The 109583-nt window shown below is 47.4% G+C and overlaps 2 protein-coding genes and 2 long non-coding RNA genes across 6 annotated transcripts; 2 read left to right on the top strand and 2 right to left on the bottom strand.

Annotated features, from left to right (window-relative positions):
• Window positions 1–1438: 1438 nt before the first annotated feature.
• Window positions 1439–61596, bottom strand: DNMT3B (DNA methyltransferase 3 beta). Of its 2 annotated transcripts, XM_083618561.1 has the most exons (21): window positions 61201–61596; window positions 39762–39906; window positions 38550–38632; window positions 37134–37286; window positions 29983–30129; window positions 26811–26969; window positions 25027–25134; window positions 22774–22915; window positions 21565–21711; window positions 20934–20978; window positions 18099–18178; window positions 16715–16827; window positions 14342–14525; window positions 13502–13586; window positions 12246–12391; window positions 10934–11024; window positions 10676–10824; window positions 8084–8169; window positions 7454–7523; window positions 6191–6309; window positions 1439–4568 (listed from the first exon to the last, which is right to left on the bottom strand). In XM_083618561.1, the coding sequence occupies exons 2-21, from the start codon at window positions 39898–39900 to the stop codon at window positions 4427–4429; spliced, it is 2388 nt and encodes a 795-aa protein (XP_083474687.1). In that variant the 5' UTR covers window positions 39901–39906; window positions 61201–61596; the 3' UTR covers window positions 1439–4426. The 2 variants fall into 2 exon arrangements, with proteins under 2 accessions (XP_083474687.1, XP_083474688.1); XM_083618562.1 differs by lacking the exon at window positions 29983–30129 and having other exon boundaries at window positions 61201–61443.
• Window positions 14582–15270, bottom strand: LOC310764882. The gene is made up of 3 exons (XR_014549316.1): window positions 15124–15270; window positions 14758–14818; window positions 14582–14688 (listed from the first exon to the last, which is right to left on the bottom strand). It is a non-coding gene; the product is annotated as an uncharacterized lncRNA (long non-coding RNA).
• Window positions 61459–64562, top strand: LOC310764877. Of its 2 annotated transcripts, none has more exons than XR_014549310.1 (3): window positions 61459–61575; window positions 63210–63260; window positions 64236–64537. It is a non-coding gene; the product is annotated as an uncharacterized lncRNA (long non-coding RNA). The 2 variants fall into 2 exon arrangements; XR_014549309.1 differs by lacking the exon at window positions 61459–61575 and adding an exon at window positions 61605–61788 and having other exon boundaries at window positions 64236–64562.
• Window positions 64563–69469: 4907 nt separating this feature from the next.
• On the top strand, window positions 69470–83167 carry COMMD7 (COMM domain containing 7). Its single transcript, XM_083619065.1, has 9 exons — window positions 69470–69807; window positions 75096–75149; window positions 78168–78270; window positions 79815–79871; window positions 79961–79998; window positions 80927–81017; window positions 81200–81249; window positions 81993–82041; window positions 82657–83167. Exons 1-9 carry the CDS (start codon window positions 69544–69546, stop codon window positions 82731–82733), a joined length of 783 nt encoding a protein of 260 aa, XP_083475191.1. The 5' UTR covers window positions 69470–69543; the 3' UTR covers window positions 82734–83167.
• The last annotated feature ends 26416 nt before the right edge of the window (window positions 83168–109583 follow it).

Raw genomic sequence — 109583 nt, 5'->3', positions numbered from 1 at the left:
ACGTAGTATGTTTAAGGACTATGTTTTAGTCTTATTGCAAGTTTAAATTCAGTTTTTATTGCAACTGGGTTTTTCTTAACATTCTATGCCAATCCTGGAAGAGTTGGATTCGTGAGCTGCTATGCTCATTCTGCCTTTAGTAAATAATTACAGGATGAAGCTGATTGTTTCGGAGTTATTTTTTTGGAACCCTGCATTGTGTCTACTCTGCTAACTAATGATGATGTTTGCTTTGGATAGTTATGGAGCAAAACCATTCACCCGATTGGCTAAGGATGGCACACACTACCGTGGGTTGATGCCACTTGCATACAAACTTAAGGAAATTTTAATGCTTCTTCTTACCTGCCAACTTTGTATAAGTTTTGTTAAATAGTTACATCGTTTCATGCACTGACTTCCCACCCACACATCCAGAGTGCTTGTTCAGACTCTTTTCTACTGAGTTATATATCTAGCTCTTATATGTTACAGGAGAAAGAATAAGGAAATCGTAAGGCTTCTCCTTACCCACCAGCTATTAAGTGAATTTTGAATTCACAGAAGCTTATGCCAGAAAAAATGTGTGCTTGAGTCTTTTAAAGTGCTGCAAACTGCTTTTTAGGAGTGTTGTGGAGATTGCAACTAAATAGGGAACACTAAGCCATTTGATCACCTGAAAATGTGGTACAGTGGTACCTCGGGATGCAAACGGGATCCATTCCAGAGCCCCGTTCACATCCCGAACGGAATGCAAGACGCGACGATGCGTCTGCGCGTGCCATGTTTCGCCACTTCTGCACATGCGCGTGACGTCATTTTGAGCGTCTGCGCATGCGCGAGAGGCGAAACCCAGAAGTAACGTACTCCGTTACTTCCGGGTTGCCGCGGAGCGCAAATTGAATGCGCTCATCCCAAAGCACATTCAACTCGAGGTATGACTGTATTGTTATTATATTGTGCCAATCTTTGTTACTAATCATTCAGTCGTATTTTTGAAAACAAGCAGGGTGCTTTGCAATCTTACTTTTGACAGCTTGCTCTTGGTTTCATTTTACAGATGGGGCACCCGCACCTCCTGGGATACAGTCATAGCTGGATTTAAGAGCAATTTAAGAAACTGCCTGGGGTTCAGTTATGGGTAGCTCACCAGCATGACAGAACTCTCCTCACTTCTGATTCCCAGCAACATCCCTCCTTCTTCCTACAGATTTCTCCAGGCAATATGGTCCTTAGCATGAAATAACCAAGACTGGATCTGCAGTTCATTTCCCTTCTTTTCAACATTCTCATGGAATGCCAAACTCCTGTGGCTGGACCAACTTTAATCCTATTGCCAACAAAGATGCAAACTTGTGTGCATTCCCAATATCCCCCAGCCACCCACTCCTCCAGGGTGAGAAGTAAACCACTCCCAATTAAGACACATCATTAAATAAAGAGCGAACGAAGAAGTGGGTGCTCAGTTATAGAACACTGACTTTAATTAAACAATGGAAAATGTTTGAGGTAAACTCTTTAGTAACCAATTGTTTTCATTTCCAGTAAAAAAACAAAAACAAAACACACAAACACAGAAAAACACAACAGCACCCAATTTCCCCCTTGCAAAGGCTCAGATTTTCACTTTGGTACTGAGCTTCCACTTCACGAAGCTCATAAAAATCAAAACAATAGAAACAAACAAAAAGAGAAAAACAAGTTTGTCATATGTTTTTATAAAAACGATAGTATAAAAAAACAGTTTTGGCATCAAAAATTCTAAAAATATAGCACCAACGAGAGACAGGAAAACCTTATAAAACATTGTCACAACAACATGCCTGAAATGCATCTTTAAAAAGAGGCAAAAATGCAGTAAAATAGTGGATTTTGCCAAGCAACAGACATTATAGTTATTGCTACTTTTTGTGCAAGTTTCACAAGTAGACAGTCGCCTCAGTTTCTTTTTCTACCTTGCTTCCTACAACTTGTCCTCCTCTGATGGAGGGTCTTTCAAGTCTTACTGTTTTTAGCAAAGAAGCCTAAACTTGTTGAAATGGCAGATCTGGTCTGGAAAACAAAATAATAAAAGAAAATAAAGGACAAGAAGGCACATATGGTTAACTCCCTTTCTGGAGTTACATACATTTCCATTTCAGCCGTTTGATTTCCATGGACAAAGCTTGGGCTCAGAGGAGCCCATGTGATTTCTGCTCAGTGGCTCACTTGCTACCTGTTTATCTTAAGATCCATTCATGCGGCAGGAAAATCAGTGGAATTCCAGCACATGGGAGGGTCATGGTTTCAAGTCCAGGTATTCCAAATAAGCCAGACCTGGTACCCCCTCCTGTAATGTGTCTTCCGAGGCATCTCTGCTCAAGATTACTGGTGTTCATTTGCAAGTAGAAAGTAGAGGCTCCAGCTTAGTGTAGGACCAATTCACTACTCCAGTGTTTGCAGTTTCTTCAGCGGTGGCACAGATGAGAGAGATGATACCTGGGTCAAGCAAAAGGTAGAGAAGGAAAACTTCCTTCTCTTATTTGAATCGGCTTCCCTGAGCTGTTTCTTCCTGAAGGACCCAGGCGGTGAAAGAGAACTTCCAGCCAACAGCCCAGTTTGATGCAATGCCTGCTGGAGATAAATCTGGGCAAAGCTGACATTGCCGCAGCTAGGCTGGGGAGCAGAGGAGGGCATCTCTGCCATACTTAGTATGTTCCCCGAGCAACATATTTTTGGCTGTTGTTCAGTGGGGGAGCTTGGAGCACAGCTTGGATCTGTACCTTGAAATACTGATGGCGCGCGGGGAACAATCTTGAACCATCTGCGACGTGTTCGCTAGGAAGGTCTCCTGCTCACAATCCAATGGAATGAATGCGAGGAGTGTGTGGCCACAGTCGTGCCCTTCTGCTTGCTCTCATTGCTATCAGCGGAGCTTCCTTTTCCCCCTCTGAATGATTCCTATTTCTTGGCCAGCCTTCTACCCATTCCGCTTTTACATCAAGTCAAGCGCTATGGCAACCTCCATAGCAGTCTTCCCCAACCTAGAAGCCACCAGATTGGGGAAGGCTGCTCAAGAAGTTGTGGGCTAGAAAAGCACATCCGCACAGCTGCCTGATCCGAAAAAGGTCTCCTTTCTTTGGCAAGTGGCACAGAACCAGGAGGCATGTGAAAAGATCTCTCCAGCTCCATGGGAAAGAACCCACTGAGTTGCATCATATCCACTGTATCAAACGCTGCTTCTTAGCACATGGCAGTGCCCTGATGGGTGGAAAGAGAGACGACCTACAAAAACAAGTTGCCCCAGCAGACGGATGTCATTTCCTTTCCGTAACACAGCCAGTGGTACAAGGTAATGCCAACTGAGGGTTGGGGGAACGAAGCTAACATTCATGAGGAAAATAGCAGCATCAATAAGTTTCAGACCTGATGTCCCTCTGCATGAAGTCCTGTTGGGGACATTGCAAACAAAGGTCAACGTGTCCTACAGGTTTTGAGTCCACAGCAGCATAAGCATTTGCAGAATTTTTTGTAGGGTGGGGGCCAGATGTGAAGCTCTTATTCCCCTTTGCTCAACCCCAAAGGCCAAGAGATCTTCTCTGCCCCTCAGGTGAAACAAGAATTTGTGGGGAAGCTCAGAGGGGCTGTTGCAAGGGGCTCTGGGTCACTTCAATGGGTCTGTGCAAGAAAAATCCAGGTGGACTGTATGTTAACTTCAACAGCATGTTTTTTTTTAAGATAGATTAGTAGTTTAAAAGTATACCTGGATGCATTTGGCAGAGTTGGTTGGTTGGTTTTCTTTTGCTCTAGCCACTATAATTATCCCACACTTGTGTTTCAGCTAAATTCCTCTTGAGGAATTTCCACCATTCACACATAACGCTGAAAAAAGCAGCAGCCAAGTGTCTCGCTTTTTTAAAAAGTTTTGTTCTATATATTTATATATATTTTAGGAGTTTAAAAAGGATAAAAAGGAGAAGAGTCTCCTCGTCTTATCCTGATTGTTCCAGTGTACAAAAAGCAGCAAGGCAGGATTGTTGCTGCAATTTTGGTTTCTTCATGATTGTCCCTGGAGAGATTCTGTCGCTCATCCTTTCAAAAATTATTTTTCAAGTTTGTGGGGTTTTCGTACAGCCCCGTCAGAAAACTGCCTCTCAGTCGGGCAGCGACTGACATTGATCTTAGGGGGGAAAGGGTTGGCTAATGCTGCAGTTGTGTCCCTCCATGGACACAACAGTATTTTGCACGGTGAGTAAACAGAGGTCTTTTGACCTTTTAGAAATGTCAGTATTGATGGAAAGGAACATTTCCATCCTTCCAGTCTCCATGGTGGCGCTTGCAGATGGTGGTGAAGGGGAGATGCTATGCTGTGGGTCGCACTTGCAGGAGGGTGTCGCTCCAAGCTCTTTGCCGCCCTCCTCTCCCAAGGCTGCTTGCTCCAAGGAGACCTGGGCACCCCACCTGCTCCCTAGTCGCAGGCAAAATAATCCTTGAGCGGAGCAAACAGGTGGCGGATGACCGGGACACTCCACGCCCTGCCAAGCAGCTTCTGGCGAGTTCCACGCCCCATGTTGGACAAGTCAGTGTAATGGTGGGGGAAGCCAAAGATCCTGTGGTAGCAGCAAAGAGAGTGGTTAGTTTAGTTTCTCTGATTTGCCTTAACAAAAGGAAGCCCCAAAGCAACGTACAGTGGTACCTCGGGTTACATATGCTTCAGGTTACATACACTTCAGGTTACAGACTCCACTAACCCAGAAATAGTACCTTGGGTTAAGAACAGGATAAGAACAGAAATCATGCAGCGGCGGCGCGGCGGCAGCGGAAGGCCCCATTAGCTAAAGTGGTGTTTCAGGTTAAGAACAGTTTCAGGTTAAGAACGGACCTCCGGAACAAATTAAGTTCTTAACCTGAGGTACCACTGTACACTGTACACTGTAAACCTGTAATAAAATTACATAAGCAATATGAAACCTAGCAACAAGACTAACGTATGCCGGGGAAACAAGACGTCTCTGCCTATTGCAGAAACGTCGTTGAGGGTGGTGCCCAGATAGCAGGGCTGGCCCAAGACACTTTGGCACCGCAAAATGGCATCCACCAGCCCCTTGAGGGAAGAAGAGGCGTGCAAAGATGTACACCTGGAACAAGACGGGATTAAAGATTTACACTGGGAAGAATGGAGGGAGGAAACTGGCAGAGCCTCCTAACATCCCCTGAGAGGTCATTTTCCAGCTACCACGGGTCAGATCCTGCCTCCAAGGATTCTGCCGCAAGTGCTGCTGTGGTGGTAGCAGCATGCAACACAGTCCTTGGAGGCCGGAATTGCTGCCCCATGGATACTGCCGCCCAAGGTGGTTGCCACATCTTGCCTCTTGGATGGGCCGGCCCTGCAAGTGGGCCTCCCCAAAGAGACAGGGAGCAATCGCGGAGAAGGCCCGTTTCCCCCTCAACGCCCTTTGGATGTGACGTGCAGAGAAGGGTCTCCGCGTATGGTGATGATTCCAGGGTCTGGGCAGGTTCACATGAGGAAATGTATTGTGGTCTCAAGCCATTAAAGCCATTAAAGCCATTAGAGGGGAAACCAGAGCCTTGAATTGCTGAAAACTTTTTCTATTCTGCCAGGCCTATGCAGAATGGCTGGGACAACCCAGCCAGATGGGTGGGGTATCATCATCATCATCATCATCATCATTATTATTATTATTAGTCAGGCAATTAAGAATACACCCATACCCCACACCGGTCCACTGATGTTTCTTTTTAATTCTTTTGGTTATAACTTGCTTTTAACATTTATGATTTTACTGTATGGTTTTATATAATTTTAAACTACTGAGATTATGATGCCAAGGCATAGATAAATATTATTCTCAAATAAATTAAATTGTTTTGCCTCATTTTCCCCCCTGTGGTGTAATGCATTTATATTTGTGCTTTCAAACGTAAGTCACTTGGAGACCTAGTTAGGTAACAAGCAACTGATAAGTCTAATAATGAATAACAACAGGAACATATCATAACAATTTCAAGAGTGGTAGAAGTAACTACTCCATGGCAAATAATCTTTTAACATGCACCCCTTTGCAGGAAAACAAAAATTTGCACCTCTTGAAGAGAGGCTGGAACTGCTCTGAAGAAAAGCATTTCCTGGGCAGCCCCTGCCTGTTTCCTTTCATCTCTCCCTCTCCACCCCCCCTTGCCATGCACCATTATCCCCCCCCTTGTATCCCACCTTTCCAATTCAGTGCACCACAAATTGTCATCCTTGCCATTCATCCGCACTGGGAAAGTCTGGGCTTTCCCCTGCCTGATGGAATTGGACTTTGTGGTGATAGTCTGGACCTTTTTCAACTGAAAGAGAAGAAAAGCAAACATATTTTTAAAAAACACACACAACTGACCACCCTAAAGGACCCTTGACCATTAGGTCCAGTCGCAGACAACTCTGGGGTTGCGACACTCATCTTGCTTTACTGGCAAAGGGAGCCGGCGTACAGCTTCCGGGTCATGTGGCCAGCATGACTAAGCCGCTTCTGGCGAACCAGAGCAGCGCACAGAAACACCGTTTACCTTCCCGCCGGAGTGGTACTTATTTATCTACTTGTGCTGGTGTGCTTTCGAACTGCTAGGTTGGCAGAAGCAGGGACCGAACAACGGGAGCTCACCCCGTCGCGGGGATTCGAACTGCCAACCTTCTGATCGGAATTGGACTTTGTAGTTTAGGCTCTGTGGTTTAACCCACAGCACCACCCTCATCCCTACAAATGACCACCCTCCCAAAAAAAAAATTACAAGCGCCTCAGTGTGAAGGTTTCCAGAAAGTGGTAGCATTAATGCCATCCAGCAGAGGAAGGGAGGGAGGCTGGCTCTGTTCAGTGATTTTAGGCTTCTCATCCATCAGCCAGAAATGCGCTCAGATGTCACTGGTATGCCTTCAAGTGGCGGGGGGGGGGGGCGAGGTATTTTGCCCAGAAGGCAGCTAAAAATATCCAGATGAAAAGCAGCCGCTGGGAGGTCAGGAATGCGAAAGAGGGTCTTTGCATCTCTTCCTCAAAGGGGACAGTGTCCCCTTAGTGGTGCAACCGCCCCCTCCAACCGAGAGATCCATTTTGGGCTGCATTTTGTCACATCTGTGGAATGTCTGAGTTCTTTGCTCACAAGTAGAAGAGGGGAGAGACAGAAGGGAGAGTGTCTCGTGGGCAGCAGGGGGAGGGCAGCAGGAAAGAGGGGCTGAGAAGAGGGGCACCGCAGGGTCCACTAGAGATATAATACAGGCAATTTGGGACATAATTTGCAGGATGAGAGACCCAGGGGGCATTCCATAGCCCAGCCCTTTGCCAACCTTGGACCTTCCAGCTGTTGTCGTCAACAACATCTGGAGGTCACTGGGTTGGCAAAGGTTGTCGTTACCTTTCTTCCCCCCTCAATAAGAATGGAGGGGGGGGAATAAGAATGGAGGAAATACTTGAAATGGGGGGGGGAGTACCAAAAGTACCTTGGCTGTTCTGCCGTACTCCAAGCAGTCCTGAAGTTCAAGTTTATCCGTCGTCGAAGCTACCAGGGGCCTAAGAAAAGACAAAGCAAATTACTCTCTTAAGCCACTGCCCCATTGTCCTCCAAGCTTATCGTTTTACAGCAATGTGGGGAAACTTTGGCCCCCTATATGTTGCCGAGCGCATGTTGTTGTGGTTGTTGTAGTGTTTGGAAAGGTTTAAAAGACGACTCCCAAAATGATCAAGGGCATGGAGTGACTCAACTACAAAGGTTGCAGCATTTGGGACTTCTTAGTTTACAGAAAAGGTTAACGGGACAGAATTTATAAAATTACGCATAGCATACGGGATTTCCCAAACTTGGGTCTCTAGCTGTTTTTTGGACTACAGTTCCCATCATCCCTGACCACTGGTCCTGCTAGCTAGGGATGCTGGGAGTTGTAGTCCAAAAACACCTGAAGACCCAAGTTTGGGGAACCTGGGAGAGGGATGTTTTTCTCCCTCATCACACTGGAGCTTGTGGAGATCCGATGAAGCTGAGCGATGGAAGATTTCGGACAGAGAAAAGGAAGTCTTTCTTCATACAGTGCAAGAGCTGGAACTCCCGCCCACAAGAGGGGCTTCTAAATTACCTGTTCATCCCAGGCAGATTCCCCCAGAAGTATCGGGCGCGGTGTGCAGCCGAGACTTTGACGGCATCAATCATAATAGGGTTACACTGAAGACAAAAAGGGACGGCAGTTAGGGACGAAGCGGCAGAAGGACTATTTCACAATTCCTTTGACAGCAGGATGAGATGCAGCTTGGGGGAAAAGAAGCAGCTCCAAAAGTCAGAAAGATGAATGACAGGCTGCCTCATGCGCTGCCATGGTTAGGATAGTAGTAGCAGCAGCAATGACAAAAATAGTACTAATTCTAGTACTATGCTGTGAATGGCCTGTGATCTTCGGGTGAAGGGCGGTATACAAATCAAATAAAAAATAAAATAAAATATATATAATATATAATATATAATAAAAATAAAAATACAGTCCTTTTCAACTGTGAAATGCTCTCCCCATCCTTATTGACTTTAAGACAGTTCTGTTTACCCCAGCACCTTGCTTTAATTTGGATCACATCCTATGACAATCTCCTACAGTGGTGCCCCGCAAGACGAATGCCTCGCAAGACGGAAAACCTGCTAGACGAAAGGGTTTTCCGTTTTGGAGGTGCTTCGCAAAACGAATTACCTATGGGCTTGCCTCGCAAGACGAAAATGTCTTGCGAGTTCCTGCAGGGTTTTTTTCCCTCCCGCCCCTTTTTCCCAAGCCGCTAAGCCGCTTATCAGCTGATCCGCTAAGCCGCTTAACAGCTGATCGCTAAGCCGCTTATCAGCTGATCCGCTAAGCCCCTTGACAGCTGATCCGCTAAGCCACTAAGCCGCTTATCAGCTAAGCCGCTAATAGCGCTAATCTGCTAAGCTGCTAATGGGCTTGCTTTGCAAGACGAAAAAACCGCAAGACGAAGAGACTCGCGGAATGGATTCTTTTCGTCTTGCGAGGCACCACTGTACTCTGTTTGGTTTTCACCTTGCAGTTGGGTGGGGTAGGAGTCAAATTGCTTTGAGGGCATTTTGTATTATAAGCAAAGAATAAACGCAATAGATTACTAAAAAAATACCGTATTTTTCCATGAATAAGACGCCCCATGTATAAGATGTCACCCCCCCTTTTTTTACTCCAAATTAAGAAATCAGTATGTTATACATCAAGCAGAATGACTTTGATATATCAACCCCAAGATCACCCAAAGTTGTTGAGCCTTCTTGGGGGGGGGGAGATTGCCCATTGGTAGCACCCTCCGCTGGTACCTGAGATCGCCCTAAGGTGTTTTTTTTGGGGGGGGACACATCGCCGAACCTTGCTGAGATTTTTGGGGGGAATTTGCCCTACAGCCCTTGTGCGCATGTTTTTTTAACCACCCGTGTATAAGACCGCCAATTTTGGAATAGAAAAATTTTGGAAAAAACATCACCTTATACACGGAAACAAGGGACGCGGGTGGCACTGTGGATTAAACCACAGAGCCTAGGACTTGCCGGTCAGAAGGTCGGCGGTTCGAATCCCCATGACGGGGTGAGCTCCCATTGCTTGGTCCCTGCTCCTGCCAACCTAGCAGTTCGAAAGCACGTCAAAGTGCAAGTAGATAAATAGGTACCGTTTCGGCGGGAAGGTAAACGGCATTTCTGTGTGCTGCTCTGGTTCGCCAGAAGCGGCTTAGTCATGCACACCACATGACCCAGAAGCTGTACGCTGGCTCCCTCGGCCAGTAAAGCGAGATGAGCGCCGCAACCCCAGAGTCGGCCACAACTGGACCTAATGGTCAGGTGTCCCTTTACCTTTACCTTCATACACGGAAAAAATAAAGTAAATGGATTCCTAGAATCGGTTGTACGCCGATTGTGAACAGTCCGCTGCACGGTCATCAGAGCAAGGCCACGCAAAGGAGCTGAGCAAGGTCCTTAAGTGCAGGGGCACAAATTATGAAAAGGGAAATGGAAAAGAGGTGGACAGTACAACAAAGATCGTTTAAAGGGTTTTGGATGAAACACGGGCACAGGAAGGTCTTACACAACAGGGCATCCCGCTAATGGGCATTCACTTAACACCCCAAAAGCCTTCTTCTACCTTCTAAGGTAAAGGTAAAGGGACCCCTGACCATTAGATCCAGTCGTGGCAGAGTCTGGGGTTGCGGCACTCATCTCGCTTTATTGGCTGAGGGAGCCGGCGTACAGCTTCTGGGTCATGTGGCCAGCATGACTAAGCCACTTCTGGAGAACCAGAGCAGCACACAGAAACGCCATTTCCCTTCCCGCTGGAGCGGTACCTCTTTATCTACTTGCACTTTGAGGTGCTTTCGAAGTGCTAGGTTGGCAGGAGCAGGGACCAAGCAATGGGAGCTCACCCCGTTGTGGGGATTTGAACCACTGACCTTCTGATCGGCAAGTCCTAGGCTCTGTGGTTTTACCCACAGCACCACCCGCGTCCTGGTTCTACCTTCTAGTCTGCCCCTATTAGAACCCACCCATGCAAAAGCAGGATCCATGCCTTCAATTAAATAATTGCAAACACATTTTGCAGAGCTCAAGGGCGTTCTCAGTCATCCTCTATTTTTTTCTCTTCTGTTTTTCAAAAGCTTCTGGCCCTTGAGGAAAAGACTGACACCCCCCCCCCAGCCTTTACCTCCAGGAAACGAGAGATGTCCCTCTTGTCGTTGATGCGCATGGCCACGACATTCTCAAACAGCCAAAAGAAGGGGCGCTCCTCCCCGGCTTTGGGGCGTGTGTAATTGAGAAGGTGGTAGAACTCGAAGAAGAGTCGCCCGGTCCCCTCTGCAAAGGGAAGACGGGTGGGTCAAAGGAATGTAGGACATTAAAAAAAAAATAACCTGGGGGTTGAGGAGCCAAGCTGAGAGCCCCCATCCTTTCAAGGGCTGCTTACCATACAGGCCCTTCCTGGCAGGGTTCACGATGGAGAGGTCGTTGCAGGGGCTTCCGCCAATCACCAGGTCAAAAGGGCCCCATTCGTCAATCTGCAACAGGCAAGCAGAGCAATGGGTTTTGCAAGGTCAAGTGCAAAGTCATGTTGCCTGTCTTGTTTGTAAATCCCAGGCTTCTGGGGCTTCACAAAATCAGTGCCGGATTTACGTATAAGCTAAACAAGCTCTAGGTTGGGGCCCCACTCTCTTGGGGGCCCCCAAAAAAATTAAAGGGGGGAAAACTGGATGTGCATTTTCAAAATATAAGATAGAAAACAAATAAAATAAAACCTACATACAGCAACAGCGTTTTGTGTTGTATAGGCTCCTATGATGTAAGTAATGGGCCCCCAATCATTTTATGTTAGAGCTTAATAATTATTTCACTTTTAATATACTTCTTCTTAATTGTATTTCAGTTCAACAATTACTTTGATGTGCAAATGGCTTTAGATACCTACTAGGTCCATAAATTACCAAATAGCATATATTCAACACAAAAAAACAGCAACAATTTGTTGTTGACAAAGGACAGCTGGACATATAAAGGGCCCCATTACCTTCAGTAGCTTAGGGCCTCATCAAACCTAAACCTGGCCCTGCACAAAATGACCACATCGCAGAAGACCCCAGAAGAGCCAGACAGCTGGGTCAGGCCCAAAGGAGCCCAGCATCCTCTTCTCACCATAGTTATTTATAATAAAATAAACATCTTTTAAACCACAATCAAGCACTATATCAGTTCTGTTCAATAAATAAATGTATTATCTGATGCTTTCTTTGTGTGCCTCGTCCACATGAGGTCATAGCTGTCAACTTTTCCCTTTTCTTGTGAGGAATCCTATTCGGAATAAGGGAATTTCCCTTTCAAAAAAAGGAAAACGTTGCCAGCTATGCGTGAGGTCCAGATGGTGGCAGTACAGGAACAGACCTTTTCTGCAGGGGCTCTCCATTTGTGAGATGCTCTCCCCAATTAGGTTTGCTTGGCACCTTGGTTACACATCTGTAGGTGCCAGGCAAAAGCATTCGTCTTCTCCAAAACCTTTGGCTAATTAAAAAAAGATGACCTTTTAAAGTGCGAGTGGGGAGGTATTTGTCTTTCCCCCCCCTTGTGCTATTATTATATTATGTACTTGATGTTTTATGTTGTAGACCACCGTATGGTCTCTTTATGAAAGGCAGTATATAAATTTAATAAATAATAACAAACATTTTGACCCGGCTTCCAATACAACCAGCCAGCCGCCTCAACTAGACCACAGGGTATCTCCTTACATTTTTCTTGGTTATGTTCCTGACGTCATGCACGTATTTGATGTTCCCTTCGTGCCGCACAGTTCCCACAGCTATGGACTCCTCGCAGATCTCAGAGGCGACGTACTTCTCCACCTGGATGCCAAGATCCCGCAGGACGAGGTAGCCTAAAGAGTCAAAGCACCACGGGTGAGGAGATGGGAGAGGTGGCCCTTGAGATTCTCTCGTGATTCCCTGGCAAACAGCTCCAACTGTGGGAGCCAAGATGCGCAGGGTGTCCACATCCCGACAGAAACAAGAGACTCTCAGGAGCTGCAGTGTTGATGCGCATGCTCTGGCTGCTACTGTGGCATGGAGAAGGACATTTTCCCAGTGCACATTTTGTTCACACACACACACACACACACACAAGTCATGCATGCGCAACATCGTTTGATGAGGAACAACACTGCCAACAAAAGATCGGTGATGGGACCAAAACAAATCACGAATGTCATGGGACAGCCTGGAAGATGCAGGACAGGGGAAGGAAGGTGGACAGAGATAGACACGGGGTCAAATGAACCAGACTGGCCTTAAGGAAGGAGGGTACAGGCTCGACCACCACTGTGGGATGAGCTGTCCTTTAGCGGTGATGATGGCTCTTCTCATCCATCCTCACTATGACCTAGCAAGGCAGAGCAGCAATTTTTCTCAAGGGTTATCAACGAAAATTTTTCACAGTGCCATTACTATGCTACAGCTTGTGCCCAGCGCAGGACCACCATGGCATTCTCTGTGCAGGGGGACCAGGGGCGGAGATACACTCGTGGTTTTTAACCTTAAGGAATGGTTTTGATAACTATGGCTGGATCTCCACTGATCTGAAAAAACGCTAAAAGGAGTTGTAAAGCTCTCAGTGCAGTTTTCCATTGACTGATGTACAGCGCCCTGGTGTCACACTTTTATAACGCATTTATAACGTTATAAGGCGCCAGTATAGATTAGTCCTGCATGGACACATGACGTCCTACTTTTAACATTCATAATGTGTTATTAAACCAGCAGGAGGAAAACAAAATGGTGAGATTGGCAAAGTGAATGATGGACCTGCCCATCAGCTAAATGAGCTACTCACTGCCCTAGCAAACCTGTGATTTGAACCCGCTCCTAGCATATTGGTGTGTGGCCCTTTGGATGTTTCGTTGTGTGGCTGGGGCAACCCAGTCAGATGGGCAGGGTGCAAGAAATACTTCTATGATTCTCAGACATCAGAGTTCGTTGAGGGGGCCTCTCACCTGTTGCAATTCCATCAAAGAGAGACAGCACTCTGATTGGCCTCCTGTTTGCCGCTGGGATGGCAGGGTAGATTTTTGGTGGCTCCTGTGAGAAGAGAGCGGGGGGAGAGAGAGAGTAGAAATGGCACCACCAGCCACCACCGGTGCCCATCTCTCCCACTGGCTTAAGTTCATTGCAAATATAGGAAGCCTCTTCTAAGGTTGCCACATGCAAGAAGTGTGAATCCTAGCCATTAAGAAAATCAAATGCATATGTTTCACATCACCAACTGGACCTAAGAACATGGTGTAACAATAGCCTGCAGGATCAGGCCCACGGCCCATCTAGTCCAGCATCCTGTTCTCAGAATAGAATTTTACTATTACGGTCACAGACCAGTTCCGGGTCACTTACAATATCAGGAAAATCATAAAACACAACAGGAATACATTGAATTGGAAATGGGCATAATAGAGACAATTCAGATATAGCGGCAGTTAAAAAAAATATTAAATCTTGATCACTGAAATATAACCTAAAATTATCATTTAAAACCTTAATCGTTCTGGTAGTACAGCTTGTTTCCTAAGTTTTATGGCAGTCGCACAGAATTTGGCCACCCTTAGTGTGATCTCTGGATCCTTGTCCTCTACCAGGAGTTTTAGACATTGAAATCCGGGCCCATTTGGAGATTTTTGTATAACAGGAGTGCATCCTGTTCTCACAGGCAGCAGCCAGGTGTTTCAATGGGAAGCCAAAAAGCAGGATCCGAACATCAGTGCATCTCTACAATTCTATAATTCTACTTTAGGGCAGGTGGGCTACGCTGTCCCCCTTTAACCACACCCCTGTTTCCTTACGTATTCCAGCCCCTTCTCATCCGTGAAGAACTCCTTCAGGCGGGTGTTCCAGTCGCCCCTTCTCTGAAGCATCCCGTGACGCTCTTGCGGCTGGCACATGTAGCAGCTCCAGGGGTCCTCCTTCCTGGCTGCGTCGGCCGCCCCGCGACCCACTAGCAGGTTCAGGCAGTCCACACAGAAGCACCTGCACAAAACAAGGGAAGAGGAACGGGGGGGGGGGTCCGTAAGTGTCAGGAGTGCGTGCAGGAGCCAGGCTCTGTGACCAGTAGGGCTTCGCAGGATTGGGGCCTTCCTAAGTTTGTTCTGGAGAGGCAAGGCGCGGCCGCACAGGTGAGGCTGCTTGGTAACTCGCTGCACCTGGTGGCAAGAACAGGGAAGGGATATAAGGTCAGCCTTTCCCTTCGGCTCTTTGCCACAGCAACACATTTCCTGCCTTGCTGCGTTTGGCTTCTTGCTTCCTGATCCTCGGACCCTTGACTTCCTGACTCCTTGCTTCTCGACCCTCGGACCCTTGACTTCCCGACTCCTTGCTTCTCGACCCTCGGACCCTTGATTTCCTGACTCCTTGCTTCTCGACCCTCGGACCCTTGACTTCCTGACTCCTTGCTTCTCGACCCTCGGACCCTTGACTTCCTGACTCCTTGCTTCTCGACCCTCGGACCCTTGATTTCCTGACTCCTTGCTTCTCGACCCTCGGACCCTTGACTTCCTGACTCCTTGCTTCTCGACCCTCGGACCCTTAACTTCTTGACTCCTTGCTTCTCGACCCTCGGACCCTTGACTTCCTGACTCCTTGCTTCTCGACCCTCGGACCCTTGACTTCTTGACTCCTTGCTTCTCGACCCTTGGACCCTTGACTTCCTGACTCCTTCCTTCTCGACCCTCGGACCCTTGACTTCCTGACTCCTTGCTTCTCGACCCTCGGACCCTTGATTTCCTGACTCCTTGCTTCTCGACCCTCGGACCCTTGACTTCCTGACTCCTTGCTTCCTGATCCTCGGACCCTTGACTTCTTGACTCCTTGCTTCTCGACCCTCGGACCCTTGACTTCTTGACTCCTTGCTTCTCGACCCTCGGACCCTTGACTTCTTGACTCCTTGCTTCTCGACCCTCGGACCCTTGACTTCCTGACTCCTTGCTTCTCGACCCTCGGACCCTTGACTTCTTGACTCCTTGCTTCTCGACCCTCGGACCCTTGACTTCCTGACTCCTTCCTTCTCGACCCTCGGACCCTTGACTTCCTGACTCCTTGCTTCTCAACCCTCGGACCCTTGATTTCCTGACTCCTTGCTTCTCAACCTGGATAGCTCAGTTGGTTAGACCATGGTCTGATAACACCAAGGTTGCAGGTTCGATCCCTGTATGGACCAGCTGCATATTCCTGCATTGCAGGGGGCTGGACTAGATGATCCTCAGGGTCCCTTCCAACTCTACAGTTCTATGATTCTATGATCCTCGGACCCTTGACTTCGTGACTCCTTGCTTCTTGACCCTTGGACACTTGGCTTCGTGACTCCTTGCTTCTCAACCCTCAGACCCCTGACTTCGTGACTCCTTGCTTCTCGACCCTCGGACCCTTGACTTCGTGACTCCTTGCTTCTCGACCCTCAGACCCCTGACTTCGTGACTCCTTGCTTCCCGATCCTCGGACCCCTGACTTCCTGACTCCCTGCTTCCCGATCCTCGGACCCTTCTGGACTCTCGTTCCTGCTCCCACCCCGCCTTCTTGCCCCTGGTTCTGACGTCCTCAGCCGGGACTTCGATTGCCCGTAGACCGGACCGTGACAGTAAGGATGGGCAGCTCCTCTGTTCCTCCACAGCCAGGTCGAAATTCTGCAAAACGCATTATCAGTAAGGCCAGTATTACTATGCAAGAGTGTGGCCCGACCACAAAACTAGAAGGAACCTGACTGCCGAATGTTACAAAGAAAAATAACGCCAGATAAAGCACAAGGAGGGTTCTGCATGTACAGCAAAAGGGGGGGTATTGGAGGAATTTTCTTCTATATAGTGTGCATTAGTAGTAGTATTAGTAATAGTGATAATAATAATTTATTATTTGTACCCCGCACGGAAACGCTGTTTACCTTCCCGCCGGAGCAGTACCTATTTATCTACTTGCACTGGCGTGCTTTCGAACTGCTAGGTTAGCAGGAGCTGGGACAGAGCAACGGGAGCTCACCCCGTCGCAGGGAATCGAACCGCCAACCTTCTGATCAGCAAGCCCAAGGGGCTCAGTGGTTGAGACTACAGCACCACCCGCGATTATTATTATTCCGCCCAATACAATTGCAGCTAGCTCAGGGGTTTGGTTCCAAGGGTTCTGTCATGGATGCTGTAGTTTGGATTCTTGAGACAGGTGAGGTCTCTCACCTGAAGCAGTTGGCATTGTCGCAGAGAAGCAGCTCGTTCCCCGCGCAACAGATGCTGCAGTAAGCCTGGTACCCATCTTCATCGTACATGTAGAAAAATTCTAGGAACTGAACCTGCGAGGAAAAGAGATCTGTGGCAGATTTAAACAGTTTCCGATTTCCTGGGTGTCCCTAGCCCCCAAATAAGTTTCAGAGAAGGCCAGCCACCCCCAGCCTGGCCCCGTCCACATTTTTCGGACTACAGCTGAAGCTGATGGGAATTGTAGTCCGAACAATCTGGAAGGGGCAAGGCTGGGGACATTTGCAGTATTTTTTTATTTAGCAAAATTTACATCCTGCTTGGTTGTACAAAAAAACTCAAAGCGGTTTAACAAGAAGAATAAAAGGATAGTGAAAACAATTAAAACAATGGCAGAATTTTTTAAATAAAAGTTAATATTTCAATTGGACCAATTACATATTAAAAAAACATTTATTCGGCGGTTGGGACATTCCAAATTTAAGTAGCTATTGTGAAGCAAGCCAAGTCAGCCATCCAGTAAGAGAATGCAGTAGTCAACACTGGAGAATATAGAAATTGATGGTGATCCTATAAGGGTATTAGCTTTAATGAAAAATAAGCTTTGATTATTAAGTTTACAAATCCCAATACAGTGGTACCGTGGTTCTCGAACTTAATCCATTCCTGAAGTCCATTTGACTCCTGAAACCATTCAAAAACCAAGGCGTGCACTCAAGCGGAAACTGCGTCGGATGTACGGCTTCTGAAAAATGTTCACAAACCGGAACACTTACTTCCGGGTTTGTGGCGTTCGGGAACCAATTTGTTCTGGAGCCAAGCCGTTTAACAGCCAAGGTACCACTGTACACAAGCATGATTTAGAATAAAAAAACAGGCAAAAGTTTTAGCTCCAGGACTGTCACCTATAATTCCAATACAGCATCGTCCTCTTATTTCAAAATAAAAACAGATTATATAATGTGAATGTTGCAAGGACTCCATTTATATTATTTAAAAGATTATTATAGGAAAGGACGACTTCTTACAGCAGCAAAAATGAAAGTCCATTTAGAGAACAATCAAATTTCATGGCTGTTAGGGTATCAGTGGAGATCTGCTCTTACAAACACACAAATTAAGAACGAAGCGGCCATCTGTCATGGATTCTGTAGTTGAGATTCCTGCATTACAGGGGGCTGGACAATCCTATGTCTCTATGGCTTCTTACAGATGTGGAACAGCGCCAGTTCCGCAAATTGAAGTGGCTTTCATGGGGTAAGGCGATCTCGCAGGTAATCTGGTCCCGTGTTGTTAAGTAAGGCAATGGCTCTGCATGAAATGGGTTGGAGGAACACCCCCCCCCCCAAATCACCTGGACACTCACCTGGCAAGTCTCGCAGAGGCCCCCTTCGAACAGGGGGTGGGTGGTCACCGGATTCTTCTTCCCACACGACAAGCAGCTGTCTGTTCAACGAGCGAAGGACAAGTGAGTAGAGTTTTAATGAGCACTCCTTAGAGTGCATCTGACATAAGGCAAAATGGTCCCAGCGTTCAGTCTGGAGAGATTCTACCAATACTGGTAGAGAGCAATGAGCTTGAAAGGCCAATGGTCTCACACGGCATTGATTGATTGATTGATTGATTGATTGATTGATTGATTTCTATACTGCTTAATGTGTTAAAAATATCTCTAAGTGGAGTGCAGAGAACTGTAGCAACAGCAGCCCTTCCAACTCCACAGTTCTATGATTCTAAATAAAATATTACAAAATACAGTTGCATACAACAACATGGCATTGATACAAAGTTAATAACATATATCAATCGATTATCAATTCATTTTCCAATATCAATTCACCCTCCCCCTCAGCCTCCAGGTTCTCCCCCAGCGTCCAAACAAACTCCTCTCACCCACGAAAGTCTCACAATGGGAAGAGATCCTGGAACAAGGACATCTCCTAGGCTCCGACTCTAGACTTGTTTTTCATGTAGGGTTGCCATACGTATGGGAATTCCCTGACATAACCAGAATACGGCAGTGGGTAACAGTGTCCAGATTGAAATCACTAAAAATGTCCGGGAAAATCCCATATTGGAAGTCTAGATGTTGGGTGAATTTGCTTAAAAGTAGCTCGAAAACAAAAAGCTCAAAAACTTTGCTTCCAGATCTTTGCTTTTTGAAATACAGTGGAAGCGCGGGTTGCGAACGGGATCCGTGTGGGATGCACGTTCGCAACCCGCAGCGGCGCGTCTGCGCACTCGCAGGTTGCGATTTGGCACTTATGCGCATGCGCAAAGCGTGATTTAGTGCTTCTGCGCATGTGCAACCACCGTAACCCAGAAGTAACCCGTTCCAGTACTTCCGGGTTTCAGCGGGTCCATAACCTGAAAAAACGCAATCAAAAGGGTCTGTAACCTGAGGTATGACTGTATGGCAACCCTATTTTCATGGGCAGGTCAAGGTGGATGGTCCTTCCTCTTGCATTAATTTCTCCAACCCTCTTTTCAAGTCATCCAGGTTGGTGGCCATCCCTGCGGCAGGGAGTGCCACAGTTTACCTACGCGCTGTGTGGTCAGCATCAGCAACCTGAATACAGTGGTGCCTCGCAAGACGAAATTAATTCGTTCCGCAAGTTTTTTCTTCTTGCGAGTTTTTCGTCTTGCGAAGCACGGTTTCCCATAGGAATGCATTGAAAATCAATTAATGCGTTCCTATGGAGACCGCCTTCAGACCAGGTCCGGGGACAGTCTGTCCCCGGACCTCTTCTGAAGGCTGGCGGGGGGAGAAGGACTTTTCTCCCCACCGCCAGCCTTCAGTACAGCCTTCTGAAGGCTGGCGGTGGGAAGAAATGCCCTTCTCCCGCCGCCAGCCTTCAGAAGAGTTCCCCCAGGGCTGCCTAGGCTGCGGATAGCAGCCTGCTGCCCCGCGCGAGGGGCGCTCTTAAGCAGAGCGCCCCTCGCGCGGGGCAGCAGGCTGCTATCCGCAGCCTAGGCAGCCCTGGGGGAACTCTTCTGAAGGCTGGCGGCGGGAGAAGGGCTTTTCTTCCCACCGCCAGCCTTCAGAACAGCCTTCTGAATGTTGGCGGTGGGGAGGAAAACCTTCCTCCCACCGCAAGTCTTCAAGACAGGTCGGGAACAGAGGAGAAGCGCTGCGCACCTTCCCCTCTGTTCCCGGACCTGTCCTGAAGGCTTGCGGTGGGAGGAGGGCTTTCCTCCCCACCGCCAACATTCAGAATGCTGTTTTGAATGTTGGCGGTGGGGAGGAAAACCTTCCTCCCACCGCAAGTCTTCAGGACAGGTCCGAGAACAGAGGAGAAGCGCTGCGCGCCTTCTCCTCTGTTCCCGGACCTGTCCTGAAGGCTTGCAGTAGGAGGAGGGCTTTCCTCCCCACCACCAACATTCAGAATGCTGTTCTGAATGTTGGCGGTGGGGAGGAAAAACCCTCCTCCCACCGCAAGCCTCGGGAACAGAGGAGAAGCGCTGCGCGCCTTCTCCTCTGTTCCCGGACCTCCCACCGCAAGCCTTCAGGACAGGTCCGGGAACAGAGGAGAAGGCGCGCTGCGCTTCCCCGCTGTCCCCGGAGATTTCCCTGTGGGCTTTCATCTTGCGAAGCAAGCCCATAGGGAAATTCGTCTTGCGAAGCCGCTAAAAAATCGGAAAACCCTTTCGTCTTGCGGGTTTTTCGTTTAGCGAGGCATTCGTCTTGCGGGGCACCACTGTATTATTCCTTTCCATCTGCTACTGACACATGACAGGGAGTATCTGCAGGCGAGGGGGGTGGTCTTCTGGGCCTGAATCAGGCCAAGCTTTGATGCTGAAGGTGCTCTTTACTGGGAGTCCCCAAACTAAGGCCCGCGGGCCAGATAAGGCCCAAGGGACTTGTTTATCCGGCCAACAACGCCCGCCGCCCGCTCTTACTGGTGCTGCGCTGCGCAGCTGCCCACTTCCGGGTCGGAGGAGCACCGGAAATAGCTTGCGCGCATGTACAAGCGTTATTTGCGCATGCACAAGCGTTATTTCCCGTGCACATCCGGGTCAGAGGAGGCCCGCGCACATGCGCACAAGCTATTTTGAGTGCTCCTCTGACCTGGAAATGCACCGGAAATACCGTGTGCGCACGCATATGCGCACACGCTCCCCCGCCCTCCGGCCCGCCGCGCAATCGGCACTGGAGACACCAGCCCGAGGCGTGGTAAGTTTGCTGACCCTTGCCATTTACCTTCCAAGCTCTTCTTGTTGTGCCTGACTTCAGAAGCCATCGACTCTGGAAAGAAAGCGGCAACGACGAGTTAGCGAGTGAAGTGCCTCCCCTCGGAGAGGCCAGGACACAAGCCCACATGCGGCAAACTGGGACTCCTTAAAAGAGTTTCAGAGTTGTACGAAGAACCGGCTTTCTATGTTCCATAGGATTAAATGGCACATACGCACTCCATGTCCCTGCCTACTGACATCAGGCAGGAACCTGCATGGTACTTTTTGGACACCTACTAAAAACTTTGTTTAGACACTCCGACCCAGATATGCAGAACACTAACATCTGCTTCTAGCTTATCGCTTATTGTAATTATGATCTGAATGCTATTTTTACTTTTGTTGTATTCCTTTTGTAAACCACTATGAGTTTGTTTGTTTCTTTGCAATCGAGTGATATATAAAATTTATGAAATAATTCTTTTTTATAAAAAAAAATCTCCCTGCACATAGAACACTAGCATGTCAGGGATTTTAGCCTTATATACTTTTATTATGTGCAGTAAGGGTTGTTGTTGTTTCAATAAAATTGCACCTCTGCAGGTGCCTCTCCCTCCCTCCCTCCACACCCCCCAACCCCAATCCGGTCCCAATCCTACCTCTGCTCTGGTTGTCCTCTGCCTGCTCCTTGTTGCTCCCATTGCAGACATTAGTCTTGAGCCGCTTGGCTGGGGGGGCAGGTTCAGGGGAAGGCAGTTCAGGAGCGGCAGATTCTTCAGAGCTTTTCTCCCTGAGGAGACTGCTGTCTGCAGAGAAAGGACAGCTGGCTTTAGTCGGACAGACATCTTCTTTCGCAGGTGGAAAGGGGAAAGGGGAATGGTTTGCAGGCAGGTTGGGGGTCCTGGAGTGGGGGGTCTGCCATCCCCACAAGGAGCCGCAGGGGCCTTCTTCAAAGATTGCATCCTGCACAGGGAAAGCTAGTAGGAATGTCCAGCACAAGCAAGCCTATGCTGAAGACAAAACGGTCAGGCTCCCTGTCAAATATTCAAGCTGTAAACCCCGTAATTCTGCACTGTGAACAAATGTGGAGAATTTGTCTGTAGGCAGCAGCCACAATGTGATAAGAATTTTAAGGTCTTAGATATATAATAAATGTACCAACCAAGCACGTACATAGATTGGCACAGGATGACCGACCTGAAACCATTTTTGATTCCCAAACTGACCAAATGTTTTCTCTGCAAGGTCAAAGGGAAATTGAAAAGCCTCCCCATTGTCTTTTCCTTCACAAATCCTGTCTTACGGGTATGTCTGTGTTTGAATAGGGTGTGAGCCTGTGACCTGGCTCAGGAACTAAGTATTTATCATTACAAAAGACTGGCCAGGCTCCCCAGGCAATCCAATCAAGTGACCATTAAACAGGTAACCTGGCAGACAGGAGGTAAACAAAGCACTCAGATTTCTGCTGTAGACCGCCTTTTCTGTGATGTAGGTATGATGTATCTGGGGGTGTTCGTGATCTACAGGGTGGCAATTTCAAAAGTCTATATAAGGCCTTGCGCACCATTGTTCTGGGTTCCTCCTCTCTCCTGCGTGTGAGGGGAGCACCCTGTTGCAACAGATCAATAAAGATCAGGCTTACTAGCTGCTTTGCTTCTCAATATTCTCGGGTTGGCCTCTGTTATTTTCTCCTACCAATAGGGAACCTACGTAAGGACTCTATATGGGCTCTTGGACACCCCATAAGGGAAAGGGGGCAGATTTTTGTTTACAACAACAATAACAGCTCTCAGAGTCAGGTTCCTCCGGGCTCCCACTGCCCTCTTGCTGGGTTTCCTCGCCCAAGCCTCCCCCAGCCAGCTCCTTACCTGAGGTCTTGGGGGGCTTCAGTCCTTTCCCTCCAGTGGGCTTGAAGCCATTCATGGCCCATTCCACCATGGGCTTCAGCTTGTCTTCGAGAGAGTCCCCCGGGGCGCTCGAGAACGACTTGCCCGCTCGGCTGCTTGCCACCTGCCAGGAGGAAGAGGAGGAGGCCTTGCGAAGGTGTCGCAGAGCAGGTGGGCATCCTGGATTGTGCTGCCTAAATTCCTGCCCCTGGCTGCTTCACAGCAGAGCGGGATGTGCAAGGCTCCTTGCAGCTCCTACCTGATATAGGTTAGGACCTATAAAGTCCCATATGCCCTGGGCCCAGGCTACCCAAAAATGTTGGTCGGCATCCGTCTGTCTCATGGAATCATAGAGTTGGAAGAGACCACAAGGGCCATCGAGTCCAACCCCCTGCCAAGCAGGAAACACCATCAGAGCACTCCTGATATATGGTTGTCAAGCCTCTGCTTAAAGACCTCCAAAGAAGGAGACTCCACCACACTCCTTGGCAGCAAATTCCACTGTCGAACAGCTCTTACTGTCAGGAAGTTCTTCCTAATGTTTAGGTGGAATCTTCTTTCTTGTAGTTTGGATCCATTGCTCTGTGTCCGCTTCTCTGGAGCAGCAGAAAACAACCTTTCTCCCTCCTCTATGTGACATCCTTTTATATATTTGAACATGGCTATCATATCACCCCTTAACCTCCTCTTCTCCAGGCTAAACATGCCCAGCTCCCTTAGCCGTTCCTCATAAGGCATCATTTCCAGGCCTTTGACCATTTTGGTTGCCCTCCTCTGGACACGTTCCAGTTTGTCAGTGTCCTTCTTGAACTGTGGTGCCCAGAACTGGACACAGTACTCCAGGTGAGGTCTGACCAGAGCAGAATACAGTGGCACTATTACTTCCCTTGATCTAGATGCTATACTTCTATTGATGCAGCCCAGAATTGCATTGGCTTTTTTAGCTGCCGCGTCACACTGTTGGCTCATGTCAAGTTTGTGGTCAACCAAGACTCCTAGATCCTTTTCACATGTAGTGCTCTCAAGCCAGGTGTCACCCATCTTGTATTTGTGCCTCTCATTTTTTTTTGCCCAAGTGCAATACTTTACATTTCTCCCTGTTAAAATTCATCTTGTTTGTCTCGGGAGACAATGGAGTCTACCTCCAGGGGTGTCAGCAATACTGAAGTGGCCTCTTCAGGGCACAAGCCTGGCTAGTGTGTGTGGAAGTCTTGGGCTGTTCCTGTTAGGATACTGATGTTCCGTTCCACCTAAACAGATGTGTGGAGCTGTGCTATATCACATACAGTGGTACCTCAGGTTAAGTACTTAATTTGTTCCAGAGGTCCGTTCTTAACCTGAAACTTTTCTTAACCTGAAGCACCACTTTAGCTAATGGGGCCTCCTGCTGCCACCGTGCCGCCGGAGCACGGTTTCTGTTCTCATCCTGAAGCAAAGTTCTTAACCTGAAGCACTATATCTGGGTTAGCGGAGTCTGTAACCTGAAGCGTATGTAACCTGAAGTGTATGTAACCCGAGGTACCACTGTATCTGTTTACATTCCAGCACAGCTTGCTGGGAACTTCCGTTTGTGTATAGCTTTTGCTTTATGCTTCTTGCCTGGACATGAAAGGGAGAAGACATGTTTTTCCCCCCTTTGTCCTGTTGTATGCTGAATAAACTGCTTGTAAATACGCTGTAAAGGTAAAGGGACCCCTGACCATTAGGTCCAGTTGTGGCCGACTCTGGGGTTGCGGCGCTCATCTCTCTTTACTGGACGAGGGAGCCGGCGTACAGCTTCCGGGTCATGTGGCCAGCATGACTGAGCCGCTTCTGGCAAACCAGAGCAGTGCACAGAAACGCCGTTTACCTTCCCGCCGGAGCGGTACTTATTATTCAAACAGTGAGCTTCTATTCACGTGGAGGAAGCCTAAAAGGCCATTAACTGTTAATAACTCATTCTCGAATTGCCCCCCTTAAAAATCAAATTGACCCGCTGTGGGGCGTGTGCCCCACGTTGGGAACCACAGTTCTAGTCCCACCCTAGGCAATTCAGGAATCATAGCTACACCACAGAGCTTCAGGATGCTTTTACCCTCATCCTTAGAAGACGGACGGGAGAGGTGGAGACCAGGACCCTCCCGCTTTTTCCTTGAGAAAGGTGTATTGTAAGGTTATTCCCGCAGCTCCCTCCTCTGGGTGGAATGGCGCCAGGCCCTGCTAGCCAGGCTCCCCGTCTCTCTGCCTGCCCCTTACCTCCAAGACATGAAGGATGGCTTGCCGGTACGAAACCAACTTGTGGAACGTGGTGGAGTTGAAATGCTCCTGGAACGCCAACAGCCCCACCAGCTTGTCTACCGAGACCTGCGGTGGAAACGGCAAAGCTCAGCCACAGGAACAAGACGGCTTCCCCCGAGATCAGGACAGGTCCATGGGGCTGCTTTGAGGAAAATCACCCACCCACCGCCCCCTGCAAAACTCCTCAAGAGGAGGGAGAGGGGATGCTGGGCTGGGAGGCAGTTACAGGGCCTTCTCAGTGGTGGCTCCGACCTGGTGGAATGCTCTGTCCCAGGAGACCAGGATTCAACCTACTTCCGTCAGGCCTGTAAGACAGAGCTATTCTGCCTGGCCTTTAATTTGAATTCAGCCTGATCTTTTATTTCCCTTTTCTTCCTTCCCTCTCCCCTTTTATGAAGATCACCTGCTCTGATACCCCACAGCTAACCCTCCCCTGCCCTCCTCTCTGGCCCAAGTAGGAGCAATTCAGCCAGCAAGGCCTGATGATTATCTAACTGATTTTTGAATTTTATTGTTATTCCTGTTTTTATACTGTATTTTATGCTGCTTTTATAATAGTTTTAAAGTGTTTTAATTTTGTTGTTAGCTGCCCTGAGCCCGGTTTTTGAACCGGGAAGGGCAGGGTATAAATAAATTATTATTATTATTATTATTATTATTATTATTATTATTATTATTATTATTATTATTTCTGGAGACCCAGACAGGAGAAGGCTGCTGCGCTAGTACAACTCCCGCATCCTGCAGACTGTTGTATTTACAGGGGGTTCGCGGTGAGCTTGCCATCCTATAGCATGGCATAAATGCTCGGCATTGCCAGGGCCACCACCATCTGCCATCCTTCCCCCCCACCCCAACACTTGGAAGATGCGAGTAGCCACTTTCAGAAGTGCAAAAGGAGGTCCACAAATACTCCTTGTGTCTGTCCCAATGTCTGAATGGCTCAACTCCAGGAATCACGTTTCAAGAAAGGCTCTGGGAAGGACACACAAACACACACACCCCAGTTCGTATCTGGATTTGAGGACTGAAGAAAATATTGGTTTACAGAAGATGGAATGGTTGGGTGTTAATGAGTGAACACTATATTTAGCTGCAGGACAGAGAACTGGAAGTCTTTTTATCTTTCTTTAATCTTCTCTCTCTCTCCCTCTCTCTTCTTTCACTTTTTCTTTCTTCCTTTATTTCCCATTTTGCTTATTTCTGCCTCTGTTCCTTTTTACATTCTTTCATTTCAGTGTATTATAAAAAAATATACCGCATTTTTTGCTCTATAAGACTCACTTTTTCCCTCCTAAAAAGTAAGGGGAAATGTGTGTGCATCTTATGGAGTGAATGCAGGCTGCGCAGTTATCCCAGAAGCCAGAACAGCAAGAGGGATTGCTGCTTTCACTGTCCAGCCATCCCTCTTGCTGTTCTGGCTTCTGAGATTCAGAATATTTTTTTCTTGTTTTCCTCCTCCAAAAACTAGGTGCATCTTGTCTGGTGTGTCTTATAGAGCGAAAAATACGGTACTTTGTTTTGGGTATGAACTTTTGTATATCTTTAGACAGATATATACAGAGAGAGGGAGATAAACACAAGCATACACGCGCGTATATATACTGGATGAGTGCAGGTGATTTTCCTGGTGCCCACTGACAGCATTTCCTTTGTGTATTCTTCATTTTACCTCGGGGACGAGATACCAAGTGCCCCACCAGCATCCAGCATCGGCAGCCCTCCCCCTATTTTCCCCTCACCTCCGAAAACTTTCCATCGCCAAACCACTGGACCCAACGTATCCCAGGGGCCGCCTTGCGGTTGAATGTGGCCTTCCATGACACGACGATGGCGGGCCACCAAGCAAAGCCCCTGATCTTCCCCCAGACGAGCTCGCCGATTCGAAAACCCTTGCTGTCCTGGAAAAAACCAAATGAGATTGAAGATAAGCAAGCGGAAAGAAACGGCCCGCTAACGGGGAATTTTCAGGGAGCCCCTGTGGCCCATTAGTGGCTCTTGAATCAGTGGCTCCATGAAGCCCCCAGGGTCACCAACGGTAATAATAATAATATTATAATAATTTATTATTTGTACTCCGCCCATCTAGCTGGGTTTCCCCAGCCACTCTGGGCGGCTTCCAAAAAAGATTAAAAATACATTAAAATGGCACACATTGAAAACTTCCCTGAACAGGGCTGCCTTCATAGATGTCTTCTAAATGTCAGGTAGTTGTTTTTCTGGTGGGAGGGAGTTCCACGGGGCGGGTGCCACTACCGAGAAGGCCCTCTGCCTGGTTCCCTGTAACTTGGCTTCTCGCAGGGAGGGAACTGCCAGAAGGCCCTCGACGCTGGACCTCAGTGTCCGGGTAGAATGATGGAGGTGGAGATGCTCCTTCAGGTATACTGGACCAAGGCTGTTTAGGGCTTTAAAGGTCAGCACCAACACTTTGAATTGTGCTCGGAAACGTACTGGGATCCAATGCAGATCTCTCAGGACCGGTCTTATATGGTCCCAGCGACCACTCCCAGTCACCAGTCTAGCTGCCACATTCTGGATTAGTTGTAGTTTCTGGGTCACCTTCAAAGGTAGCCCCACGTAGAGTGCATTGCAGTAGTCCAAGTTGCCGTCTTTTGCTGCCTTTCCATCAGCAATTTTGGGACAGGCAAGATGCTGAACGAAGCATGCCTTTGTGCCTGAAGCAACAGGGTCCTTTTAGGGTTGGCAAGCGGCTTTCAGGAAAAGGCTGGGACTGGACTCAAGATCTGGAAGGGCCCCCCAGCAAAAAAGAAAAGAGAAAAAAATGCTAGGGTGCCTTTTTATTGTTGTTGGCAACAGCGGGGGTCTCCAGCGCAGTTTGCACAGCCACTGTTGTGCCCACCGGCATTCCAGCAGTGGAATTCAATAAATCCACAAGGCTCCAGGGACAGTTTGCTCTCCCTGCTCAGTTCTTGCTCCCAGTAGTCTCCCGCTTCAACAGGCCCAAACATCTTGACATGAGCCAACAGTGTGACGCAGCAGCTAAAAAAGCTAATGCAATTCTGGGCTGCATCAATAGGAGTATAGCATCTAGATCAAGGGAAGTAATAGTGCCACTGTATTCTGCTCTGGTCAGACCTCACCTGGAGTACTGTGTCCAGTTCTGGGCACCACAGTTCAAGAAGGACACTGACAAACTGGAACGTGTCCAGAGGAGGGCAACCAAAATGGTCAAAGGCCTGGAAACGATGCCTTATGAGGAACGGCTAAGGGAGCTGGGCATGTTTAGCCTGGAGAAGAGGAGGTTAAGGGGTGATATGATAGCCATGTTCAAATATATAAAAGGATGTCACATAGAGGAGGGAGAAAGGTTGTTTTCTGCTGCTCCAGAGAAGCGGACACGGAGCAATGGTTCCAAACTACAAGAAAGAAGATTCCACCTAAACATTAGGAAGAACTTCCTGACAGTAAGAGCTGTCAGTAAGAGTGGAATTTGCTGCCAAGGAGTGTGGTGGAGTCTCCCTTCTTTGGAGGTCTTTAAGCAGAGGCTTGACAACCATATGTCAGGAGTGCTCTGATGGTGTTTCCTGCTTGGCAGGGGGTTGGACTCGATGGCCCTTGTGGTCTCTTCCAACTCTATGATTCTATGATTCTATCTATCTCTGTTTTCAGACAGGGCAGCCATTTTGCGTGACGACACGTCCCCCGCGGCAGCCATTTTATGACTGGCGCCCAATGCACTCTCTCAAGATCCCAGGTGTGACCCTTGGCCCCCCAAAAGTTTGCAGACCCCAGAGCTAGAGACTGGAATCAAAATCCTTTTGATAATAAAAACAAACTAAAAAATATATAGTATAGGGCGGTATATAAATTCAATCGATCGATCGATCGATAAAATTAATTAATTAATAAAAAAATTAGTCGCATAAGCGAAATCCATCTGCAATGCTTTGCCCAGAAACCACGGCCGGGAGACCCCAAAAAAAGAGGTCATGGTGGTGCAGTGGTTAGAGTTCCAGGCGAGAACCAAGGAGCATAGCTGTCAACCATCCCTTATTTGGCGGGGAACTCCCTTATCCCAGCGCTGTGTCCCGCTGCTGTCCCTTATTCATGATGTCCCTTAAATTTCCCGGGTTTCAAAGGAAGCAGCTCCTCTCCCTCCCTCCCTGCCGGCCAGGGAGGAGGGAGGCTCTAACTGTGTTGCTTGGCTGCGTTGCTCACCCAATAAGAAGTCTAAGAACGACTGGGGGGTGGAGCTTGCATGCCTTGTGCCAATCAAATGGGCTGCGTTGCCTGGGGACTCGCCTTTGCTCAGTGCTTCCCAGCGGAGAGGTGACAGTGGTTTTCCTTGCTGCATCCCCTTTGCCGGGTTGCTGCGCTGTGGGAACCACCACTTGAGGCTTCGTTTGGCTGCTGGCTGGGCTTTCTGCCTTTGGCTTGGAGGGGCTCAGAAGTTGAACATACCTGTGCTCCGAAAACCCCTTATTTTGGCTGCTGGTCCCTTATTTTCGAGGCTGCTGGTCCCTTATTTTCAAATCTGTAAGTTGACAGCTATGCCAAGGAGAGACCAGGGTTCGAATCCCCACTCGGCAAACATGAAGCTCACGGTGTGATTTGGGGGGCCAGTCGCTCCCTCTCAGCCTAGCCTCCCCTACAGGGTTGTTGTGGGGGGTTGAGCTAGAGAGCAACATAAACCGCTTTCATCTCCATAGAGGAAAAAGTGAGACATCTCCAATTCTATGATTCTATTAATGCAATGCATAAATGAAAATAAGGATGCAGGTGAGGTTTTGGTCATTATACTGTAATCTTTCCCCCAAAATAATCCATGTGTGCTGCTCCAGAATACAACCCCTTCTTCTGACCACCCTGGGTTTCAGAGCTGCCCACCCCCTTGCTAAGCTTCAGCCAGGTAGCCACGCCAACCCCCTCCCCACCAGGCAAAAGCAGCCCCACCTGGTATTCCTCTGCATCTCTCGGGGTCCCTGTCAAGAGGCAGCCATTTGGTACCCCAATATTGCTGCTGCCGCCGCTCTGACCGGACTGCACAAAGTTCTCCTCTGAGTAGTCCACTTGGGCAGATGCAGAGATTCTCCTGGAAAACTGGTAGAGAGGAAGAAAAGAGCTGAGCTCCTTGAGAAAAGAGATGGATGAGGCCACGGGATTTCTGCCAGGTTCGTTTTTGGTGAGGCACCGGTGACACATGTGCAAAAAGGCCTGGCCCCCAAAAAACTGGTAAGAACCATTTATGGAGGTACCAGGTGGCTAGATGCTAAAGGGAAAAACCGTCGGAACTCCGCTCGGCCAAGCTGATAAGGCCTCATCTTCCTCTGAGCTAAGCCTTTGAAATCACCTCCGACGTGTTTAATGACCTGAGCCTTTGATAAGGCCTCAAGCACATTCTATCCAGCAAGGTTCCCAGCACAGGGAAGAGACGAGAGGTTTGGCTACATTGTAAAGAGTTTTATTTTCTAGCTACGCAGAACTGAAAAGACATCCTCTCTCTATGAAAGCAGAGAGCAACTGAACAAAGGAAACAGGAAACCACTAACATCATATCCCGTCTCCCCTCCCGTGAGATTTCCAAGAGTCTGGACTGTCTCTGCAATGTAAACAGAGTCCTGTGACTCCCAGCAGCTGCTCAGTGAGAAACAGAAACTAACATCCTCCCCCTTTCTGTGAACACCACTGGGCAGCGTGTCGCTACAATCTCAGTACAAACCCAGTTTCTGTACATAGGTACAGTGCTGATCCCTTGGAACAACCTTGGACAATAAATCAGCAGGAATTTCATTACCTGGCATGTAGGACACCGTTACGAGTCCTTTCTGAACACATTCTCTAGCATGTTGAAGCATCAATTGCAAGTGCTTCGTGCTTTGCTTACAACCTTCAGAAGTCAGCAAAGCCAAACATGCTTTGTTGTCCTGATAAACCTGGATTGGACATTTGACAGGAATTCTCATGTCTTTGCACAACTGTAACAACCATTCACAATCCACAAGTGAACAAGACAGTGCATTCAGTTCAGCTTCACAAGAACTTAAGCTTACTGTTATTTGCTTCTTGCACGACCAGAGCTGTTTTTGTTAGTTTCTGTTTCTCTGGGCGAGGTACAAGGAGGGTTCTAATATGTGCAGTATAGGAAAAATGGATTGAGCAAGTGTTTGTAAGGACTATGATTTTATGAGAGTGTGGGGTGCTGGGGTGGTTGGATACAGGATGAACCCCCAAGATGACGTCTATCTAGCCATATAGTGTGGGTTCTAATGTATGGTTACCAGACATCCCCATTTCCCGAGGACAGTCCCCAGATTTACAAATCAGTCCCCATACAAAATCTATTGAAGTTGAAAAGTTTCCCCGGATTCATTGAAACAATTCTGGTAACCTTATCCTAATGGAAATGCTCTCCCAAACACCTTGGACACTGTCCAATAATGAGTTATACAGTGGTACCGCGGGTTACATACGCTTCAGGTTACATATGCTTCAGGTTACAGACTCCGCTAACCTAGAAATAGTACCTCGGGTTAAGAACTTTGCTTCAGGATGAGAACAGAAATCGGGCTCCGGCGGCGCAGCAGCAGGAGGAGGCCCCATTAGCTAAAGTGGTGCTTCAGGTTAAGAACAGTTTCAGGTTAAGTACGGACCTCCGGAACGAATTACCGTATTTTTTGCACCATAACACTCACTTTTTTCCTCCTAAAAAGTAAGGGGAAATGTCTGTGCGTGTTATGGAGGGAATGACTACGGGTGGCATGTCTACGGATTTTCCTCCTCTAAAAACTACGTGCGTGTTATGGTCGGGTGCGTGTTATAGAGCGAAAAATACGGTAAGTACTTAACCTGAGGTACCACTGTATCTGCCCATGCGATGCCCACCTGGTGGAAACTCTAGCTCACATGGCCCTTAAATGTAAAATGTATGATGATCTCCATACATTTTACATTTAAGGGCCATGTGAGCTAGAGTTGTATGATGATCTCCCCCCTTCATGGATCACTGCCTTGCCGTGGCGAAGGGGCTTGAATAACTCAGAGAAGCTATGAACTATGCCGAGCAGGGCACCCAAGATGAACAGGTCATAGTGGAGAGTTTTGACCAAACGTGATCCACCTGGAGGAGGAACCAGCAAGCCGCTCCAGTATCCCTGCCAAGAAAACTCCATGGACAAAGACAACAGGCATATAAAAGTTATGACGCTGGAAGATGAGCCCCTCAGGTCGGAAGGCGTCCAACATGCTACTGGGGAAGAGCGGAGGACAAGTACAAGTAGATCCAGAGCTGATGAAGCGGCTGGGCCAAAGCCGAAAGGACGCTCAGTTGCGGATATGCATGGAAGCGAAAGGAAAGTCCAATGCTGTAAAGAAAAATATTGCATAGGAACCTGGAATGTAAGAACCATGAATCTGGGTAAGTTAGATGTGGTCAAAAATGAGATGGCAAGAATAAATATTGACATCCTGGGAATCAGTGAACTGAAATGGACGGGAATGGGCGAATTCGGTTCGGATGACTATCATATCTACTACTGTGGGCAAGAAACCCGTAAAAGAAATGGAGTGGCCCTCATAGTCAACAAAAGACTGACGAAAGCTGTACTGGGATGCAATCTCAAAAATGATAGAATGATCTCGATACGAATCCAAGGCAGACCTTTTAACATCACAGTAATCCAAGTTTATGCACCAACTACTGGTGCTGAAGAAACTGAAATTGACCAATTCTACGAAGACTTACAAGACCTTATAGAAGTGACACCAAAGAAGGATGTTCTTCTCATTATAGGGGATTGGAATGCTAAAGTAGGGAATCAAGAGATAAAAGGAACAACTGGCAAGTTTGGCCTTGGAGAGCAAAACGAAGCAGGGCAAAGGCTAATAGAGTTCTGTCAAGAGAACAAGCGGGTCATCACAAACACGCTTTTCCAACAACACAAGAGACGACTCTACACATGGACATCACCAGATGGGCAACATCGAAATCAGATTGATTATATTCTCTGCAGCCAAAGATGGAGAAGCTCTATACAGTCAGCAAAAACAAGACCTGGAGCGGACTGTGGCTCAGATCATCAGCTTCTTATAGCAAAATTCAAGCTTAAACTGAAGAAAGTAGGAAAAACCACTGGGCCGGTAAGATACAATCTAAACCAAATCCCTTATGAATACGCAGTGGAAGTGAGGAACAGGTTTAAGGATTTAGATTTGCTGGACAGAGTGCCTGAAGAACTATGGGTGGAGGCTCGCAACATTATACAGGAGGCAGCAACTAAAACCATCCCAATGAAAAAGAAATGCAAGAAAGCAAAGTGGCTGTCCAACGAGGCCTTACAAATAGCGGGGGAGAGAAGGCAAGCAAAATGCGAGGGAGATAGTGAAAGATACAGGAAATTGAATGCAGATTTCCAAAGAATAGCAAGGAGAGACAAGAAGGCCTTCTTAAACGAGCAATGCAAAGAAATAGAGGAAAACAACAGAATGGGAAGAACCACAGATCTGTTCAAGAAAATCGGAAATATGAAAGGAACATTTCGTACAAAGATTACCATAATAAAGGACAAAAGTGGTAAGGACCTAACAGAAGCAGAAGACATCAAGAAGAGGTGGCAAGAATACACAGAGGAATTATAGCAGAAAGATATGGATGTCTCGTACACCCCAGGCAGTGTGATTGCTGAACTTGAGCCAGACATCCTGGAGAGTGAAGTCAAATGGGCCTTAGAAAGCACTGCAAATAACAAGGCCAGTGGAAGTGATGGTATTCCAGCTGAACTATTTAAAATTTTAAAAGATGATGCTGTTAAGGTGCTACACTCAATATGCCAGCAAGTTTGGAAAACTCAGCAGTGGCCAGAGGATTGGAGAAGATCAGTCTACATCCCAATCCCAAAGAACGACAGTGCCAAAGAATGCTCCAACTACCGCACAATTGCACTCATTTCACACGCTAGCAAGGTTATGCTTAAAATTCTACAAGGAAGGCTCAAGCAGTATGTGGACCGAGAACTCCCAGAAGTGCAAGCTGGATTTAGAAGAGGCAGAGGAACCAGAGACCAAATTGCAAACATGCGCTGGATTATGGAGAAAGCTAGAGAGTTCCAGAAAGACATCTACTTCTGCTTCATTGACTATGCAAAAGCCTTTGACTGTGTCGACCACAGCAAACTATGGCAAGTTCTTAAAGAAATGGGAGTGCCTGATCACCTCATCTGTCTCCTGAGAAATCTCTATGTGGGACAAGAAGCTACAGTTAGAACTGGATATGGAACAACTGATTGGTTCAAAATTGGGAAAGGAGTACGACAAGGCTGTATATTGTCTCCCTGCTTATTTAACTTATATGCAGAATTCATCATGCGAAAGGCTGGGCTGGATGAATCCGAAGCCGGAATTAAGATTGCCGGAAGAAATATCAACAACCTCAGATATGCAGATGACACAACCTTGATGGCAGAAAGTGAGGAAGAATTAAAGAACCTTTTAATGAGGGTGAAAGAGGAGAGCACAAAATATGATCTGAAGCTCAACATCAAAAAAGCTAAGATCATGGCCACTGGTCCCATCACCTCCTGGCAAATAGAAGGGGAAGAAATGGAGGCAGTGAGAGATTTTACTTTCTTGGGCTCCATGATCACTGCAGATGGTGACAGCAGTCAAGAAATTAAAAGACACCTGCTCCTTGGGAGAAAGGTGATGGCAAACCTAGACAGCATCTTAAAAAGCAGAGACATCACCTTGCCAACAAAGGTCCTTATAGTTAAAGCCATGGTTTTCCCAGTAGTGATGTATGGAAGTGAGAGCTGGACCATAAAGAAGGCTGATCGCCAAAGAATTGATGCTTTTGAATTATGGTGCTGGAGGAGACTCTTGAGAGTCCCATGGACAGCAAGAAGATCCAACCTCTCCATTCTGAAGGAAATCAGCCCTGAGTGCTCACTGGAAGGACAGATCGTGAAGCTGAGGCTCCAATACTTTGGCCACCTCATGAGAAGAGAAGACTCCCTGGAAAAGACCCTGATGTTGGGAAAGATGGAGGGCACAAGGAGAAGGGGACGACAGAGGATGAGATGGTTGGATGGTGTTCTTGAAGCTACCAGCATGAGTTTGATCAAACTGCGGGAGGCAGTGGAGGACAGAAGTGCCTGGCGTGCTCTGGTCCAGGGGGTCACGAAGAGTCGGACACGACTAAACGACTAAACAACAGCAACATGATGATCTCCGCCAACAATTTCTAGACCATCTATGTACTCCAACATGGAAACCAAAGACGGAAGTTATGCGCTTCTTATTACAGGAGAGAGACTAGGAGCTCACCAAGACAGTAGCCAAGTTCCTCTATTTGATTTTTTGTCGCTGAAGCATGCCACAGGATCCTGCCCTTGCTGGAAACCCACAGAGGTGAGGCGGATCGCTCGCCTCTTCTGCCCTTTGGCGGGTGACTGTGTCGTTCGGGTGGCGACAACATCGCACTGGCCTATCTATTCTGAATGTATTCTGAATGTTCTTATGTGATGCCAATAAAGATTACTTGACTTGAGTAATGAGTTATGAAACGAAGCCTGAGCAACGGGGAATTTTGTGTGAGCCTCTGTCCTAGAACCCCCAAGGGGAATTTCCCCTCGCAATGTTCACGAGGTGGGGAGCATCACAACGAAATGCATCACCCGTGCAGATTATGGTCCAGAAAGCATGGCTGAAAGCTACCTGATGTGTCCAAGCCTCTTCCCTGCTCATGAAAACTAGCGTAATGAGTTTGTGATGGACACATACCAGCTTGGTTGGAGGAGGATGGGCTGGTCTGACTTCTCCCAATTTGGGATTGTCCGTTAGTTAATGAATTTTGGAAACAGATTGGTATAGAAATATCGGGAGTTGTGGGTAGGAAGGTGGAAATATCTAAATTAATGGTTCTTATTAGTCTGTGTAGCACTGAGTTTAAAACAAAAGAGGAATGTAAATGGGTAAAATTGATGGTAACTGCAGCCAGACAGGTTATAGCCAGTAATTGGAAAAATGCAGAAGAACTAAGGGTGAACCAATGGAGGAAAAAACTGAACAATAATTTTAGAATATCTAACTGTGAAGATACACAGAATGAAAGGGTTTAAGGTCAGTGAGAAAGAGGAGGATTGGTTTGAGAAGATATTGAATTATTTGGGTAGGTTTGAACAATTTGGGGCAATTAAAATGTTAAAAGTTAAATAAACCTTGTGGACGGAGGAATATTAACATATATTAAATTGTACATATGGTTGATTGAATATGTTATTATTGATTATGTATACCCAATGTATCAGTCGCCTGGGGTGGGTTCACTGTTTGTGTTTTGGTTGTTGGTAAAAAATAAAAATTTTAAACATTAAAAAAAAAAAGACTTCTCCCAATTTGGCGGTTCAAAGGACTGTCAGCCCAGTTTTGATTCCCCCATCTGCTAAATCAGGGGGTGAAATCTGGGGTGTAACAACAGATGAGGAGGACTGGCAAAGGGGTCATTTTCCAGATCACAAGTTGACCAACTCCACTACCTCCCTGGAAAGGGCCAGCCTACAGGCTGTTGGGATACTGCCAGGGAGACAGGCATCTCCAGATGATCCATCAGTCTCCCGTAGAACAGCATCAGTCAGTTAGCGACACAAGCCTCAGACACATTCCAGGACTCGTGCACACCCTTGCAGCAAGACTCCGCAACAGAAGATGCACCCAGAAGAGCATATTTACAACTTTATTCAATGTTGGTCAGGACAAAGGAAAAACATGACTGCCTGCCTTCGTGTTGAGGCAGCAGAGTCGCTAACTGACTGGTGCTGTGTTACGGGAGACCGATGGATCGTCTGGAGATGCCTGTCTCCCTGGCAGTATCCCAACAACAGGTTATGGGCCCAGCACACTTCCGCTGCGCCAGATCTGTTGTCTAAGGTTGTTAACAGAGAACAACTTAAGGTTTATGTACACAGGTTGCAATTGGGTTGAACCACAGGTACTACAGATTACACAGAAAGGGGGAGGATCTTAGGATATCCAGCTTCCCTCTTCTACCTCAACACATGCTACAATATCCTTAGACCACCGCAGACAGACAGACACTGCAACCCAAACCTCACCCTGATTTTGTGTCGCTCCTTGAAGCTCTCCACGCTCTCCACGTCGTCTTTCACATTCTTCTCCTGCGCAACGGGTCCGGCCTGGAAGACGATGCGGGGAGGGGGCTTCTGCCGCAAACTGTTCTCCCAGCCAGCGGATCCGCGCCTCCGCACCTGGGAATCGAAAAGGATTGGTGTCGCTCACTGCCCAGGTTTGTCAGGGGCGGGCGGGACAGAGAAAGGTGACCGCCTGCCCTCGTTTCATTGGGGAAGGGGTGACGTGATCCTGCCATCAAAGCTGGCACAGCAATGGAAATTCAGGGGTAGAGCGATGGCCACCAATTGAGGCAGAGTGAAAAGAGGATTCGACAGATTCGTGGAAGGCAAAGCTTTCTAGGGCTATTAGCTGCAATGTCTATGTTGAGCCTCTATATCGGCATGTCTTTGAAGCAGCTGGAAATCCAAAGGGGGGAGAGCATTGCTGCCCCACCCAGGCCCATAGCTATCAACTTTTCCCTTTTCTTGCGAGGAATCCTATTCGGAATAAGGGAATTTCCCTTAAAAAGGGGGAAAGTTGACAGCTATGGGCCTAAAAGTTGACCTGGCTGGTTATGGCTGCCCCTGACAATTTATACCACTGATTCCCAAAGGGGACGTTGGGATAAGCTGGAGGATGCTAAGAGGCAAGGGGGCAGCAGGGGGGCATTGGAGGTGTCCATGACTATCACGCTTTGATAGTCAAGGGGTCAGACTAGATGATCCTCGTGGTCCCTTCCAACCCTACAAGTCCAAACTCATCGGTTTTGTTGAATTAATTAAACTGAACAGTTTTAACGGCCTTTCGGATGAATGTGAAATTAATTGTTACTGCATTGAATTTTATTATCATATGTGGTAGGAATGTAGAGAAATTTTTTTAAAAAGGGAAATGATATATAATGAATTGAAGAAAATGTTTAAAAAGACATTTGTAAAAAAAATCCAGAAGCATTTTTGTTAGGGATTGTAGGACAAGACCTGCCAAGGAAAACAAAGAATTTATTTATGTATGCTACAACAGCACAAGAGTCTTGATAGGACAAGGATGGAAGAATGAGGAAACCCCAGAAAAAGAACAGTGGCAAGAGAAATTGATGAACTACGCAGAGTTGGCTAAATTGACATACAAACTGCGTGATAAGGACAAGTGTGACTTCAAAGAAGAATGGGAACTTTTTACAAATTACTTAATTTTATTGTGCTACTGTTTTCCTTATACTGGGTTGTGCAATCCGCTGTTCTGAGTTACACTTTTTATAAGGGATGGTGAGGGGAACAGGGGGTGAGTTTATGGAACCAAAAGACAGGTGGCCCACAAACATTTTGGGAACCGCTGGTTTGTATTATGAGCAACTGATAAACGTGATGTGACATTCAGGGTTTGGAAAAAGAACTCACCTCCTCCTGGCCTTCTTTGGGGACCTCCTCATCCTGTTCCTTCCACTTCGCCTTGCGAGGCACTTTCTCTGCGTCATCGACATCTGCACAACAGGAAACGGGGCTTCGACTCAGCTTCCTCCCATTTGGGCCAAGCCACTGGGGAACCCCCCCCAACCCACCCCAGAACCTGCTCACCTAACACAGTGGTAAGGTACCCCTGCCCGTTTGGGCCAGTCATGTCCGACTCTAGGGTTGTGCGCTCATCTCACTCTATAGGCCAGGAGCCAGCGCTGTCCGCAGACACTTCCGGGTCACGTGGCCAGCGTGACAAGCTGCATCTGGCGAGCCAGCGCAACACACGGAACGCCGTTTACCTTCCCGCTGGTAAGCGGTCCCTATTTATCTACTTGCACCCGGGGGTGCTTTCGAACTGCTAGGTGGGCAGGAGCTGGGACCGAACGACGGGAGCGCACCCCGCCGCGGGGATTCGTACCGCCGACCATGCGATCAAGAAGTCGTAGGCACTGAGGTTTTACCCACAGCGCCACCCGCATCCCTAATACAGTGGTACCTCGGGTAAAATACTTAATTTGTTCCAGAGGTCCGTACTTAACCTGAAACTGTTCTTAACCTGAAGCACCACTTTAGCTAATGGGGCCTCCTGCCGCTGCTGCACCGCCGGAGCACAATTTCTGTTCTCATCCTGTCCCACTGTACAACTGATAGAATTCTACAGGATGTGGCATTAATGTGTGAAAACATTCAAGATCCAAGGATCCCAGGTTTGCACCGCCAGGTGCTGGTGATGGGCTTAGGCATCACAACACCATCGCTGCCACCTAAAGCCCTAGAGCCGTTTCAGTGCCCTCTATTTTTAGTGCCCTTCTGAAACGCAGGAGCTTCAGCCAGGAGCCAACCGCTGCACCAAGCCTGGCTCCACAGTCTGCTTGGGATATAAATAATAATAATAATAATAATAATAATAATAATAATAATAATAATAGATTTATACCCCGCCCTCCCCAGCCAAGACCGGGCTCAGGGTGGCTAACACCAAATATAAAAACAATTGATTGAAATACTGTTTAAAAAACAAGATTAAAATACAACATTAAAATGCAGCCTCATTTCAGTGGAAACTGAATCAAAACTTTTTCGCACCTCCTCAGCCAAAGAGGTGCCAAACCAGCAGCCTCTGTGAGTGAGCAGGAGGCGGACTCCCAAGGATACCTGCATTCTTCTGCTTCCTTTTGACTTTCAAGGTAGGCTCAGCCTTCTCCTTGGCTGGGTCACCGCAGCTTCCATTGACCAAGACCAGGTTCTCCTCCTCGCTGTCCATCGTCCACTGGACCACCTTCTCCTTCTTCATGTTAACCTGCAGGACGGGAGGCACAGGTGCTTTAGCTGAGATACCTGCATTGCAAGGGGTTGGAGTAGATGGCCCCTGCGTGTCCCATCCAACTCTGTGGCCACAGAAGCATCAGACAGGGCTGCCAAACACCTGGATTTACCTGGACATTACCAGCATTTCAAAGGCAGGGGGAATTTCCGAAATGTGGTGCTTTGCCCCTGGCAAAATAAACTAACGAGATTATGTAGAATTAGCGAGACTATCAGCAAGGCCATGAGGCGTTACAGAGGAAAAAATTGCCAGAGAGTGGAATATATACAGAGTCAGTTAAGTTGTGGGTGAACATATCAGACGACACAGCGATTCTTCAAACAGCTCTTCTTTATTCAGAGGCCAGAACAGAACTGAACTGAAGGCCTCAGTCAGCCTGCTTATATAGAGCTCCAATACAATGTTACTGTAGCAACTTTCTAAAACTATCCAATCACTGAACGTCACTTTCGATCCTTCATTTGCATAACTATCTACAGTATCCCCCTGCTGGCCCAGGGTGAGAACTTCAGTATATAACAGAGTCTACGTAAAAGAACATTGTCAAAATATCAGTCCGTTGGTAGGTCTTGATTGAGTTTCTGTGTGTAAATAGAACAACTTGAAAATCTTTAAGTACTGGTAAGTTAAATAATAGGTTGAAAACAAGTTAAGTGCGTCTTTAAGGAATTTGACTCGGAACACAATGGGAAGATTTGAGGTCATGTTAAACTGAATTTCAGAAGGATATAAAAAACAAGTCTCAACCAAGGATTGAATGAATGTTTATTTTTATTTTGATAACAACCTTTATTGATCATTTCTCTTGTGCAGTTTTCAAAAAACCAATAAAGCAAAAAAGAAAGTCTTGTTTCTTTGGCGATTTGGTAAAACACAAAACAAAACGCACCACAATTATTCAGTTTTCATTTTTAGTTTTATTTAGTTCCGTGCTCACCACCTCTTCCGAATGTGAGTCACCCAAGCAATGGGGGGTGAGGGAAGACTGTAGCCCCCTAGAGAACAGGCACAGTCAATTTCCAGGGAAAGTATAGTCCTTTGGTTGCATTTAAATGCCGCAGGTAGAAGAACAAGCAACCGTGGAATAGCATTGTCTTGTGGAAAGATTCCCCAGTTTTTAAAAAATCACGTTAATTAAATTTGCATCCAGTTCTAAATATTTCAGCATCTGGGCATGAGGAGAGTGGACTCCCTTTCTACACAAAGGAATAAGGAATAAGAAAACGCAGACTGACTTCCTCTACTGCGGCTTCTCTGCTTAATCCTTTGATGTGCATCTTTCTCTGTATCCACCGAACCCCTTTGTAACTGCTTTGTTTGCTTTTCATTACCTACCAGGCATTCACCTCCCATCTGCTCAACACGGGACATTGTATTGCATTGCATCGTCATTATAGAAATGAAACCGAGTGCAGAGTTTATTTTAGTCGTCCCTATAGCTTGTTTGTACAAAACAGGCTGGCGTACACAGTTCGTTCTTCTGAATAAATGAAAATTATCTAACCCCCAAAATTAAATTTCAGGCTTTTCTAGGGTAAACTTGTAATCATAGGCAAAACAGGTTTGTTTGTTTTTGCCAAAGGCGCATTCTCAATGTAAAATCACATGTTTTTAAAAAAGTCATTGGTGTTCAAAAACAACTATTTTTGCTACACAACCCGACTATACCTCTTCCCTTGGTTTTAATGTATCTACATGGTGCTTATAGTCTGTTTGTTTGTTTGTTTGTTTGTTTGTTTGTTTGTTTGTTTGTTTGTTTGAAGGTTGCTTTGGGATAAAGTGAATGACAAATTTAACAAATAAATAAACCCAGTGGTTTTGAATCTGGGTTTCTCCCCAGTGTGACACTCTAACCACTATCCCACATTGTCCTTCCACAGCCCCCACCCAACATTACTGAATAAGAACCACCCAAATATTTAGGTGGTCTAAACCACTGAGCCTCTTGGGCTTGCCGATTGGAAGGTCAGCGGTTCGATTCCCCTCGACGGGGTGAGCTCCCGTTGCTCAGTCCTTGCTCCTGCCAACCTAGCAGTTCGAAAGCACGTCAAAGTGCAAGTAGATAAATAGGTACTACTCCGGCGGGAAGGTAAACGGCGTTTCCGTGCGCTGCTCTGGTTCGCCAGAAGCGGCTTAGTCCTGCTGGCCACATGACCCGGAAGCTGTACGCCGGCTCCCTTGGCCAGTAAAACGAGATGAGCGCCGCAACCCCAGAGTCGGCCATGACTGGACCTAATGGTCAGGGGTCCCTTTAACCTTTACCTTTAAAGTGTGTAGTTGCCCAAGGCAAAAGGTGCGGTGGCCCCCTTCCCCATCACAGAATTGTAAAGTCATCTAGTCCAACCCCCAGCAGTGCACAAACTGGACTGGCCCGGCCACTGAACCTTCAGCGCTGCTGATGGAATGGCCAGAGCAGGGGGGCTCCAAAGGAGCAGCTGGCAGCTGATACACCTACTGCCCACCCACCCCCAGTACCTTCTGCCAGATGTTGCACCATCCAGATGTTTCTGGACCTCACGGTTAACTGCGTTTTATTTATGTTTTAGCACCTCATTTTTATACCACTCCTCATAACATCCCAGATCCGTTCGCAAAATATATAAACTACAAAATAAACAGAACCAAAGCAAAACAGACTGAAACCAACAGCAGCAGGAAAATACTTATTGCAGACTGTTCCCTAAATAAAGTAGTGTGCTGCCTCGCAAAGACCCAAGTCTCTGACCACTTGGCATGCTGGCTGCGACCAAGGGAAGCACGCACCCAACAACCTCCGGTCAGCCACTCTTGTTTTTGAGTAATATATTTAAAAGGTTACGAATTCAGCCGGGTCTTCCATCACTCATTTTCACAAATTCCTCATTCTTTCTCCAAGCGTGACATACACACATACCATATTGGCATATTTTCTGAACCTAATTTTTTAATTATTATTACTATTTAAAAAGTGGTCCTCAGTCGAACTGGTGCACATCCACACAAGCCTTTTTTGCTCCAGACAAGAGCGAAGCGAGAAAAGCCAAGGAAGGTTTGCAGCTGGAATAATGACAGATGATATCCTCTTCCTTTCTGAGCTAAGCCAACGGCTTAATTTATCAAAGTCCAAGGCGGCTTGGCCTCCCAAAGCAATTGTTTTACGTGGGGAGAACGATGTAAAGAGGCACTTTGGAATGAGTGATAAAATAGATTTTCATTTACAAGGCCAGGGTTAAGTGCGACTCAGGGGCCTCCTCCCTCGACTACAGAACCTGCAACGGTCTTGCTGAGAAAGACAAAGGCTGAATTTATGTGTCCGTTTATTCCATTTTCACGACGTCCCCCTAACTGTTAAATTCCACATTATAGCTGAGCTTCCACATGATGCAAAAACCACTTCCAGGCACTGAGCACAATGGTGCATCCACACAGTTTATTTCCGCATTATACATGGGCTTTTGAGCATCATAAAATCCACTTCCGAAAACAAGAGTGGAACAGAGCCATTTCAGCACTTATTTCCAGGTTACTTGCTTCCGGGGAAAAATCAATTTGCAAGCTGAGATTCCTACATTGCAAGGGGTTGGACTAGATGCCTCTGGGGACCCTTCAACCCTACAATTCGATGCTTCTGTGGACACCTGAAGGGCCACAGCTTCCACACTCCTGCTATACAGTCTCTTGATTAGTCACAAAAAGAAATCGCCACCCCACCAGCCCAGGCACTGCGCATGTGCACGGCATGTGTTTGGTGTGGCTGCATCAGATTAAAGTGCTGGTTTTAACCTTTAAAGCCCTATACGGCCTAGGACCCTCGTACCTACGGGACCGCCTCTCCAGGTATGTCCCACAGAGGAACTTACGGTCTTCAAATAAAAACATCTTGAAGATCCCGGGGCACAGGGAGGTTAGGCTGGCCTGAACCAGAGCCAGGGCTTTTTTGGTCGTGGCCCCGATCTGGTGGAACGCTCTGTCACAAGACACTAGGGCCCTTCGGGACTTGACATCTTTCCGCAGGGCCTGCAAGACAGAGCTGTTCCACCTGCCTTTGGCCAAGGCACAGCCTGACCCCCTCCTTCTGTAATCCTCATAGCACTCTAGCCCAATGGTTGCCATTAATTTGATTTTGAATTGATTTTAGAATGCATTTCAATTAATTGATTGTGATTTTATGTAGACTGTGTTATTTTTATTGTTGTTAGCCACTCTGAGCCTGGCTTCGGCTGGGGAGGGCAGGATATAAATAAAATTTTTATTTTTATTTTATTATTATTATTATTATTATTATTATTATTATTATTATTATTATGAGTTTGGTGTGGCTCCATCTAGCACAACTTGTGGCAGACTTGCTGGGGGCGTGGAATTGGCCAACATCACCAGGGCTGATCTCTAGACAAAGGTCTTGTGTTGGAAGAAGACTCTGAAAGCCAGCAATGCACTGTTTGGGAACAGGTGCTTGGCTCCAACCTGAGTCTGGGATGGGCTATGAAAAACACTGTGATTCTTCTATTTAATGAAAGCCCTGTGAAGCACAGATGACAACAAGCAGAGACAAGGGGCCTTTTTGGAGTGGCAGTTTGTGATTGTAGCATTAAGCACATGGGAACATTAAGTCGAGCTGGCTGGGTCAGGCCAGAGAAGTCCACAAGCAGAATCTGAACACAAGGGCCCTCTCCCTTTCTGTGGGTTCCAGCAACTGGGATTCAAAGCACTGCTGCCTCCAGCTGTGGGAACAGAGCAGAGCCACTGTGGCTGGTAACCATCATAGTCCTCTCCTCCTCCACTGTTTTGTCCAGTCCTCTTTTATAGCCATCTAAGTTGGGGCAGCGAGTTCCACAGTCTAATTACATTTGCTGCATGTATTAATCCTTTCAGCTCCTTTCCTCTCCCACCTCATCTGACAAATCAAAACACTTGTGCACTTAAAAAAAACACCACCAGGACCTATTGCAGCAGCTTTCAGGCCCATGAGACTCCAAATTCCAGCATGTCGGAGGTGTTTCATTCTGTCCTTACAGATGACAAAAAAAGGTGAAAAAACCAACCACAAGAAACTGGTGGGGGGGAATATCGCCCTTTTTAGTACAGTGGTACCTCTGGTTGCGAACGGGATCTGTTCCGGAGGCCCGTTTGCAACATGAAATGAATGCAACCCACAGCGGCGCGCCTGCGCACGTGCAGGTTGTGATTTGCCGCTTCTGCGCTTGCGCATGACGTCATTTTGCGCATGCGCGAGCGGCGAAACCCTGAAGTAACCCTTTCCGGTATTTCCGGGTCACCGCAGGACGTAACCTGAAAGAACGTAACATGAAGTGCACATAACATGAGTTATGACTGTAATGCCGAACTCACTTCAGCCAGGACAGGCCTTCCTAGGGGGAATTTGTGTTTCCTTGTGGACAATTCAAAAACATCCATTTTGAAACACCCACGTCCTTGCATTTTTCAGGGCACGTCCTCAGGAGTTCTGCCTACAGTGTTTTCAAAGATGCTTTCAGTTGTCCACAAGGAAACATAAGTGCCCCTGCAGAAAGCCTGTTTTTGGCAGAAATGTGGTAGGAATTAATAAACAGTGCAATACTCTTTATTCAGCGCCTTGATACGGGTTCCCCCTTTTTGGTCTTCCTCATTGGATGCGTATATTGTCTCCCTGCTTATTTAACTTATATGCAGAATTCATCGTGCTAAAGGCTGGGCTGGATGAATCCCTAGGCGGAATTAAGATTGCCGGAAGAAATATCAACAACCTCAGATATGCAGATGACACAACCTTGATGGCAGAAAGTGAGGAAGAATTAAAGAACCTTTTAATGAGGGTGAAAGAGGAGAGCACAAAATATGATCTGAAGCTCAACATCAAAAAAGCTAAGATCCTGGCCACTGGTCCCATCACCTCCTGGCAAATAGAAGGGGAAGAAATGGAGGCAGTGAGAGATTTTACTTTCTTGGGCTCCATGATCACTGCAGATGGTGACAGCAGTCAAGAAATTAAAAGACGCCTGCTCCTTGGGAGAAAGGTGATGGCAAACCTAGACAGCATCTTAAAAAGCAGAGACATCACCTTGCCAACAAAGGTCCGTATAGTTAAAGCCATGGTTTTCCCAGTAGTGATGTATGGAAGTGAGAGCTGGACCATAAAGAAGGCTGATCGCCAAAGAATTGATGCTTTTGAATTCTGGTGCTGGAGGAGACTCTTGAGAGTCCCATGGACTGCAAGAAGATCCAACCTCTCCATTCTGAAGGAAATCAGCCCTGAGTGCTCACTGGAAGGACAGATCCTGAAGCTGAGGCTCCAAGACTTTGGCCCCCTCATGAGAAGAGAAGACTCCCTGGGAAAGACCCTGATGTTGGGAAAGATGGAGGGCACAAGGAGAAGGGGACGACAGAGGACGAGATGGTTGGATAGTGTTCTTGAAGCTACCAGCATGAGAGAGGCAGTGGAAGACAGGAGGGCCTGGCGTGCTCTGGTCCATGGGGTCACGAAGAGTCGGACACGACTAAACGACTAAAGAACACTGGATGCCTCCCATTTCTGCGTGTTGTGTGCATCCTTGCAAATGCCAGAATTTCTCCACAAATGCCTGTTCGGCTCTGACCTTCATCTCTGGAGCTCTGCACTCTCTGCAACAAAGGGATGGCAGAAAGCAGGCAGTTGTGTCCTGGGTAGAGTAAACCTGCCAGCCAGCTGCTTACTGAAATCTCATTGATCCTGCACATCTGCTCCCAGACCCAGGACACAATGGGGGAGGAAGCTGCCTGGGCATGTGGGACCCCACCCTGCTACACACAGACCCGCCTGTAAATCAGGCAGGCAACCAGAAACCGTCTCAAAGGGGTTTTCCTCCAAAGAGAGATGCCTCGCGTGGAATGCAAGGGTCAGGACCCAACTCTGTTTTCAAATCATTTAACAGTTTATTCCAGGGCTCAGCCAAATCATGTGTGAAGTGCTGGTTGAGGAAGAGGCTATCCCTGGCCATGTGCAAAGTGCTTTTCCTCTTCAAGGGAGAAAACACAAAGCCCTGGATTGTGTGTCCCATGAAAAATGTAAAGAATTAAAGAAAGGCTACTATGTTTAGAAAAGGAGCTGCCCTCTGTATCTCTGCATGATTTGCTGCTCAGGTTTTATTCCTCCCGTCAGCCTCCCTTGCAGAGCAGATAATTCTGCTGCAATCTCTGCCTTTTGCTCCTGATGCAAGCAGTGCCATTGAAGCACATGGCTTCAGAGGAGGAGGAGGAAGAGGAGGAGGAAGAAGAAGAAGAAGAAGAAGAAGAAGAAGAAGAAGAGGAGGAGGAGGAGGAGGAGGAGGAGGAGGAGGAGGAGGAGGAGGAGTTTGGATTTGATATCCCGCTTTATCAATACCCTAAGGAGGCAGCTGCAGGCAGGGACTTTGTGGTTCAGTTCAGACCATGATTATTAATTTCATTTCTATACCACTTTATCTTTTTAAGAAGTCAAAGATAAAGCATACGTTCAAAGCAACATAATTAACAGGAAACCGAAATATTATCTTAAAAAATTCCAAAATGAAACAGTTGCCTTAGCCCATGGGTAGGCAAACTAAGGCCCGGGGGCCGGATCCGGCCCAATCACCTTCTAAATCTGGCCCGCGGATGGTCCGGGAATCAGCTTGTTTTTACATGAGTAGAATATAAAATGCATCTCTGGGGTATTTGTGGGGTATAGGAATTCATTCATATATTTTTTTCAAAATATAGTCCGGCCCCCCACAAGGTCTGAGGGACAGAGGACTGGCCCCCTGCTGAAAAAGTTTGCTGACCCCTGCCTTAGCCCAGTAGTTGAGGTATAGATGACAGGCACAAGGCAGCAGGTAGAGGGGTGGTCTGGCATGCCCAACACCCAAATTGCCCAATTCACACATGCACACACATCCCTCAAGTTCTTCGCTCAGCAGCTGCTAGGCGAACATGGGGACTGACTCCCCTGGAAAACACGGCTGTGCCTGGGACACTCCATTTGCGCAGGCACCCACCTGACGCTGCAGCCTCAAGGGAGCGATAACACCTGTGTGCACCAACCTTTTGACTGGAAGGGGTGTGTAGCATTGTCCTCATTTTATCTTTTCGTGGAAATCTATTGTATCCTACCCCACCCCATCCCCAAACCCTGGAACAGGTGCAGGCTCAGAAAGCAGTCCTGAAACTTGGCTGGCTCCATCAATGAATCACAGAGGAAGAGGAACAAACAGATGTGGGGCACTCTGGGGACAAAGAACACAGCCAGCTGCCTTCGGGATCAGGTCATCCAACTCCCGAGATGGGATCTATCTTTAAAGGTAAAGGTAAAGGGACCCCTGACCATTAGGTCCAGTCGTGGCCAACTCTGGGGTTGTGGCGCTCATCTCACTTTATTGGCCGAGGGAGCCAGTGTACCGCTTCCAGGTCATGTGGCCAGCATGACTAAGCCACTTCTGGCGAACCAGAGCAGCACACGGAAACGCCATTTACCTTCCCGCCGGTGCGGTACCTATTTATCTACTTGTGCTTTTGAACTGCTAGGTCGGCAGGAACAGGGACTGAGCAACAGGAGCTCACCCCGTCGCGGGGATTCGAACCACCAACCTTCTAATCGGCAAGCCCTAGGCTCTGTGGTTTAACCCATGTCCCTTATAACTATCTTTTTTTAAAAAAATTAAGTGACAGGGGCCGGGGGTGGGGTGGGGAGGCACACAAGGAAGGACTACAGCTGAGATTCTGGCTTGATAGTGATTTGGTCAAAAAGCGACGGATCCTGAAAGCTGGCTGTTATGGAGCTTGCTTCTACAGGGGGCAGCGAGGGCCACCAACTTTAAAATAATAATAAATAATAATACACTTTTATTTATACCCCGCTCTTCCCGGTTCAAAAACTGGGCTCAGGGCGGCTAACAACAAATTTAAAACACTTAATTGTAAAAGCAGCATAAAATACAGTATAAAAACACGAATAACAATAAAATTCAAAGTTCAGAAATCAATTTAGGGGAAATCCATCTAATAAGCGTTAGATAATCCCCAGGGCTAGCTGGCTGAATTGCTCCTACTTGGGCCAGTGAGGAGCCAAGGGGAGAATTAGCTGTGGGGTCCCAAAGCGGGTAATCTTCATAAAAGGGGAGGGGGAGGGAAGGGAAGGGGAATAAAAGATCAGGCTGAATTCAAATTAAAGGCCAGGCGGAATAGCTCTGTCTTACAGGCCCAACGGAAGGAGGTTAAATCCTGAAGGGCCCTGGTCTCATGAGACAGAGCATTCCACCAGGTCGGAGCCATCACTGAAAAGGCCCTGGCCCTGGTGGAAGATATCTGACTTCCTTAGGGCCCGGGACCTCTAAACTATGGTTTAGAGCATTGGACAAATTCACAGAAGAGAGGCAGAGAGGTTTATCGATTTCTCCTCGCCAGGATATCTCTGCTCTGGTTCCACAATGGGAGGCAGCAATGCTTGTGAATCTCAGTTGCTGGAAACCACAGGAGGCGGAAAGTCTCTGCTGAGCTCATAATAATAATAATAAAATTTTATTTATATCCCGCCCTCCCCAGCCGAAGCTTGCTTGTGAGCTTCCCATTGGGAGCATCTAGTCAACTAGTGTGAGAACAGGATGCTGGCCAAATGGACCACTGGCCTGATTCAGCAGTCTGGTCTTATGGTCTTACGTTTTGGGGGAGGGAGCAGCTGCCCCACACCAGAAACCTGGGGCTGCTGCCTCTTTCTTAACCTGCCTCCTTTCTCCAGAGTTAATCCCAGGCTTTTGTCCTGGCAGAGCTGCCCCCTCTCGCTCCTTTCAAAGGGATGCAGAAATAATTGGTTGCCATTTAGCAAGTTCTGGCTGAATTTGTTTAATTGGGGCCCCAACGGAGGAACAAGGGAGGTGTGCAAGTCGAAGGGAGAGGGTGCAGGTGTTGGAGGAGGAAGACGGTTGCCCAAGCCTTGCCCACCCACCTCCCACCCGCCTCTCTGCATGGCAGGCATAAGTGCGGGGGACCAGCTCCTGGAAGAGGGGGCTTCCACAATGCCCGGGACACCCAAAAACTTCCAACCAGTGTTAAGAAACTGAGATATGAAAACCAGGAGCTAAAGGGCACCTTTAGAATTGATGCTTTTGAATTCTGGTGCTGGAGGAGACTCTTGAGAGTCCCATGGAATGCAAGAAGATCCAACCTCTCCATTCTGAAGGAAATCAGCCCTGAGTGCTCCCTGGAAGGACAGATCCTGAAGCTGAGGCTCCAAGACTTTGGCTACCTCCTGAGAAGAGAAGACTCCCTGGAAATGACCCTGATGTTGGGAAAGATGGAGGGCACAAGGAGAAGGGGACGACAGAGGACGAGATGGTGGGACAGTGTTCTCAAAGCTACGAAGATGAATCTGACCAAACTGCGGGAAGCAGTGGAAGACAGGAGTGCCTGGCGTGCTCTGGTCCAGGGGGTGACGAAGTGTCGAACACAACTAAACGACTAAACAACAACAAAGGGCACCTTAAACCGAGGTTATAGGCACAACAACGGAATGTCTAGGTGCACTTTTTTTATAGCAAGAATACAAAGCTGGAAATGAATGAACTGCAGCTAAAATATTATGTTCCTTTTTCACATGGTCTGGTCCTTTCCCTGCCCACCCCCCTAAAATTCTTAAGAGGCTCCAGTCTTCAGAGAGTAGTTGAAAGTGGGGGGGGGGGCAGAAAAAGCCATTACTCAAGACAAGAGGCTGGGGAGGAACCCACCCACCCCACCCCACCCTGATCATTTTTTGCCCATGCAGCAATTCTGCATTTGTTCGGTTGTGGAGCTTGCAGGGGCTAGGCTCAAGGTCTGTCTGTGGAAGAAAGGCCTCACCGAAGGAAGGGGCCAGCGCCTCACATTCCTCTCCAAATATCTACCTTTTGGTAGAGCTGGAGAGCACTGCCCGCTCCTGCGATGTAGCGGCGCATGGTGCGTTGGGCTCAACAGTACCGACAGCTGGAACCACAGTCCAGCAGGAAAATGGGTGCACGGATCACTTCTAAAATTAGTTCGGTATTTTAAATGCCTGTAACGTACCGTATTTTTGCTCTATAAGACTCACTTTTTCCCTCCTAAAAAGTAAGGGGAAATGTGTGTGCGTCTTAGGGAGCGAATGCAGGCTGCGCAGCTATCCCTGAAGCCAGAACAGCAAGAGGGATTGCTGCTTTCACTGCGTAGCGATGCCTCTTGCTGTTCTGGCTTCTGAGATTCAGAATATTTTTTTTCTTGTTTTCCTCCTCCAAAAACTAAGTGCGTCTTGTGGTCTGGTGCGTCTTACAGAGCGAAAAATACGGTATTTAGAAAATCCACTAGCATTCTCCATGTGGGTTATAAAATCATGTCAGTGGTTCCCTAAAATGAACCACTTTCTGCTACTGAATGGCGTTTTCTGCAAACCCTCAGTTTGCTGCCACTTTCAGAATAATTGAAAATGTTAAAATGGTGGGGATTTTTGGTGCACAAACAAAATCTGGTTGAGCTGTTGCTTGAAAAATCGATAATACATCTACATGTTTGTTTGTTTTTTCAAAAAATGAAAGTAACTTGATTTATTAGAAACTGGCATTCCAAGTAAAAAGTGGCCAGTTTCACGCATCCTAACAGTGCTTATGGGAAAGACAAAGGATGTGGCTCTGTGGTTAGAACTCTTCCCTTGCAGGCAACAAGATCCCAGGTCGAATCCCTGGCTTCTCAAGGTAGATCTAGGAGAGATTCCCATATGATCCCCCAGGTTAAAGTGCAGCTAATCTGCGCAGGAACAGGCAAGACTTCAGGCTTGTGGGATCTACTTTGATTTTTGCTAGGATCCACCAACCAGAGCCTGTTGCAAAAGACACACATTTAGAATTAAAGAATCCTGAGCCCAGGAATTTACTTTGAGCACCAGATCTGAATGGAGTTCAGTGCTCCCACCCAAAAATATATTCCTAATATGTCCCCCCACCCACCCACGAAAGCAGCCAGCAGAAGAAAACGATCTGTCAAGGGGGCAGAAATCAGCACAATCCCACCTTTGGCCTTAATGTCTGAATTAATTTGGTGGGTTTCACTTCATCCCCAAACATCACACACACAATATCCATCACCATCAGCAGTTGAACCCAAGCCAACTTCCCCTCCCTTGCCATGGATCATAGGCAGAGACCTTCTCTGGAAACAAGGCCAGGCACTTTAAATTTAAAAAAAAAAAAAACTCAGCAGCTACAGTCTCATTAAATTGTGCAAATCAGCAACAATTATGCACCTCTTAATTTGCATGCTTTGTTCTGGAACCAAATTAACTAGGCTTTGCAACAGAATTTAGGCTCTTTTGACAAGGAGGTGGGGAGGAGGGCAAGCGGGAGTCGGTAGAGGAAAACAGTCAGGCCAGAGACTGTGCACAAAGGAGTGAAATGGAGGTTGTGGAAGGGAAAAGGGGAGAGAAAATCAGGAACACAAGTCCTGCTCAGCTGGCCATGACTGCAAAGGAGGTCCTCCTTGGTCAGGGGTCAGCAAGGTTTACCGGCCATGGGCTGGATCAATCCCACGGAGACCGTCCGTAGGCCAGACTGTCGCAGTGTGATGCCAGAAATCGTGCCTGCACATGTCCGCAGTGTCGGAAATTGCTTCTGCGCATGCCCAGACGCCAAAAATCATGCCTACACAGAAGCATTTTTCAGCGTCTGGACATGAGCAGACGCAATTTCCGGTATCTGTGCATGTTGCAGACACAATTTCCTGCACCGCTCGGAGAGTCCCTGTGCCACGCTGCGCTGGGGGACTCACTGAGCAGGCGGCTTGGTTTGGGGGCGGCTCGTGGGCCAGTATAACAGTCTTCGTGGGCTGCATCCGGCCCATGGGCCGCACATTGCTGACCCCTGTCCTTGATGCTGAGAGCATTTATGAAGGCAGGCCACAAGTCTTTGCCCTCCTTTCAGAGGATATCCACTCTGCTCCTCCTAGAATACGTCTGTTTATTTGTTTATAAAAGCATTTCTCTACAGCCAGCTCGTTTATTGCTACTGCCATAAAACATAAAACGACTGGTTTAAACAGCTGTATAAGCCCAGTGGCATATAAAGATCTTTCAAGAAACCTTTGGAAGGCAAAGGTGAAGAGGACTCTGCCGAATCTCTGCCAGGAGAGCGACGCTGGTTGCATCTGGTGGGCCACTGTGAGAAGAGGATGCAGACATGAAATACCTGACTCAGGTATCTCAGAGCTGGGCATCTTTAAGGCATCCTGGTCCCAAGTTGGTTGGGGCTTTGTAGATTAACACAGGTGCCTTAAGAAGATAAGAGGATCTTGCTAGATCAGGCAATGGCTCATCTTGTCCATCATCTTGTTCTCACAGTGGCCAACCAGATGGGCCTTGGGCCTGATCCACACACGGTTCTTATGTTATCATTCTGTTTCCACAGGGGTCAATGAGATGCTGAAATGATGCTCATTGCAACAGAGGAGCAGAAGTTCATTTGTGGAAGGCTCTCCCCAGGGAAGTTTGCCTGGCACCATTCCTTATATATTTTTAGGTGCCAGGCAAAAATGTTCCTCTTTAGCCAGGCCTTTGGCTGATTAATATTCAACAGCCTTCTAATATGTGCCTGTGGGAAGGGGGGTATTATTGTTTTGCCAGTTTTGTTTTAGTTATTTCCTCGTGTTTTTATCTTGTATTTTATTCTATGAATCGCCCTGAGATCTTATGATGAAGGTCCAAAATGTACAACTTATTATCTAAATGGGAAAGGAAAGATGAACTGGTAAAATCAGCGATGATTCACTGGGCAATAGATATAGGTCATAATATAAGAGTTGTCTGCATGGGAGAAATTATGGGGAAGGAATTTGAAATTTACAGCATGTTACACACTAAGGTAAGAATTACATGGAAATGATTTATAGGTGGTATAAGTAAATTAGCAAAGATGTACAAATCTGAAGCGGATATCTGTCGGAAATGTAAATAAAAAGAAGGTACATTTCATCATATGTGGTGGACATGCAAAAAGGTTAAGACTTACTGGGAGATGATATATAATGAACTGGAAAAAAAATGTTTTAAAAATCATTTGTTAAATGCCCAGAATCCTTTCTTCTAGGTATAACAGATGAAAGTGTATTGAAAGATCAGAAATCCCTCTTTATGTATGCAACTACAGCAGCTCGGATGGCATATGCCCAGAGGTGGAAAGAGGGTATAATATCAACAAAAGAAGAATGGCAGTTGAAACTGATAGAATATGTAGAAATGGCAAGATTGACAACTAGAATAAGAAATCAAGATGGGAAGCTATTTAAAGAAGATTGAAAATGTTTTGTAGATTATTTGGAAAATTAAAGGTAAATGGACCCCTGACCGTTAGGTCCAGTCACAGACGACTCTGGGGTTGTGGCACTCATCTCGCTTTACTGGCCGAGGGAGCCGGCGTACAGCTTCCGGGTCATGTGGCCAGCATGACTAAGCCGCTTCTGGCGAACCAGAGCAGCGCACGGAAATGCCATTAACCTTCCCACCGGAGCGGTACCTATTTATCTACTTGCACTTTGACGCGCTTTCAAACTGCTAGGTTGGCAGGAGCTGGAACTGAGCAACGGGAGCTCACCCCGTCGCGGGGATTTGAACCACTGACCTTCTGATCAGCAAGCCCAGGCTCTGTGGTTTAGACCACAGTGCCACCTGCGTCCCTTTTGGAAAATTACTGTAAGCATATTAAAAAGTTAACCGTGAGAGAGTAAATGCAGCAGTAATAACTAGGGAGATATAGAAAACGAGACAATGAAAAGATAGGGATTAATTAGAATATGTAGTAGAAAAGAAAAAAATGGAGTGAACCATGGAAAGGGCAGGGGAAAGTTGAAAATAAATGTGTATTTGGATCATTATTCATTGTCCTTATTGTAAAATGAAAATGACAGATGACTATTAAAAAAGAGATCGTATGATGAAGGGTGAAGAAGAAGAAGAAGAATTGTATCCCACTCTTAGATCAAACGATGGCTTGAAACTTAGCCATCTCCATTGAAAAGCATTGTGCTTTGAGGTGTCTTCCGGGGACGTGGAACATTCCAACTGTGGCAATGCAGGACAGTTCATTCAAGATTTTGGGTCATCGCAGTGGCCAAACAACCTGTGGAACTCACTGCTGGAAGAAGCAGCAATGGTGTCAAACTCCAATATCAGCATCCTCAAAATATCTTTGCAAAAGGTTTGGAATAATTCATAAAAGATCTTGGGTGAATTCGGTGGATATCAGCTACCTATTTGTGTCCACCTTGGTGCAGCCCCCAGAGAAGCCAGGCTTCTCCCCCCATCAGTGGAAAGAGTTATACTGTTCATATTAAGTGACCTGGGGATAACTAGGGGTGGAATTATGTATGGAAGGAAATTGAGCGCTATTACAAAATTCCTGAAACAAAAATTCCTGAGCTTAGGATCTTTTGCATCAGTCTCTGGGTGACAGATCTTGGGATTCTACTAGATCCAGAAACCTGATTCTTCTTATGCATTTAATTCACATGTCGATCTTTTTTATATATAGATTATTCAGGTCCCCAGTCAACAGCAAAGGATGAGCATATATTACAATGTGCTTTCCTGCAAGATGCATTTGATGGTGGTGGGAAATAAACTTAGGAGCAGTGTTAATTTGTTTTTACAAGGAAATGGTGGACAACAAGCGTTCTTGTTGCAGATCCTTAACCATTACAAAAATAATTTGGATGTGAGCTCTCCTGCGGTTGGCCACTTTTAATTGCATTCCAGGTTTGTTTGTTTCACTGTATAATTTTGTCTAATTTGTTTTATTGCTGTGGTTCTTGGCTCCCTTCAGGATTTGTGGGGACAGCATTCAAATGTCAAACAATGTGTGCTATCAGGAGTGTTCAAAGCGTAGCACATGCATTATCCGTAATCAATTATCTTCACAACAGCCCTGCAGTATTTTTTGCATCTTCAGATTGCAGTGGGAGTGGCTGGGACATGATATAATGCACAACCCATCCTAATCCAAGCGGAGACCCTTAGCCATGATAATTTGGCAGCACTGACACCCAGCTTGGCTGAGACTCCCACCATAGTGATGAAAGAACTCCCCACATGCTCAGAAGCACTGCTGTTTGAATCACCACCAGAGACTTGGAGCTTGAACCAGGGTCTGGGCCCAAGCTCTACATTACGTGACCATTCCCACAGTGCACAAATGCAAAGTGAAAATTACCCCTTGCGTCTAAACTCCCTGCTTCAATGTTGCCTAGCCCTCTAGCCCCCAAGACTAAGCAATGTTGCCTCTCCTAGACCTCTCCCCCTATCTCTGTCGCTCTCTTTTTCTGACACGCAACTTCCCAGAGCATCACCTCTCGCCATTCTAACAGAGGATGTGGCTCCATTCCTATCCACCTTCCCTCCTTCACCCTCTTTCTTTAATTACATCATTACCGGAAGGCCTCGAGCGCCAGGAAACTTCTGTTTTATAACTGAGCGTTTAGAGAACTCCCATCGTCTCCTCTTCCTTCCCCTGACTCAGGAATGGCTCACTGCCTCTAACCACCAGCTAATATCTGCTCAAGACACACATTCTGCTCCCAAAGAATGGGAGATGCTATCTAAGTCAAGCAGCTTAGACTCAGGTTGGCATAACCAGTCCTTTTATCAAAGGCACGCGTGGCGCTGTGGTCTAAACCACAGAGCCTAGGGCTTGACAATCAGAAGGTTGGCAGTTCGAATCCCTGCCATGGGGTGAGCTCCCGTTGCTCGGTCCCTGCTCCTGCCAACCTAGCAGTTCGAAAGCACCTCAAAGTGTAAGTACAGTGGAACCTCGGGTTAAGAACTTAATTCGTTCTGGAGATCCATTCTTAACCTGAAACTGTTCTTAACCTGAGGTACCACTTTAGCTAATGGGGCCTCCCACCGCCGCCACGCCGCCGGAGCACAATTTCTGTTCCCATCCTGAAGCAAAGTTCTTGACCAGAGGTACTATTTCTGGGTTAAAGTAAACGTAAAGGGACCCCTGACCTTTAGGTCCAGTTGTGGCCGGCTCTGGGGTTGCGGCGCTCATCTTGCTTTATTGGCCAAGGGAGCCGGCGTACAGCTTCTGGGTCATGTGGCCAGCATGACTAAGCTGCTTCTGGCGAACCAGAGCAGTGCATGGAAACGCCGTTTACCTTCCCGCCGGAGCGGTACCTATTTATCTACTTGCACTTTAACGTGCTTTCGAACTGCTAGGTGGGCAGGAGCAGGGACTGAGCAACGGGAGCTCACCCCGTCATGGGGATTTGAACCGCCGACCTTCTGATTGGAAAGTCCTAGGCTCTGTGGTTTAACCCACAGCGCCACCCGCAAGGAGTCTATAACCCGAAGCATCTGTAACCTGAGGTACCACTGTAGATAAATAGGTACCACTCCGGCGGGAAGGTAAATGGCGTTTCCGTGTGCTGCTCTGGTTTGCCAGAAGTGACTTAGTCATGCTGGCCACATGACCCGGAAACTGTACGCTGGCTCCCTCAGCCAGTAAAGCGAGATGAGCGTCGCAACCCCAGTTGTCCGCGACTGAACCTAATGGTCAGGGGTCCCTTTATCTTTAAGAGCAGCCTGCTGGATCAGGCCAATGGCCCATCCAGTCCAGCAACCTTTTCTCACAGTGGCTAACCATGCCTGGGGGAGCCCACAGGCAGGATTCGAACCCAGGAGCGGCCCTCTCCCCTGCAGTGGCTTCCAGCAACTGGTATTCAGAAACATTGCTACTTCTGGCTGTTGATGCACAGAAAACATACACAGAACAACCACCCAGAGCCAGCTTTTCAGGTAAAATGAGTGTTGAAAGCTTGCAGGCCCATTTGAAGGGCTATCTAGGCTCAAGACCAATCCCTCAGGACCTTTGTAAGGAGAGGGCAATTGTCTTGGGCCTCCCGCATGGACAAGGCCACATCGGCCTGGACAAACAGTGCAACCTGGCTGAGAAGATAAGGAAGGGGGAGGTCTCAAATGCACACATGGCACCCAGACTTCTCTGAGTGTTAGAAAGGTCCTGGTGGGCTTAAAACCCAATTCAGACATACATTTCCAGGGGGGGTTGCAACCCTGGAGTCACAACATGGTGCATACATTGCACATCTCTTTGTCCAAAGCGACACCCCCAGCGCCAACACACTCCTTTTCCATATTTTGCAGTTGTGGAGTTTAAAACACCACAACCCAGCGAGGAATCGCTGCGGCACAAGCAGGCTGCTTCACAACACCGAAAGCGGCATGTGTGAATGCACCGCTGGCGGGCAAGGCTTTCACGCGTTCTCACATCACGTCAGGCGCCACCATTTCCCAGACGCGGCTGTCAACCCCCCAGCATAGAGAAGAGAAACACCCAGGGGCATTCGCGGCAGCCTTAAGAACCTGGCCTGCAAACGTAAGTGGCAAGCTCTCTTAAGCAAGATGGTAGCCGCTTGGACCAGCCGCTGCAGCCTTGCCATGTTTGAGTCAGGCTCCCCGCCCCCCCCCCCCCCCCGTTATTCCACAACCAATTGTCCTCTGTTCAGAGAACAGCAGCAACGGAAAAGTCTCAGATGGATGGAGAGTTGTGTAAATAATGCCCAAAAGATAGGCAAAATATGTGGGTTGGAATATCCAGCTAAGTCAGTGGTTCCCAAGGCAGGCAGTCGTAAAATGGGGGCTGTGGGATTATCTGGGGGGGGTGCTAAAAGGCAAGAGGCGGGCACTGAAGGGGGGGTAAGCGCTGGAGGTGTCAATCACTATCAGATTTTTAAAAGCTGGTATCTCTGGATCAAGGTGATCAGTTTTGTTGAATTAAATTAAACTGTCTAGTTCTAATTGGAGTTGGAATAAATGTGCAATTAACGGTTTTGAATTTTATGGGGTTGCTATATTTCTTAGAGGGTGGTGCAAATCACTATTTTGAATAATGCTTTTGGGGGGCAGAGGTCCCAGAGAATAAGCTTCTGCAACCAAGGGGGAGGTGGCGTGAGAAAACTTGGGAGCCACTTAGCTAGATTAAGAGTAGACCCAGCGGGTGGCATCTAGTCAAATAGTTCCACTAGCACAAACAAACCATCTTAAAAATTTCTCCAAAGAGTTGCAGGGAAACCCATATTTAGGGTCATGGGGCTAAAGAAGATGACTAAAAGGTTCCCTAGTGGAATTGTTTAGCTGGATGCCATCCATTGAAATCAATGGGCTTGAGTCGCTCACAACCATTAACGTCAATAGGTCTACTCTGAGTAAGACTAGCATTGTACAGCAGTTTTACCAATATGTGGGTGTAGGACATAGCCACCCCACTTCTGTGAATAAAAATGAGGTTAAAGGTTTCAAGCGTTAACAAATCCACATTTCGGTATTGTTGAGAATATCAGCCAAAGAGTGATTATTCTAACTCTCATCAATGTGTCCATTGCAGTAAAGTTAGTAAACAACCAATGCAAGTATGATCTTCTGAGTTTTGCGCGCGCGCACACACACACACACACACACACACACACACACCTTCATTCTGAAATCTTCAGACACTTTCTGCACAGAAAATTTCCATAGTAAGATTCATCAGTAAATGGATGATTTAAAGAACTCTCAATGAATCAGCCATTCTCAAAGGCATGTGCATTCCACCTAGGTGTCTTCAAGGGGAGATGGGCCACATCGCAGCCATCTCAGATTGCAAACATGGGTTGTGCACGTGGGTTAGTGGGCTTCTAACCGTGGGCTTCTAACTGTTCTGTGAACTTTCCCCTTGCAGAGGATTGCCAGTGGCATGGCTTAAAAGCCGCCTTCGCCAAGCTAGCGCCCTCCAGCTGAACCACAAATCCCATCGGCCCCATAGACAACATGGTCACTTCATAGGGTTATATCTTGCTAACTCATTTTGAGACCCATTTTTTCTGCGTGATGGAACCTGACAAATATAAATAAATATAAAATGTACATAAATAGATAAACAACATCTGGAGGGTGCCAAGTTGGGGGAGGCTGGCATAAAATGTAAAAGCTGGGCCCTCTAAAATGTGCGAGCCCATCATTTCACATGTTACATGAACATACACAAAAACCCTTTTACCTAGAACAAAGAGGCTTATTATGTCTCCTTAAAGATGTGCATCCGCCTTTGCCAACCTGGTGCTACCAGATGTTATGGACTACAAACATCTGGAGGGCACCAGGTTGGGGAAGGCTGATGTACTGATTTGTTGCATGTGACAGAAGGGCCCTTTTATCGGCTTCTGCCACAATGAGTCAGTTCCTCATCAAACTTCCACTGGGTATCAAACATGTTTAACTTCTGGAAAGGGTAAAAAGTCAGATAAATGGTTTCTGGAGAGCTCACTTGGTCCTCAACTGGGGCAGAACACCAACCCAGCCCTACTTGGGTTTGGGGTGCTTCTCAATGGAGAGGAGAAGAAAAAATATGGGGCGGGGGGGGGCTGCTTTTTGCAAAGCTCTTTGATGTTGTTTTGAACCAGCCACTTCCCACCTGGAAGCCCCGCAGGGGAATCCGCTTCGGGGGACAAAGGAAAGGGGCGGGAGGCTGAGCAGCCCAGCCCAGAGGGCAAAAACGCCAGGCCGGGGGGGGGGTCCCACGGTTCCCCCATTGAGTGGAGAAGGGGGTCAGTGCAGGCAACGCGTGGCCCACCCCAAAAGGACAGAAAGAGGGTCCTGCAGTGCGATCCTACAAAAAACGCACAAGTTCCATGGGACTAAGTTGGAAAGGGGCGCAGCCTCGACGTCACGGCCGGGCTTTGGGCTACTCAAACCTCCGTCCCCCTTCAGCAAAAGGAGAAAAGCGGGGACCCACATCACTGGGCTGTTGTGGGAATGGGCTGTACCCCTGCGAGGGGATGGCATTCCCCCCACCCGACGAGGCTACCGCCCTGCGCGCTTTTACTCTGGAGGGAGCTCCGGCGTGGAACGGGGCGCACCGCCGGGCTGCGCATCCCACCTTCACCGGCGCGCGCGCTTCTTCCTCGTCCCGGGGGCTCCGCCGCCGTCGAGGCAGCCGAGCGTTGGCTGGGAAACTCCACGGGGAGCGAGGAAGGGGGCGAGGAAGCGGGGAGGGGGCGACCCACCGCGCTCCGGCGCCTCGCCAAAACCACACACGCCCTCCTCACCAACCCCCGGGCGAGCTCCCAAACTGAATCGCGGTGGTCGGTGCGCCTCCCAGTGCCCGGCTTCCTCTTCCCTCCCCACGAGGACAAAGCCCCCGGGAGCTCTTCTCCCAGGGCCCCGATCCCGGGGTGCGCGACCCCCGGGGACCCCCCCCGCTCGGGCTCCCCTCCAGCCCGCCCGCCTGCCCGGCGCCCGCGCCCGAGGGCGCTCACCTCGGCGCCCGCCTCCTCTTCCTTTCCGTCGGGGTCTCCGCGGTTCCTGCTGCCGCCGAGGCTGCTGTGCCCGCCCGCTGCCAGGCGTGCCTTTCCCCCTTTTTTTCCCGGGTCTCGAATCGGAAACTGACAAGCCCCAGACGACGTTTACATGGGCGGGTTAACCCTCCCCGCGCTGCGCTCCGCTGCGCTCCTGGGCTCGCTGGCTCCCTTGCTGTCCCGTCGGGCGCCCCTCCTCCCTTCTTGGTAGTAGGGGGGGGGTTATCGGGGGAGGGGATCGGCGCCGAGCACGCCCCCTCCCCCCTCCCAACCCCCAACCCAAAATCTCCCTAATCCTCTCCGGGCCAGTTGAAAGCGCAGGAGGCGGGTCTCCAGGTGAATGATTTTGCCAGGCCTGGGGGGGAGGGGAGAGAGGAGGAGGCACCGGGCGCCTTCCCCACCCCCAGGCCAGATTCTCCTCCCAGAGCCCCCCCCATCCCCCAACGCATGCTTCTCTCCGGATCCCTCGGTCTCCGGCAAGGCCCGAGTGGCCAAAAGCAAAAGTTTCCAGGGGGTGGGATGGGGGGGGGAGGGAGGCGGAGAAAATAGGTGAGGCTGGCGACGCGAAAGAAGGAGGGGAGCGAGGTGGCCTGGCCTGAGCGGGGGGTGGGGGTGGGAAGGAGGTGGGGGCCTCGTCGAGGAAGCAACCCAGAGTCCGCACACAGCAGAACCAGGAAATGGACGGGGGTGCTGCTTCCTGGGGTGAATATTTTCCTGGGCAGGCTGGCTCTCTAGTAACCCCATTGCCTTGCAAAGTAGAAGGCACGTCTCCCGGCTGCTTCATTAGCAGCGCGTTTCAGTGATCCCAGAACATCTTCCCAAATGCAGGAGCATTTTGATTTTCAATGCACAGCGACATTACCCCTGTTTTTATTGGTTTCTAGGAAGTATGTTCCACTCTGCGTGCATCCAGCCCCAAGGTCCCTGCCCCTAGGAGCTGACAATCTGACATTCGACAGGGGAGCTACACAGGGATCCCAAAAACGAGGCCAGACCAAACGGTGCCAGAGGGAATATGAACACCCAGCACATAGTTAACCTGTGGAACACCCTCCCACAGGAGGCAGTTATGGCCACCAACCTCGGTGGCTTTAATTCAGGATTGGAGCAAATTCATGGAGGAAAAGACGCCTATTGATGGCTACTAGTTAGTATGGTTCTGCTCTGCCTTCACAGCAGCACTTCTGAATCCCATTTTCTGGAAACTCCAGGAGTGTGTGGGGCTCTCGGACTCGGGTCCTGCTTGCTGGTTTCCCCGCATGCAACGGTGAGAGCAGGATGCTGGACTAAATGGGGTCCCCTTTGACCTAATCCTATGTTCTTGACAGAGAGGAGGCAAGTTCCAGGCTTTTGAAAGGCCCCTGTTGAACCCATGGCCTGGAGGAAGGAGGGCAGGAGTAATGGAGAGGACGGGCTCCATTGCAAGCAACCCAAGAGGCAAAATCCAGGGCACCTCAGCATCTCCTACTGCAACATAGCAAGCGGCTACCTCTCATGGCACAGGATGCATTTTGCAACTACCTTTCCCCAACCCGGAAGCGAATATTCTCCAAAACATCTGGACTGCACGGCGTTGTGGAAGGTGGCAGATGTTCTGTGTTCCTTCTCAAATCCTGCTTGGCAGAAAGTATGCCTTGAGAGCGTGAGAAGAGCCTGGGTGCTGGATCAGACCAAAGGCCCCTTGAGTCCAGCATCCTATTGTCCCCAGATGCCCACGAGAAGCCCAGGACCAAATTGCCAGAGCACTGCCCTGGCCCACTTGCGATCCCAGAAACTAGTACAGTGGTACCTCTGGTTGCGAACGGGATCCGTTCCGGAGGCCCATTCGCAACATGAAAAGAACGCAACCCGCGTCTGCGCACACGCGAGTTGCGATTCGCCGCTTCTGCGCATGCGTGTGACGTCGTTTTTTCACATCTGCGCATGCGCAAGTGGTGAAACCCGGAAGTAACCCTTTCTGGTACTTCCAGGTCGCCACGGGACGTATCCTGAAAGAACGTAACAAGCGGACGTAACATGAGGTATGACTGTATACAGAGGCATGTTGCCTCTGGTCTTGGAGGTAGCACATAGCCATTGTAACTAGGAGCCACTGCAAGATTTATTCTCATCCATTAACGCAGTGGTTTTCAACCAGTGTGCCATGAAGGATGGTCAAGGGTGCTGCGGACAACACTGGCCTCTGTCCCTCTTTCTTCCCTTCCTTCCCTCCTCGGATGCCCTCTCATGTCTCTGCCTCCCAAAAGCTTGCACAGCTGTTTGTCGCAGCAGCCCTGGCTACAAGCTCTGCAGGCGAATCTGCCTCTGGGGCTGGCCAAGGCATGCTTCCTAGGCCCCTATGGGGCAGTGTGAGGACGCACCTCTCTCTGGGGCAGGGGGAGCAGCTCAGAGACCAGGGGCGGCGGCAGCAGCTGCCCAGAGGCCTCCCAAGGAGAGGGGAGAGGAGGCTGAGGGAACACTCCACAAGGGAGGGTTTTGAAAAGGGGCGAGGGGCTGCCAGCTCTGCAGGCAAAGGATGACATAACTGGGCTCCTGAGCCCCACACGGGTGCCGCAGAAGGACCCCAAAAGGTTGAAAACCTCTGCATTAAAAAACAAGAGTGGAGGATGAAGTTGGTGGACTATGCAGAATTAGATAAATTAACAGGAAGGATTCGAAACCTGCGGGATCAGATTCCTAGAAGACTGGAGTAAATATATGAACTATCTGAAAAGTAATTGTGATGAACAGATTACGCTAGTAGGTTTTGCAAGGTGGATTATTCGAAATACTGCAAGAAAGAATTTTTAGTTAAGGATAATTAAATGTAATATAGAAATTAAGAAATGCAGAGTAAGTGATAAAGAATGGAAAACCATCAGAGGTGTTGACGGAAGTCTAAAATATTGTATAAGATGAGAAGATATGTTGTATGACTGTTGGAACTGATATGTTAAAAAATCAATAAATGTATAAAAGAAAACCTCTGCATTAATGTGTGTAATCCTCTTTCAGAGTCGCCCAAGATGGCTGCCAGTGGTTCTCGCAGGCTGTGGGATGCTGCCCTATTGTGGCAGGAGAGGGTGGCAAATGTGGCAGGGGCAATCAAGGACAAGCAAAGAAGCATTTCCATGCAGTATGGAGGTCCAGCCAGAAACAGGATCCACGTTCATAACTATATTGTTGTTTAGTCGTTTAGTCGTGTCCGACTCTTTGTGACCCCCTGGACCAGAGCATGCCAGGCCCTCCTGTCTTCCACTGCCTCCCACAATTTGGTCAAACTCATGTTGGTAGCTTCGAGAACACTGTCCCACCATCTCGTCCTCTGTCGTCCCCTTCTCCTTGTGCCCTCCATCTTTCCCAACAGCAGGGCTTTTCTCTTCTCATGAGGTGGCCAAAGTCTTGGAGCCTCAGCTTCAGGATCTGTCCTTCCAGTGAGCACTCAGGGCTGATTTTCTTCAGAATGGATAGGTTGGATCTTCTTGCAGTCCATGGGACTCTCAAGAGTCTCCTCCAGCACCAGAATTCAAAAGCATCAATTCTTTGGCGATCAGCCTTCTTTATGGTCCAGCTCTCACTTCCATACATCACTACTGGGAAAACCATAGCTTTAACTAGACGGCCCTTAGTTGGCAAGGTGATGTCTCTGCTTTTTAAGATGCTGTCTAGGTTTGTCATTGCTTTTCTCCCAAGAAGCAGGCGTCTTTTAATTTCGTGGCTGCTGTCACCATCTGCAGTGGTCATGGAGCCCAAGATAGTAAAATCTCTCACTCATAACTATGTTTTGGGAATTATTTGTGTTCTTACGTAGCTGCATTGTTTCATACTTTCTGGGTGGCCCATGATCATGTAATAAAGTAGCTACCTTCTATGTTACCAGTCAGGCAGTGCTAGAACTTCCTTTTTTGTTTTCCAGTGCATTTCTTATCAATAAAAAATCTGGTGAAAGTTGTAGCCCAGGAAAAAAAGGATTTGAGAACCTCTGGCTCAGACAGTATGTCGTTGGCAGGTTTTTCTTCCATGGAGCCTTGCCTCCATTCTTTTCAAAAGCATCAAGGTCGCCACAATCAATGGCGATTTCTAGGCCATGCATAGGATAGATGGAATAGCTCAGTGGGTAGAGTATGAAACTCTCAATTTTGAGGTCGTGGGTTGGGTAAGAGATTCCTGCACTGCAGAGGTTTGGACTTTTGATGACTCTTGTGGTCCAGATAATGTTATTTTGTTTGCCATCCCAGGAATAGGAAGTCTTCTGCCGCATGGCTTTGGTTCCTGCGCTGCAACATGCAAACTTCTAAATAATAATAATAAACCTTTATTGTCACGACATCCTTTGCCTCACCTTTGCGCTCACAATGGGATACAGTTCCTAGAGAAATGAGCTGCCTGGAAGGTTACCGCTTTTGTTTTTGTTTTCCCCTTTGCTGAAACAAAAAGCACTGTGATTTCTATAAGGCCAATTCTTGCAAAAGACTTTTGGGGAGCCCTCCATCCCCTCTTCATGGCAAAATGGGCAGAGCCATCTTCATGACAAAAAGCCTTTTCAGGCAGTCATTTGCAAGATCAACCAGCAACAAAGGGAGATTTGAATATGCAGAGATTACTGGACCTTCTGCATTTCAATGTGCAACTTCCAGGCCATTGGTCAAATCCCAGCCCCCTCCTTCCAGCCCATGTAGATGGGTGCATGGGCTTTTTAGAGAATCAGAGTTGGCAGGGGTCCCTGAGGGTCATCTAGCCCAACCCCTGCAATGCAGGAGGTCAAGTCTAAAGTATCCATGACATATAGTCACCCAAACTGCTTAAAAACCTCCAAGGAAGAAGAGTCCGCGGCCACCCGAGGGCATCTCTGTTCCACTGTCGAACAACAATCAGAAAGTTTTTCCTAATGTTCAGTTGGGCTCTCCTTTCTTGCCGTTTGGATCCTTGGTTCGGCTCCTCCCTTCTGGACCCGAACCAAGCCTGTTCCGTCTTCCACGTGGCAGCCCTTCAGATATTTGCAGGAGAAAGAAAAAAGAAAGAATATATATATATAACTAAGATAACAGTAGTGATGTATGGAAGTGAGAGCTGGACCATAAAGAAGGCTGATCGCCGAAGAATTGATGCTTTTGAATTCTGGTGCTGGAGGAGACTCTTGCATGGACTGCAAGAAGATCAAACCTATCCATTCTGAAGGAAATCAGCCCTGAGTGCTCCCTGGAAGGACAGATCCTGAAGCTGAGGCTCCAGTACTTTGGCCACCTCATGAAAAGAGAAGACTCCCTGGAAAAGACCCTGATGATGGGAAAGATGGAGGGCACAAGGAGAAGGGGACGACAGAGGACGAGATGGTGGGACAGTGTTCTCGAAGCTACCAGCATGAGTTTGACCAAACTGCGGGAGGCAGTAGAAGACAGGAGTGCCTGGCGTGCTCTGGTCCAGGGGGTCACGAAGAGGCGGACATGACTAAACGACTAAACAACAACAAAAAGATAACAGTAAATCATTCATTCTTTTTTCTTTCTTCTCCTTTTTTTTCCTTTTCTTGTTCCTTTCTTTATGAACAGTTACCTATATTTGGATATGTATTAGAAGTGCATCTCTATTTTTTACTATTTTAAAAAATTTTATTCTTTCTATTTATGTGATTTGTATGACGATTGTAAGTTTTGTTCTAATCGTTTGTATTTGCAGCATAACTCAATAAAAATAATAACAACAAGGTATTTGCAGGTGGCTCTCGTGTCCCCTCTCAGACTTCCAGGCTTTGAGACTGCTCCTTCCAGACTCCCACCTGTTCTGCAACTTCTCTTGCCTCAGATCCTGTGCTCTAAATGCCAGAGCACCAAGCAACACCTTCAGTTAATTTCTTTGCAGGCCAGACTCCCTTTCACAAACCGCCTTGCAACACTCGGGACTTAGCCAGGCTGCCATTCATTCCCCTTGACTTATATTCTTCCCCTTCTTTATGGACTCCCGTTGTCAATGGAACGCTAACTCCCCACAAAAGACTTAGCGGCACAGTTGTCTTGGCATTGTTTGTGTTATTGTGGTTGCTTCTGGTGCTGGAGGTACACCATGGTCATTTGTGGCTGGTAGCAACTGATAGCTTTATCCTGCATGAATCCTCTTTCAAAACCATCCCAGCTGATCACAATCACAACATCCTATGGGAGCAAAATCCATAGTTTTAACTTTGCACTACTTGAAGGTGTTCTTCCTTTAGTCTCTCCTGAATCATCCAAAGTTTGGCTTCAGTGTATGGCTGTTTTTTGTTTTGTTTTAATGCGCACTTTTAATTCTTCAGCATATTTCCCTGCATGATTTCCCGTTTTTACAGCTACTTTTCAGTGGGTTTTCAGTGTGATTTCACTACATTGTTTTTACATAAAGTGCTCCCAAGGATTTATGGCAATAAAATGGTTTGCATCGCTTCAAGGAGCAACATGGCTTTGGAGCTAGATTCAGATAGGGAACATGTGGCCTTCGACTACAAATCCCATCATTCACGGCCATTGGCTTTGTTGGCTGCCGGGACTGCTGGGAACTGAAGTCCAAAAGCCACTAGTGGACTGAAGCTTCCCCATCTCTAAACTACAGAAAGAGAAAACTAGGATCAGATAAGAAGACACATTTGCAGGGATCACTTTATGACAAGCTTAATGCCTGAGAAATGACCAAGCAGTATGATTATTGCTTATTTAATAATTTCTGTTCTGCCCCTTAGCCAAAAAGCAGTTTACAAAACAACAGCAGTTGGACAGTAAAGGTAAAGGTAAAGGGACCCCTGACCATTAGGTCCAGTCGTGGCTGACTCTGGGGTTGCGGCGCTCATCTCGCTTTATTGGCCGAGGGAGCCGGCGTACAGGTCATGTCGCCAGCAGGACTCAGCCGCTTCTGGCGAACCAGAGCAGCGCACGGAAACGCCGTTTACCTTCCCGCTGGAGCGGTACCTATTTATCTACTTGCACTTTGTGCTTTCGAACTGCTAGGTGGGCAGGAGCAGGACAGTGCTTACCCTCAAACTAACAATCTAAAAGGCATGACACAAGTGGAAATGTGGAAGTGGAGGGAAGAGGAAAGAAGGAAGTTCAGGTATGTGCATATGAAGCTGCTGGGGGAGGTGAACAGCAGGATTGTTAACAGGGACTGGGAGTATGGTCATATGGTGTCAAATTTTTGCATGGCCGTCTCCACGGGCTACCAGTGCATAAAAATGCTGCTATTGACCCTTTTAAAGCCCTGAATGACTCTTAAGAGTCCAGGTTGCCTTAAAGTGTGATTTTCTGGGGCACCTCTCCGGTTCTCCCCTGTGGTATAGGCAACAGCTACCGGAGGGGGGCTTTTCAGCGGTGCTGGAACCCTCTGGCAACAGAGGTCTGGCATTGTGGTCCCTTCCCTGCTAATTAAGGCCTTCTAAAAAAATATCCCCAGGCTTTTCAATCTTAAAACTTTGTAATGGTTTTTAATCTTCCAGGGACCCTTGAGGACATTTTGATGCTGCTGTGAGTTTTGTTGTGCCAACTGAATTTTCTGCTGTATTATAATTTCTGCTGTTCTATCAGTTTTTATAGGGTGATGCTGTTGTCCATGGGTAGGCAAACTAAGGCCCGGGGGCCGGATGCGGCCCAATCGCCTTCTCAATCCGGCCCTTGGACAATCCGCGTGTTTTTACATGAGTAGAATGTGTCCTTATATTTAAAATGCATCTCTGGGTTATTTGTGGGGCCTGCCTGGTGTTTTTACATGAGTAGAATGTGTGCTTTTATTTAAAATGCATCTCTGGGTTATTTGTGGGGCATAGCAATTTATTCATTCCCCCCCCCAAAAAAAAATATAGTCCGGCCCCCCACAAGGTCTGAGGGACAGTGGACCGGCCCCCTGCTGAAAAAGTTTGCTGACCCCTGTTGTTTTAACTCAATTACTTGGTTCTGATTACTTAAATTGCAGCACCAACATCAACAAAACAAACAAGCCATGTTATTCCAGGGGTGATGCTGGTGCTGTGACTGGAGTTTAAAACGCCTGTGCTCAGAGTCATGCAGGAGGTTGGACTAGATGACCCTCAGGGTCCCTTCTAACTCCACAATTTTGCGATCCTATGGAAATCGTTTGTTTTTATTTTTTGGTGCTGCTGTTGCTCTGATAACAAGCAACCTCTTTCTCTGGACTAGACGTGGGGCTTTCCCCCCACGGTCCCTCCAAGTGACCCTTACCTCGGAAGTAAGCGGCCGGAAGAAAACCCACGGGGCTTGTTTCCGAGTAGACCCGATCCGACGGCGGGGCAGGAGCGCGCGGCCTGACACCCGCCGCCACCCACCCCCTCCCCCAAGCCGCCAACTCATGCGCGCTTTTCCTCGGCAAAACATCTCCCGGCCGGGCTTACTCGCGAGTAGTAGCGCCCCCCCCCGGAAGCGAAATCGAAAGCGGCTGCGCCGGCAGGGGCGGAGCACGGCGGGGAGGAGCCGGGCGGCGGCGTTGGCGGCAGCCGAGGAAGGCGAGCGCGTCGGATCCGGGCGCGCAATGGGGCTGCTGAGCTTTGCGCGCGAGCCGGTGCCGGAGACGCTGAGCGCAGACTTGCAGCAACTCAACCAGCTGAGCGCCCAGGTGCAGCTGCCGGCGGAGCGGGGGGCTTGGGAGCGGGGGGGACCCTCTTTTCTGACTATTGGGGCGCTGGTCGCCAGAGACCCCCCCAAAAAAACTGGCGCTGGGAGGAGGAACCCTCCGGCCATGGGGCTGGCGCGTCGCCGCGGGGAAGGAAGCAGGGCGCACGAGCGCGCGCTCCATTCCTGCGCTTCGCTGCGCGGCATCCTAAAGGGCGACCCCCCCACTCCCCCGGAGGAGATCCTCTGGACCGGTGTCCCGGCGCGCCCGGAGGCTCCGCGAAGCTGCGTGAGCAGGATCGGGGCCGCGGGCTTGCTTTTAAAAGCCTCGCTGGTTTTGGAGAGGGTTGGAAGGGACCCCCAAGGCCACGAGCTCATAGCTCTTTTAAAACGCGTTTTAATGATTCACTCAGGGAAGGAAGCAAAAAGCCAAACAGTTGCGATCAACTTTTTAAAAAATAAATAAAACCCAGACTAGTTATTGGCATCCAGTCTTCCAAAGAAAAGCCCATGATTATGGTTAGTTTTGATATTCTGCCTTCAGAAACGGCACCTCGCATTTTATCCGTGTTATTTTAGTTGCCCATGTAAAGATCGGATGTAGTACAGTATTTGCAAGATTATAAATGATCGGTGGAAACTGGATTAGAAGGAATAAACTTTAATTTATCCATGTGGTACTGCAAAACTGAATCTTAGTCAAGATACCCCGTAGCTTCCTTTCTCTGTCGGCCTCGCCACAACCTCTACGACCATGTCTCAATCACTTGATTCCCCATGAATATTTCATCTCCCTGTTTTTTTGAAAAACAAAAATCTCTATCTCTTTGGTCTTCTTATCACCCTGTCTCTTTACTTAGTCTCAGATAATTCAGAGTCCAAAATCTTCGGCTGCAACTCTTGCCCTCTCCGGGGTGTTGTTGGCGGGATATTGTTGTGGCTTTTATTTTTATTTTATTTTTTGCTGCTGTTGGTGTTAGCTTTTTTGGATCTTTATTTTGGATCTTGCAGTGATGGTTGTGTATTTTTAAAAATGCTTTGTTTATGGCTACTTGAACGTTGTAGCTACGTATTTCTTTCCCTGTTGTCAGCCGCCTTGAACATAGTTTTAACTGTGGAAAGGCTGCGTACAAATAAAATTAGGGATTTATGTATATGTCTTGAGATTCTTGACTGATTCAGTTCAAGAGGGGAGAGTTGCTCTTGCGCTTGAATCCTGTTTGCAGGTTTCCCATCTGGTTGGCCTTGAAAGAATAGGTTGCTAGTATAGATACAGATCCAATAACTCTTGTGTTCTTACAGGTATATCTCTGATCGAGCTGCAATACTGCCTTGTTTTAATTTTGTCTTCTGACACCATATATTTAGTATTTCCAAGATTATGAATGATGCACAGGGACTGGATTAAAAGGAATATTTTTTATTTAGCAGGTTGCTGCTGCAAAACTATACACGGCACACTGCTGCATTCAGCTTCCGTTCCCTGCTGGTCTCACCCAGAATTCCTTCCCTGCATACAACCATTTCTAAATCACTTTAGTTCCTGCTCACGATACATCAGGCTCGCGTTATCCCTCCCTCATTGCACAGCGAGCATATCTGACCAAAGGCACCCAGCGAATTTTATGTGTGCCGCCTCAATAGCTGATGCTCTTAAACAGTTCCTGCTTCTCCTTGGTTCCTGCAAGTCCACTCTTCTGGCGCCACTTTTTATATAACCCCCCCCCCCCAAATAATTCTTTATTACTGTTATTATTTTTAAAAAGGTTATACAAAATTCTGCAAAGTACCGTGTTATCAAAACAGGATCTGATGGCAATATACGTTGCCCATATACTGTTGAACAAATATAGACATGAAATGAACCCAGAATAAATAAACCACAGGCGTGCTGCAATAGCTCACTTGGTGAGACTCCTCATCTCTGGGTCCTGGGTTCCAGCCTCAAGTTGGGCCAAAGATTCCTACCTGTCAGGGGTAGATGATTCTTGTGGTCCCTTCCAACTCTGCAGTTTTATGCAGATGCGTGGAAGGCAGCGACATAATGATTAGACAAGACAAGGTTAATTCAGCAACGACCCTGTTTTACTGCATTAACCATATTTGTTTGTAGACCAAGCGTGGGTCCTCCTTCCTTACAAATGAAATAAAGTCAAACCAAAGAGTTATGAAATCATCCTTTTTTTTCCTTTAGTGCCTAGGGACTCTTATTAGTTAGTTTTCCCAGCAGGGTGATATCCCTGTGGCTACCACAGAGGTACCGTATCCTAAGCTGGCTGCTAAAACGCTGAGCCAGACTCCTGGAGAACTCGTGAGCTTTCTGTCTCCACTCCAACCTGGTAGCACAATAAAAAGCGCAGCTGTTAGTCATGCCTTTTTCGCATTCCAGGTATCTCCCTCAAGGTCATGCTTCTGTTTTTGGGGTTATCACCTCATCCAAGAATGTGACCGCTTTGCTCTCCTCAATGCCCTGCCTTCTGACCCTATGGCTGCACTGTTTCGTGATTTATTTACTTTTTGGGGGGGGAAACGCTTGTAGGATTTTATTTTGATTATTTAGTTCGTAAAATGTACGCGCCACTTGCAAAGAGGAAAAGAAAACCCTCAGAGCGGTTTTCAAAAAAAGGCAAAACAATTAACATCATCAATAAGGAAAAAAATGCTAACTTAGGACTTTTGGAAAGGTGAAATAACACGGAACTAAAAACAGATTAAGACTCTCGTCAACTTTCTAAACATCTGGGTTGGCTTGTCTAAATGCTTTAAGCAGGCGCTGAAAAGAGTACAGCGAAGGTGCCTGCCTGATATCAAGTGGCATGGAGTTCCAAAGGCCCTGCCACACTAAACGGGCAAGTTCCTACAAATGAGGAACGGGCTTTATGTGGCAGCTGTAACAGCACCTGTTCTAAGTAGCCGAGTGGTCATACATGCAGAAAGGCGATCGTGTAGGTAAACTGTTTGCATTCAGTGCTAGTCCTCTCCAGAGTAAACCGACTAAAATTAATGAACATTGTTAGCGTAGAATCATAGAACTGAAGAATTGGAAGGGACCCCGGGGTCATCTAGTCCAACCCCCTGCGATGCAGGAATCTCAACTCAAGCATCCATGACAGGTGGCCATCTAATTAATTGCAGCAGGTCCATTAATTAATTGCAGCAGGTGGTCCATTAATTGCAGCAGGTCTACTCTGAGTAATCGTTGCAGCAGGTCTACTCTGAGTAATCGTTGATTGGCTGCAACCCATATTATTATTTTTAAAAATATATTGTTTCTTAATCCTTAGCACCCTGCCAGAGCTCTGTAGGCTCCCCGGTGTGCAAACAGGGCTGCTGCCTCTCTCTGGGGGATTTGGAGAATGCCCAGCACATGCAAACAGAGGATTCGAGAGCGCCTGTGTGGAGGTCGATACCTTTTAATTGGGCCAGCTCTCCTTATTTGCAAACTTGCAAAATAAAGATAAATTGGACTCCTGGAGGGTCACATTTTCCACAGAGCTAGTTTGCTCCTAAGGCTGTAACATTTAAGTCAATTAATTGAATTGATGCATTAAACACTTTTCAGCTTAAAGGTCTAAATTGGGCGGCTGTTTTTAAAATGGTGAATTGTGCTTCATGTGTTGGTGTTGATGTTTAAAGCCCTAAATGGCCTCGGCCCAGTATACCTGAAGGAGCGTCTCCACCCACATCGTTCTGCCTGGACGCTGAGGTCCGGCTCCGAGGGCCTTCTGGCGGTTCCCTCATTGCGAGAAGCAAAGCTACAGGGAACCAGGCAGAGGGCCTTCTCGGTGGTGGCGCCCGCCCTGTGGAACGCCCTCCCATCAGATGTCAAAGAGAACAACAACTACCTGACATTTAGAAGACATCTGAAGGCAGCCCTGTTCAGGGTAGTTTTTAATGTGTGACATTTTGATGTATTTTTAATCTTTGTTGGAAGCCGCCCAGAGTGGCTGGGGAAACCCAGCCAGATGGGCAGGATACAAATAATAAATTATTATTATTATTACTTGCAAATCCACAGGTGATTCTGGCAGTGGGAGCAGAAGAAGCCCGCCATTCAGGAACGAGACCCCCTTCTAAGATGGTGCCCCCGACTTGGCTCCCTCCAGATGTTTCGGTCTACAACTCTCATCAGCCACATCTGGAGGGCACCAAGTTGGAGAACCCTGGCTATAGACACACATGCACACACACAGAGACACACTAACCCCAGGCCCATGGAGAAGCCTGGCCAAACATAAACATACAGTCGTACCCTGGATCCCAAACGCCCTGGACGTTTTGGCTCCCGAACGCCGCAACCCCGGAAGTGATTGCTCCGGTTTGCGAACGTTCTTTTGGAACCTGAACTTTCCGACGGGCTTCCCATTGGCTGCAGGAGGTTCCTGCAGCCAATCAGAAGCTGTAATTTTGTTTTCAAACATTTTGGAAGTCGAACGGACTTCCAGAACGGATTCCGTTTGACTTCCAAGTTACGACTGTTTACAGGTTCCTTGCAGAGGGAGGGAGGCAGCTGGCTTCACTTTTCCTGGACCTTGGAGGTTTAAGCCAGCTGGAAGGGGCTCGCCCATAGCTGTCAACTTTTCCCTTTTCTTGCGAGGAATCCTATTCGGAATAAGGGAATTTCCCTTTAAAAAAGGGAAACATTGACAGCTATGGGCTCGCCACCCTGGGCCTCAAATAAGCTGTGCCTCTGTTGATATGCAAATATATGCAGAATTAATTAAGCAATTAAAACTGTTATTCAAGGTGGGTAAGATTTATTTAATCAGGCCACCAGCCTCTCCTATTCACTTTCACAAGGAAGCTGGTATTAGAGCAATCTTAGGTTGAATTGGATTACTGCTACAGATAGGTAGCCGTGTTGGTCTGCCATAGTCAAAACAAAAAAAAAATTTTTCTTTCCAGTAGCACCTTAAAGACCAACTAACTTAGTTGGTCTTTAAGGTGCTACTGGAAAGAAAAAATTTTTTTTTGTTTTGGATTACTGCGTAATTGAGTTTCAAGTCTTAAAGGGAAGAGTTCTGGCAAGGGAATCAGGACCTTCGTGTTGTGGGGCAGGATGTGTCCCCGTTCCCAGGTCCATCTAACTTGATGGCTCCAAACCACTGTCTTCGCATACCCAGGCTGAACCACCAAGTGCCTTTTAAAAACTATACACAGAGGGAAGTTTGGATGATTGTTGCTCTTTTAAAAAAAGGAATAATCTGCATTAGACACGGGAAATAACAGGAGAAGGGGCCCAATCCACGGCAGGTCTTGTGTTGCTGACACCTTCGTTTTGTCTCTCTCCAGCAATTCTCCACTCTCGCGGAAGTGGTTTTCCGATTTCTGCAGGAACCGAAAGAGGTAAGCCGTCCGCAGCGATGTCAGCAAGTTAGCATCCGAGGGGGTTAGCTGAGGCTATTTTTGCTGTAGTTTTACTCAAGGTGAGCATCTTAGGAGCAGGAGCAGCAACTTTTAATGCTAATTACAGTAGCATCTTTGCATGAGATAAAACGAAAGGCCAGCCGCCCTGCCACAAGCCTGCAAGTTCTTTGCAATTCTTTGCAAAGCATAGATTGTTCTCATTTTTTAAATAACAGTAATAGCAGTGTCATGAAAGTGATTATTATCATTCTGAAGGACAGGATGGGGTGCATATTCTATAAGGGCGCATTCCAAGCAATAGCAGAGAATGACATATCAGCAAAGGCGCATGTGTATGTTTTTTTATTATTATTATAAAAAATAATATTTTATTATTATTATTATTTATACCCTGCCCATCTGGCTGGGTTTCCCCAGCCACTCTGGGCAGCTCCCAACAGAATGTTAAAAACACGATAAAACAGCAAACATTAACAACTTCCCGATTTTTTAGGGCTGCCTTCAGGTGTCTTCTAAAAGTCAGATAGCTGTTTATTTCCTTGACATCTGATGGGAGAGTATTCCACAGGGCGGGAGCCACTACCGAGAAGGTCCTATCCCTAAACAAATGCTGTCAGACACATTAATAATAATAATACTGCCCTTCATCTGAGAATCACAGGGCAGACTTGCCCCTTTTGCTGACCTCTAGCGATCACACTTTTCTATCGCCAACCCATTCTCATCCCTGCCTTTGGGGCCCTGGGGTTTGGAACAATTTTACTGGACTGTTTGAAAAGAAAGAAAGAAATACTGTGAATCCCATCGGTTTCCTCCTCACCAGATCTTCTCCAAAGTTAGCCATACCGATCTCTGTGGGGCTTCCTCCCAGGTGAGGGAGAAACAGGTTCTAAAGTCAAGATTATTAAAACGAGGCCTTCCTTAATTTACGACTTGCGCCAGGATCTCGCCCCTTCTTTGTGCCTCTTCCTTTAATGACTGCTCAGCTTTCCCTACCGAAACAAGTCATAAATTCTGCCCGAACTTGGGCAGACAACTTGGAAACCACCAGATGTTTAGCTAAAATTATGCCCTGCTTTCTCAAACCGATTGCTATAAAAGGAGGGGGGCTCCTGTCTCTAAACAGGAACAGAGATGTTGGCTAAAATAAAAAATAACAAGGGTATTATTATATGATATGATATGATATGATATGATATTATTATATTATATTATATTATATTATATTTATTATATTATATTATATGGCAGTAGTCAGACAGCAGAGGAATATGTCATTCATCACAACTCAGACTCGCCAGTTTATTTCTTAAGGCCACTCTCCCCCCCCCCCCCCCGCTGTTTACAAGTTGGGAACTTTTCCTTGAACATCTGATTCTCAGTTCCGTCAGAGACTAAGGTAGCTTCTAAGCTCTGAACAGGAAATATTCAAAATCAAAAGCTAGCCAAAGGTGTCGTTTAGTCGTGTCCGCCTCTTCGTGACCCCCTGGACCAGAGCACGCCAGGCACTCCTGTCTTCCACTGCCTCCCGCAGTTTGGCCAAACTCATGTTGGTAGCTTTGAGAACACCGTCCCACCATCTCGTCCTCTGTCGTCCCAAGAAAGTAAAACCTCTCACTGCCTCCATTTCTTCCCCTTCTATTTGCCAGGAGTAAAAAGGTATTTTGTTCCCAATTAAACAAGAATTCTTTGTCCCGCCAGCACAGGCTCAAATGGGTCACAGAGGCAGTTCTTTCCTTTTCTTGGTTTTAATGATGTGCGGATCTGCTCCTGCACAGCGTCCCAGAACTCAGACATCAAGTCCAAAAGGGACCTTGATTAACAGTGTGGATGCGGTTCTGTTTTTCAGCCTTAGGATACAACCCAGGGCAAAGTTCCCTCCTGGCCTAGCTCAGTCGGTAGCGCATGAGACTCTTAATCTCAGGATTTTGGGTTCAGGCCCCATGGTGGGCAAAAAGATTCCTGCATTTCAGGGGGTTGGACTAGATGACCCTCGTGGTCCCTTCGAACTCTACAGTTTTATGATTCATTTTTTTTTTAGAATAATATTTATTGAAATTTCAAAAAATTACAAAAATAAAGGAAAATAAAACAAAAAATACAAAATACAGAAAATTAAAAACAAGTCAATCTTTCCATATCTTATCTTTCATTTGCTTGTTTCCTTGACCTCCTCACACCTCCCTTTTTTGTGTTCTAGTTCAATTAGTTAATTCAGCAAATCCTTTCCATCTTTGTTTTTATCTTAATAATTTATCTTAATATATTGTAACTTTACATTCTCACCTGTTAACAATCCATTTTTACTTACTCCTTTGTAACATTGCTGCTAAAACCACATAACTTCATTCCAACATCCTTCTAACATTCCTTAATTTTACAATGTTTCTGTAGATTGTCTTTAAATTTCTTCCAACCTTCTTCTACCGATTCTTCTCCCTGTTCTCGGATTCTGCCAGTCATTTCCGCCAGTTCCATGTAATCCATCACCTTCATTTGCCATTCTTCCCGGGTGGGTAGATCTTGTGTCTTCCAATACTTTGCAATAAGTATTCTTGCTGCTGCTGTAGCATACATAAAAAAAATTCTATCCTTCTTTAACACCAATTGGCCGACTATGCCCAGGAGAAAGGCCTCTGGTTTCTTCAGGAAGGTATATTTAAATACCTTTTTCATTTCATTATAGATCATCTCCCAGAAAGCCTTAATCTTTGGGCACGTCCACCAAAGGTGAAAGAATGTACCTTCAGTCTCTTTACATTTCCAGCATTTATTATCAGGCAAATGATATATTTTTGCAAGCTTGACTGGTGTCATGTACCACCTGTAGATCATTTTCATAATATTCTCTCTTAAGTACAGTTTTATGATTCAAAGTCCCCGTGAACTCAGTGGAACTGACTTTGGAGTCAGGCAGGCATAGGGTTGCACCAGAAACTCGCATTCATGTGCAGCTTGGAGGTGTGGATCGCGCTGTCTGCTCTTCTCCTCTTACAGGTCGAAAGGTTCCTAGCTCAGCTCTCTGAATTTGCCACCAGCAATAAACTCAGCCCGGGCCCTTTGAAGAACATTGTTAAAAGCCTCCTGTTGGTGCCGAATGGTGAGTGGCGACTTGGGGGTCCCTGGCGGTGTGTGGGCGCCTGCCATAGACCAGGGGAATCGAGAGAGGAGCTTCTCCCCTCTTTTGTGATGGGACCCCTCACTAGGGCGGCAGCTGCTCAGTGAAATAATAAAAAAAAAAAATTATTCATTTATTTACCTACAGGACTGCCTCTCCTGGTATGTCCCCCGGAGGACCTTACGGTCTTCAAACAAAAACATCTTGGAGATCCCAGGCCACAGGGAGGCTAGGCTGGCCTCAACCAGAGCCAGGGCCTTTTCGGCTGTGGCCCCGATCTGGTGGGACTCTCTGTCACAAGAGACCAGGGCCCTGCAGGACTTGACATCTTTCCGCAGGGCCTGCAAGACAGAGCTGTTCCACCAGGCCTTTGGCCAAGGCACAGTCTGACCCCCCTCCTTTGGCAATCCTCACAGAACTCTAGCCCAATGGTTGCCATTAATCTGATTTGAACTGATTTTATAATGAAATGATTTCAGAATGTTGTATCATTTTACTGTTGTTAGCTGCTCTGAGCCCGGCTTCGGCTGGGGAGGGCGGGATATAAATAAATTATTATTATTATTATTATTATTATTATTATTATTATTATTATTAATAATACCCCACCCTCCCCAGCCAGAGCCGGGCTCAAGGTGGCTAACACCAGTAAAATTACAATTAAACAAAAAACCAAATTAAAATACAGGTTAGAAAATAATTTAAAATGCAGCCTCATTTTAATAGCAGCCCATAGATCAAAACCATAAGGGGAGGGAAACATAAGGGTCAGACTGAACCCAGACCAAAGGCCAGGTGGAACAGCTCTGTCTTGCAGGCTTTGCGGAAAGATGTCAAGTCCCGCAGGGCCCTGGTCTCTTGTGACAGAGCATTCCACCAAGTTGGGGCCAGTACTGAAAAGGCCCTGGCCCTAGTTGAGACCAATCTAACCACCTTGCGAACTGGGACCTCCAAAATGTTGTCATTTGTGGACCTTAAGGTCCTCCGCGGGGCATACCGGGAGAGGCGGTCCCGTAGGTACGTAGGAACATAAGGAGAGCCAGGGTGCAGGATCAGGCCAAGGGCCCACGAAATCCTGCATTCCGTTCTCATGGTTGCCAGCCAGATACCCACAGGAAGACCCCAACCTAAGCACAATAGCAGCGCTTTTGATTCACAGCTAGGACAGATGCATCAGGACCAAGTAGCCACTTGTCCCCACGGTTGTCGAAACTCCTTTTAAAGCCATCCACGCTGGTGAACATCTTGTGGCAGTGAGTTCCAAAGTTAAAACCGTGTGAAAAAGTATCTCCTTTTGTCCAGCCGGAATCTTCCAGCGTTCCGTTCTGGCGACTGTAACCCTGGTTTTAAGGAGCCAGTTGGCACGTAGCTCATATACCTGAGTTTCTAACTCTGTTTGGGTGTCTTATTCCCGCGCTTAACTCCATACAGTAGCGATGTTGTCTAACCAGACTTCTCTCTTTCTCTTTCTCTCTCTCTCCCCTTTTCCCCCTCCGTCCGTCTGTTTTATGCCTTGTTTATCTCAGGTGCCCTAAAGAGAGGTCTGTCGGCAGAGCAGGTTAGAGCAGATCTTATCACCCTGGGTAGGTTTCTTTGAAAAGCCTCTGGCGATTCTGGAAGGTGGACGGTGGCTGCCGGCCTCTCATTTAACCGTGTTGAATTTCTCCCGCAGGGCTGAGCGAGGAGAAGGCCAGTTATTTCGAAAAGCAGGTACTATGAGCATTCCTTTCACTACTGAAATTTTAATTCCACAGGGGAAAAGGTGCTTTTCTTCTGGGCTGCCTGTTCTCTGAACTAATTGCACAAATCACATGTAATCCCGTGAGAATCCCTGAAACAAGAAGTAATCAACTAGATATATTATCTTATGGAAATAAACTAAAGAATAAGAAAAATCAAAAAGCTTAAGGAAAAAATTAGAAATTTGAATTTTAGGTTTTTCTATTTTTTCCCTTAAGCTTTTTGATTTTTCTTATTTAGATAAAAAACAAATAAAACAAATTTTTCTTATTCAGATGAAAAACAAATAAAACAAAACCTACATACAGCAACAGTCTTTTGTGTTGCGTAGGCTCCTAGGATGTAAGTCATGGGCCCCACCTGCTCCCTAAAATATCACTGGTTTGCTCATTTCTATACACAGTGGTACCTTGGTTCTGAAACTTAATCCGTTCTGGAAGTCTGTTCCAAAACCAAAGCGTTCCAAAACCAAGGCGCGCTTTCCCATAGAAAGTATTGCAAAACGGAATAAATCCGTTCCAGACTTTTAAAAGCAACGCCTAAAACAGCAATTTAATTTCACTGTTAATATCCTTCTTAATTGTATTTCAGTTCGACATTTACTTTGATAAAAGACATATTTTGTTATGGTCAAATGGCTTGAGATGCCTATTAGGTCCATAAATTACCATATATCATATATTCAACACAAAAAACTGACAATTTGTTAGACAGCTGGACATATAAAGGGCCCCATTACCTTAAGTAGCTGAGGGCCTCATCAAACCTAAATCTGGCCCTGCGTCTTTCATGTGAATATCTGGAAGCCAGGCTTTTGCAAAGGTGGTCTTGGGTGGAATGGGGACGCCGGACACACATGCCGGGTTTTGTTTCATTTTGCTTTCTGCAATCTTTCCAGTGGAAGGAGAAATCGCCCACCCTCTCCCGCCTGGCTGTGGGGCAGACTCTGATGGTTAACCAGCTTGTAGACATGGAGTGGAAATTTGGAGGTGAGGGGCTTTGTGGGCTGGGGGAGGCCTGTGGGGGGAGGCATAGAATCGCAGAGTTGGAAGGGACCCCAAGAGTCATCTAGGCTAACCCCCTACGGCCCCAGGTGCCTCCACCCCACAGAAGCTCCACCTTCCAGCTTCCCCTGGGCACCCACACTGATTTTCTTTGTTCTCTCCGGCAGTTACAGCAGGAAGCAGTGAACTGGAGAAAGCCGGAAGCATCTTCCTGCAGGTGGGTATCGTGCCATGCGAGAGGTGATGCTGCTTTTGAAAGACCCCCTCAGGTAGAGCCAGGGGCAAAAAAATAGGGTGCTGGCACAGGCGCTGGGAAAAGGCCACCCTGTATCCCGCAGACGCTCGTGCCTGAAGAATTCAGCGTCCCAGGAAACTCTGCTTTTGTTTTGGTTTCCAAAAACCAAGTTTCTAGTATGGCAGCAGAGAGAGGCTTGAAAGTATTTGGGCAGTGCGGTTTGGGGAGGTTGGCAGAGGGTGGCATCCCAGGGGTACGGGACTTCAGCATCTTTGGTCCTCCCCCTGGCTAGCAGAAGCAGCAAAATAGTGAGTTGGTGCAACAGGTTTGCCTTGGAGGTGTTCCTTATACAGGTGTCAGAACTGGAGCCCTCCAGCTATTTTGGACTACAGTTCCCATCAGCCCCAGCCAACATGGGACTCAGGGCTCATTTTGGGTAGGGTGATAGGTGCAGATTTCTTCCCCTTCGCAAATCTCCGTCCTTTCCTGTGGGTCACAGCCCAGAGTGGCTTGTCTCTGTCCCCCTGTCCAGAAGCATCCATGCACACACCCCAATTCCCAACTCCTCAGCCGCTCCATCTACCGCCCTGCAAAAACATTACCGTGGAAGAATCTCAGGGTTTTCTCTTTGCAGAAAAAAAGCACAGTGTTTTAACATTTCTCGCCTGCTCACTTGGATGCAACTTCCTTTATTCTGACAAAATAAACCTGATTTTTATTTCCAGCTGAAATTGGTGGTTAGGAAAGGAAACAAAGTGGAGCCTCTGTACATGGGTGAGTGAGCCATTATTTTGTCCTAGGGGGGCGTTCTGCAAAGAGAGGGAGGCAGTTGAAGCCCCAGGAAGGCTGAAATTGCATCTCCTGCAAAAGACATTGCAAGGGCATGTATTTTGGGATGGGGGGGCGGGGGGAGCTGCTTCTTTCAACTAACTCTAAGGTCAGAGTTTTCTCCCTCGACTTTAGTGCATTCAGTGGTATCCAATTTAATAGTAGTATTATTATTATTATTATTATTATTATTATTATTATTATTATTATTATTATATTTTGGGAGCTGCAGCTGTAAAAAGAAAACTGCTCAGCTAGTCAAGCTCCAGTGGAGATCTCTGGGGATGAACGGACACTTATATCATTTTGCCTCTTACTCTCCTTTTCTCTGAACTTACTAAAAGTCCCAAAGGCTGCAGCCCAGCCAGATGGGCGGGGTATAAATAATAAAATCACCATTGTTATTACTAATCTTTTTTCTGTCCCCTTGAAAATTTTGGTTGCCCTTTTCCGAGCAACGGTTAACTTGCTGCAGAGAAAACAAAAGTGCTTTTCTTGTTTTGTGAGTCCCGAATCATTTCCGTTTTCCTTTCTTCTCTCTCTCCCTGCCCGCGGAACCAGAGCTGACGCTGCCTCAGTTTTACAGCTTCCTTCACGAGATGGAGAGGATGAAAACCAGCCTGGAATGCCTCAGCTGAGTTTCCTGTGGGTCATCGAGAGTGAAAGCTGAACGTCCACCGTCCGAGGCCCCTGGACCAGATCCTCCAAGCACCATTTTCCCCATTGAGAAGTTTGGGGTCAAAGAAGCACCCCACTTTTAAAGTCTGGCTCTCTTGGGGCTCCAAGACAAGGACAGCAAGGATGGGAAATGTTTTGTAAAACCTGCAAAAGTCTGATATTTTTTTCTTCTCTGGCTGCATAAAAGGCTTGTTTGGGGAGCAGATAATGCTACTTGAAAGAGGCTTGAGGAAGCAAAAATAAAATGGGGGGGAATGATGTTTTGCTCTCCTTGAGAGGAAAAGGTGGCAGCTATAAAATCTCCTTTAAAATCTTTTTTTTAAAGTGTAATTTAGAACATCGGTTTGCATAACCCACCGAGGAAGACAATAACACAATAAAATTCAAAACAGTAGCAGTTCATTGCACAGTTATCCAAAAACCATTCTTGGAGGTTTTTAAGCCTAGGTTGGGTGGCCTGGATACTTCAGCTGAGATTCCTCCACTGCAGGGGGGTGGACTAGATGACTCTCAGGGTCCCTTCCAACTCTTAATGATTCTAAAACCCAGTTTGGTTTAATTAACTTGGCAAAACTGATGAACCGGGTTTCAAAGTCTGATAGTCATTTACACCTCCAGCACACACACTCTCACACCCGCCTCCTCCTTGCCTCTTTGTGCCCCCCTGGGCGATCCACACCCCCCCCCCCCAGGAGGTGCCAACGCCTATTTCAGAACCACTTTCCCTGATCGGAAGTACAAATTCACCATAGCCTTGCCCAATGAGATGCAGGTGGCGCAGTGGTCTAAACCACTGAGCCTCTTGGGCTTGCCAATCGGAAGGTTGGCGGTTCGAATCCCCACGACGGAGTGAGCTCCCGTTGATCCGTCACAGTTCCTGCCAACTTAGCAGTTCGAAAGCACATCAAAGTGCCAGTAGATAAATAGGTACCACTGTAGCAGGAAGGTAAACGGTGTTTCCATGTGCTCTGGTTTCCGTCACAGCGTCCCATTGCACCAGAAGTGGTTTAGTCCTGCTGGCCACATGACCCGGAAAGCTGTATGTGGACAAATGCCGGCTCCCTCGGCCTGAAAGAGAGATGAGCGCCGCAACCCCACAGTTGCCTTTGCCTGGACTTAACCATCCAGGGGTCCTTTACCTTTTACCTTTGCAGTGGTACCTCAGGTTACAGACGCTTCAGGTTACCGACTCTGCTAACCCGGAAGTAGTACCTCGGGTTAAGAACTTTGCTTCAGGATGAGAACAGAAATCGCGCAGCAGCAGCAGCAGGAGGCCCCATTAGCTAAAGTGGTGCTTCAGGTTAAGAACAGACATCCAGAACAAATTAAGTTTTTAACCCGAGGTACCACTGTATAGCTTTGCCCAGATGCTTGCACTTCGTATCAGCAGCCCCTTCATTTGCAAACGGAACTTCCAGTGTTGCCTAATACTATTGTGGGATCAGGAATCTCTGAAACCTGCCTCTTTCCATTACGTGGGATTTTTCCGGCCCTGTTCCAGAGAAGCTCCAATGCATTCCTGGGTTCTTCCTTTTTTCCCCTCACTGGAGGGCGGAAAGGGAAGAAAGTTGTGCAAGTTTGACCAAAAAAGCCACTCAAAAGAGGAAGGCATTCGCTAAAGGCCAGACACCCTGACTCGCCATACTTGGATGAAGATTCCCAGATGATGGGGGCCACTTTTATTTTATTTTTAATCCTTCCTACAGAATAGCTGTCATCAACCTGTTTCTCTGTAGATGTTTTGGACTACAGTAATCATAATAATTTTATTATTATCTGACAGGGTTGCCCCAGCCACTGCGCGGCTCCCAACAAAATAATTTAAAACACAATAAAACATCACACGTTAAAAGCTTCCCTATACAGGGCTGCCTTCAGATGTCGGTGGAAAGTCATGTACAGTGGTACCTTGGTTCTTGAACTTAATCCGTTGTGGGAGGCTGTCTGACTCCCGAAACCGTTCGAAAAGCAAGGCGCGGCTTCTGATTGGCTGCAGGAGCTTCCTGCACTCAATCGGAAGCCGCGTCGGGCGTTCAGCTTCCAAAAAACGTTTGCAAACTGTAACACTTTGGGGTTTGCAGTATTCAGGAGCCAAACCTTACAACTACGAAGGTACCACTGTAGTTGTCTCCCTGACATTGGACGGGAGGGCGTTCCACAGGGAGGGCGCCACCACCTAGAAGGCCCTCTGCCTGGTTCCCTGTAACTTCGCTTCTTGCAGTGAGGGAACTGCCAGAAGGCCCCCAGAGATGGACCCCGGTGTCCGGGCTGAACGATGAGGGTGGAGACGCTCCTTCAGGTATACAACTGTTGTGGGAATTGTCGTCTGAAACTTCTGGAGACCACCAGTGTATTGATGGTCATTCAGTTAGGCAAGTGTCCCTTTCTCGGCTATAGGGGAATCAAATGCTCTTTGGCAAAAACTCAAAATCTTGTGAACCTGCAAGTTGAAAGTGGCAGCAGGTGAGCTTCCTTCTCTCCGGTGATCCAGAATGATGATCTCTTTGGGGGGGGGGTGCAATCCGTTTTTGAGGTGTGCCCTGCTCACACCTATGCGCATACTTGCACACCTCTCCTATGGCCGCAAGACCAAACTAGCCTTCCATGTGTGTCCTTTCTTCCAACCACACTCTGCACGCCAACAATTTGCATTTTTTTATATCGCAGGGAAATGCATAGCGCCCGAAATGGATTTTCCAGAGTGTTCTGCAGTAGTTGCTTTTCCTGGAACAACCCTGTGCCCTGGTATAATTCTTCGTAGACTCTCAGTAAAACCAACAATTGAAATTGGGCAGTTTTTTAATTGACTCTATTACATTAAATTTATACCCCACTACATTGTTTTTTTAAAAATGGTTTGCAGGAAAGGCAAATCAGTAAGAAAAATAAACAATCACTTGAAAAATTTTCAAAAAGGTAGCTGCGGGTGGCGCTGTTAAACCACAGAGCCTAGGACTTGCTGATCAGAAGGTTAAACCACAGAGCCTAGGACTTGCTGATCAGAAGGTCGGCGGTTCGAATCCCTGCGACGGGGTGAGCTCCTGTTGCTTGGTCCGAGCTCCTGCCCACCTAGCACCTCAAAGTGCAAGTAGATAAATAGGTACTGCTCTGGCGGGAAGGTAAACGGCGTTTCCGTGAGCTGCTCTGGTTCACCAGAAGCGGCTTAGTCATGCTGGCCACATGACCCGGAAGTTGTACGCCGGCTCCCTCGACCAATAAAGCGAGATGAGCACCACAACCCCAGAGTTGGCCACGACTGGACCTAATGGTCAGGGGTCCCTTTACCTTTATAGATATAGATAGATGGTAGATTGATAGATATAGAAGATAGATAGATGGATATATAGACAGACAGACAGATATAAAGGTAAAGGACAATGGACGGTTAAGTCCAGTCAAAGGTGACTGGGGTTGTGGCGCTCATCTCACTCTCAGGCCGAGGGAGCCAGCGTTTATCCACAGACGGCTTTCCGGGTCATGTGGCCAGCATGACTAAACCACTTCTGGTGCAACGGAACACTGTGATGGAAACCAGAGCGCACAGAAATGGCGTTTACCTTCCCCCCAGAACAGTACCTATTTATCTACTTGCACTGCTGTGCGTTCAAACTGCTAGGTTGGCTGGAGCAGGGACCGAACAACGGGAGCTCACCCCGTCGCGGGGATTCGAACTTCCGACCTTCTGATCGGCAAGCCCAAGAGGCTTGGAAGGTAAATGGCGTTTCCGGGCGCTGCCCTGGTTTCGCCAGAAGCGGCTTAGTTATGCTGGCCACATGACCCGGAAAAACTGTCTGTGGACAAATGTCGGCTCCCTCGGCCAGTAAAGCGAGATGAGCGCCGCAACCCCAGCGTCGTCCGTGACTGGACCTAATGGTCAGGGGTCCCTTTACCTTTAAAATACAGATTAGAACTTGCATCAGCATTCTAAATATCTGGGCAGGCTTGTCTAAATGAGTGCTTTTAGTGGGCACTGAAAAGAACACAGTAGCTGATGTCAAGAGGCAGTGAGTTCCAAAGTGTACTGTAGGTGCTGCCACACTAAAATACAAAGTTCATACAAATGCGGAAGAGGGATTGTGTGGCACACTGGGGGCATATTTTGGGTAAGGCAATCTTCCAGGTAAACTGGTCCCAAGTTGCTAATGGCTTTGTATACTAATTGAATTTGGCTTGGCAGGCAGTGCAGACATGTTGAGCAGAGGTGTTGCATGTGACAAGGCCTCTTGTCAGCAACCGTGCTGCAGCATCCTGCACTAACTGCAGCTTCCAGACCAGGAATTTTGTCTTCAAAGGGTCCCTGCTTTTTTTACAAACTGGGCCCCTGTGCTATCTATCTTTCTGGCCAGAACGGAAAAGAGGACTTTTTGCTTCCTGATCACACTTCCTGAAGGGCACCTTTGCTGCTGCAGACAAGAACTTCCTCATTCCTTTGGGGCTTCTCTGCACACCAAGGCTGAAGGCTTTTTCAGACAAAATGGGGAGATTCCCAAATAGTAGAAACTTCGGTTTGTGAAAGGACTATATTAGCACCAGCCCTTAGGAAGTACTAGGTTGAGTTTGGTTTCCTAAGCACGGTATCATTTGTTTGCTTTGCAGAGGGATGATTCTTTAGTTTTGTTTTTTTAGAAAAAGGCAACCTTGGAAGTTGCATCTTTTGATTGATGTTTATTTCATTTCATGGGATTTATATGCCTCTTGATTGCAGAAAAACAACAACAACAACTCAAAAGCAGTTTATTAAACGATTTGCAGCCATAATTTAAAACATACCGAAAGTTTGTTTCTTCACCACAATAGAATAGACTGAAACAATTTAAATTCCTGGGTAGCCTTGTCTAAATAAGAATGTTCTCAGCAGGCGCCTAAAATAATACGATTGCAGCGCCAGCCTGATATATGGAGCGCCATTGGAGCAGGACGTGCACATTTTAAGAAAAGAGGGACCTTTGTGTTTTTCTGTTGCAAGCCATCTCGAGATCTGCGGATGAAGGGAGGTATACACAATTTTTAAATATACAAATTTAATAAATAATAATAATTCTCGTGTGGGGCGCAAAACCTTGCTGAGGCAGCATGCATATCACCCCACAAACACCATTGGGATGTGGGGCTAGCCGTGTTCAGGATCCCACTCAGCAGAGGGCTAATCTCCAAAAGGCAGAAATCTCAGCAGGGAAGTGAGGGCCTCTCTCTCGCACTCGGGTCAGAGGGTACCTGCTTTGTGGTTTTTGCCTCCCCTCTTTCCATGGGGACCCCAAGACATAGGCATCTTCTGGTTCTTCCTCCCTCCTCCTGTTTAAAGAAGCCCTCGGGGCAAGAGCTGCCCCAAAGCACCTTGGCAGCCTCTGAGAAATGTACATCCGCACTCCTGACAGGAGCCACGGTTAAGCCAAGCCAGTGTCCCACTGGGACATGGGAGAGGCCAAGGTTTGAATCCCCCCTCAGCCATAAAGCTCACAGGGTGTGACTTTGGGGCAGCCAGTCGTTGGCTCTCGGCCGAACCTACCTCACAGGGTTGTTATGGAATTAAATGAGGGCTCCGTGGAGGTAAAAGGAGAGAGATATATGCAATAAATGGGGTAGGCAAACTAAGGTCCGGGGGCCAGATGCAGCCCAATCGCCTTCTCAGTCCAGCCCACAGATAGTCCGGGAATCAGCATGTTTTTACATGAGTAGAATGTGTCCTTTTATTTAAAATGCATCTCTGGGTTATTTGTGGGGCATAGAAATTCATTCATGCCCCCCCAAAAAAATATAGCCCGGCCCCCCACAAGGTCTGAGGGACGGTGGACCGGCCCACAGCTTAAAAAGGTTGCTGACTTCTGCAATAAATAAATAGTAATGGCATTGCCTCATCTTCAGCCTCTCACTGTCCTTGCCTCTGTACCCTCCCTGGATTTCCCCACGGTAGATTGTAGGCTCTGTGGGGACAGAGTCCTCTCCAGGTTTGAAATCTGTAAGATGCCTCATGTGTACCCCCCTTACCCCCCCTTGAGCTGAAGCTGGGGGGAGAGCAGCAGAAATGAGAGCACAGGTGGTACCTATGAAAAGAAACGCAGGAAAGTAAAAATAAATAGAATGCCTGCTTGCATTTTGGGTGGATGTTGCCTCTGCCGCTCTTCCGCATTTCAGAGTTTTACCGGTAATTTGTATTGATGCTCAAAAGGAGATCTCGTGAATTGTTTCACGTTGCTCTAAAACATGGCATTTGCATTGCGACTTTTGCCTTTGCCTTTTATCTGTGATGTTTTAGGATGTTTGGCAACCACTCAGAGAATCGTAGAATTGCAGAGTTGGACAGGACCACGAGGGTCTTTTGGCCAACGTTGAACTCGAACCCGCAACCCTGAAAGTAGAAGTGCACCTTGAGCACCCTCTGGAAGCTGTTTAATGGAGCTGCCAGATGCACCTCTACAGAAAGGCTGTTTCGCAGCTTAGGGGCCACCACAGAAAAGGCCCTCTCCCAGTCATAGAATCATAGTTGGAAGGGACCCCAAGGGGCATCTAGTCAAACCCCCTGCAATGTAAGAATCAGCAAAAGCACCCACCACAAGCCTCTGCAGCTGGAGGAACTAGCAAGGGGACCCCCTCTGCCAACCTCAGCACCCGAGAAGCCATCTTTCAGGTATAGGGGGCCTGAGTCTTTGAGGGTTTAAGTGGTATATAAATTAAGCAATTTTGGGAGAAAAGCAATGACAAACCTAGACAGCATCTTAAAAAGCAGAGACATCACCTTGCCGACAAAGGTCCGTATAGTTAAAGCTATGGTTTTTCCAGTAGTGATGTATGGAAGTGAGAGCTGGACCATTAAAAAGGCTGATCGTCAAAGAATTGATGCTTTTGAATTCTGGTGCTGGAGGAGACTCTTGAGAGTCCCATGGACTGCAAGAAGATCAAACACATCCATTCTTGAGGAAATAAGCCCTGAGTGCTCACTGGAAGGACAGATCCTGAAGCTGAGGCTCCAAGACTTTGGCCACCTGATGAGAAGAGAAGACTCCCTGGAAAAGACCCTGATGTTGGGAAAGATGGAGGGCACAAGGAGAAGGGGACGACAGAGGGCGAGATGGTGGGACAGTTTTCTTGAAGCTACCAGCATGAGTTTGACTAAACTGCGGGAGGCAGTGGAAGACAGGAGTGCCTGGCGTGCTCTGGTCCAGGGGGGTACGAAGAGGCAGACACGACTAAACGACAACAACAAATTAAGCATAGTCCCCTCCAAATGGAATAAATACATGGGTGGTGCTGTGAAAAATCCTCATAAACGTGGAGAGAGTTCTCCCCTCCCTCGGAAAGACACAGCAAAGCAGGATCCCGTTTGCCATCTGCGTCCCGGCCCCTTGCCGCATGCTTCAGCATATATTGCTCCTAGGTTGTACAACCAAATTAATCACCTTCTTGCTTCTTCCTTGCCCTTTCTCCCTCGTTCAGCGCTTGCTTCTGCAAGCTCAGGGCAGCCTCTGCAGGCAAGGCCCCTTCAAGGCTTGAGAGGCAAAAGGCCCAGAGGTGGGTTACGTACATCGCATCTTTGTGGGGGAAATTTGCTCGCAGATGTCGACCACAGCTTGCCTGGACTTTTCTCTGCCCTGATTCTCCCAACACGCAGTTTCATGGGATGCCCACTGAGTTCCAGTGTTATGAGAGAGGGAGGAAACCTTTTTTGTCTGAGCTTTCTCCATGCCACGTGTAATTTTATAAACTTCTGTCAGTAAACTGTTGCAGGAATTTATGTATAGGTTGGGGGGGGGGTTGCCCCTCCAGCAGATATCATGCACACGCAGCCCACTACCAAAACCAGCACAATCACTTTTGTGACTTTTGTGGTTTGTCCCCACAAAACTCTTCATCACAGTTTCTTCCTATCTATTCAAAGGGCCTCTGCTGCACGATACCAAATGTAAGAATTCAATGATCAATGCATCTATGTACTGGCTCACTGGGAAAACTTCAGAAATTCATATAGACGTGAGCTCAGCTCCTCAGCAGCCCCTCTGCTTGAGTGATAATTCCTGCCATCCTGATACCTGAGTGCCAGACAGGTAGCCATTCCAGAAATAACAAACCCAGATGAAGATAAAAGGGTGTCATTAATGTGGCTGGGAAACAGGGAAATGTGAATATCTCTTTTGTTACACTTGATGGGTGTTTGGTGGAGGGCAAGGGGAACCATGGGGCAGGGTCCAGGATGCTCAGATTACTGCCACCAGACCTCCCCTTTCATGATGTAACCATGATGTGTTAGTGATGTAGTTTGGGGGGGTTGTAACATGGGGATTAGCAGCTAATAAAAGTTTGGGGGCTCTTTTGTTGGGGGCTTCCATCTTGTTCTACCTTGTGGCAGGTGGGAGTCCTGTCTCGACAGTCTTCAATAAAGACCAAGCCTCCTGGCTGCTGTTTTGCTCTGGTATTCCTGCCTGGTGTCCTTGTTTTTTGTCCAAGGGAGCCCTCAGATTTCTCCGTTAACTAAACTCAGTAAACTTGCTTTCTTTTTCTCTAAACTGGAAAGTCCCGAATGCTGCAGCCTTTTCTCAAAGAAGAGGAGTCTTTCCATCCCCTTGATCGTTTTGGGGGCTCTTTTCTGAACCCTTTTTTCCAACTCTACAATATCCTTTTTGAGGAGGGATGCAGTCCTCCTCTGAAAGCCGTTTGTGCCAGTGATGTGAACAAAGGCTCCAAGATCTTCTTCCCTGCCCAGGCCAGGAAGAGAGAAGGAAAGCGATGATAAGCAGGAAAGGGATAAGCTACAAGGCAATGGCCTGCCTCTCAGTGGGAGAAGCAGCAGCATCTATGAGCAGCAGGGAGCAGGATTCGAGAAATGCAGAAGGAGCAATTAGGTGGATGCAGTTGTGTGTTTTTCAAAGCACAGTTACTTAATTCAAGTTTTAAAAGGTTCATTTGCTTCTATACCATGTCAAAGAAGCTTATAGATGAATTTAGCAGTCAGTAGGGATGCGAGTGGCACTGTGGGTTAAACCACAGAGCCTAGGACCTGCCGATCAGAAGGTCGGCGGTTCAAATCCCCGTGACGGGGTGAGCTCCCGTTGCTCGGTCCCAGCTCCTGCCAACCTAGCAGTTCGAAAGCACGTCAAAGTGCAAGTAGATAAATAGGTACCGCTCCGGCGGGAAGGTAAACGGTGTTTCCGTGCGCTGCTCTGGTTCGCCAGAAGTGGCTTAGTCATGCTGGCCACGTGACCCGGAAGCTGTACGCCGGCTCCCTCGGCCAATAAAGCGAGATGAGCGCCGCAACCCCACGACTGGACCTAATGGTCAGGGGTCCCTTTACCTTTACCTTTAGCAGTCAGCAGAGGACTAGGTAGGGCCGGGCTGGATATGGTTTTAGAAGGGGATTGCATACCCCTCCCCAAATTTAGCCGATGAAAATAGGAAAGTCCTATTCTATTGCTCTTATTGGTAATGTTCTTATACCCCACTGATCTGACTGGGTTGTCGTAGCCACTCTGGGCAGCTTCTAACATATATAAAAACATAATACAATGGTACCTCGGGTTACATACGCTTCAGGTTACACACTTTGCTAACCCATAAATAGTGCTTCAGGTTAAGAACTTTGCTTCAGGATAAGAACAGATATCGAGCTCCGGCGGTGCGGTGGAAGCAGGAGGCCCCGTTAGCTAAATCGGTGCTTGAGGTTAAGAACAGTTTCAGGATAAGAACGGACCTCCAGAACAAATTAAGTACTTAACCCGAGGTACCACTGTAGAACATTAAATATAAAAAACCTTCCCTATTTAGGGCTGCTTTCAGATGTCTTCTAAAGCTTGTACAGTTAGTTATCTCTTTGGCCTGGGGGGGGGGGTCACATAACTCCATTTCCTCCAACATTTACAGACACAATGGGCTGAGTAAAATCTATTCTCTCTCTCGTTAAATTTGCTGAAAATCTTGCTTTCATTCTACCACCCTGCCCTTAAACATTATTTGGAGCACATTGTGTGACAATGTGAGAGCGCCTTGCGCATTCGCAACACCAATTTCTCCCCGTGAACAGGACAAGCTTGTGCATGTTTGCTCACGAATGAAGCCTCGCTGCCTCCTTTGCACGAGGCTTTTCCCTTGGTAAGCTGTGGCTCAGGGTGTCTGTTTGACAGGCAAACCTCCAGGCCCTTGCTTTGCTCGCTTCTGCCTGCCTCCCCACCCCACCCACGAAACACACACACCCCAAGGACACACTGCAGAAGGCTCTGGGCCTCCTGCTGTGCCAGATTGCATTCATTTACTCTGCGCTGGCTGCTGAAAGCAGAGGGCAGAAGTAATCTCACCATTAGAAAGGAAAATCAGGGTAATGAGATTAAGCAAATAGGTCACAACCATACCATAAATCTAAGGCACATTTGAAACATATGGCTTCCTTTCTCTCCCCCCCCCCACACCCCCGAGACGCCTGGGAACTGTAGTTGTGTCCCTACCACAGCATCCTTAACAAACTACAGTTCCCAAGATTCCTTGCGGCGGAAGCCACATGTTTTAAATGTGCATTTTCAATGTGAGGTGTCCAGCTGCTGCCCATGCTTCAAAATAGCTGCAACTCAAACCCATTCAACAGCCATTTCCATCCGAAATCGCCGCTGCGGCACACAAATGGGAGTTTAGGGTCCCCGCCACGTGTGATTTTGTGTTCCTGTAGCTTTCTGCTACTGTTTAAAGTGGCAACACCTTCTGCCATCAGGAAGCGGTTAGTCTTGATGGTGACACAAGGCGCCTGGGCGTTTTCAGTTTGTTTAGGCTCCCTATTAGGTGCTCTGCAGAGTTTCCAATCAAGTGAGCATTAACAGGTAACCTACCAGACAGGAAGTAAACAACACACTCAGATTTCTGCTGTAGACCGCCCTTTCTGTGATGTAGGTATGATGTATCTGGGGGTGGTCTTGGACTCCAAGGCGGGAAATTTAAAATATCTATATAAGGGCGGGCACACCTAGGTTCTGGGTCCTCCTCCTTCTCCTGTGTGAGAGGGGAGCACCCTGTTGCAACAGTTCAATAAAGATCAGGCTTACGAGCTGCTTTGCTTCTCAATATTCTCTGGCTGATCTCTGTTCCTTTCTCCGACCGATGGAGAACCTACAAAGGACTCTATAAGGGTTCTTTTGTCCCCCATAAGGGAATAAGGGCAGATTTTCGTTTATTACAATCTCGAATGTTCACAGAATCATAGAACTGCAGAGCTGGAGGGGAACCCAAGGCTCATCTAGTCCAACCACCTTCCGTGCAGGTATTTCAACTAAATCACACATGGCAGATGGCCATCCAACCTCTACTTAAAATGAGGAGGCTGAGAGGATAACCATCTTCAAATATCTCAAGGGCTCTCACGTGGAAGAGGGAACAAGCTTGTTTTCTCTTCCTCTGGAAGGTAGGAACCCAAGGCAATGGGTTCAAATTCCAATAAAGAATATTGCTATTAAACATTGGATACAACTTTTGTTATAAGAATTTTAAGGTCTTCTATATATAAAATCGGGACGCAGGTGGCGCTGTGGGTTAAACCACAGAGCCTAGGACTTGCCGATCAGAAGGTCAGCGGTTTGAATCCCCGCGACGGGGTGAGCTCCCGTTGCTCGGTCCCAGCTCCTGCCAACCTAGCAGTTCAAAAGCACGTCAAAGTGCAAGTAGATAAATAGGTACCGCTCCGGCGGGAAGGTAAACGGCGTTTCCGTGTGCTGCTCTGGTTCGCCAGACACAGCTTAGTCATGCTGGCCACCGGCTCTCTGTATGCCAGCTCCCTTGGCCAAGAAAGCGAGATGAGCGCCACAACCCCAGAGTCGGTTACGACTGGACCTAATGGTCAGGGGTCCCTTTACCTTTTTATATATAAAATAGATGTTCATAAAGGTACCAAGCAAACACATACAAATATGTAAACCACATGCCTGAAACCCACAGAAAAGTCCTGAAACCATTTTCTCTCTCCCAAAATGACCTCGAATATTTCTCTGCAAGGTTGAAGGAAATGGGAAATCTCCCCACTGTCTCTTTCACAAATCCTGTCTTAAGGGCACATTTAAGATATGAATAGGGTGAGCCTGTGACCTGGACTCAGGAACTGAGTATTTACTATTACAAAGGAATCGCCAGGCTGTCCAAATAATGTAATCAGTTATCATTCTCAGGTAACCTGGCAGGTTTTCTGCTGTAGACCGCCTCGTCTGTGATGTAGGTATGATGTATCTGGGGGGTGGTCTTGAGCTACAGGGCGGGCAATTTAAAATGTCTACATATGGAAGTGAGAGCTGGATCATAAAGAAGGCTGATCGCCAAAGAATGGATGCTTTTGAATTCTGGTGCTGGAGGAGACTCTTGAGGGTCCCATGGACTGCAAGAAGATCAAACCTCTCCATTCTTAAGGAAACCAGCCCTGAGTGCTCACTGGAAGGGCAGATCCTGAAGCTGAGGCTCCAAGACTTTGGCCACCTCGTGATAAGAGAAGACTCCCTGGAAAAGACCCTGATGCTGGGAAAGATGGAGGGCACAAGGAGAAGGGGACGACGGAGGACGAGATGGTTGGACAGTGTTCTTGAAGCTACCAGCATGAGTTTGACCAAACTGCAGGAAGCAGTGGAAGATAGGAGGGCCTGGCGTGCTCTGGTCCAGGGGGTCACGAAGACATAGCTGTCAACTTTTCCCTTTTCTTGTGAGGAATCCTAAGGGTTTGAGCAGTCACAGCTGGCCAGATAGGCAAGATGCTTGCCTCCATATCTGGCAGAAGAAGCAACTGGCAGCTATGAATATTCCTTGGTTATTAATATGCCAGAATAACTGAAGGATACAGGGTCTCCGCCCCAAGGTGCTTACTATGCAAAATTCAAAGATGTGGGGATAAAAGTGAGGAGAGGAAGAAGATGGAGAGCTGGGTAAAGGGTCGAAGAATAACTGCCCAGTTTATGTTCTCTGGCATCATTTCAGTAAAGGATTAGGAGTCTGGAGGTGTGCCAGATTCACTCATATATTGTGTGGGGAAGCTGAACAATCAGCGACCTCCATTTCTCACAGAAACAGGCCTTCCTCAGAGTTCTGTCCTTCCAAGCTGAGATCCTTCTGTGACAGAAACTGCATAGGACTGAGAAAAAGAATATTATCTCACCAGTCGCCGCCCAACGGAGCGTCAGATCACCCACTTCTTGCAATGGGGAAACGAGAAAATGAAAAGCCCTGATTACCAAACCACACAGCCCAGCTGTCTCTCAGGGCCCGCCTGACCTGGTTTCTAGGTGTGCACGGATTCAGCAGAGGCACAGCGATGCAGAGACCCTGCCACCTGCAACCGTCGCTGTGAGCTCTGATTCTGCCAGTTGCAATCGAGTCACTATGGAAACTTATAGCCATGTCTGAGAACATATTATGTGCGCATACACACACACACACAGCTTGCATGCACCTATACCAGCCAAGAAGGTGGCACTGTCAAAGATGATTTCAGTTTTCTCCCTTGCAGCTGAGATGTTAAAACAGTGTAATGAAAGGGTTGTGGGTTCGGGGGGGTGAGTCTGGATGGTGCCCTGTGTCCCTTCCAGTTGTTGGGATCCCGTATCTGTGGGGGTAGAAGGTACAAGAGCAAGATTGCCAAGCCAATCCCTTTGCCTAGGTAATGGTTTTGACAAGACAGATGTACTGTTTTGGGGAGACAGGGGGCGGGCAGGTGTGGAGGACTCCCTGGTCCTGAATGGGGTCACTGTGCCCCTGAAGGACCAGGTGCGCAGCCTGGGAGTCATTTTGGACTCACAACTGTCCATGGAGGCGCAGGTTAATTCTGTGTCCAGGGCAGCTGTCTACCAGCTCCATCTGGTACGCAGGATGAGACCCTCCCTGCCCACGGACTGTCTCGCCAGAGTGGTGCATGCTCTAGTTATCTCCCGCTTGGACTACTGCAATACGCTCTACGTGGGGCTACCTTTGAAGGTGACCCAGAAACTGCAATTAATCCAGAATGCGGTAGCTAGACTGGTGACTGGGAGCAGCCACCGGGACCACATAACATTGAGAGATCTGCATTGGCTCCCAGTATGTTTCCAAGCACAATTCAAAGTGTTGGCGCTGACCTTTAAAGCCCTAAACGGTCTCGGTCCTGTATACCTGAAGGAGCATCTCAACCCTCATCGTTCTGCCCGGACACTGAGGTCCAGCGCCTAGGGCCTTCTGGCGGTTCCCTCATTGTGAGAAGTGAGGTTACAGGGAACCAGGCAGAGGGCCTTCTTGGTAGTGGCACCCACCCTGTGGAATGCCCTACCTTCACATGTGAAGGAAATAAGCAGCTATCTTCTCTTTAAAAGACATCTGAAGGCAGCCCTGTTTAGGGAAGTTTTTAATATTTAATGCTGTATCGTTTTTAACACTTGATTGGAAGCTGCCCAGAGTTGTTGGGGAAACTCAGCCAGATGGTGGGGTATAAATAAATTATTATTATTATTATTATTATTATTATTATTATTATTATTTTGGCTGACTAGTTAAGTACCATGATTTAGCATAACCAAAGAATTTGCTCTGTGCCACAGAATGAATGGGTGGCAATACTTTTTGCTCCTTGTAGATTTTAAATTCAGACTTGAGGGTCAGCCTTCATTCCTTTGTAACCAGGGCTGGCTCGAGTCAGGGTGATGCTTTAGGCACCTGAGCTGCGCAGTTTAAAAGTTGCATCCCAGAATCCTTTGCAAAGTGGCATAGAATGCTGGGACACAACCTTAAGATCGTGTGATAATTTTAACTGCAAGTGCTGGGGGATAAATCCAGGGCTTGAGCGCCGCCAGATATGGGTGTTTAGATTGGTCCTCCTGGTGCACACATGGTCCTTGCAACATCTACACGGTGCCACCGGCACAAATGGCAGCTTATATCCTCAAAGAGCATCCCTGCTCACACATTAAATTGAGATGTAATATTTCCGGGGGGAAATGGTGATTTCATTTTAAGTGTTGCCACTTACCTGTTTGCAACATCGTATTACCTCGTTTGCAATTTAAACTCCCATCCCGAAATGCCCTTTCTGTGTTCTGCTACTGAGCCAGCCTTTTTCAAACATTTGCTCTCTCAATGCTTTGGTCTACAAGCCCCATCAGCCCCAGCCAGCAGTCGAAAATAATAATAATAATAATAATAATAATAATAATAATAATAATAATAATTTATTTATACCCCACCCATCTGGCTGGGCTTCCCCAGCCACTCTGGGCGGCTTCCAACAAAATATTAAAATGCAGTAATGCATCAAACATTAAAAGCTTCCCTAAACAGGGCTGCCTTCAGAAAATATTTGGAGGGCACCAGGTTGGGGGAGGGTGGGGGTGGCTGCGCAGAGCTGCAGGATTCTCCTGCTCCAAAGCTTTTTAAAGTTTATAGAATCATAGAATCATAGAGATGGAAGGGATCCTGGGGGTCACTTAGTCCAACCCCCGCAGATGCAAGAATCTCAACTAGATTATACATGAATTAATGGCACCCAACCTCTGCTTACGGGACGCGGGTGGCATTGTGGGTTAAACCACAGAGCCTAGGACTTGCCGATCAGAAGGTCGGCGGTTCGAATCCCCATGACGGGATGAGCTCCCGTTGCTCAGTCCCTGCTCTTGCCAACCTAGCAGTTCGAAAGCACGTCAAAGCACAAGTAGATAAATAGGTACCGCTCCGGCGGGGAAGATAAACGGCGTTTCCATGCGCTGCTCCGGTTTGCCAGAAGTGGCTTAGTCATGCTGGCCGCATAACCCAGAAGCTGTACGCTGGCTCCCTCGGCCAGTAAAGCAAGATGAGCGCCGCAACCCCAGAGTCGGCCACGACTGGACCTAATGCTCAGGGGTCCCTTACCTTTAAACCATCTGCTGATCACAGAATCCTAGAATTGTAGAGTTGGAAGGGACCCCAAAGGCCATCTAGTCCAACCCAACCCCCTGCAATGATATTCTCTACCTGATTGCACCCCCTTATGTACTGCGACAAATTGGCACCCATCTGGAGGTTATCAATTGCTCAGTTTGTGGGGCAATACAGGGTTTTCGCTGCAAAATGCTGCAAAAAGAAATCTGCAAAACTTTGGCTCAGGTTTGGAGAGGCCCCCAAATTTGGGGGTTCGCAGTTAATTATGCTACTGCGACGTTAACACAGAGAGATAGAGAGGGGGCACACCCACAAGGCCTCTCTCTTTTTGAAACTTCCCACCAAAGTGTTTCTTAGACATGCAGTGTGACCAGACAGACTGCAGAAGGCGTCCTAGGACCACGGTTTTTTGCAACAGATCTCCAACCAGGAGAAGTAATGTAGCTGCAGTTCAGGCAGTTCATTAACAAGGAAAGTGGGTGGCAGCAATGATTAGCAGGCCCACGAACGCAGGACCACGTGAAATCATTCTGGGCAGATCTCATCACGCTGCACTCGAGCGACCAACTGGACCAGTTGCCAGTAAAGTCTCTTTAAACGTAACGGGGCCACCTTCCCTCCTATGGCCCCCTTCCTGTCATTTTTCACGAGTCCTCTGTGGTTCCTAGAATTACAGTGTTTACTGGAGGCTGAGATGCAATTCCGGGGAAACAGCAGGGCAGGACAGCAGCTGGGGCAGCAGCGAATGACGGAATTATTTGCAATGCACAACAAGATGACGAGCTCCTAAGCGAGAGAGAGAGAGAGAGAGAGAGAGAGAGAGAGAGAGAGAGAGAGAGAGAGAGCGTTTATTTGGAAATCGGAAATGAAATCCGACCCAACAGACCATCTTGATGCCAAGTGGAAGTCTGATTCTAGAAAGAAAATAAAAGAAATATCTGATATTTGAGGAAGGTTTGATTGCACCTTGATTGCGTAGCACTTTTGCAACCTGAATCTGCAAAACAGCAGTGTGTTTGCTAGGCGATGGAGACATCCCTGGTGCTGGATTCTGGCTGTCATTAACAGTGAGGAAGTAAAAGGCAGATGGGGAGGAATGCAAAAGAGCACATGAACGAGTCTCCCTCAACCTAGAATCATAGAATGATACGGTACGATACAACACAACACAATACAATATCTACAATATCTGAAAATCTACATAAGACATTCAAAAACCCCTAAAAACTCTGAGACCCCATTTTAAAATACAATATAGAATAGAGACTCCTTATGCTGCGTTTAGAACCAGAATTGCATTTGCGTAGAAACTGTTTCTCAGGCGGCTAGTCCTAGGCTTTATAACCCTGTAACTTCTTCCAGAAGGCAGAAGCTGAAAGAGATCATTTCCAGGGTGCGCACTATCCTGCGCTATCTCTGCAGCTTTCTTATGGCACCTGGAAGCGTAGATTTGATCCAAGGTGGGAAGAGTGCACCCAATTATTCTCTCCGCAGTCTTTACAACCCTGGACAGCATTGTTTTTCCCCTGACCATGCAGGGAACTGTAGAGTTAGAAGGGATACCCAGGGTCATCTAGTCCAACCCCCTGTGGACAGTGGCGTAGCGTGGGTTGTCAGCACCCGGGGCAAGGCAAGTAATTTGTGCCCTCTAACCCGTGGATTTGTGCCCCCTAACCCGTGGATTTGCGCCCCCTAACCCGTGGATTTGCCCTAACCCCCAGATGTTGCGCCCGGTGCGGCCGGCCCCCCCTGCACCCCCCACGCTACGCCACTGCCTGTGGACGCAGGAATCACAGCTAAAGAATCCTTGACACATGGCCATCCAACTTCTGCTTAAAACCCTCCAAGGAAGGAGCGTCCACGAACTTCCAAAGTAGTCTCTTGCCATCAGAAAGTTCTTCCTGATGTTGACTTGGAATCTCATTTCTTGTAAATTGGATCCATTGGTTCTAGTCCTACCCTCCAGAGCAGGAGAAAACAAGCTTGCTCGTTCTTCCATGGGACAGCCCTTAAGATACCTGAAGATGGCTATCATGCCTCCTCTCAGTCTCCTCTTTCCCAGGCTAAACATACCCAGCTCCTTCAACCACTCCTCATCAGGCTTGGTTTCCAAACCTCTGATCATCTTGGTCATCCCCCTCTGCACACTTTCCAGATGGTGGACCAGAGGCGGATTTCGGGGAGCGTGACCGCTTCAGCCATGCTGGATGTGGAGCCTTGGGGGCACTGCAGGGGACGCTGCAACTATGATTCAGAGCAGAGCATGAGAAGCAGAGGGATGCCCAATTTTGGCATCACACAAGGTTGCTGTTGTTTAGTCGTTTAGTGGTGCCCGCCTCTTCGTGACCCCCTGGACCAGAGCATGCCAGGCCCTCCTGTCTTCCACTGCCTCCCGCAGTTTGGTCAAACTCATATTCGTAGCTTCGAGAACACTGTCCCACCATCTCGTCCTCTGCCGTCCCCTTCTCCTTGTGCCCTCCATCTTTCCCAACATCAGGGTCTTTTCCAGGGAGTCTTCTCTTCTCATGAGGTAGCCAAAGAATTGGAGCCTCAGCTTCAGGATCTGTCCTTCCAGTGAGCACTCAGGGCTGATTTCCTTCAGAATGGAGAGGTTGGATCTTCTTGCAGTCCATGGGACTCTCAAGAGTCTCCTCCAGCATCATAATTCAAAAGCATCAATTCTTCGGCAGTCAGCCTTCTTTATGGTCCAGCTCTCACTTCCATAAATCACTACTGGGAAAACCATAGCTTTAACTATACGGACCTTTGTTGGCAAGGTGATGTCTCTGCTTTTTAAGATGCTGTCTGGGTTTGTCATTGCTTTTCTCCCAAGAAGCAGGCGTCTTTTAATTTCGTGACTGCTGTCACCATCTGCAGTGATCATGGAGCCCAAGAAAGTAAAATCTCTCACTGCCTCCATTTCTTCCCCTTCTGTTTGCCAGGAAGTGACGGGACCAGTGGCCATGATCTTAGCTTTTTTGATGTTGAGCTTCAGACCATATTTTGCGCTCTCCTCTTTCACCCTCATTAAAAGGTTCTTTAATTCCTCCTCACTTTCTGACATCAAGGTTGTGTCATCTGCATATCTGAGGTTGTTGATATTTCTTCTGGCAGTCTCAATTCCGGTTTGGGATTCATCCAGCCCAGCCTTTCGCATGATGAATTCTGCATATAAGTTAAATAAACAGGGAGACAATATATAGCCTTGTCGTATCCGCTGAAATTGGAGACCCCAAAGTCCACCACTGGGTGGACTCCCCTTCCTTGGAGGTTTTTAAGCAGAGGCCAAATGGGCATCTGTCAGAGATGCTTTAGCTGATTCGTGAATTGCAGGGGGTTGGACTAGATGAACCTGGGTGCCCCCTCTAACCCTACAGTTCTATGTGTCTATAACTGAGGAGGCTTTAAAGTTGGATCTGTTAGGTGTGGCATCTTTCTTGAGCTTTGGTGGCAGTTATTTTGGTTTCTGCCTGGTCCCTGTTCAAAGGAAGAGCAGCCGAACACCTAATGGGGCAGCTTGGGGCAGATTACTGGGGTGCAGAGATATCAACCAGGTTGGTTCGGGGGGCACACGATGCCTCGCAAGGCTGGAACGTTTTATATCAAGGCCCGCTGCTCCCTTCTGCTTTGGCCCCCTTCTGCGCACGAAGCGCCTTCTGATCTCAGCATGGCCTTGCTCCATAGCAACTGCATTCCATTTGGCACAGAGACTTCCCTCTGCGTGGGGCTCTGGGTGATATCCTGCAGCTGCCAGACTGAGTCGGATCAAGGGAGGCCACCGCTTATAGCCGTCAGGATCAGGTGTGTCCAAGGTGGGGAGAAGTTAGAGAGCCCAATACACACACTGCTGGGAGGAGCTTAGGGGAAGCGAGGAGAGGCAGTGCTGCACAGTGGTTAGAGTACCAGACTGGGACCCGCTTGGTCATGAAGCTCGCTGAGTGACCCTCGTCCAGTAAATCACTCTCAACCTAACCTACCTCACAGCCTAGCTGTCAACTTTCCCCCTTTTTTAAGGGAAATTCACGTATTCTGAATAGGATTCCTCACAAGAAAAGGGGAAAGTTGACAGCTATGACCTTATAAGGTTGTTGTGGGGATTAAATGAGGCGGAAGCAAGAACCATATACTTCAGGGGGTTGGACTAGAGTCCAAGGGGTCAGCAAACATTTTCAGCAGAGGGCTGGTCCACTGTCCCTCAGACCTTGTGGGGGGCTGGACTATATTTTGAAAAATATATATATGAACGAATTCCTATGCCCCACAAATAACCCAGAGATGCATTTAAAATAAAAGGACATATTCTACTCATGTAAAAAGATGCTGATTCCAGGACTGTCTGCGAGCTGGATTGAGAAGGCGATTGGGCCGGATCCGGCCCCCGGAGCTTAGTTTGCCTACCCATGGACTAGCCAGCAGTTCTCAACCTGTGGGTCCCCAGATGTTGTTGGACTACAACTCCCATCATCCCTGAGCTCTGGCCTTGCTAGCTAGGGGTGATGGGAGTTGTAGTTCAACAACATCTGGGGACCCACAGGTGGAGAAAGGCTGGACTAGCCTCATGATCCCTTCCAACTCTCAAATTCTATGTATGCGGCCTTGAACCCCTTGGAGGCAAAGGAGGAACATAGATGCAATAAAATAAATGAGTAAAATAAGGAGAGGGCCCCATCCGCTGATCAGCGAAGCAGTAGCTGCACCGGCCTTGCTTTCCTCTTCCCTCCTCGTTCTTTTTCCTCTTTTGTGTCATGTCTATCAGGTGGCGAGCCTGCAGGCAAGGGATGGGCTTATATTTTAATAGGTGCAGAGTGCTTGGGAAAGTGTCGGCACCTTATGCAAGTTGAATTACAACAGTATGCACACTGACACACAAACACACACGGTTCTTGGTATCAGATGATCCCAGAGAGCTATACATAGCTCCATTCTCTGGCCTAGTTCTCAGTGAGGTGGTAGACCTGTATGTAGGTGATGCCATTTCAGAACTGCAGGCAGAAAGGCGGCGGGAGGCAGGGAGGATTAAACGCTCACTAGCAACAGCAACAAACCCCCCCGCCCCCCCAAAAAAATGAGTGTGCCAGGGAGAAGCAGGGAGAGGGTTATTCTACTCTAGCCTTCTTCCTGATATGCTAGTTTTCTGTGTGCAGGGAATTTTTTGTCTAGACAAGTGTTCAGGCATGTCAGACTTCCCCCTGCAGTCTGTGGTACAGCCCAGATACAGGCTGCCCACCCCTATGAGGACTAGGCGCATGATAAGTCTCAGTAAGGACAAAGTAAGAGCTGTTTGGCAGGCTCTGTCGGAAGATGGGCTGTCCTTCATGGAAGGTTTTTAAGCAGAGGCCGGATGGGATTCCTTAGCTGCGATTCACGCATTGCAGAGGGTTGGACTAGATGACCCCACGGGGTCCCAACTCTAACCGTTCTATAATTCTGTAACTCTATGAAAGGTCGACTTTATCATCCAGGAACCTGGCTTTTATTTGCAAAACTCTGGAGTCGCTTTTCCTTGGCGGCTTATAGGCATAAAAAAACCACATAGTTAAAAAGTCAAAAACAGCTACCAGAAAAAGAGAAATCGCCCAGTGCGTGAAACGCACACAAACACAAAACCAGCCAGAGCAACCCCCGTCTCCAAAAGACCCAGGAGAGTCTCCCATGTCATTTTGAAAGTGAGCATCAGGACAGCTTGGCTGGAAGTATATTGCAGAGCCAAGAACCAGGCAAAAGGATGAAAGGGGAGGCAGATTTGCATAAAATTTGCTTGTGCTAATCCATATGTATAGAAGCAAATTTAGAATCAGTTTCTAAACAGAAGTACAATACATTTCACTCATCGTTTAGTTAGGTGAGGGCTGTCTGTTGATTGCCCAAAGTCCCTGCAGGGCTCCCTTCTCGCTGTTCTTTACAGAATCAAAGAACTATAGAGTTGGAAGGGACCCAGGGGTCATCCAAACCAACCCGCTGCAACCTCCTCAGCTCTGCCTATTGAGACACTGCCCCCAGCAGCCATTCCCCTCTGTTTCCAGTCTGTACAGGACATAGCAAAGACGGCCTGGGCTCTGCATATCTTAGAGACCGTGTCTCCCCATATAAGTCCCCCCCCCTTGAGATTGTCCAGGAATGTTCTGGTCCCTCCCTCTCATAGCGGAAATGGGGATTTAATGGGCTGGGAGCAGGGCCTTTCCGAAGTGGCACCCTCTTCCTGGAACACCCCATTTTTTATTTTTTATATATATAAAAAATTTTATTAATTTTTTTAACATATCATTTTCAACAGTAATTAAACATACTTTTACATCTTGTTCAAATTTTTTACTTCCATCAATCCTGTCTGAAAATTTTCCAATCTAATCTCTCAGTATGCATTTCTTATCTTCCCTATTACATTTCAAACTCATAACCAATATCTCTATCTTTTTCTACTTTGTAACACTTCGTATATTTCTCCTTACAAAACTTCTTGTAGTCCTACTAGCGTAATTTGTTGATTACAGTTGCTCTTCAAATAATTCATATACTTCTGTATATCTTCTGTAAATCTCTGGTCCCGCAGGTTTCGAATCCTTCCTGTCATTTTGTCCAGTTCTGCATAGTCCATTAATTTCGTCTGCCATTCTTCTTTCGTCGGAATTTCTTCTTGTTTCCATTTCTGGGCTAACAATACTCTTGCCACAGTTGTTGCATACAAAAACAATTTAACATCTTGCCTATTAATGTCCTGACCTATAATACCAAGTAAAAATGCTTCTGGTTTTTTTAAAAAATGTATATTTCAACATCTTTTTCATCTCGTTATATATCATTTCCCAGAAGTTCTTTACTTTTTTACAATCCCACCACATATGATAAAATGTTCCTTCTTTTTCTTTCCTGGAACACCAGCTGAGCTCATTTCTTCCTCGCCATCAGAAGTCTGGCAAATAGAACTTGCCAAACTGACCGGGAAACTCTGAGACCAGAGAGAAGAGACGGTGGAAGAAGACCGGAAGAAGTTTAAAGAATATCTGAAAAAAATATGTTAATATTTAAATCTTAGAATAGCTTTGGAAATGGATATAGGCTGTAGGGTTAGAAGTAGAAGATAGCGTATTTTAAAATAATATTATTTGTAAGTGATAAAATGTGAAGATTTTTATGGTAAAAGTAAGCGTGATTAAAAAAATGGTTAGAAATTATAATATATGAAACTGCTAAAGATGAGGTAAAATAAAAATCAGATAGGGGGGACTTGGGAAAGCCCACTTAACAATGTTTAGAAAAAATAAGGATAAGATAAGAATTTGTTTGTATTGTTTGTATTTCTGTTTGTATTGTTTATTTGTGTTATAAAATGAATAATTTTTTGGGGTGGGGGGAGAAGTCTAGCAAAGGCCTTCTTACTAGGAGCAGATTCGGGTTGCAAAACCGAGACCCAGTTCTTCTGAGTTTTAAGTCATGGCATGGATGTTTCCTGGTTTTATTTCTCCCCTCCTTTCTCCAGAGAGGCTCAAGGAGCCTTCCTCCCCAATTCTTTTTTATTTTTATTTCCAAAACTGAAAAAAGAAAAATTACAAACATCAAATACAAAATCCATATTCGTTCTCTAACATAAGCCTATTATATAGTTAACTAAATTAAAATATACCTAATTGCTCTAGGCTTCTCTTTGCTGTATATAAATACAACGCAATTAGAAATTTTACATTATAAATAATATTATAAATTCCCCTATACCCCCGTTCCCCTTCACCCATATGTGACCTCAGGTGTTTTTTTTTAACTTCTTCCGTCTTGTTGTGTTGTTTTCGTCCCCAATTCTATAGTCACAACAACCTGCAAAGTTAGACTGAGAGATAGCAACTGGCCCAAGGTCACCCAAAGAGTTTCCCGGCCGGACAGATTTGATCCTAGTTTTCAGTGAATACTCTTGCTAGCTCATTCTTATGTTAGATGGTTTGACTATAACATAAACCGCTTCAAGAGCTCGTTCCGTGCCAGTTAACGTGGAATTTGTTTATTTTTTTTAGAAATGAAAACGTTCCATATACCGTATTTTTCGCTCTATAAGACGCACCAGACCACAAGACGCACCTAGTTTTTGGAGGAGGAAAACAAGAAGAAAAAAAATCTGAATCTCAGAAGCCAGAACAGCAAGAGGGATCGCTGCGCAGTGAAAGCAGCAATCCCTCTTGCTGTTCTGGCTTCAAGGATAGCTGCGCAGCCTGCATTCGCTCCATAAGACGCACACACATTTCCCCTTAATTTTTAGGAGGGAAAAAGTGAGTCTTATAGAGCAAAAAATACGGTCTTTCAGATACAGAAATAGATGTCCATGTGGACTCACAAATCGCATATTTTTAAAACAATAGTGACATTTATGAAACCACATTTTGCAGGGAGCACAGCAGCCAGAGCTTTGACCACTTTTAATTTATTTTTCGTTTATTCATTGTATTTATATGACACCTTTTCCTCTAAAGACCTCAAGGTTCTCCCCGTTCTTATTTCATCTCCGCAACAACCCTGTGACGTAGGTTAGGCTGAGAGGCAGTAACTGGCCCAAGGTGACACCCAGAGAGCTTTGCGGCTGAGCGGAGATTCGAACCCTGGTCTCTCGGGTCCTAGTCCGACGCTCTGAGCACGACGCCACCTTGGAGAAACATTCAGAAGGTGATGACATGCTCGTTCCTTTGTATCCTCTTCCCTTCATTTCCCTGCAAACTCCCCTTCCTTAAACAGCTCTAGCCCCTTATGGGGCGACCCACCTTGCTTTGGGAAACACATAAAGAAATAATTGCTGTAATTTAAGTAGGAATGCCACACATCACTTCATTGTGGGGGAAACTGCGACCAGGTCACTGGTCTCCTAGATATTGATGGGCAGCTGCAAAGCCCGCCCACCTGCCCCCCAACTCTTGCTCCCAATCCCCCCTCACTCCCCCTTATGATCCTTGATCAGCTTAAGCAGTTTGGAGAGTGAAAAAAGTGGAATAAAATGTAAGGATAAATAAAATCTCAGCTCTACCTCTCTTTCAAATCAGAACCAGTGAAGGCGGTGAAGGTCCTGTGTCAGTGCCTGGAGGTGGTTGGATGGCGGCTAACAGATTGAGGTTGAATCCTGACAAGACAGAAGTACTGTTTTGGGGGGACAAGGGACGGGCAGGTGTGGAGGACTCCCTGGTCCTGAATGGGGTAACTGTGCCCCTGAAGGAGCAGGTGTGCAGCCTGGGAGTCATTCTTGACTCACAGCTGTCCATGGAGGTGAAGGTCAATTCTGTGTCCAGGGCAGCTGTTTACCAGCTCCATCTGGTACACAGGATGAGACCCTCCCTGCCCGCAGACTGTCTCGCCAGAGTGGTGCATGCTCTGGTTATCTCCCGCTTGGACTACTGCAATGCGCTCTATGTGGGGCTACCTTTGAAGGTGACCCAGAAACTACAACTAATCCGGAATGCAGCAGCTAGACTGGTGACTGGGAGCAGCTGCCGAGATAATATAACACCAGTCTTGAAAGACCTACATTGGCTCCCAGTACGTTTCTGAGCACAATTCAAAGTTTTGTTGCTGACCTTTAAAGCCCTGAACGGCCTCGGTCCAGTATACCTGAAGGCGCGTCTCCACCCCCATCGTTCTGCCCGGACGCTGAGGTCCAGCTCCGAGGGCCTTCTGGTGGTTCCCTCGCTGCGAGAAGCCAAGTTACAGGGAACCAGGCAGGGGGCCTTCTCGGTGGTGGCACCCGCCCTGTGGACCACCCTCCCACCAGATGTCAAAGAGAACATCAACTATAGTGGCACCTCAGGTTAAGAACTTAATTCATTCTGGAGGTCCGTTCTTAACCTGAAACTGTTCTTAACCTGAAGCACCACTTTAGCTAATGGGGCCTCCTGCTGCTGCGCCGCCACTGCACGATTTCTGTTCTCATCCTGAAGCAAAGTTCTTAACCCGAGGTAATATTTCTGGGTTAGTGGAGTCTGTAACCTGAAGCGTATGTAACCCGAGGTACCACTGTACCAGACTTTTAGAAGACATCCGAAGGCAGCCCTGTTTAGGGAAGCTTTTAATGTTTAAGAGACCACTGTATTTTAATACTTTGTTGGAAGCTGCCCAGAGTGGCTGGGGAAACCCAGCCAGATGGGCGGGGTATAAATAAAATAATAATAATAATAATAATAATAATAATAATAATAATAATAATGCCTTGTGAGGAGCCCAGAGGCAAAGCATTACAACAACAGCTCTTCCCAGCCCGCAACTGGCATTCACAGGTACACTGCTCTTGGCCATGCAGGTTCAATTAGCCAGCTGAATCCTCCAAGAATTTGGCTAGTCCTGGAGGTGCACAGAAGGACCCCTGGAGCGACTTACTGGCGAGGAAAACAAACAGCCAAAGCCCAAGTCTGCTTAGTTAATACAGTAGAAGCAGATTTCGAGAGGATGGTGTCTCGGGTTCCGGGGAAGCAGAATCCCTTGTTACAAATGCACTTGGGGAAGGACGAGCGAGGCATAATAATTTACAATAAACAAAAAACTGGGTGCTAAAGAAAGGGAAAGAAAATACCCAGAGGACGGGATTAAAAGCTAAGCGGCACCGAAACAGAAATAGCAACATGCAATTTTGTTTTTACGCCGAGGTTATCTACCAGTGCATGCTGCCCACAGAAGGGGGGGGGGGACTTCCCAGTCAGGCTTACCCCTCCCTCTCCCCTCCCCTCTCCCAGAGACAGCTCTGCAGCTGCAAAAGCAACAACAACAAACAACAAAAGTCTATTTTCATGTTGTGAACCGCCCAGTGATCTTTGGATGAAGGGCGACATACAAATTTAATAAAGGAAGTAAATAAAGAACAGGCTGAAAACACAACAGGGGAAGCTTTTCCGGCAGGGAGGAAGTTTTACCTGCTGAGTTTCTGCCTGCAGTGTGCGGTGGCTAAAGCCATAGAGAGCCTCACCACCAAAGGAAGCAGGGAGAGGGTTGTGGCATGTGATGTGCCCATAGGCATTGAAGTGGCCCAG

The sequence above is a fragment of the Podarcis filfolensis genome, assembly GCF_964270895.1.
Source record: "Podarcis filfolensis genome assembly, chromosome: 6".
NCBI classification, from domain to species: domain Eukaryota; kingdom Metazoa; phylum Chordata; class Lepidosauria; order Squamata; family Lacertidae; genus Podarcis; species Podarcis filfolensis.
Note: the sequence above shows the minus strand (reverse complement) of the source record. Positions and strands in the feature narration are given on the sequence as shown.

Coding starts and splice junctions, on each gene's coding strand:
- DNMT3B (XM_083618561.1), bottom strand. CDS start 39,900: ATGAAGAAGGAGAAGGTGGTCCAGTGGACGATGGACAGCGAGGAGGAG. Junction 10,825..10,933: donor TGCCAGGAAGGGCCTGTATG/GTAAGCAGCCCT, acceptor TTCCCTTTGCAG/AGGGGACCGGGCGACTCTTC. Junction 6,310..7,453: donor AGTACGGCAGAACAGCCAAG/GTACTTTTGGTA, acceptor CTTCTCTTTCAG/TTGAAAAAGGTCCAGACTAT.
- COMMD7 (XM_083619065.1), top strand. CDS start 69,544: ATGCGCGCTTTTCCTCGGCAAAACATCTCCCGGCCGGGCTTACTCGCG. Junction 75,150..78,167: donor TTCTGCAGGAACCGAAAGAG/GTAAGCCGTCCG, acceptor CTCCTCTTACAG/GTCGAAAGGTTCCTAGCTCA. Junction 81,018..81,199: donor CATGGAGTGGAAATTTGGAG/GTGAGGGGCTTT, acceptor TCTCTCCGGCAG/TTACAGCAGGAAGCAGTGAA.